Here is a 134,739-nt window from a genome sequence, read left to right as displayed (position 1 = left end):
AAAATCCCCTGCTTTGTAACTTTGATAGAACAGAATAATATAAGATATTGTACAATACAATTTTGTTTCTTTGTTCCATTGCAACACATTTCAAATGCAAGTAAAAGATTGCTCTGGAAAATACATCCCCATTGCCAGATTAAAAAAAAACCTCAAAATAGGACAATTCTGTGAAACCCCGGATTATGTTCAATGACAATACTACTCATGTGCAGTGCCAAAATTCTCCCTCTCTGAAAAATCTGTGTATGGCAACTACGGTATGGTTAAGGTTGGTTATGACGCATTAATTGCAGGTCTGTAATGGAGGGTCAACTCTAGTCTTCTTCCACCACCCTGAACTTTGCCTTGGTTCATACAATATAGAGCACACTACTCATTGGCACTAAACATTGGTATTGGACATAAATTGTTAGGTGCAGAGTTATTTAATATGGCCATACTACAGCCTTACAGAAAATTCTAATTTTCAGTTAATACTCCATCCAAAATACTATGTTCATGTTATGTGATAGAAGTTAAATATCTGAAAGAGTTTGTTTACACAATTCTGTATGGGGATGTTGTTAACGTTGCCTTTTTTGTTGCACTCTCTGTGACTTTAAGTCTAGCAGCATACACTAACCGCATTCATTTCAGCGTTCATTTTGTGTGCTCTTCATAAATGTGTGGCCATGAATGTTAAATATAGAAACATTCAATATTTTCTCCACTGAAAAATATTGACTTATTACCATGGAAACAAATGCTTTATTGCATGTAGAATTGCTACATCATTTTATAACAGGTATTATCTATGTCAAATGTTTTAGCTGTAATGCAGGTTTTTTATTTCTGGGTCAGGTTTCCCAGTCTGAGTGTGATTTAAGTTGAAAATGGTTGCAGTGGGAATAAGGTCAATTATTAAATATATTACCCTGTTCGCTAGGTAGCAGCCGCTATATTCAGTGGTTTGAGGTACTCTGTGCTAACTGTAGAATTTGTGATGTCTGTGTCTAGGGGGAAAATAAATCCCACCTCTGCTGCACTGAAGAAAGCAGGAGAAGGCAAACTGGAGGAAAAGGAAGGACTTAAGTGTGTGTAGCAACTGGGAAAAGACTGTATTTTCTCACTCATCCATGAAAGAGACAGTGAGACAGAAAAGGTTATTTCAGTTTTGCCAGGAAATGTATCCGTATTGTATATGTGTGTGCATGTGTGTCTATGTGTGCCTTGACAGCAGTCAGCACATACAGGAAACCACAGAAAGCTAACATTTATCTCCATAAAATGAGGGAAAGGTTTTGCTCCACCTGCCTGATACAGAGAAAATAACAAAGCACGGCGGTCAGACAAAATAACCAACGATTTCTACAAGCCACCACTAACTTTATAAACCATCTGACCTGTGTGTGTGTGTGTGTGTGTGTGTGTGTGTGTGTGTGTGTGTGTGTGTGTGTGTGTGTGTGTGTGTGTGTGTGAGAGTGTCTTTATGTGTATGTGTATGTGAGAGTGGAGCTACACTGTGTGAGTCACAGCAAGGCTGCAGGTGATTGGTCAGGAAGTGGTCATGTTATTATCTCTAATTGAAGGGTAATTGTAGAGCTGAGTGTACTGACTGTATGTGTGAGTGTGTGTGTTGATGTATGTGTATCTTTCTATGTGTCTGTGTTTGTGTTTAGGTGTATGCAGAGTGGAAAATTACATCTAGAGTTTAGGCTTGCTGTGATTAAAAACAAAACAGAGTAAACACAGGGCTTCGGTGGGCAGCAGTGGGAACGACTGGGTGATCCGTGTCCTACGTGTGTGCACGTGTGCGTGTGATTGTGTATGTGTACGTGTGTGTGTGTGTGTGTGTGTGTACATGCATGGTGCGTGTGTGATAATGTGGTTCTATTGTCGGCCTGACTGTGATGAAAACAGCCCTCACACAGGCCGCCAACTCACCGACTGAAGCTGCCAACTGTCATGGGCCTTTAAACCAGTTATTATTTTAACAGATTTTCAGGTGATTTGCTAAATCACAAAGTCTATTGGCAGATAATAATGTAAAAAGCACATAGTTAGACTGAGTTTGCCATTGATTTAAAGGAGCAGGCATACTAAAATCTTTTAATACTGTTAAAACTGGTGCATTAGTCTCATTTCTGCTATTAATTATCCAGAAATTGTAAATTTTGATCTACAGTATATTATATTTCAATGCATGTAAGCCATTTAACATTGACAGTATATGTCCAGTGCTGGCATCTGCCTTTTAGAATTAGAAAGATCAGTTCACCAAAATCTTCAACTATTAAGAGTTTAACTGAAGAAGTTTAGAGATCAGTTGAGTAAGCTATGTCTGCAATTTATCAATGTCCAAATTATTTTGGATAATTAATGTTTCATTCAGATATTTGCTTATAGAAGCAGAAGATGCAGCAGATTTGGGAATGTCAGTACAGTCTGAAGTAAAGAAAATGGACTGCAGACCACAAATCCGTTATCAGGTGACCACCGTCTGCATATTCCATCCTTAGTATTGTTAGGTTTAGCCTACTAAATCACCTAATAATGATAACAATCATTAAATAATATTAAGGAATGTAATCCTATGAAGTTCCTTACCAATAAATCTGTCCCTTCTGTATCAATTTCCCTTGTGCCATTCTCAAAGCTAGCAGTGAAGATGTTTTAAATACTATTGAGATTGTTGCCCTAATTTTATTGTTTTTTTTTGGGGTTTCCTTTTGTCCCATTGTCATTGTCTTGGTTTGCCACATATTTCAATTTTTGCTGAGTGTGTTTTGCTTTTTTTTTATTCGAGGGAGGAGGTGGGAAGGGGTTTTGTTATTAATATTATAGTTCGTTTTTATAAGTACTGCACTTGTGTACTTGACTAAGTATGTTTTGTCTGCCTCTCTTTATTCATGTAAAACCACCATGAATAAAATGTTCAAATAATATTGGGGAATGATTGTGGTTTTGGTTACAGTTGGGAAAACTAGTGCGACTTTTCCAAAATATTTAACTAAGACAATTGCCTTTTTTTAAATCCCAGTAATATCAGTTGCCTATACGTAACCATAGAGATCATTAATCATGCTTTAGTTGCCAGATGTTGTAGGGAAAACAAATTAAATATGATGACAGGGAACCTTTTGCAGATTATGTTCAACATGAACTTTTTACATTGGGAGTGAACAGTTTGAACAGTGAAGATTTTCAAGCCCACAGGAAATACTTTGTCAGATCACACCCTTTTTCTTTCTTATTTCTGCTCACTTTCTGGTAAATCTCTACCGTGAAACTCCCAAGAATCTTTTAAAAAATAGACAATTAGACCATTTGATTGTGATCATCAGTATTTATGCTTAAATGTATGCTTTTTATCATTTTTATAAAAAAACGTGTATATCTTGTGTATCAGTGAGATCTCTCTTCTCTTTTACTCCTGCTGTTCTCCTTTTTACTCGTCCCTCAGCGTACGGCATAGTTCTCCTCATGCTATCTCCCCTCATCTGACTTCCCATCCCTCCATTCTTGCATTCTGCTGATTTAAACCCCCCCAACCATCCCCTCTCCAGATAGCTGTCTGTTCTCACCTACTCTGATCAGGGATCTAATTGAGGGCAATCATTCAGATAAAAAGCCCCCTGCAATGATGCTGCTGTGATGTGCGTGGGTGTGTATGTACCTGTTTGTGTGTATCTACGTATGTGTGTGTGTGAGGAAAAAAGTGGGGGGTGGGAGGTCCTCCCTCCTTCTACCCCCATCCAACCCCACCACCTCCTCTCCTCTCTCACTCTCTCCACCACCATTAAAATGCCATGCAGCTCTCTCGACCTGTCTACCCTGCTATCCCCCCAATGAGCCTTTGTGTGATGCAGAGAAGGGGCCAGAGAGAGAGAGAGAGAGAGAGAGTGAGAGAGACACAGAAAGAGAGAGAGAAATGAAAAAGAGGCAGGCCTGCTCCCGTTGTTGACTGGTACCATTGTCCCAGACCTCTGGGAGCACCTCCTTAACATAAGGAGATTCAAGGTGCTTCCAAAAGCGCTCCACTTTTCACTCCTCACTCCTCTCCTCTTAGCCTCCCCCAATCATGCTCGCACTCTCTCCCCGCACTGATTCCAGCCCATATTGATGACTTTCCAGGAGTTATTCAGTGATATTTTGTTGTGTTTGACTTGTAGTTTTGTCCTGACTCTGCATCAGTCTTTCTCTTTACTTTTACTTTAGTTAGTGATTTCCTGTATGTCGTGCTATCAATAAAAGAGGTTACAGGAAGAGTGCATTGCACTCTGGTCTATTGAGGCTACTATTGGCAGTAAAACTGCCATTTCTGTTTCTTCTACAATTGGTTTGTCCCTGTATGAATGTTGAATTTTGGTACTAACTAACTGAGCTACGTGCAGACCCCAGAGGTATAACTTTTTTTTTCACAAGGATAACCTCTTTCTCATGCTTGTTGGTGGAGGATAAATAAATTAACCTTAATCCTACCAGACCCCAGAGGTATATTTTTTTGTACTATCTCACATGTGCTTTATACTATCATTCCAATTTTTTTTGTCAATCAGTTTGTTCCAAATGGCTTTATATCACTGTTTTCTGTTTGTGTTACTTTTTATAAACACAAATTTATTGGGTTCCTGGGGGACCCCAGTCAAAAGCACCCAATTCTGCCTGCGCAGTTTTAATAGATGGAACTATTTTTTGAGTTAATGTTTGCCATGGGTCCTAATTTAAACTATCACATACTATTGAAGGCTTTGAGGAAAGATTGTATTTGGAATAAAATCTGCAATTTTTATTAAAGACCTTTACCTTTTATACAATATGCAAAATATCTAACTTTCCTAAAATAATAACAATAATAATGTTAATTATTTTTTTTTATTTTTTTTCAGGTGACATATTAAGAAGGATTAAGTTAACATGGTGTGATGGGTGTTTCTCTCAGTAGTTTATTTTTGGGGTCCCCAGGGACCCCAGGTTAAAGGTGTCGTTTGCAGTCATTTTCTTGCAACAAATTCTGTCTTTCCAGCACAGCTTGCCAGTTGTTTTCTTAAAAGGGAGAAGTAGATGCAATGCAAGACATACAGTACAAAATATATTTTATTTGTGTTGCAGGTTAATTTTCTTTTTCAATTAAAGCATGCACCCATTAGCATTAGACACCCACAGAAGTCTGCCACAATGACACTGTGCACCCATAAAATATGCGCAGTGATTGCAAAGCCCTCCATGTGAAGAGCACCCCACCATCCCCTCTCTCTCTGTCTCTCCCATCATTCACCCAGTGAGAGCCAGGGTTGGTGTCATTGTAGTGCGACTGGTGGTGTGACCCCACCAGAGCAGGGGGACATGGTGGTGGGGTATGGAGAGGGTAGAGGTGGGGGAGCTCGGAGGGTAATAGGGTGGGACAGGCTGCTGTCGAGTGATCCAACCCCACTTGGCACCACTCTGCTCCCCATAGTGCCCATGTCCCACCCAGGGTTCTTCTCGTTCCTCTGGCGCTCCTTCACAATTCGTTTTCAGTTTTATTAAAGATGTTTTATTGGAATTAAATCATTAAGGCATCTCTCACGAGGAGGTATGGCCACAATAATAAACTTGGGCACAAAATTATTATAAGCTATTACCTGCAGTGTATATATCAAGGTTGTAGTGGTATTAAAATTCTAGTTGTCATACTCATTATATTTTAGTTCAGCACCTGCATTCAGAGACATCTTAATTTATATCAGTCATTGACCATCTTTAAGCATCTGTTCCACTAACAATAACTCCGTCTTCTCTTTTCATCTCTTTAAACTTCCTGACGACATTTAGTGTCTCTCAGAGGGATTGTGGCATTCCCCCACAACTCTCTCCTCATAGCCCCTGGTATTCTTGACATGGCTGTGAGTTTAAAGTTCATCTTGTGACCCTGGATCCTCTAAGTTTGTGTCTTCCTGTGCTCCATCAGACCTCCTTGTCAGACACTGTGAAGTTACTCCCCGGTGACTATTACATTCACTTCATTTTGTGTGTTAGTGTGTGCCCCAAAGTCATGTGAAAAAGACTGGCAGTAAGAAAATGAAAAGGAGGAATGCACAGCAATCTGATGTAAAGGGCCACTTTGAGAGCCTTACTCTGCATTCATTTACATTATAGTTGGCAAATGTAAGTGCCTCTAAGTAGAGCTGAATGAAATTTGTGCGCTGCCTCTAATGTGATTTGGAGGTTTGGCTTGTATGTGCGTTCTGTGGGTGGCTACTGGTTTTGAGTGTGTGTGTGTGTGTGTGTGTGTGTGTGTGTTGAGCTGCTGTTGAGCAATCCTGCCAGAAGACCCCATCTCCAGTATCAATTAAAGTCACCAGCTCACTCCACTTGCTGCTGTCACCCAGGTTTACCCAGCTCTCTGCCGCAGCCAACACACTAGCAGGGAAAACATTAACATAAGTAAGCCCTCTACTGACAACTCTCCCCCTCTCTATTTCTCTCTCTTCTCATATTGTCCTATTTTTCCACATTCTCTCTTCGCCTTTTTCTCTTTTTCACTCTCTCCCTTGTTCTTTGTCTCTTCTCTCTGACTCTCCATCCTTCTCTTTCTGTCTCTCAGGCAGGCAAAACATCATTGTCATAGAGAGAAGGATGACAACAATGAAGCGGCTGCAAATCACACTGATTGTTAGTGCTGGACCCGGTGGATGGGGAGAGGGCTAATGTAATTGTCCAGGCCCTTGTCACTGTTGATACAGGCTCTTCAGAAGGCGGGGTGATTTAGCTAAAAGCTATCTCTAGGCCAAGTAATTAGACACACCATTCACAGTGGCATTAGCACAGGCTGCTGCCACTGTGTCGCTCGCACTGTGTGTGGGTACACACACACACACACACACACACACACACACACACACACACACACACACACACACACACACACACACACACACACACACACACACACACACACATCTCGCTAAGGCTTTATCACACCACTCTGGGTGTTATTCAAACCATTAGCAGGGAGCATGTTGTTCCAGGCAGGGAACAAGTGTGTGTGAATTTTATGTGTGTTCATATGTGTGAGAGAAATTCATGTGCATGTGTACTTGCCTGTGTTTGCCTTTATGTATCATCTCTATCGTCTGTTTCTGCCAGCTGACACAGGCCGTCTAAGATCGAGTTGAGGTAGTGCAACACACTTGACTTCCCTAAAGCATCCAGTGTTCCCCATCTCCCACTGTGACTCCATGCTCTCCCATTAAATCAATTAAACCAATCCAACACTCAGCTCAAAACAGACAGGGCAGAGTAGAGCAGGCACTGTGCCCCTCTGTTCAACATGTACTTCAGTGGCATTCTAACCTAAAACCCATGGGAATTGGACTGAAGTGCGTTGGATTGTTAAGCTATACTCACTCCAGGATAATGCCTTCTGTAGAGGTCCGTTTACATTCAAGGCCTTGAGATGAATAACAATATGTCCATTCTGATTTTTTAAATATTTTTTACAGTTGTATGGTCAATTCACATTATTTGGAGCATGATTGATATAATATATACCACCCGAATCTCATATTGTCCATTACTATGAGTCTAGTGTACATACAAGTGCACCCAGCTTCAAATAATGTCAAGTGAGGTAGAAGATACTAAGATGAAACTCGTACTTTATACAAGATTGATGATTTTTTTTCATGAAAATATTGACACTTCATGGGGGAAATGGATAGAGTTTGAGCAGAAGTGAAAAAGTCGTAGCAATGAAGCGACAAGAAAGGCAAATAAGAGAAAACACACATGCATGCACACATTTATTTTGTGTAAATTCTTAGCAGGACAGCACCCCAATTACATAATTTGCTAATAGAAGGATAGTCTGGGTGGAAGCTCTTCCTCAGCTTGCAAAAAACAGCAACAGGAGGGCTGCCGTGCTGATGACATGGAGCTTTTGTTTTTGAGGATTCATAGTAGCACTCACCAATAATATAAACTCATAATTTTCACATTCATTCCCTGCCTTGAACCACTACATCTAGTTGTCACAGTCATGTAGTGTACTAAAAGCAATAGTACTTAAAGGAATAGTTCAACTTAGCAAGCCAAGTTCTGTTGAGAGGTAACAAAATTTGCAAAAAAGGCAAAACTGGAAACTCAATTAAGTTAAATGTCTGGCACGTAACCCCCTGCCATCTTTACAATCAAAATTTATTTAAGCTTCGTTTTTTGTGCAGTTTATACAAATTAAATCTACCGTGTTAATAAGTGAGACTAAGGTGCTACGAGGCAGATTTTGGCACCTTTGGAAATAGCTGGGCTAGCTAGTCTGGAGGTGCTAGCTTCAAGCCATGGTGGAAATCTGTGTAAGAACAATGACAAAGATCTATCTTTCTGTAAGTTTATTCAAAGCATTTGCAAATGGGCTTAAGCATACAGAGATCAGAGATGGTCTCCACAGCAAAGAGCAAAGACATGGTTTCTGAGACTTTAAATCCACAGTAGTGTACATATAAAGGAGTGAGGGTCACACTTAGGTCACTGTAGTTCGTTGCTAGAGTTGACAACCTGCTGCTGCCTCATCTTGACCACAACCTGTTTTCTTGAGAACCAATACAGTTTCTATATATGTTCTTAAGGTAAGGTGTAAGCTAAAGAGGAACTGAGTTAGCCGCAGTACCTTTCGCTGTCTGGGTGTTTTCATCACATAGCAACAGAGAATAATGAGAAAAGGTCAATCAGTTTAAAATACAGTTCAATTCTTAGTCGCTTGGATTTGACACAAGTTCCTACGAATAGCCACTGCTTAATACCTTTTCTCTGAAACATTTGACTCATTTATTTGGCAACTATGACTTCAAATAATGATGAGCTAATTAAATTTAATGCATTGTTAAATGCAGACAGTTTGTGAAGTAGTTCAAATTAGCTAGTAATTAGCTGTACCTCAACTATAGTTAAAGTTTAATTCCATTTTACTTGTAAGTTTAACACTTTTAGGGACTGGGTCTAAATAAAACTGCACAGCTAAATCTAAAAATGTAATTTTCACTGATGTCAGACTTTAAAGAATTCAACTATGAAGACACATATTTGGCTGTTTCATGTGTCAGCAAACAGTAAAACAGTTTTAATCACTATGTAATACAAACAGCTATAAAAGAAGACTGGTAGCATTGCTGGTGAGTTAGCTTTACCCTGCAAGCGTCCGGATGGCCTGAGGGAGGTTTGTGTTAAGTTAAGGCCAAGTGGAAAGCACTAAAACTCCCTCCTAAAGAAATCATTCCTCTCTCTCACCCTCCACCTCTATTTTCCATCGTTCACCCCTCTCTCTTCTCTCCCCACCTCTCCTCCTGCTCTGCTCCCTCTTTATGGGGACACCAGACTCCCTGACAGTTTGTTTTAAATTTGACCGTGCAGATGTTTCTCTGGGTGACTGACTTTTATAGTTTAGAAAAGATTATATCAGCTTTCCTTAAGATTGTGTTACTGTATTTAAAAATGACTGGAGATCGAAATAGGAGGGGGAGCAAGAGCACATTGGGGGGGGGGGGGGGGGGGGGGACTGAGAGAGATGGAGGCTGAGTATAAGGGATTTGTGCAGTGAGAAAGGGAGGGAAGTAGATGGGGTTTGTAGGTCTCTTAATTCTGGGTGTCCCTCTTGCTCTCAGCAGCACAGACTGGACAGGGAATTTCTGTGGAGCAGGGAGGATGGAGGATAAAGAAAGACGAGGAGGGGGGAGATGGAGATCAGGGGAAGGAGGTTAGAGTTCACAGCAGCCAGGTTTGGCTTATTGCATTAGACACAGATTCTTTCTAATTTCAAAGGACAACACCAGCGTCAAATTTGAGGATATTAGTTTTTGATAGGCAGCTGGGGCAAAGCACACAGTACAGGGGCGGGCAAGAAGGACAGGGTGAGTCCTGCTTTTTCCCATTACAGGCCACAAAACCAGACGGTCAATCCTGTTTTAAAACTGTCTGTCTGTAGGGTCTTTTTGTTTCCCTCTATATTTCTGCAAGACTCTCCTTGTTTTTTTTCTGGCAATGAGTAAAGTCAGCTGTAGGGCCTATTAGGAAGGTGAGGATAAAGTATTTTGTAGTTGATTTTCAGCTTGACTGGGGAACAGCAAGCAACTGTTCTCTATTTACTTGTGTGAAGACTTTAGCAGCATGGCAGATTTAACTGTGATGCTGAAGCTGTAATTCAAATGTTTCACAATGTATTTTAAAGGCAGCAAGTGTAGCCAGGAAAAGCTAGTAAAACTACACTACAGCAGGCCCAAAAATGCTACTGGAAAACAGGTTGAACTTTCTCTAATCGCCTTGCAGAAGGGGGCAGTGGTAGAAAAAAGAGGAGTTAAAGGGGAACGAGGCAGACATGCATAAATAAAACAATGCATATCATTTATCTGTAATCTTGATATGAGAGTCTTTTCCTTCCGTATCGGTGTCATGATGAATCAATTAGGTCATTCATCCACATTCTCACTAAGGGCAAAACCCATCAGCGGCAACTTCTAATGTTTCCTTATGAAAATATGCAAAAAAGAAACAGTAACTATAATTGAAAGATTAAAGAAATGGAAGGCGGCCATCGAGTCTGGCTCGCACTGTAGGTCCAAGCGATTTTAATGAGAGATGAAGAAAGGGTGATGTGGAGGTTTTCTTCACAGGTTCGGCCTGTTTGTTTAACAAGGAGCTCTGGTTACGTTCATTAAACCACGGGCTGCTGCTCCACTGTAAGAATGTAATGCACACGTTATCAGACTGCGTGGCAGGAACAGTTTTGTACTGCCGGCCTGGCCCACTGGCTGACTCTTTGCTCGCTGGTCGACTTGAATCTTGACTGATTATCTGATGAGCCAGCTGGCTGACTAAAAGATCTAAAGACGGGGCATGAGCAAAAACTGAATTTGTTTTTCTTTTCAAGATTAAAAACAGCCTCTAAAGGACCTTCATCAGAATGACACCGGACAACAATACTTCTCCAATGACAATTCAGCAGCAGTGCAGGCTGGGGTTGATTACAGTTAAGGTTAATTGTCCATCATTTCCAATTTTGGTTCTGGCGCATGTAGCAGCATCAAAACAGCTCTTAACATTGGCCCTATACTTACTTGTCTTATGAGAGGAAATTGGGCTTAGCACTGGTAATTTTCTTGCTGTGGTAGCCCACCACTGCTGAGGAAGTACAAAGGAAATACTGAGGGACAAGACAGACACTACACACCACGTTGTCTGTGGTGGACTGACTGGCTCCCTGACTGATCTGCCAACTGGTGGGCAGTCTGACTAATCCATGTTGCTGAATCACAGTTGTCTCTTTTCTCTTTACTTGTGAGGTATGAGGGTGAAGAGTGTAAGATTCATAAGTGGAGCTGGAGGTACTTTATGTGACACCTATGTCATATAAAGGTACACAGACTTTGTGAAATCTGGCCCTGTAGGCCCTGGAGCCTGCGACATTGTGTCATTTATGTTAAAATATAGGAGCAGTCTGCAGATAGTGCTCCAAGTTGTGAAGCCAAACTACAAAAATCACTGTTACAAATCAAATATAGATGGTTAATGATTCTTCAATCAGATTGAATTCAAGTCACCCTCAACTCAAAAATTTGTTTTTCTTATTGCTACTTCAGTTGGATATTTGAGCTTCACTGTGCAGGATGATGTTTGTGCAGAATTTGACCCCAGAAGGCTGCTTTCAAATGAATCTGCTGAAGGGGGAAAATTTGAGTTTTGGAAAAATCTGAGTTTAAGGCGTGTGACGCGTGTCCCTCTGAGCAGGATTAGTGACATCACAAATAGTTTGGAAGCCAATCGTGGTCCAGTATGCAACTTAAAAGAGTGTCATGTGGAACTTGAAACCTCCAGTGCACATACACTGAGAATGGACTTTTCAGTGAGGTAGGAGAAATATTGCATCCAGCACTTACACTTTTGAAATGAAAAAATATTTGCATATTCATGGTTCTAGATTTTTAATGAGGGAGGAGTAGATTTTAAGATCTTTAATTGTATCAGATGTAAATTATTATTCAAAACAAGTATTTTTATGTCTTTATATTAAAATCACATATAGTAAAGTGTAGTTCTGTCATAAGCTTTCATTTTCAAAGTTGATTTACCTTCTGTCTTCAGATGCGGTGATATAGAGACACAACAACAATGGGCTGTCTGACTTCTTTTTCCTCAACCAACACCACCAAAGTAACAAAAGTAGAAAGTGAAGATTGATAGTTTGCACTAATGTACATGTTGAACCCAACATGATTGTCTTGAAATAGATGAAAGGGCATCTCTGCCTTGAACTTTGAGTGGCCTTCATCTTTTTATCATCTCCTGCTCTGTTCGCTCCTCCAGGCTACTCAGGGATAAGGAAGATGGCAGGGGAGACAAAGAGCCTGTACCTCCACCATCTCGCCTTCCCTTTGTAGCGCTCTCCCCATCACTGTTAGTCACACATGATTATGCCTTGTCGACTTCCGACCAAGTGTTGCTATTTGCCTGTAATAGCATGACAATCAGTGTCAATCTGTTCTGGGCTCCAAATATTGTTCACTGTGTGCCCTTTGACTATGTGTTTTACATATGGTTAACATACACAGATGTGCTGTGCACTGGTTACATTTAGACATATATCCAACATATGAGAATATGTGCTGTACAGTGTGTACATATATACTAATGATATACACTTTTCCATATAAATACCCACTTGGCAGAATATTACAGCCAACATCTAAAGGGTAAACAATTGACTGTGTTGACAGTTATGTTTCATTGGTGAGTATCTAGTTTTGAATTGTTTTTATGATTGACAACAAAGATGAGAATAAGATGAGGGGTTAGAAAGGAAAAGACTGATGGGGGAGGAGGTGATTGAGAAGAGAAGGAGAGGAGACAAGGCAGTGAGAGATCAGCGTTCATCTCCCTCAAGTATTTCTGCTTCACCTTTAATCTATGGAAATGTATGGAGCAGATGAAGTATAATTGTAAGGTGGACTTTGACCATTACAATCTCTGAAGTGCTAGTTGCAGGAGGGGCCACAGGGAGACCTGGCAGTAATCACTATGGGTTCACTCCCCTGATGATGGGGAGGGAATTAATTTACCCTGGAGAAAAACAAATTAAGGCTCTACTCAGCACAGCGCTCTGTCACACAATAGCATATATAAATATTTTATCTTGGGCGATCCAGGTTAGCAAAGGTTTAGTACATCTCCATTTACACAAGGGCCCGCTCTCCATGATGTGGCCTCCGCTCCCCTCTCAGCTGTCCTCTTGATGATTGCCTGCTGTCCTCTCCTTCACCTCCTCTTCTTGTTTCGTTCACTTTTCCTCACCACCTCTCCATCTTCCAGCAGTGTCTTTCTCTCTCAGTATTTCTCCTCCATTTTTAATCCCACTGTCTCTCACACGCACACATCCTCCACCTCCTCTAGTTGCTAAATGCAAAAATCCAAATATTCTTTCTTGAGACCAACTTGCATGGCTCAGATGTCTTAATCCCTTCTAACACAGACATATCACTTGTTGACAGACAGTGTAGAGTACACCGTGAAAAACAGGATTCAGCTGACACAGTTGAAAATGTCACAATGATTTATGGACCTATGTGTAAATCAAGTTTGGGGCTGCGCTGTATTATAGAAACAACTTACTTTTCCCATTCAAAGTAGAGCACTGATCCTGTTGGAGATTTTGGATTGCTATAAATTTGCTCTGGCAAAATTATGGGGTTTGTTATTTTAGCTTCCTCTTTCAGTTGCTTTCCAGTTCAACAATAAAACATTAGAGTGTGTCATACAATATTATAGGAAATAGAATAATATTGTAAAATAGCTTTTCACTGAATTGGACCATACTGAGATTGTCCTTGTAAAGAAATACCTACAGTTATAGGTCCCCTGAATGCATCCTTTAGCCCACAGTTGGATAGTTGCAGTATTTACTCAATCAATAATAATAACTACTTGAATGCTGCATTTATCCTGAAATAAAATCATTTTTGTTGTTATCTCTAGATGTTAGCCCTGTAGTCAACTGGTCACTAATTCATGCATTCTGTTACATACAGGTACAGAAATGGGTGGATCGATGTCTGACAGTGTGTGTTTCTGTTTGGTGTGTGTGTGTGTGTTGTGGGGGTGGGGGGTGATCAAAGTTTAACCAGTTCTTTTTATTTAACAGTATTTCACTTTCTATGTCCAGTCTTTTCATGTCACTTTATACTTCTAGTGCACCACATTTCAGAGGTAAATATACTTAAAAAAAACAAAAAACTTTGTTACATTTATTTGATAGATATTAATGACTTTAAGATTTGACATAGCAAAGTTATGATGAAATACTGTATAATGAATTGTTACAGATTAAACTTTCAAACAGTGTGTAACATAGGGGAGAACCGGGATGAAAGTTACATGTTTCAAGTATACGTCATTTTACAAGATAACATTATGGAGGAACACTAATTTTCATTGTGATCAACAACTCACGTGTTCTGTCTATCCCAGTTGCTATTTTGTAGAAATGTGGAACAACTTTGGTATAATTTGAGTTTGAATGGAATTTGCACATTGTTACTTTCGACTCAATCAGTCAAGACGAGAGTAACACACAGGTGGGTCAAAATAAATGCATCATTATAAACTTGAGTTGTTTTACTCCTGTTAATATTAAATATAAAATAGGTGCTGGCTTACTGAGTACCAAACTTGAGACCTATTAATAACAGATGAATAATCAGAAGACACTGATTTCAATAATGTATCTGCACTCTCCACAGATTGTCCGGTAAGAACAGGAATGATGTTGAAGGGTTAATGAATCCAGTTAACACACTCTCGTTGAGATGCCCCTCATTTATTGATGCATAAACTCTTCTTGGTATTGTCTGTGTGTGGTTACTACAATAAAGGAATAAACAGAAATATGCATATTAATCATATGCAATATTGATAATAACAGAAATTACACAATGCAATAATAAGGTTATATAATGATAAACAGTAAAAGAGGAATAAATGATAAGATTTGAGTCTTTATAAACTGAAAGGACTTTAAGAGACTGTCAACAAAAGCAACCTCTTAGCTCAGAAAGGCCCATGTCTATTTCACTGGCATAGTGTACACAGAGGGCGAGACAAATAAATGTGCGACGGTCCCTTAATGGACACATCAGCACGCTCACTACACTGCTGTGACTGGCTAATAAACACCTGAAGTCACAGCAATACACTATTAATCAACATTACTACATACATCAATTGGAATATTAAATCGGCAACAATTAACTAATACACAAGACACAGTACAGTACTGTCAACTAAATTGCCGAATAACACCCAGAATATAATTGAGAACATTAATAGAATGATAACTTATTACTCACACTCTCATGGACGCACAAGACGGAGCAAATCAACCAAAATACAAGCAAAAGTCCAGAAAACACAGCTGCAGGTTAAATAGAGTTCAAGCTGCTGTTATGAACAAATAAAATCCAAAATTCCCTCTTCATCGGCTCACGCGAGATACTTCTTCCAGTGCCGCAGAGGTCTCTTGATTAGTTCAGCGCATCCTGCCATTAACTGTTCACGTGCGCTCCATGCACGATCACGTGAACACTATGCCAGAAATTGGCGATGCAGTGTTAAACTTCTGAACAGCCGCCCCCAACTTTGAGAAACAAAGTTGAATCTGTTGAAGGTCAGTCTGGAGTATTTTGTGGGAGTGCCGGGAGTCTGATGAGACGAGCAACTGGCCGGGTGTATGTCCTGTCCTTGACTTGGATCTGTGCGGTCCGCACTCTGCCGTCAGCACCAGGAATGACTGCTGTTACCATTCCGACTGGCCATAGGGCACGTGGGAGCTGCTGATCAATAATCAAGACGATTGTGCCAACAGTCAAATCATCTTGTTCCTTTTGCCACTTGAATCGAGTCTGGAGGGAAGGCAGATAGTTTCTGATGTAGTGGGTCCAGAATTGATCGGCCAAGGCTTGGCAGTGCCTCCATCTGCGACGACTGAGAAGCTCTGTGTCTGAGTAGATGACCTGTTGTGTCGATGGGTCAGGCCGCCCCATCAACGGCATATTGGGAGTGATTGGGTCTGGGTCTGCCACATCTGATGAGGTGTAACCCAGAGGTTTAGAGTTAACAATGCTTTCCACCTCAATCAGTACTGTTCTCAAGACCTCCTCCGTGACAGTCTGAGATCCCAGGGTGGTGTGCAGGGCAGACTTGATGGTACGGATCTCCCGCTCCCAAGAACCACCGAAGTGTGGCGCATATGGGGGATTAAACCGGAAATTAATCTGCTGACTGGCGAGTTGTGACTGTACAGTGGGGGTAAGTGAGTTGAAAGCATCCTTGAGTTCCGAGCTGCCACCTTTGAAGTTCGTACCTTGATCAGATAATAACTCGAAGGGCTTTCCTCGTCTCGCGATGAAGCGACGAAGTGCCATCAGAAATGAATCTGTGTCCATACTGGCTAGAAGATCAAGATGTACAGCATGGGTTGTCAGACATTTAAACACTATACCCCATCTTTTCTCTGTACGCCGTCCAATCTTAATGAGGTACGGCCCGAAACAGTCCACACCTGTGGAATAGAATGCTGGATGATGGAGCCGCAAACTGGAGGGTGGAAGTTCAGCCATTTTGGGGATGACTGGCTTGCTGCGCCATCTCCGGCATTCAGGACAGTTATACTGGTGCTTGTGGACAGCTTCCCTCCCACGAAGGATCCAGAACTGTCTGCGTAGCTCGGCAAAGACCCTCTCAGGTACAGGGTGGGCAAGCTGTCTGTCAAAGTCCTGAATAAGGAGTTTAGTGACACAATGATGGGGATCAAGCACAACCGGATGCAGGGCATCTTGGCAAAGGGAATCACACCTCCGGAGCCGCCCCCCCACACGGATCAACTGAGCTTCTTGGTCATACTCAGGAGCCAAGGTGAGTAATCGACTACTTGTTGGTACCGGTTGCTGTGATGCAAGGAGGGTGTATTCTTCTGGGAAACAGTCCAGCTGTACCTTCCTGAAGAGAGCCAATTCTGCCTGCTTGTAGTCATCCGCTGTTGGATCTGAGAGCGCGGCCGCCCCATCACGTGCTTGGACAGAAGCCTCAAGCAGCTCATTGAAGCTGTTGAAAGTGCTGGTATCGGGCAGACTCGGATAAGGAGTCACAGAGAGATGTCCACAGAAGTTGGCCTTTCGCTGTTCAACTGGATCGTCAGATGAGAAGACGTCTGGAGATGCCGGCCATGATGATTCACATTTCCACAAGAATTGAGGTCCGTGGCTCCAACGGTGGTGACCAAGGAGCTGGGACAGAGTCAACCCACGGGTTATGTCGTCAGCGGGATTATCTCCTGAACTGACATACCGCCAGAGACTACCCTCCGTCAGCTCTTGAATATCTGCAACTCTAGTACCAACAAAAACCTTATAACGGCAGGACTGTGACTGCAACCAGTTCAGGACTGTGGTGGAGTCCGTCCAGTAGGTGATGCTGGAGATGTTGAGGTGAGCTCTTTCTTCAGGACAGCTGCAAGCTGGGCACCAATGTGGGCAGCGCAGAGTTCCAGTCGTGGGATGGATTGCTGACGGACTGGGGCGACTCGGGATCTTGCTGCTAGGAATGCCACTTGGATGTCACCTTTGTGGTCCACTGTCCGAAGGTAGGCCACGGACCCGTATGCTTTCTCTGAGGCATCCGAAAAGACGTGAATGCTTTGTGTACAGGCTGACAAATCTGTCTCTGGATGAGCATAACATCTGGGAAGAGAGATGTCAGGGAGCTGATGAAGTTCATTCTCCCAGGCATGCCACAGCTGGAGTAGGTCGTCTGGCAGCTGTGGGTCATCCCAATCTCTTCGCTTACTCCAGAGACGCTGCACTAATATTTTGGCCCGGGTGGTGTAGGGAATGAGCAGGCCAAGGGGGTCGTACTGTCTAGCTAGGACACGATAAATGCTCCGCATAGTAGGCTCGGGTGCTCAGTGTGGCGGAGCTGGTAAGTAATGGTATCTGATGCGCAGTGCCAAAGCAGCCCCAGAGCCCGCTCTGGTGGATCACCCCCATCTGATGAAAGCCAGAGTTCACTGCTCTCCGCTCTTGATCCTGAAGGCATGTGACTGATGATATCTGGCACGTTAGTAGCCCACTGGCGTAGTTCGAACCCGCCTGAGAGGAGGAGCTTCTGTAGCTTGTTGATGAGTTGCTTGGCTTCTGGTACTGAGGTGAAGCTCTGAAGGAGGTTGTCAACATAAAAGCAGTTCTCAACAGAGTGGCGGGTATCTTCACCAGAGCTACTGTGATCCAGGACATGCCTCTGGAGCGCAAAGGTGGCACAGCATGGACTGCATGTCGTGCCAAACGGCAGCACCTGCCATTCGTAGATGTCGGGTGATGTGCTGCGGTCCATGTCTCTCCAAAGGAATCGGAGGAAGGGCTTGTTTTCAGGCAGAAGGCGGACCTGGTGAAACATCCCTTTTATATCGCTACTCACTGCAATGGGATACTCCCTGAAGCGGAGCAGCACACCAAGTAGAGTGGATCCTAATGTAGGCCCTGGGCTGAGATGTTCATTCAGACTGGCCCCTTGATGTGTGAATGAACAATTAAACACAATCCGATCCTTGCCATTGTGATGGACCATGTGATGTGGTATGTACCAGGAGTTGGCACTGGCTTGTACTTCAGCAGAGGTGAGTTTGGTCACATAACCAGCAACCCGCAGCTTCCTAATCTCCTGGTTGTAGGTATCTGCTCTGACAGGATCCTTGGAAAGGCGTTTTTCAGTCCCACGCAGGTGACCCAGCACTGACTCCTTAGGTGAATGGAGAGAGGGGACATCTTCTTTCCATAGCAGAGGAGTAGCATACCTTTGAACACCATCCACATCCACCCTGATGGTCTTCTCTTCCAGCATCCTAACTGCTGTAGTGTCCTGCTTTGATCGAGTGATGAGCTTCTCGTTCCGGTATGGGAGGACATCCATCTGCCAGAGTTTAGTCACATGACTAAGGAGTTCGGCGGATGGAGACTGGGTGTTGATAAGCAGGCACTGAGGGGCGGAGGACTGGTGCATAAGGACTTTAGCAGGGCCTTGGAGCGTCCAACCAAGTCGCGTCTTGAGTGCCGCTGGTCCACCTGGAGGCCCTAGGTGCACAGGCTCGACTGGAGTGAGAAGATGGGGATAGTCTGAACCAATGAGCAGCAGCGGTTGTGCCTGACTAAAGGAATGCAGGGGGAGACCTCTAAGGTGACGGTAAGTCTTCTGCAGGGCTTCAACTGGATGAGAATGTTTGGATAGGCCGAGCTCTACTGCTGTAAATGCTCTGTGGATTCGGAACCGTTTCTGTGGGTGAATGGCGGAGGACACAGAGAAGGAGACTGACATTCCTGGCACAGTCCTGGTATCCTGACGGATGGTTCTAAGTGCCAGGCTCTCACTCTGTCCCTGGAGTCCTAACTCTTGAATAGCACTGTGAAGGAGGATTGTGCGCTCAGACCCGTCATCGAGGATGGCATATGTCTCAATCTTCCTCTGGCCGTTGTACAGACACACCTTAACCATTTTCAGCAGCACGCAGCTACTTCTCCTGGTAGGGTCTAAGTAGTACGTCACTGGCTGAGTAGGTTCTGGCGCTGGCCTCTGTGGTCGGACGAAGGTTGATGAATTGACATCATGCAAGACTTCCAGATGAGTTTGATTGCATTGCTGACATTTGGCCTTGAGGTAGCACTGTGCTGCTTGATGATCTCTTCCACATCTCCAACACCGTTTTCCAGTTTTGATCCAAGCCACTTTCTGCTCTCTTGTGAGTGTTTTGAACTCTGAGCACTGATTGAAGTAATGTTGAACATTGTCACAAAAGGGGCAATACTTCTTGGGCTTAGTAGGTTTGTTGGCCTGTGACCGTTCTTGTGTAGGAGGCTCTGATCCCTTTGCTGGTGGTTCACATCCAAGCAGGACGGTGGCTGAACGTGATGCTGGCCTCTGCTTGGTCTTGAGGCCTCTCTGACGGTCTGAGCTCCCCTCCTGAGATGACCGATGGTGATAGGTATGTACGTCATCATCTTGAATACGGACCTCGTACTCCAACCACTCAGAAAAATCCAACAACGTCGGGATGGGTGTGATAAGTTGATTGATGAAGCGCTTGAATTGTGCTCTCAGGTCATGTGGCAGCTTTGACAGTAGACGTGAGATGTGTGACCCGCACTCCAACTCTGTTCTCCCATCCTTGCCCAGCTGGTTTAGCATCCCAACTAGGGCCCTCACCTTCAGTGCGAACAGGCGAAATCCCCTACTGTCATCGCTCTTAATTGCAGGCTTGGCCAGGACCTCAGTGATGCGCTGCAGGGCCAATTTGTGAGGCTGGCCGTACAGCTCTGTCAGAGAGGCCATGGTCTTGCTGTACGGGTCCATACTATTACTGTAGGAATCGGCAATGAGAAGGGCGTCTTCCAGTTTTAGATGGTCGACGAGGATTTGATATTTGAAGCGTTCAGTAGCATCTGCAGGTAGGATGTTGTCTAGCGCTATCTTCAAGCGGGCAAACTGACGGGGGTCCTCATCAGTGAAATATGGGATGTGAGGCTTTGGTCCACGATACGTTGTCTCTTGATAAGGTGAGTAATGTGGCTGACTGTAACTTCTCCATTCCCGTGATGTTGCAGGTGGCCCGTGAGGTGAGTCGGTTGGTAGATGATGAGCGCGAGCAGGTGATCTGTGATGGAAAGTGTGCGGCTCTGCATATTCTGGGATGGGCACTCTGTCCAAGGGTGCACCTGTGGTGTCATCACGCTTAATGTTCATACTCCTGAGATGATTAGTCAGATCAGTAACAAAAGGAGGGTGAGGATGCTGTTGAGGTGGCATCCACTGGTTGAGTCCTGAACTGCTGCGCCAACAGGAGGTGGATATGAGACTGGTGGCGGTGGCGGAGGAAATGGCTCATCAACGTGATGATGATAAAGTTGGGAAGATGAGTCAGGCCAAGGCACCTCTTGTGGGTTATCTTCAGATTGGTTGAAGTGCTGTCTGATATGTTGTAGTGGTGTAGATACCCAATCTGGAGTGGGAGCCTTTGTGATGGAGGCACCACTAACATCAAACTGGTGCCGGTGAGTGGGAGCCGCAAAGCTTGAGGTAGGAGGTTGAGGAGCAGCTGCTGATTGTGGCGTTAGAGTACGGAGGAGGGTTTGCATCTCTTGCCTGAGCTGATTGTTATCCTCCCTCATTTCCCTCAGTGCTGAGAAGACCACTTCTGGGACGAGGCTCTGTGATGTCTGTCCGTCAGAAGTGACTTTAGATGCATTATGATACTCGCTATCTCCCACGGCGGAGGGGTCATGGAGTGTGTGAGATTGATGTAACTGTCGTCTTGGATGGTTCACCAAGAAGTCGTCGAGATAACGAGGTGGACGAACATCACGGCGAGGTCGAGTGTTATCAGGGAATGCCATCATTAGCTGTGGAAACTGCAGATCCGGCTCGAAGGACCATATAAAATAGGTGCTGGCTTACTGAGTACCAAACTTGAGACCTATTAATAACAGATGAATAATCAGAAGACACTGATTTCAATAATGTATCTGCACTCTCCACAGATTGTCCGGTAAGAACAGGAATGATGTTGAAGGGTTAATGAATCCAGTTAACACACTCTCGTTGAGATGCCCCTCATTTAGTGATGCATAAACTCTTCTTGGTATTGTCTGTGTGTGGTTACTACAATAAAGGAATAAACAGAAATATGCATATTAATCATATGCAATATTGATAATAACAGAAATTACACAATGCAATAATAAGGTTATATAATGATAAACAGTAAAAGAGGAATAAATGATAAGATTTGAGTCTTTATAAACTTAAAGGACTTTAAGAGACTGTCAACAAAAGCAACCTCTTAGCTCAGAAAGGCCCATGTCTATTTCACTGGCATAGTGTACACAGAGGGCGAGACAAATAAATGTGCGACGGTCCCTTAATGGACACATCAGCACGCTCACTACACTGCCGTGACTGGCTAATAAACACCTGAAGTCACAGCAATACACTATTAATCAACATTACTACATACATCAATTGGAATATTAAATCGGCAACAATTAACTAATACACAAGACACAGTACAGTACTGTCAACTAAATTGCCGAATAACACCCAGAATATAATTAAGAACATTAACAGAATGATAACTTATTACTCACACTCTCATGGACGCACAAGACGGAGCAAATCAACCAAAATACAAGCAAAAGTCCAGAAAACACAGCTGCAGGTTAAATAGAGTTCAAGCTGCTGTTATGAACAAATAAAATCCAAAATTCCCTCTTCATCGGCTCACGCGAGATACTTCTTCCAGTGCCGCAGAGGTCTCTTGATTAGTTCAGCGCATCCTGCCATTAACTGTTCACGTGCGCTCCATGCACGATCACGTGAACACTATGCCAGAAATTGGCGATGCAGTGTTAAACTTCTGAACATTAAACATGTCCTTGTGAGTTTGTAATTGCAAACATATGTCCTTTAATAAAACGTTATTAAATTTCACATTTACAACTTAGGCCCTAACAAGTGATGTGCATTTGGATTTTTTTTCAGTAAATAGATCAGTCCATTTACACATTGAATTGTCTTAATTCCTGTTTCTGATAATATTGAGTGATTTTGAGTTAAATATAATATTTTCAGCTCATTATTACTGTAAAGGGACGAATGAAACATCTGTTACTATTGGCCTGACAATAACCTTTGACAGATGAACCTGATTTGCTTCTATGCTCGAAAACTCATGGTAAACTTCAGGATGTGTTCAAGCATAACTCATCTTCATTCAAAAACTGTACGACTTAAGTGAATTTATTTACTATGATGTAAAACAGCTTTTTCGGTAAAACTCTTTGGAAGTCTGATGTATCCAGTGGCTTTTTCACGGTTCTGGTTAGTGTCTCATGCTGTTTGTGCTGACACAGTTTGGCCTACACATAGGCTATTAGAAAATCGCTATGTTACTTTCGTCCCCGTTCTCCCCTTAATGTTAATTGTTCCACCTGCAACAATTACTCAGTAAACGCTGCTTACACAAGAAAACAGTGATAATATCAGAACATTTAGCTGATAATAATCCTACTTTAACTTAACGAACATTAACCTCACTCACAATTACAGATCTTTTACTTAGCTATATTTTACTGTGTGGTATTGCTGATTTTACTAAAGTGTAAGATTTGATGTCTGTCTGTGACAACCTCTTTGACTGACGCTGGTGTCGCGTGTGTTGTTGTGATGACGTCGTGTTGTTGTTGTTATTGTTGTCAACACACTGAGGCAATTAAAGCCGCAGCAAGCCAGTAAATGATTGCGGTACGGAAGAGCGCACGAGGCCAGGGCGACACCAGGCGTGAGAAACAGCACGCGCCCGTGCTCTATGTCCCGCCTCGAAGCAACGAGGCTCGCGCTCTAATGAGAGGGATTTAATGGATTTATAGCGGTGGAGGATTCCTGTGTGTCCGCAGGCTCTTGGCCTTGTAGACTAGAAACGTCTGTAATAATTGGTGAGCCGCCTCCACATTAACACGAACCAAATAGAGAGACAGAGAGAGAAAAAAAAACATCTCTCCACTGCTTTCCCACGGCCGTGATGAAAACAGAAAGGCCAACACAGATGCTGCAGGTGTGTGCAGGGAGGGCAGGACTGTGAGAGTTAGGTGAAAATTGGTGTGTGAAGATTCATAATGAAGGTAATTTCCCCACATTTCTTTTGAGAGTGGTTTTTCATGTTCTGTGGCATAGTGGTGGCACCATAAAACATCTTATTAACCATAATCTTTATTGGCCTCCAGTGGTAGGTGTGGGTGTAGTGAGGCGCAAACTTGCATAGGCCTATATCATTTTACTAACTTTACTAATAGGCTATAGCGGAAAAGACATAGGTTACATATTAGGTGCATATTATAACTGATTATATTGAATATGCAACAGTAGTTTGATTAGTAGAGAGCGTGTAGCCTATATGCTGTACATGGACCCTTATAGTACATAAAGAAAAATATAAAGCTAAGGCCCTAATGGAAAATTTAACACAGTTTAGATATCATGCTTTTAATTAAAAAATAGACTACATTTTTATTTGTATTGGTGAAGGTTTATTATCTCACTGAAAGCCACACTGGCCTTTTTTGTTGTAGATTAAGAAGCAGACTTTGTTGCTTTGACTGCCTGGAATTCCTCTCTGATCCAAGCTTTTCAGACCAGCTGTCACTGAGTCATGCTGCCCTAGGCTTTGTTGATCGATTGGCCTAGTTTGCTAATTTGTTGTTAATATGTCCATTGATCGAGTGTCCTCTGGGAACAGATAGAGAAACAGCACTTAAGCCTATAGTGTTGAACTAAATCCTTGTGTAACATCACATCATAAAGTAAAATTGCCATGGTGAGCCAAGTCATTAAGATGTAAATAACTGAATGAATGAATTAAAGCCTCATAAAGTAAATATGTTAGAGAAAAATCTTCTAACCATCAATCATCTATTTAACAGTTATCATTGCTATAGAATGGTAATTTAATACAAGTCAGTAATTTTACAGATATTAAAAATATATATTTTATAATGTTTAATTATTTTTATACTTTTTGTGTTCATGTCAAGCTGGCATAAGCAGATAATATTTGATTTTGTATTTCCACATGCTTTCATAACAGATAACAATTATGTTGACATTTATATCACATCTGTCCTGACTCCCAAATCTCATCTGATTTTGATAAATTACATCAAAATGGAAACACACCAAACCATGAGCACTTATTGAGTTAACAAGTTAAATGCTCCTTTCCCTTCTGTGCTTCCCACTCGCAGTCTAAGGAGAATTTCAGAACAAAAGAAACATTTAGTGTCTGCTTGTTTATTCCTCTGCTCGCTCTGTATTTATTCACTCTTGTCACTCATCTTTTTTTCTCCTCTCTCCACCTTGCTCTACCCTGCGGCTTTCTTTCACACAGGCAGTGTGATGGCGCTGCAGCAGAAAGAGAACGATCTGGGTGACCATCTGAAACCAATTATGGCGGTGCTGCAGCCACCCAGAAACTCAGTGACGGATGGGGATCTTGTATTTATAGCTGGGGTAATTGGCAACACTCAGACACACACACACACACACACACACACACACACACACACACACACACACACACACACACACACACACACACACACACACACACACACACACACACACACACACACACACACACACACACACTACATACAAAACACAGGGAAGTACAAAGAAATAGACACTTTTGAAAGTACACACATAAGGCTCAGTTTGTGTTTACAGTCAGGGATAGACATCACTTACACATAGACACACATACTCTCTCTCTCTCTCTCACACACACACACACACACCATATGCAGGCCTCACAGACAGCAGAAAAAGTGCACACCCTTGATGCATGTCTTGCTTTCAGTCAGAGTGACGCAGCCTGTGCATGAATCAAAGACCATTGTCATGGGAAGACAAATAAGGCTCAGGGATGGCCGGAGAGCCATGTTTGTGTTTTCCACGGTCTAATCAGAGCTGATGTTTACAGCTGATACTGCAGTCAGGACAGAGGTTGTACATCCCAGCTATCTGTCTCGGCCTGTCAGCTCGTCAAACATGCATGTGAAAACATATACAAAACACATCTGCCTCTTGTTAGGCACCATAAATGGCTGCCATGTGGTCTGCTGATAAATAGGCCGGTCTATTTATTGGAGCACAACAAATTGGCTACAAACACTGACAAGGAATCGAAGAACTATAAATATTGCGACGTGATGAAATCTTTAAACGTGCTGCAGGTATTTTACAAGGTTTCCACCCCTTTCCTTTTTTATGAAGTTGGAGGTATTTCTTTTGACTGCTCTCTTCTTTCACACACCGCCTTGTTAAATAGGTAGGGGGACAATGGCACTCTCACACTGAGCAGGTCCGAGGCTGAGTGTGTGTGGAAGGCTTGGCCGCACTAAAGCTGAGCAGATCCGCCACTTGAGAACGATAAAGAGCCCTGTTACACCCGAACTCTCAGAGAGACGTAACCAGAAATTCCTGAATGAATCAGCAACAGACAAGCCCTAAACCCCGTGTAATTACATATTTGGAGTTTATCGGGGTTTATGCGAAAATGCACAAGTTTCCCTTCCCTGGTGGTCCTTAAACACATCCATATGTCCAGCATGTTTCCATTTCTGCTCCTCCCTCTGCTCTCTCTCCCCGTCTCTCTCTCTCTCTCTCTCTCTCTCTCTCTCTCTCTCCCCTTCCTTTATCTTCCACCTCCTATTTTCCCTCCATGAAAAATGGCTACAGTGTACAGATGGATGATATGACCCATTGGAGTGGTGTTTTCCTATTGTTAAGTTGTTGTTGACTCTCTAGACTCACAGTGTGACAGAACCAGTTTGGTGTTTTGGAGTGCGTCGAAGCCATCAGCACTGGGCCAGAGCTCTTGGTGGAACTGTGTGCAAACAGAGAAAGCCGCAGCCTGTCCACATCGCACAGACGGGAACACACACACAAATCTGGGGAGGCCTTCTATCGTGTGTGGGCCTTTTTTTCCTCCCTGTCTGTCTCTCTCCTTCTCTCTCTCTCCTTCTCCCGGCTTCAGAAAACTGATCTGTTTTAAAACACGTGCTAAATATTACCATATTTACATTTTCCTGTTTCAAGAAGGCAGCAAAGGGGGAGTGTGTGGTGTGGATTTTCTTTTCTTTTTTTTGCAGTGGGAAGGTCTCCGTCCGGGGTTAGGCTCTGTTTGAAACTTTAAACCTTTTTCATGCTTATTTGTTTTATGATTCTGCAGGGCACTGTGTTTACACTAAGAGTGCAACATCTGGATTAGATAATTTGTTGGGAATTAACTGAGCCCGAATGCTTATCGACCCCATCTGATTACATCTGTTTGATGTTTGGTGCTTTTTCAGCATTCATTATTTTTCAGTCGGCTCGGACGGTATTCAGTTTTTGCTGTACATTTTTGTTTGATATGTTTTCAGACAAATGGAGGATTAACACTGCACATCATTAACCTTTCATCTAATCACTGGCAGCAGCAGCAGCAGGCCCTCCATGCACTGTCACATCTCTCCAGTCACAGCAATGCTGGCCTTTCCATAATGGCATATTCCCAATTAAATCTCAACGGGAATGTTTAACTTTCCAGTGATGCAAGAGCTGACTTGAGTGGACATGTCAGCAACAACGGCTGCCATGATTGTGCTTTAAGAGGACACATTAACTGATTACATCCACTTCTTTCTCACAAAATAACCGACATCTCGAGGATGTTAACACTTTGTAGAAGAAATAGAATATTAACTAATTAGTAATAAATCTTATCCCTACTCTTGGAACATTACAAAATACAAAGTACTGATGACCCATAATGACTGTCATAGCTAATGAAAATCAGTAATGCTTAATGTCAGTATTTTGTTAATGTCTTATAATTATAATAATTTTCTCTGTGTTTCTCTACATTTCACTCTACTTCCTATCTCCTCCCTTCCCTCATTTCTTATTTTTCTCTAATGTAATCACTGTTTCTTCTGTATATGAGTATGTACAACAGCAGCTAGAATACTTTGTCTCTTACTATCATTAGTCAGTTGGTGGTCCCAAATAGTTTGAATTTTACGCAGCTATTATGACAGAATGAGCCTAACTGTTATATCGCTTTAAGTTTTTTGGGGTGTATAAAGCACAACATTGAACCAAACTGGCTGCATCCTTTTGTATGATGTGATCCAAGATGTCCTATTGTCTTAAAGGTGTAGTGCGTAGGATTTGGTGGCATTTAGCAGTGAGGTTGCAGAACTTAAAAAAATAAACAACATTTGCTTAAAATAAGCTAATATGACATGACAAATGACAAGACATTTATTTCTAGCTCTTCTCTGTGCTACTGACTTAATCTGACTAAAAACATGTCCCCTCTGGCCTCTATCTGGCTTGCTACGATCCATTACAAAGCTGCCTGCTGTCCCCTGGGTGATCTGCCCTGTCCCCTAATCTGGCCGGGCTGCTGTGATTCCATCACTCCCGTCGAGCCACACAGAAAGATTAGTCAGACTCTATGTACAACAGATGTGTCCAACACTTGATTTGTGTGTGTTTTATTGACTCTGGCCATCTGTTAATACAGTTGCTGGTTCCTCCTCTTGTGTTTGTTGATGCACACAGACAGGGGAGCCGAGTGCCAGAAGAAACATTCAGCGAAGGCGAGATGAGAGATAAAGAGAGACAGAGAGAGAATGGAGTAGGAGGAGGGTAATATTTTATAAAAGGCTGCTGGTTTAAGTGTTAACCTGCGACCTGCTGTATTCCTGCATATAGAGCAGAGGCATTTGTCCTCGTTTTTAGTTTAGTCGAAGCATTGTATCAGGAGAATGTGGAGCACACAAGCAGTGTTAGGTGATGAATGAGTCTCAGATGTTCATCGCTTTCAGAAAACAGTAAGAGCTTAAATCCCTTCACTAGGAGGAAAGTGAAAGATTGCTTTAGATATCTGAAATTCCTCATGGTACCATTCCTTAGATTCCCTCTCAACACTGAAGGCGCATAGGGAGCAGTTGCTGTCAGCATTCCTTGGATTGTCCATTTGTGTGTGTATATCTGTGCATTTATGTGCCTGTACATGCTTATGTGCATTGCAGGAATTTCTGGCCATGCAAAAAGGATGATAATGTGCAACAGTTGCAGTCAGTTGTGTTGGGTTGTTGTCTCATGTTTTCTTGGACATTCCACCCGATTCCTTGTCTCCCTCCTTTCTGTGTCACTCCTCCTCACAGTCTTCACTCCCATGGTGTCTTTTTCGCTCTCCTCTTGTCTCACATAACACTTGTATAAATGCCTTGGAAGCCACAGAGCTTATGAAAACTTTTGCCTCACATTAATTATCCTCCGTCTCTCTAAAATGCCTAAAAGGTGAGATAGATTACATCTTAAAGCTTAACCTACTCACTCAGCAAGAATTGCATCATTTGGTTACCACAAACTCAGACAGTATTTTTAGTCTGATTTGTTTTATCTGTCGTCTTCTCGTTGGCCTGCATTCCTCCCACTCCTGTCTCCTGTGAAGCTGCCCACTGAATGGAAAGTTCAGAGTGGTCTACATTTTGCTGCCTGTCTCTTTTACGACAGCAGTGATGTTGCTTCTTTACTACTCTCTCTGCCGTGTCATGATGATGTGATTTCTTGACACAGGCGTCACTTGGCCAGTTGAAACTTCATGTGAACCTGCTGAAAGGGAGGTGGCGTCCGGCCCGGGTAAACACAGAGTGAGGGGGAACCAGGGACATAGCCTGTTGGTCCTAAATGTGGAAGAGAAATGTCCAATAACTGGGCCTGTGGGGAGCAAGCACGGCCAAGGCTAAACCTTATACATGCTCAGTGGGAGCAGACATAGCAGTGAAGTTGGATCACAGCTGCTCTAAAGGGACGTATAGGTATCAGACAGGATTTGGACCTGGGTCTTGCAAGTAGGACAAAAATTTCCAGTGAGCAGTATCGTCTTTATAATGCAGCAAAGTTCAATTCACTTTTAAGTCAACCAAGTAGCCAAGTAGTTTTTTTGAATTTGAAAATTTAAAATTACTGTTATAACCTATGAGGGAGTGATGGCAGATCAGGTGTATGTTTTCATCTAATAAATTGCAGTATTGAATTACATGTTAAACTGAAAATAAATTGACCTCAATCCCACAAGGGAGACATTTAAGCTGTACATGATGGCAGGCATGGCTGCACCGCTACTTATGTATCCACCCTTTGTCCTGTACATTCATCACTCTGAAGAGGTATGGATATCACCCCTTCTTGCTTTTACCTCGTTGACTCTCTGTTTCCCCTTCAACTTTGACCGGCAAAGGTTTTAGCACAGTCCGGGCTAGCAGCAGGGGTTCATGGGAGAAAGAAAAATTCTCACACAGAGAAAACACTGTGTTCAGCACAGAGCTAGAGGTGTTAACAGTAGTTGTGTCTATGCGAGTAATAACTTTGCCAGACTTGGCTTGAATAGTATTCAGAAATGATTCGCATTGCATCCTTTACCCAGTCAGGATAACTCAGATGGTATCAGGATGATAAGTAAACTTAATTGACTGCACTATGTTTGTCTAAACTTTTTGGCACTGTCTTATGCGGTAACCTCTACTCACCCAATACCTGCAAGATTAAACAACAATATTTATGTAGACAGATATAGTATGTAGTGTTTAGGTGGATAGAAAAATGCTGGTTGAAAAATTATAATACTATGGTCATAATGTGTAATGAATTGTAATATTGATATCTAATTTATTTATAGATTGAACATAGAAAGTATAAGTCTCAATTAGCTGAAGACAGGTAGCCATTCATTCTAATGCACACTATAATGCAGTAACATTGGAAAGAAATATGTGTTTTATTTTCCAAGTTGTATTTAACCATGCGATGACAGCTTATTAAATACACTGAAGTCATCCATTTTCCCTGCAGTGGCCAACCCTCTTCTTTGTCATTGTGTTTTAGGTAATAAAACCCTTTTGAACTTGTTCTGGTTCAGCCCCGTGGCCACTTGCTCCATGTCAAACCCCAGTGCTACCTCACAACCTCCGGGAAGCAGTTAATGCTTAAATTGGCACTTAATTAGTTAATTGTCCCCAGCCTTGTTGGGAAGGGGGGTAAAAAGGGTGACAGGGGCTTTGGGGTGCAGGTGAGGGTGGAGAGGATTGGCCCAAGGTGCTTCCTGTGTCACATCAGCAGCGGAGGTACCCATCAACCCCTTTGAACTGAGACACAAACACTGGAAACACTTTCATCGGGCCGATGTGTCATCACAGCCGGGTCCCATGTATATGTATGGGACTGTCTGAAAATATACAAAGTCCAATTTGCCCGGGACAGGCCAACCTCAGGATAATGAATCACATGTGATGTGCATCTGATATGCAGCCTGAGTCATCACCAGATGTTTCAACAGGATTACTTCCAGTTCTGGGGAGGAACACTGGCTTTTCAAAGAGAAACCAACAGCTCCCCAACAAGACAAAGAAGAGAAGTCAACAAACATTTGCCACCGTGATGAGTAAAACATAAGAGTTTATAAAAATGCTGTACTGGAATGCTCAGTGCCTCTGGAAGGCAGACCAAAGTGTTTCTTGGGCCTATAATTGGGGGTACACATGCCAAATGAGAGGAGTTTTGAGGTCAAGTACAGAGGAGGAAGTAACTTGGGCACCAGGCCCCAGATAAAAGCTTACAGGTGCAACTAAGTCTTACATATGTAAGCAAGCTGTGATGCTTGTTTGTTCTGGTGTCTGTTTGTATGTGGAAAATGCAGCTCCCAACGCATAATGTGTTTGCTCAGTCAAAGCATTGCATGTACTCTGGATAACATTCCCTGTCTCCTTCACTTGGCAAAAACACATATGAACCCATGTGCAAACCACAGTACACTGACACACAAACACATGCACAACACAACACTGATTGTTGCCTCTCATTGTTTCACGCGTGTAAAAATAATTCACAATACCTTGAATATAAAACCCTACCTTGGAACAGGAGTGTCATGAGGGTTGCTTGCTCAGAATTAATGATTTAATCTGATTTTTTTGTGCTAGTGAAAGATGGGAGACTTGATTTTTTTGGTGTAAAACTGTGTGTGGGTTCCTGCCTTTACCGTGTGTTTGCACCCATGTGTGTGCATCAGAGAGGGACTCCCAGCAGGCAGTGTTGTTGTAGGTGAGGGTGAGGAGCCCCCTGATGGGCAGCTGTGGCAGAGAGGCCAGCTTTGATCAAAGGCCCAAGAAGAGGAGGAGGGAGGGGAGAGCAGCATGCTATCCAGGAGAGAGAAGAGGTGAAGCAGAGCTGCAGAATGGGGGACCTGGGATGATGGTGTCTTTAAACCAATGGTTGGAGCCCTCAACAGCCAAGAACAAACACCTGCTCTTCACACTTGGTCTGGAATACTCCTATCAAAGTATTGTAATGTTGTAACTTGTAGTGTTTGTGGGGGATAGTGTTGTAAAATGGATCTGATGAAAGTGAATTTCTCTCTGATTTAATCGCCTTTTGTATCACTGGAGCCCAGTTTAGATGACGCCTAATCTGGCTCCATTTCTGCATTAGATTTCCTCTTCTGGTGAGATGAAAAAAGGAGGGAGTGCACTGCACGCTGCAGAGTTTTCCTAATAATTGAATAATGTATTTATTCAATAGGCTCTGGGCAGCATATTGATTGTCGACAGATTGAGTTACGCGGGGAATCTGTGGGAAGTCTTGCAAAGAGAGACGACCTAACCAAGGGCATGTGTGCAGGGAGCCGTGTGGCCAGACAAATGTATTCAGACGAAATTCATGTCGCTTAGGTCATTCTGGCTTCACATTTGCCTTCAGGGAAACGTATTTAATTTAGACTCAGTTCCTCTACGCTTTGGTTGAGACCTTTTGGTGCTTCATTTAGCTATTCTGGGTTTCCAGATCATATTTATTTGAGGAGTAAAGGAGTTTGATTTGTGTTAAAATGAGTTTTTAAATATTTTTGCTTTCATGAAAAATTTGATTTATCTCTCAAAAATGTTAAACATAACATTATTAAATTTCATTTCATAGTTTTGCTAATAAATCTGTCAAAAACGGTGTGAACTTAAATACGTCATTGTAAAAAAATATCGACCTGTATAGGTTTGGGGTTATTTTAGTAGCGTCAACAGCTACATTGTGGACATTCTTCGAGGCTCAGGAGCAGAAAAATTATATTTCAACATGAAATAAACTCATGAAAGCAGTCTTTGAAACACGAGGTCGTGCAGTCTTGACAACATGCCAACTTTTCTCCGTCAAGCAAAACTACAAACATCCCTCCAAAGGCAGGCTTCATTGGTCTTGACGCACCCAAGAGAAAATTCAATTTGACACAATAAATTAATACCAGTCTGTCTGAGATGTAAAACATTTGTAAAATGGCTGTGGGCGCTTTTTTCTTTTTGGTTCAGGGGTATTTAATTATTTTAATACAATAACAACAACAGTAATAATAATAATAATAATAATAATAATAATAATATCGTTTTTTAATTCTTCTTATTGTTATAGTTTTTATATATTATCCTATTTTATAGGTTACTTTGTTTTAGGTTTCTTGGCACAATTTGAATTAGTTTAGCTTAATAGTATTTGTGCTCAAATTAATAAATAACTAAATCAAATAAAAAATAAGTAACATATTTCAGTACCAGTTAATCGACCATTTAGATTGAATTTAATTGTTCCAATCAAATATCTCAGGCAAAATGTGCAAATCAAATTAAGCTGTTTTAAATGTGAATGAAGAATTATGTAATGGATGATGTTATTTGGTGGCCCAGGAGTTATGAATCACATCAAGACTGACTATATGGAAATGGATACCATGTGTTTCAGCTTTGCCTGAATGATGCAGTTTCACGCCGTAGTGCGCTTTGATACAATGATGGAGAATTGTTTTATTAACCCTTTCATTCACCTGTATAATACCCTTTTTCCTCTATTACAATAAGTGACGTTTAAACAAGGATGAAGACGGATTAGGGCAGGATTTAAAAAGAAAGAATGAAATCCGGCCTGTGCTAGACCTTGAAAATGGGTGTTGATAATTGATCAGCCTTTGTTGGCAGGAGAAAGTGAAGTTATGACAGATGAGTGGGGGGCGCTGGTGTGTGCAGCCTGCGTGGCAGCAAACAGACAATTAAAGGCAGCCCGATAGCTGTAATTTACCTCACGGTTCTTCACATGCCATTAGTGTTTCTGAGTAATGACTGTCATTGCGCTGCACATTATATAGACTGGCTCATACAGATTTTGCCATTTTTAATTACGTCATTTGGCCCCATATTAGGCCTTCGCGCTTTCTTGGGTGGAAAATTGAGCTTTTTTGGTTTTTTAGAGTTAAATTAGACTTCTGTTTTTTTTAACAGCATCGCTACTAAAACATATATTTGGCAGATCGCTTCATTAGTGTCAAGGAAATTACCATAACGCAGCACAAAACATATGAAAGTCAATTAGCGTTTAATGAAACGAAAATAGCTACTTTTAATAATTTAAATGTTCACAGAAACGTGAGATAGAGAATGAATGCGTGCGTCTTGTTATGATGCAGGATATATTCTCAGTGTTTCCTCTTCATTGATGCTAAACGGACTTCCGTTATAATTATGGCCCTGTTGATCTCTATAGAGAAAGAATGACGCTTGTTGGGCCACAAGCCTGCTTCTCTGCATGCAACGGGAATCGTTGGCCCTGCTCGGGACCGTTTAGTGTGGTTTCGATGCCATATGCGCTGTCTGTCCCGCATGATGCATGTGCGCCTTGTGGGGTACACTAAAAAAAAAGAAAAACAACAATTAGACATCAATGTGTGTGTCCAAACAAACGAATCAAAGGCCCGTTGTGTTTGTGGGAAGATGACTGGTGGGGGAGAGATCATCCCCCTTCTCTTTTTCTGTCTGCGCTGACCCCGCGTTTGAGTCCTGCGGTGCGATGCCGAGACACACAGATGGGCTGCAGTCTCTCTTTCTGTCGGTCCTCTCTTTCTTTCATTATCTGTCTGTTACTCACAGTCCAATTCCTATGAATTCAGTTCGGGTTAATTCAACTCAATAATCAATGCAGTTCCAGTTCTCTTCGGTGTCTTTGCATGGTTACCTTAAACTATGGCATATCTATCTATCTATCTATCTATCTATCTATCTATCTATCTATCTATCTATCTATCTATCTATCTATCTATCTATCTATCTATCTATCTATCTATCTATCTATCTATCTATCTATCCACAAAGAACACAATTCTCTATCTCTGTCACCACCGACCAACAGCAGATCAGTCAGTCAGTCAATGCCTGCATGTCCCAGACAAAAAAAATACAGTGTTGTTATGGTTTCCCTGCATACCCATAAGGATGTGGTTGCCCTCCATCAAATATAATAACAGGACCAAACAACTGGCATGCTTAGGTCATCAAGTCCAAAAACGATATGATGTGTAATGATCTACACACGATGCTACCCATGTTTGAAAATGAAAAATAATACCAATAAAAGAACAAGCAGCAAAATAAACAATAATAGAAAAATCACTGAGCCTGACAACACATTATTTTTCATTTTATTATATCCAACAGATGTTTTATAAAAACATAAAATCATCACATGGATTGGATAATGTTTTTGGTGTTCAATTTTATGTATCCTAAAATTTAAATGTGTTTTTGAATTGAATAGATTTGGGGTATGGCTTGGCTGTGTGCCACAGTCGCTGATTTGAAGTTATTCTAAAGCAATAAATGTCCATTCGTCACAAACTTTCAATGCATGTGCGATATCTGAGTACAGCTTGTGTGGGCCTGCAGCGGTGAAAACCTCACGTCCCTTTAGCTCTGCTGTCCCAACTCTAAACTGCCTCAGCCTCAGTCATGGTTTCTGTCCCTCTCAACCTCCCAAGCTGCTCAGAAAAGCTCCAGAAGTGCATCAAGTCTGAATAGACCCAGGGGCCAACAAAGTGGTGTAGCCATGGGGCCCCAGCCGTGCAGGGTCTGTGTTTGCAAGCCTCCGGTGGTTGAGATGAGGCGCTGCACATGGGGTTGGGATGGGATGGGGGGGGGGGGGGGGGTCTACTGCATTAGGCAGTAGGCTAATAGGTTTGGGATGACCTAAACGATTTGTTGACTGGGACAATAAATCTGTTGTGTGTTTCTTGGCATGCTGAGGGGAGGATTACAAGTTGTCACACAAAGGAATGCAAATTGCAAGCCAAACTCTCCGAGAGGCCTGTGGAGTAGCCAGCTATTTAGAGCATTTGTGCGGATCTGTGCCTCTCTCTCTCACTATTTTATGTTTCTCTATTAGTCCTAATAACTGTGAAGGGCCTGAGAGTAGCCACTGTATTCATCTCAAATCAATGGCTTTCCCACACCAGACCCTATAGACCTCCACATTTGCATTCTATCGAGTGAGATGACCAGCAGGACAATTGGCGTTAAGTCTCTTTCAGGCGGCCAAATGGAAATCTTGAATCCTAAATGACATTTTCCCTCAGCCCTCTTTGTAAAGTCCACTCTCCATATTATATTCTGCACTGAGTTTTCTGAGCAGTATATATATAACATATAATAGTTCAGTTTGGGCCATTTGTGGAGATATGGGATGGGAACCTCCAGACATCAGCTATGTCAATGCTTCAGCTTTGGAATAGACTTGTGAAGATATCTGATCAGAAATCTCACTAAAAAATATATTTAATTTGGACATTTTGGATGGTCATCCCTGGGCTAATGTGTTAAAATCCTTATTTTACTTTAACAATGTGTCATTTGTTTTCCAGAACAAGTCATTTGTGATACTGAGGAGATTAGGAGTGAAATGTTTCTCATGTATAAAGAAAAAACATGTAACTAATTGTCTAATAAAGAATAGCTACAGTGTAGTGTAACCTTATGTTAAGTATAATTTAAACAAAAGACAAAGATCTATGTTCAGGAACACAATTAGCCCTAAATAGCAGGTTTAATGCCACTGCAGAGGAGCACATACTTTGTTTGGTGCAATTGAGAGGTTCATTTTTTTGTTTTACTGTCAGGTCTACAAGGACATGAGGGATGTACTTTTTATTAAAATGTCTTATGTTGATTTATTTGGGCTGGATGAAAACTTGTGTTGTTCTTCGGGAAAGAAAACCTTTTTTGTAGCAGATTCAAAAGCCAATCTTGGTAGAGAAGGCGAAATAAGACTGAGCTGCGGAATAATCTGTAATTTTGTAATGCAATGAAATGTAATGACATGTTTGACCACTGCAGCTGTTTTTTTGGTATCCTGTAAGGGTTGGGCACTTGGTGTGCATGGCACAAAGATAACAGAAAATCAATCAAATTTATTATTACCTTTTTTCTTAACCATGTTTTTGTTTTTGTTTTTACTGACTTCTTAAATACATTTTCCCACATTTCAATTCACTTTTGGCTCATTGTGCACCCCTCAATGATTCAACCGAGGTTAAATGTGCAGTGCTCAGTTCTCAGACTTCATTTATAAGCTACCTCCTCCTAGTGACTGCACGATGAAGTACAAGCCTCCTAAATGAGAGCCCATTAACTGAACTGCATCAGAACGGCAGGTCGACCCTTCTTCAGTGAACAGTGTAGTATAACTCTCAGAGATGTTTTAGCCACATTCTACTTTCAACAGGCAATGTTTGACTATATGGGCCACTTGACAAGTAGGTTTTTGAGCACTGACAGAAAGCCTCACTTTACTGGCGGTGCTTTAAAGCCGTTTTTTTCTTCCTGCAGCGTAAAACCGGACTGTGCGTCGTTGCGCCAACTTTGTGTCAAGCAGCAGATGCCTGAGGCCGGTTGGACGAAACCGCAGGATACGGATCAACACGGAGATAGCGGAATTATTCCTCTCAAATTCCTCTCAAAAGCAGTAGTCGATCTGACCCACCGCTACTTGAGCTGAGAGACATTACAAACTGCAGAAACTGCCGGGTCGAGTTACTGCACTGTATCAAGCGATCATCCTGACACAAACTCCCACTAAAAGTCGTAATGAACTTCGCTGTAAAATGAACCATCGTTATTTAGATTTAAAACTTTGACTTTTTCGCCACAGTGATATTTCAGGTACTGGCATTATAGGCTAAGTACAAAGTTAAGATAAGCCATCATTCATATTTATGAAGACAGTTTCTGCAAACGTGCAGATACATGAAGGGCTATCATATACAATACCAATGACAAGTAATGAATACAGGCATTATCATTGAAAGACAACAAAAGTACTGGGGAACCATTGTAGATGTTAAATATTTTGATTGTTTTTGGGTTGAGTTCTCAGATATCTACATTTAGACAGCATATGTCCACACAATATGATGGAAAATATTTAGAAATCACAAGTGTATTTGTTTAAGTATTGCAGCTTATTTTGGATGTCTTTAGCATACAGATCAACATAATAATGCACAAACATTTGGCTGCCTGTACATCTGGGATATGTGCAATGTTTAATTGGGACAATATTCTGCTCCAGGTTTAATCTTGTAGGTTAAAGCTGCTTCAGAGGCTGTTCACCTGGTTCCTGTAATGAGCTCTGATGGTTGATTCATAACTGTGATTCCAAGAGTCAGTTTCATGTTTTGACTGAGCAGAGGGTTGTTTTAATTGGCGATCAGTGTGGAAAGTGTACACTCTCACACACACACACACACACACACACACACACACACACACACACACACACACACACACACACACACACACACACACACACACACACACACTCACACACACACACACACACACACACACACACACACACACACACACACACACACACACACACACACAGAATCTATGAATGCACTTCTAGTCTTTCCAAATGCACTGACATACACACCACCGCTATCATTCAAAAATCTTGCAATACTCCCCACAATACACTGTTTGCATCTATTCACATCCAAGCCATTTGCCCAAGGTTACCATATCTGTGTGCCATCTCCCCCGCTCCTTTACACTGCACGGCAGAGATAGTTTAATTAAAGAACAACATTATCTTAGGGCAGCTGCACTCCTAGCAGTGAGGAATGCTCTGTGTTCAGTGCTGTGTCAGGAGAGAAAGAGAGCATGCCCATGTTTGCTGCTGCTTACTCTTCTCCTGCCTGTATGGCCCATGCTCTCTCAATAGCTTTTAATGGCGTGATTGTAAAACATCTTGTCACATAAGGGAGTTACAATGATGTTTTACAGCCCCCAGCTTTCAAAGATGAGCCGTAATATTGCCCCCCGTAACTTTTAAAACAGGCTCAGTGTGTGCAAAGAGTTGCATAACGCCAAAGACCATTATTTTCAAATGCACACTTAAAGACAAAGTATGTGTGTTCTGATGTGGCTCATAAACTGGGTACTTAAACACAAGGCCACGGGCACATGCTGCACACATATGCCTGAACACACTTTCTGGGTGACTACCAGCACACATGCACAGAAAAAACAATAATTGATGTGGATAGAAATAAGAGAGAGATTACCTAGATGGAAGAAATATTTGTGGCATTTTAGAATATTAGAGAGTATCTACTGGACAGACATGCAGGACAGGCAGACAAACAGAGGATGGACACAGATACAGACAGTCAAGGTCAATAGGCTGTGTGAAATAAAACAAAGAAATTTAGCCTTTCCTGATTCTCAGTATTGTTTCACCAGTATAAATGTATGTTTTCCATTCACCTGTCATTCATTTGTTGTCCTTCACCTGCCTGTGTTTGATCAACTCTGGCGTTTGAATGCTGATATGTTGGTCAGGTGAAGCCTGCCCGGCCACATAATGTCTGAGGCCAGCGCAGAGGGCGGGCTGTTTAAACAAGATTTTTTTTCCCTAATCAACACGATCGTAACCCCTGCAGAACAAAGGCATGAATATCCATTTCCAAGGAAAAGGGTGAGTGCCCTCTCCATGCCCCCCTCACCCTCCTCGCCCCTCGGTGTACTGTACTCGTTACCCTGGTAACCCCATGGGCAGAATGCAGATCAGGGGGACCAACGAAGCGGCCCCTTGTCTCCCCTCACAATTCACCCTGATGATGACTAACACTTTTGTTCATGGAGAGGGCAGGTGGGAGTTACAATACGCTTCAAATCATTGCCCACCCGAGATCTCCCCTTTACTCTCCCTCTGTCACCCCCCCATCCCTATCTTTCTTTCTCTTCTTTTCATCTTTCAAACATATTCTCTCTTTATTTAACTCAATCTCTCTCCGTTTTTGAATGATCCATTTAACCTTTTTCATTTCCCTTTTTTGTTCATCCCTCCACTCAGGGATGACAGTGAGTCCCAAGCTCACTCACAGCAGACGTGGCAGTGGTTTGCGAGAGGTCAGTGTTATCTAAACAGACCCATTGGGCTATTTGCTATAGCACCCTCCATCAGGCAGGAAGCTCTGAGGAATCAGCCCATCACTTCAATCAGCCGCGACAGCATACAATGAATTTATAATGGCCAGAGCAGGGCGAGGAATGAAATCAGATGAAAACTGAGAGAGAGAGGGAGAAAAAGAGAGGGACAAAGAGGGTTGGGAGGACAAGAGAGCAAAAGATGGAGAATAAAGAGGGTGACGTGAGGGTCCAGAGGAGAGTTCAGTTGCTGTCTGTGTCAATGACCACTATGTGGGGGAGTGCGTTGTTTGTTTGTGGTCTGAAACAAACAAGTGATTGTTGAAAGCGAGGAGATGGACTGTGACTGTGTTTGACAGTAAACTGTGCAGTATATATGTACAGCATATGTCTGTGTGTGTGTGTGTGTGTGTGTGTGTGTGTGTGTGTGTGTGTGAGGTTACATCCACTCATGCACACGCTTGTCTGTATAAAATGTTTCTACATACAAATATACATAGAGTAGAAATACGTGCAGCAGTTGACATGCATGCATGCGTGTATTGTGCACGTACAAGGGCGTGCACTTACACTGACTATGTTTATTGGCCTGTGTGCAGAGAGAACTAGTAATCTTATCATTGTTCAGAGGGTAAGTACATGTGACAGTAGACATATACAAACTCCTGATCAATATCTTGATAGGTTGTCAGATAATGACTCTTCAGGCAGATACGGACAATTGCTTCAATATGTATGTTTTCCTGGCTTGTGTGGAGACAGCTTGGTTAAGGGCCACCATCCACAATTCATGCTCCAAAGCGGAGCGCGGTCCAGTCTCAGCTTGGACTGACTGACTGCAGCCCGGCCCCTCACTCCCCAGCATAGCGACTGCCCTTTGACCACATTAACTGGTGCAGTTAGACTCATCCTCAGTCTTCTCTTATCACCTGGAATCAAACATTAAAAGAGGGAGGGAGCCAGAGTTACTCATAAAGTCAGAGAAATATGGTCACAGAAGGGAGAGACAGATAGATAAAGACAGTGAGAAACATAGAGGGGAATTAAAAAAAAAAAAGAATAGCTCAAATCCAAGGCTGAAAAGTGAAAGCAAAGAGGGGAATCTGAAGAGGGGATTCAACCTCAGACACAAGAAAAGGGTGGGTATAAAGACAAAATATAATTTGAGCAAGAAAAAATAGGTGGGACCGTGATAAAGCAGGAGAACAAGCAAGAGATAGAGCAATACCACGCCATGTTGCCTCATCCTATAAGCTTTTGCTTCCTGCCTCTCCAAGTTTGGCGTCTAAAACAAGCAGGGCGGAGTTCAGCTGTAGGCAAACAGACCGTTTTACGAGTACCATTCTGCAATTACCTGTTACCTTGACTGTCGTGGTTTTAAGAGCAGCCTGGCCTTGGAGTTACCTGGATACACCTGGAGGAGAACGATAAAAGGAGCTGGGGATATTAGAAATGCAGGTTCAGAATGAGTTCCTATCTGAGTAGCCACAGTCGCCCCAAAGAACTCCATCTGTCTGTTTACTGTGCCACGATCGCTGGCGCCCAACCACACCCTGTATCTGTCTGTCTGATGTCTGACTCGGTTTGTGCTTCAATAAGTTGTCTGATTTCATCAGTATAGACAATATTGTTTGCCACTCTCTCCTCGTTCACACACACACGCACACACACGCGTGCACATCTGCACACAGTTCAAGATTTCAAGCAGGAGGTTTGCTGATAGTGATGGGTAGGAAAATATTTGATGTCCCCAGCTTGGCCATTTAACATTCTCACCCCATTCTCTGACCTTAAAGAGTGTGCATGCATGCATACATCGTGCATGACTTTGTGTGTGTGTGTATGTGTGTATGTGTGGGTGTGTGTTTTGTGCTCCTGTGGATCAGCACAGTGCATCGCTGTGTGTTTGTTCAGGTAGCATTTAGCCTCAGTTAGCTGGTAAGACCCCTGCAACCCTTTTCAGACACACGCGTGCACAATGTCTTGCATACAGACACACACACACACACAGTCCTATTAGCAAGACCTATCAGAACCCAATTGACCTCCACCTTCTCTCTGACCTCTAGCTACATCCCTTGGGAGAGCTGGTCAGCAAGGCAAAAGTGTGTGTGTGTCTGTGTGTGTATGTGTATGTGTGTGACAGGATGGGGCGCTGCTCTGCCATCTGACTTTGAGCAAACACTGATGGTCAAACACACAGCCTCCTCCACCCATCTATTCTCACTCTCTCTCCTTGTCCTCCTCGCCCCTCTTTAGTGACACAAAGTGCATGTGTTACTTCACATATGTGTCAAGTATACCAACAAAATGTACTATTTCGACTCAAATTAAATATATATGGGAGTTGCCTTGGTTAACACTTTTCTGGTAACACCTAAAAAACTGAAAATTACAAAAGGAGTTTTGTTGAGGCATTGTAATATTGAGTCCAAATCATCAGATTTCACACTGTCTGGCCAAGCTTGGCAGCCAAAGCAGTTTTATAATTTTCTTGAGGTGCTATTTATTATTCATATTTTCACAAAGAGCTATTAAAACAACTTGAGGAGGAATGAACACACTTGGTTGCACCATTTTCCTGCTCCCCATTCCTTTCTACTGTATCTCGCCAGGTTAACTCTCATGGGAGGATTCTGTCTGCCTCTGATTGTCTTTATTCACAGGGAGACCACTAGGACTCCAAATTGTCACCCCGTCATCTCTCACAGAGCAACTGCCAAATTTACCATCCATCCTAATCTTCCCCACACACCACCTTCCAGCATGCAGTCTGGCAGCCTTTTCCATTTTCGAAAAAGTAATTGACATTATATCAAACTGCGGTCCTTGCCATATGAACATTGATTTGTTTTTTGGTAATTCAGACTGGTTGGAACGGGACTGGAAAATGCAGGCTTATTGCTCAAATTTCCATTGTGTAAACTTTAAACATAATACTTTGCTTTAAATCTCTTACCTCCCACAATCGAGATACCAGTTTTTCCACCAATGGGACTTCAGAGGTGTTTGATAGAGCCAAGTGCTGGTGTTGCGGAGTTCGTTTTGCCGTCCAGATTGGGTGAATTTCAAAACAGAAAAAAAAAGAAGAATCTCTGCTGCTCTAAGTTAGAGGAGCAGTGCACAGCACAGAGAGGACTCTCTTTGGAGGTCTTTTTTTTTCTCTGCACTCCTCCATCCTGTGCTCTGTAGCAGACAGGGTCTTCTATTGAAAGGAAACAATAGGGTTCTTAATCAGTGGACCTTTCCCCCTCGCCAGTTCCTGGGTCAACTGATGGCCCACACTGCTTTGTAGCAAGTGAACGGCATAAAATATATGTTTATGAAAAGGAGAATTAATCACAGTGGGTATCTTTGGATAAAGTCATATTTGTTTTTTATACCCTTTCTCCAGCTCTGTCTAGGAGGGCTTTCATGTGGCTGTAATTACCATATTTCATTAGCGTGTGGAGTGTCACCGCTGGAGCATCAAAGCGGTTGGCTCTTCGCATGTGCGACAACCACTGCCAGGGAAGTACACAACTATCTGTTTTTTTCCCAGAATAAATTCGCCTGCGCCTGTTTTTGAGTGCACTCTCTCCCTCAAGCTGCTGTCGATATCAAAGAGAACCCATTCCGCATGTGAAGTGCCCCTTGCGCAGAATAATAAAGCAGTGCATCATGGCAAAAAACTGTGAAACACAACACTCTCACCACCATCCTTCAATGCACACACAAGGACACACACACACACACACACATATACACATGGACACACACGTACGCATGGCATTCCTCTCTCCTTTGTACCTACATTAATCTTCTTGGTACACATTCACTCCTTCTTCCTCTGCACTCAAAAACAAACTATTTTCCTTTACCATATGTTGCAAACCAACAGTGTTGTTTATTTCCAATACTATATGCATGCAATGTAACACAGTATTTATATATTCAATTAAAAAAACTTTCATTTTCATTTTCATTTTTCTTATCCACAAATCCCATGAAAAAAATGCTCAGACTGATCAAACTTGTGCCTTAGAACAGAAAATAGAGCCATATTTTGAAATGGGTGATGTATTCCCCTCATTAAAATAAACAAAGTTATGTTCATTCCTCTCCGCTCATCAAACTAATAAAGCAGTTTAAACATAGAGCCAAAATCCCAGCATGTTCATTGATGTCTACAAGAGATTGCAAATGCTGTTTGTGGCATTGTTTCATTGTACATTGACCATGTTCATTGTAATCAAAGAAAAAGAAGAAAGAAAAAGTCACCCAGTATGGCCCGTTTCATTTGGTTTAATACTTTCTAGATAGAACTGGAGTTCAATGGCATGGAGTTACAAGCTATTATCAGCTGTGGCGACCTAGACAGTACTTGTCAGTTAGTGGGACAAATTTGTTGTTTTTGTTGCCTTGTGATTTGCTGATGAGTGAAAAGATTAAAAAACAACAAAACAAAAACAACAACAACAACAACCACAAAAAAAGCATTAATTATTGTCCCTTGATTCATTTTTTTATTTTGTTCAGTTAGCAAAAAGAGGTGTATTTACAAAGTGGTTGTATCATATGAAGCTGAATCAAAACTACACAGTATAATTTGACCTCTTTATAATGAATAGTGCTTTGATATATTCTTCACCAGACGCTGTTTGCACCTGACCCGTGTTAAGGCAATACAAGGCCACAGGGCTCAATCCAATTGCTCCAAGCCACACATCTTCAAGGGGACTTGGACAATGGAAGAGAATAATGTCTCAACCAGCACAAACACAGGTGAGCCTGTCTGTTAGAGCTCACCAAACAGCACCGCTTTGCTTTCACTATCAGCAGGATTATCTTAGAGAGAGAAGAGCTATCTGCCTGGCTCTAAACACACTTTTGTTTTCCCAGAGCTTTATTGCTGCCCTTGGCTCTCTCTCTGTGAAATATGTAGGGACATTCACCACACAAGACATGGTTGGGGTAGATGTTCCCTTTACCTCATAATTACAGATCCAGTCTTTAAAAGTGACATATTGTAAACATCCTTTAGCAACCAAAGATAATTGCTGCTTCTTGTTCATTGCATACATGTTTGCTACATAGATTGAATGATGATTAAATAGATCTGGTTAGCTGAAAGATAACAATGTGTTGTTGTGAATGGGAAAGTCTGTTATTTGGCTGTTTGATAACTCCTCCATGTGTGGTATTTTTGTGATCAATGTGTGAGCTGCAGTGCAACAATTAGAGCAACACACACTTGAAATGCTCTTAACAGCGTCAGCTGCCTGAGATCGATGTTCACCTTGACTCTGGTGATTCTGTAAAGTATTGATCAAAGATGAGGCCACAGCGATGAAATGTGGAAACACTACAGCAGTTATATTTCTTTCACTACTGTTCACTGCACCACTTGTTTCATATATGCTATATTGTAAAGGAGTATATACTGTATATGTCAACAGAGGTAGCTGCAAGGTCCAAGTCCTTGGAGAGAAGTAAATAAATAATCCTTTATCTTGCTGCTATTTCTTACTTCACATCATTTGAGTGACTTGCAGAGAGGCCAAAGATGGCAGTTTGTTTCTTAATCTTTCTACAAAATGTGATTTTCTAAAGACCTCCTAGTCCCCTTTCAGTCAAGTCAATGGATCTGAAGCCTGATCCACTGCAGGCTTCCTCAGGCCCAGTAAGCCTTAACCTTGGACACCCCCCCCCCTCCCCAGCAAAGAGGCCCAGGCCAACAGGGAAGGAGAATGAGGGGGGTAGGCAGGCTAGGGGGTGCTGAAGGTGTGCGGAAAAACCAAGAGCCTGCCACATTATATGCTTTAACATGACTGGCAAATCCACCACGGTTAAACAAACTTAACCTTCATTTGTGAAACGGTGCAAATCAAAGGGCAAAAAATGACTTGTGCAAGTAATTACCACCGGGGGAGAGCAACAGGGCAAAGGAAGGATGGAGGGAAGAGAGGTGGGAGGGAAGGGTGCAATGAGGCAGCGGTGGTGGTGGGGAAGTGGGGGTAGTGTGGTCTCAGGGACAGCTAGGCATTAACAGGTTGAATGGAAGGAAATGGGAATCATTTAAGGTGAGGGGCATTTTTAATGAGTTTGCTCAGAAATTGATTTTCCACTGTAATCTTTTATTTATATGCAGCTGGCGGCGTGGCCCCGGCAGAGTGAGGGTCAGCCCTCAGAGCACCCTGTCAAGGCCCCCACTCCCTCAAACAACACCCCAAAGCCCAGGGAAAATGGTATTCTAGCTAAGGCAAATATTGTCCTGTCTTGGCTTAAGGGGCGAAAAAGCAGTTTGTTCTAAAAAAAACTTGCTCTTCACTTTTTTTCCACCAATCAAGATGACAGTCAAGTGACTGTTTAAGAGTGAAAGGCTCTCTTGAAAAATTGAAACAAAATTTGCTCCATGATTATTAATATTATCCAATTATTATTGATTTGAAGCATTTAATTATAACATCTAAACATCTACATTTTTGCATTAACTGTTTGATGTTTTTATTAAAAGGAGTCTCCTCAAGATTCAAGTTATCATTCTTAAAACACAGTACATTTTATGTATTTGTCTATTTCATGTAATCTTTATTTGTATTTATTGATTTTATCACATGAATAACTATACAATTAAATTAGGGTTATATACTGACCTGCATTTCCACAGAAACACCAGTTGGATTTTTGTGTAACCTAACATGGATGTTGTCCAACTTGTGCCGAAATAAGAACCGCTTTCCACCAGTTAGGCCCAATCTGTGTAATATGTTAAATTTAACGAGTTGACTTTATTCATTTGATTTGCTCTGTTTTATAATGATATATTTTTTAAATGTTTATTTTATCAAATATTTTGCTTACTGTACTGTACCTTAAAGCTACTTTCATTTAGAAAAATCTACTTTTATTTAATCTTAACCCTAAACCGACAGCATTGAATCTATATACATGTATATTAAAATAACTTATGCAAACAAAAATGATTAAAACTGTTCTTTATTCCACATCATAAAAGTGAGTAAAACAAGCCACAATGTTAGTTGTATTTTATGATGAATTATGCAATCAGACATAAAACAACATTATTTGTTTTAAAGGTGTTCAGAAATGTGAACTGTAATGGAATAAAATACACACCATTTAAAAAAAATTTCTTGTGAAACAAAAAAACCTAAAACAATATTGAACTAAGCTTTTATTTCCCAGATAGTTTGCAACAATAACATGAACAGAATAATGAAATGAATATTACAAAGAGTGTGACACAAATTGATTAAAAGGAATCTACAATATACTAATATTTTGAAATTATATAATATTTGTAATGTATCTCTCTTAGTGATAAAAAACAAACAAACAACAAAACAATATGAACTATTGTGTGGACTCGAATTAGATCAGTAGGTCCAGTTTCTGGGCTTATCCAAAATGCACAATGTAATATAATGTATTAGCTAAATTATAAATTGATCACTTTATCATATAATATTTGGTTAAAATCTGTTTGTATAAACATTCTTCTATCCAGATATAGCACCCAAAAGGCAGTGCCTACCTGTCTCTCTGCATGTCTTCAGGCTCTGGCAATGAGGCCTTTAAACAGTGTTCCCCTGCAGCGCTTTATGCTGTTTGTGCTGTTGCTGAAGTTATTGTGTGACTCTAGCGCCATACAGTGGTAGAAGGACAAACTGCAGCAGTTCAACACACCATCATCATCACATTATTTAGAGCCAATGTTTTTAAATAACACTGTCTCCATGTTGTCTTATATTTACATTAAGTAAGCAGTAAGCAGCACTATAATTTAACATTGCAATTTGTGTTTGAGGCAGATGGATTCATTCTGTAAATGTAATCAAAATAATATGATATTTCTACATCAAACACATATTCACTATAATAATTTAAGACTGACGGAGAAACTCATTAATTTTAAGTTACTTTTCTGTATAGCTCAGTTCAATTTAAATAAACAGTTTCAATAAACTGAATGAAATCTGGATGATTAAATGTTAAACCTTCAACCTTGAGAAATGTGAAGAAAACTGCTTCACTGGCTTTCAGTTTCAGAAAGTTGACCCTGTAAGCTGATCAGACTTAGCAGCCTGTGCTTCAGCAGAATGATCACTACATATTTTAATATCATTTGATCAGTGTCCATTTACCATGTCTTCAGTTGATCAACCTGGTTTTGACTTTCACTCCATTGACATACTGAGCCTTATTCTACATGACTATTGGAAAAGATGTTACAGTGTTATAGTTACTCTATTTGTTAGTCATGGTCCCAGTTTGGCTTCAGTGTGCTTCATCACAGTGATTCAGTGGGCTCTCATGTCTTTGTGCTATTAAAAATAATCTAAGTCTTATTGAAGTTACATCGTACTCAGCACATTGTAGCGAAGCAACTTCAGAGAGGAATTTGAAAGGCCAGCCACAGTTAATAATGAATGAGACCCAAAATCTCCATGGCCAGAATAAGTGTCTGCAGTGTCGGTATGTTAAATTCAGCCTTTACAAACCAGTTCAAATAGTTGTACCTGGTTAGAAGGCAATGATTGTCATGAACAAAGGCCATAATGATCTGTTAAAGTATTGCATGTTTTTCTTAATATTTTTTGTTTTGTTTTTATTTTTTCATCGCATCTTGAGCTTTTCATGTATGTATGCCCTTGTCTTACCTCTCAAGTAAATGCAGCAACCTTCTGGTAAACTTCTGACTGAAAGAGTGCAATTCACAGCTGATTTCAAACCTACTTAAACACAACAAAAAGTCTTGATTTAAGTCTAAAGTCTAAAGGCTCTTCTAAAGGCTTCTCCTGAGTTCTGAATGACTTTACTATTTTATGCATTGTGCTTATTTTCAGAGTTACTCTATGGGATTTGTCTAATGCACCAATAGTATTTAGAGGCACATGTTAAGAGGTTTCAATTTCTTGCACTAACTGTTTTCTTTGTTTTAGCCAGCAGATGGCAGAATGAGATCACCTACTGTACAATTTTTGCATGTTTTCAGTATAGGTGAATACATACCGTAAACAGAGAGGTTTAGTTCAAGTTCACTTTTGCTCTTGCTTTTTAAACATTAATAAAAATGTTTGCATGTTTCTAAGAAACAAAGCATGGAACCTTTTATGCTTTATAATCGCTCAACATGTTAAGTACAATATCAATATTTAACTAAAACCATCTCTAATTTCACAAACATGCAGGGCTCATCTGTATTTCTCATTTGCTGTCTCTCCCTTACTCTCTTGAGACAGCTACAGATTTATTTGATTCTACTTTGCTTCCATGATTTGTCCTTCACGCTCCAGTCCGAGGATGCATCTCTTGGGAAGAAAGAAATCTTAGTAGGCTACACATGGTTAGTTTTCAAAGTTTATTTTTTCATTTATCTTCAAAAGCAAGAAAATATACTCTTTTCTTCCAGAAATAATAAATATACAATATTTCTTTATGAACAAAATGCACAATTTACAAAAATGGGCAACCGAGTGCTCCGTCCCCTACACAGTACTGTTTGTACTGTATGTATTCATACTCATTTATCACAGAGTTATAGATGTTATTGTTATTAGTATTTTCTATTCTCAATATTAATGTCAATCTTATTTTTCTATACAGTATTACAGTTTTTACTGGGTAGAAGAACCCACCACACAAACTCCTTGAAATTACAGGTCTTGTGCTATTATGTCTGTTATTCTATTATAATACTTTCATGAGGTTCTCCACCCTTTGGAGTCCAACATGGTCCATTCATTGCTTGTATCATGGCTGAGAGCTTATTCCACATATCTCAAAGCTTGAAAGGCTTGGCATTTCGGCAATAGCTGAGCCTTCCAGCAGGATTGTTCTGCCTCAGGGCGTCGTGTCCTGACTAAAATATTCCTCTGTCTCTTGCCTGCATGTGCTGGTGGTCATTCCTTGTTTATCGGGTACATTCCAATGCTCTGGAATGGACCATGGACGCTGTAGTGTCTGAGTGTCTGTCTGTGTGATAACGCTGTCTTGTGGTCAGGACGTGAACAGCATGTGCGATAACAGCCAGGCTAAAATACATGACAGTGTAAGTGTGCTGTGGACTGAGGATGGCTGGGCTGAGCTGGGATTAGGTGGAATGGAGGAAGTTGGACTCGGATGTTTCTCTGTGGTGTAGATGTCCATCCTTCTGTGCTGCTCTTGGCCAGTCAGTGGAGGTGACACTGTCACATAACCGTTAATTATCCTCACATTGGGTGGTGTGGTGGTGCTGGAGAAAGATGGACACAACAAATCAGGGTTCAGCCCGCAACTATACAGATTCACACACTGAAATGATTAGCTGATTAATCAATTCGTTGATCAGCAAAACCGACAATCTGTGGCAGTTTTATAATCAATTCATTGTTCATATCATTTTTAAGCAGAAATACCCAAATTAAGTTCTAGCTTGCAAAATTGGAATATTTGCTGGCTTCCATTGTCTTCTGACAAGATGCCACTTTGGGCTCTGGAAACTTCTGATTGGCATTAAACTACTTTCAGACATGTGAAATTCTCTGTGTGACTGTAGAGGTATGTTAACATACCTAATAAACCCTATAATGCTTTTTTCACTTCTTATAACATAGACATATCTTTAAATCAAATACAAAACCATGTTTTTCTTCATCAAGTTTTTATATTAAAGTGTTTATTGACATGAATACCATTCCAGTTATACCTTAAGTTACTTTATGGAGGTGAATTTCACTATAGTTAACTGACTATAATGGATATCTCACCCATCTCCAATGCGAACCCACAGGTCACTGAAGAGGCGGGGTCTCCCGTGTCCGCGGTGAACTTTGCGAGGCCGTTTGTGTCGTCCAAACTCCTCTAGCTGGCTCAGGCTGTCAGGAAGCAGCATGTGAGGCAGCACCTCATCTCCGAGGCCGAGGACATCTTCTGGTTCTTCCAGCTCCAGCTTCATCTCTGATAGACTGGTCTGCCAGTTGGTTGGAGATACAGTGCTTGTGTCAGTGCTCTCTTCACTGGACAGTACTGCAGGATCTTCATGTGGTTTATTCCTGAAGCACAGGACAATCAGAATAGAGGGGATGTCAGGTCATACTCATCTTGGGAATATTCAGAGGTAATGGAAACTTTGACTTATAGATGCAAAATCAACATTTTTGTGTTTCTCAGGTGCAGTTGGACTGTTTCACCTTTCTTAGATTTCAAAGTGAATGTTATTGTTTGTGGTTTCTGACCACTGTATTGCTTTCCACTTAACACCATACTCCACTGAAGGACATGAACACCATGAAGGATGCCTCGCCCTGTAAACGGTGCACTGAATGGCAGAAATACCAAGCAGGCAACATTAGGGGAAGTTGTAACTCTTGTGGCCGCACTGTTGCATCAAAACTGACATCTGTTCAAAGTGGACCACCCAGAATTGCTGGCCTCTCCTCGAAAACTTTTGCCATGGTCCTCTTTCTTCCATCCATTACTCATACTTTCTCGACCCTTGATCTTTTCATTTCAATATGGCTTGCATGTGTGTTTATGTTTCAAGGTGGTACATCAAAAAAATCCTGGGGGAACCTTATAAAAATTGTCACTAAAACAAGAACTAGAAAGTAAAACATCAATAAAGTAAGAGGGAACTATGATGCTCAATTACATTCTGATGTCTAATATTAATATTTGCACTGCATCCACAAGGACACCTACATCATGTCAGGATTTCTACTAAAACTGCTCACTCATAATTAGTTCTGTCTCTCTGGTAGTAATAAATGTGATGGTCTGCACTCCTACTTTTACAGACTTGAAAATCACCCCATCCAGGATTTGGTCTTGGTCTTGAGTCTTGGTCAGGGTGATGTTGGCTCCAGGCCTGCGGTCAAGCAACTGTGGAGCCAAACCCAGCTCATGTCTGCGCCGTCTGTCAGTCATATAATCACTCAAGTCTTTTTGCCAGTCGCTTCGAAAAACTTTCATAAACTCCTCTCAACCAGCCATCCTGCTGTGTTTTTTCACGCCTGTTAAGTCACCTTGCATCACAGAGCTAGAAGTGTCTGCTTGCATGCACGTGTGCAAGTGTGTGGTCATGCGGTTGTGAGTGTGTGCGGCTCACGCGAGTGTTTTGTGACCATAGAAAGTCAGTCCACTTGTCAGCTTTTAAACCAGAACCACTGGCTGAAGCCCACAACTCTATAAACAGGGTGGAGGGAGATAGAGAGGTTACATTTACAGCTGTAATTTACAGTGAGAAGTTTGTAAAAGCCCTGGCTAGATGGAACGTTGGGGATGTTTTACTGTTTTTAAAGAGATTCCCTGTGCCTTGTTTTTCCATTTTCACCCTGATTCAAATGGCTGTTGTTACCATTTTACGGGCCCATGGATCAACCCCCTAGGTGAGAGGGGAGTTGCTCTGTGCCAAGGATTAGGGGTGCACGCACACACACAAACACACACACACTTACACACACACACACACACACACACACACACACACGCACACGCACACACACACACACACACACACACACACACACACACACGCACTGAGACATTTAGAGGGATTGTGGAAGGTTTTTTTGTGAAGAAATGCTGCAGGACAGAAGCCAAGCCTCTGTGTGAGGTGTGTGAGTGCCTGTACAGAACAACCTTGCTCCCACTGCTCCTTGGCACAGTGCATCACACAGTTCACCCTGCATTCACATTTGTATGTGTGTGTTTGTTTTGACCGTGGTACCAGTGGCTGCTGAGAACAGGCAGAACTGCCGTTCGCCTTTGGCAGCTCGCCTTTGGCAGGCATTGGAAAAGGAGGAAGGAAGGGAGGGAACAAGGGAGGAAGGTGAGGGAGTTGATGAGGTATCAAAGGATTCCTGTATAACACAGCTTTATTTATTACAGAACACAATTTGGACAGTATCTCCATTGCACTTCAATAAATCCACTGAGAGAATAAGACAGATGTGGACTTGTTACATTTTGTGGGGTTGATAGATTCTCTTGCTCTCTCTCTGTGCAATGTACATCCACATGCATCTACATCTGCAAAAAATAGTGCACTAATGCTCTGTTTCACAGTCTAAATTACCATAACTTCATCAGGGCAATGTCTGATTCCATAATGTTAAATAAAAGATCAGATTTCTGTTTAGTATCCTAAGTGATCATATACTCTCGCCCTTTTTCAGCAACAGATTGCACGTGTTTCTTAGTCATTTTTTGTCTTCTCTCTGCTTACTCACTCTGCAACAGGCTCCTGGTGATCAGAAGCAGTGTGGACGATCTCGTAGCCCTCCTGCCTGAGGATGTCCAGCACACTGTGGTTCCCCAGGAAATGACCTAACAGTGGACAAAATGCCAAAGGTCAGGACAGATTTAAATGAAGCAAGAGAGAGTTAATTTCTGTCTTTGTAAAATAACAATCTGGATTGTGTTTCATGAAAATGTTTCGATGCAAGAAACAAAAACGTAATACACCCCAGTGTTTTTCAATGCATTAAAACTCTGCTATTGGTTGCAATGCTGATGGTGAGGCTTTAGGGATGGATGTGCCATTTTTGTTTGGTGTTAGGCCTTAAAACGTATTTTTATTCTCACTCAAAGGTGACATGATGGAGTCTTGGCTAGCTTCAAAAAATACTTTCAAGTGTTATACCTGTGGTCTTCATCACTGTTAATGCAGTCAGTGAACCTCCCCACCAAAGGAAGTATTTTTTACAAGGTGTTGATATACTTTGTTAGATTGTTGCATTGACAGTTGGCATTGACTGCTATAGGCAGAGGCAAGAAACAGGGTTGTGGAAGATAACATGGACTATTCAAATGCCGGCTCAATCTTCATCTACTGGGCCCTTGCACTTGTTACTCACTAATGACTCTGTATTGTTGGCACTCAACCTCTTGCCTCTCTTCTCCTCCACTCCTCTCCCTCTTTCTTTTACCTTGTATATGATTCCTTCAGTCTGACATCAAACATGTGGGCCCCAGCCCTGCGCTGATGAAAGCTTGTTTTTTATTTATTTCTCCCATCAGCCGATAATCCTGCGTGTCACTCAACCCAGCAATAAGCTGTAATGTAGCCTGACATCACACACACACACACACACACACACACACACACACACACACACACACACACACACACACACACACACACACACACACACACACACACACACACACACACACACACACACACACACACACACACACACATGCACTGAAACAGAAGAATTCATATTTGCACTCACACACAAACCTGTGCATGCAAAAATTTGCACACACACAGGAATTCATACACTCACACACCTCAGTTCTCTCCTGCAGCTTATTAGCAGCACGTTGACAATATTCAAGTCTCTTACTCGCCTTTTTGTCAGGGCCCTCTGCTCCCATTCGGCTCCTCACCCCCTGCCAATTTTATCATTATAACGTTCCTGATCATTCCTGAAAGTCAAAGAAAGAGGCACGCTGTGTACACTTTCTTGGCAGCCGAGTTCAAAGGCAGCGCTGGGATAGGCTGTAGAGTGAGTGGAGGCTTCTAACAACAGAGTGTCGGCAAGATCAGATGGGATTACACAGAGAGGAGAGTGTGAGTTTTTTTCCGGGTGAAGGTGGGTGTATGTATTGTGCGTGTATGTGTGTGTGTTCTTGTTTTGCTACACTTATGCAGACTAATATCCTTACAAGGGTAGAAGTGTGGACATATTTCTCATCCTTGTTTCTTTAAGAACGTTTTAAAGGTTCAGGTGCTTAAACTGAAGCTTGAGACAGCAAAATAAAACCACAGTTACATGTCATCCTGACAATGCAATACAATGCACCTATAAAAAGCGAAGCTCAGATTAGATGACTTTAATAGGAAAATAACAAATAAATAAAGACATTACATGCAAATCTATGGATTGAAATGTTCTGACAGTCACTCCACCACTTTGGTGCAAATTGAAATATTTGAACAACTATTGGATGAACTGCAAATTTTGAACATACATTCCTGGTTCCCAGAGGATGAATCCTAATGATGTTGGTGATCCCATAACTTAAGTTAGGTAAAATATCTCAAAAACTGTTGAATTGATTGCTATGAAAGAGGACATTCAGGTTCCCCTCAGGAGGAGTTGTAGGAATTTTGGCTTTCATTTTTCATTTAAAGTCCCAATGAAATGATTTCACATGACTTCTATGTCCTATAAAACAGAATATCTTAAATGGTGACATCGTCCTTCACTAGTGGGTGTAAATTAAAATTTCCACTAATAAAACCTTCATAAATCTTGAACATCCTCTCTTGTCCACCTATAGCTTAAAATAAAATTGTGTTTCTCTCCCAAACTGAAATCTTACTGGTTTACACTGGCAAATGATCCCTCTCTCTATGTCCAACATACTGTTTCAACAGAAAATAAGAATGGAAAAAAGGAAGTTAGAACATCATTTCATAGGGACATTAACCCCATCGTCAGGTCAGATTTTTTAATTTATTCAATTATGTTGGCTTTATGACCAAATACCTGCAAAACTATTGACATTCCCATCTGCCCCAGCTGCTAACATGCTAAACTAAGATGTTCAACATGGTAAACACATTTAGCTAAATGTGGCCTGCTGATGATGCCATGCTTGTGGAGAAATTTCAAAATATGTACTCTACAGTTGATTTATGTTGCAACTTATAACATCTAGCATACAGTCAGTGGTTGCTTATAATACTTAAGTTTTCATACCTTTCTCCAAACCAAACATTGGGGCCAAGTCAGCTTGTTCATTGACTGCATGCTGACAGATTTAACCACTGTAATATCTGTGTCAAGAAGCTATTTCATTAATTTCTGAGGGCTGGGGGCATGAGAAGAACACCTCCTGTGTGTCTGCTGGGTCTGAGGTCAAGCTGACTGTTTGATGTGCTAACTTGATTTCCTTCGCCCTGCTGTTATCCATAACACACATGGAAACGAAGCTCTCTCTCTGTGTGTGTGTGTGTGTGTGTGTGTGTGTGTGTGTGTGTGTGTGTGCGTGCGCGTGTGTGTGTGTGTTTGTTTGTGCGATGAGATTGTTTCCCTTCACAGCTGGTGGATGACATCATGTTTTCATGTCTGAGACACACCTGCTCTAAATTTGACATCCTTTAAACATTCATTCTGCTAAATATTCTTTCGTTTGTTGTTTTCAGGATCCTGTAAACAACATCTGACAAACACACACCCACTCCTTAAACATCCTACTGTATAAACAAACAATACAAACACTTTTGTCTGCAAAACAAGACCAAACGAATAAACAGAAAAACATGCACATGTGCTCCTCCCACAAACACACACACACACACACACACAACCAACCACACACACACACACACACACACACACACACACACACACACACACACACACACACACACACACACACACACACACACACACACACACACAACCAACCACACACACACACACACACACACACACACACACACACACACACACACACACACACACACACACACACACACACACAGACCATCATTCTCAGGGTGCAAAACACCACTTTTCAATTGCTGCTAACTTCCATGTTTGAACTTAAACTGAGGGATTACAAAGTTCCCCATGAGTTGGCACAATTTGTCAAGCAAACAAAATGTTTTTCTGGGTTCCTGAGTTTATTCACAATCTTTTCATCTGGCAACTGTGGGATGTGTATCGTTTGTTTCTGTATATGTCTGTGGTTCATCCCTGTGTGTGGGTGAGCGACTGGGCACAGAGATAATAGCTCTTTCCTTACAGATGACTGTGTGTTGTGGAGGCTGGGCCAGTGTGTTTGTTTGTGGAATATCCAGACAGTAAACAATGTGGCGCTTCTGAAGCAGAGAGTGGGACCAACAAACAGCTCCATTAGCAAAGACGTAATGAGAGGTCAGCTGACTCCTAATCGCTCTCCTGCTGCACGTAGAGCTTGCAGGCTGAATGCACTGGTAGCATACCATAAAGCATGCTGCAAGCTGTGTGTAAAATTCTTACAAATGACTTTGCAGTAACAGGTATACAGATAAATACCTCCAGAAACACTTTATATATATATAAAGTATAACAACATCTATGTACTATACACAACTTGTCATCCTTTTAAAAAAACTAGTGGAAAACAGACACAACAGAACGCCACTGCCAATTAAATTTAGCAGAGAAAGGAAAATGTTCCAAAGACTGTTTTTTCGTGTACAAAGTCTTCCTATAGCTATATTTCACCACCACCACAAACAAAATGATTATATTTTTTAATATATTTTTTGAGATTTTTTGTCTTTATTGGACAGTTGGTGTCAAAGAGGCTGACAGGAAACAAGGAGAGAGAGAAGGGGATATACAACATGCAACATAGGTCCCTTGCCAGACTCAAACTAGGGACATTGCTGGTAAATGGCATGCGCTGTAACCACTCAGCTCTTCTTTTGTTGCAGCTTTGAACAGCTTCTCTTTTTCCATCATTAACATTTTTAAGATTATGTTTAAGCACTCACAGCATTAAGATCCCATTCAAATGCCAAATGATGTTATCAATTTTCACATTTTTATCTGCTATGGTTTATTATCTATGAATTTAGCATCTTCCTAAACTGTATTATGTCCTTTGTGTTAGGATTTTAGTTCATACTTATTGGTTCCTGCCTTGTTGCATCAGAATGCGTTTTCCCGATTTGTGTCTGCAGTAGGCCTATGGTGGCCAGCGTGATTGGGGGTCTAGCCCCTCTCACAATGCAAAATTGCTGTGAAATTGTGTTCAAGTTAGTTGGAAAGGTAATAGTCGCTGCCCAAATTGTCAGTGCATACAGGAGCTCAACTGAGCAGCATAACAAATAAGTGCAGGAAAACGTGCCCAGTCTGATCAGAATATTCAGATGTGTGTGGACACAGTCATCTCTCAGGTGGAAGAGGATTTCACTGAATGAGCTTCTGATTGCTGCAGAGCTGGTTTGCTCACTCTCCCCACAATTGTGTCCCTTCATTCACCACATCTGAGTCTGCCTGTGCTGTGACACTATGGCCAGTAGTAAACAAGGTAAAAGGTAAAATTCAGTAGCTGCACGACTTCATCCACAAAGTCATTGAGGAAGAGCCGCCTTGCTGCCTTTATCTTCAATTGAGCTGTCAGCTTTGGTGAGTAAAGCACATTTTATTATCCTACCTTTGTGTCCCTGGTCCGTGCATTGCCCATATTGTTGTGCTGGATTGATTGACAAGTGCCAATGTGTCCACACTTATCTATTAATGTTGTTGTCATGAGGTTGGATTGGTGTCCCTAAAAAGTTGTCTGTGCACCTCATTGTGGCCTTCAGTGGTGTTAAGCTCTTTGGTGTTCGTTTATGGCCCTGTTGGGTCATTTCTTCTGAGCTGGGTTGTGTCGGCTTATTACATAGAATATTGTATTCCTAATTTAGGTTTGTGACAGTGGTAACTTGTGTAATTGCTCTCTCTCTCTCTCTCTCTCTCTCTCTCTCTCTCTCTCTCTCTCTCTCTCTCTCTCTCTCTCTCTCTCTCTCTCTCTCTCTCTCTCTCTTTCTCTCTTTCTCTCTCTCTCTCTCTCTCTCTCTCTCTTCCTGTGTAAAACGCATCAGTAGCATGAGTCTGTGCAAAATGAATTCTCAGTGTACAAGCACAGGAGGTTTCAAGTTTCCACATCACACTTGTGCAGTTTTACATTTAACCAAGAGCACAATTTTTCTCAGAGTTTAACTTAAATTTTAACCAAAAAGTTTTGTAGCCTAAACCTAGCCGCATATCCACCGCCCTCCCAGATAACACCCTAATGTCTACCATGCTGTACAAAACCACAGCATTTCCTTCTCTCTCAAAAAATGCCACTGAACATGAGCCAGGCAGTATTTCAAAAGATATTTGGTAAAACAAATTTGTAGTATATAAAACGTAAATTTATAAGAGACAGGTTTAATAAGATAGTAATTCAATGGTGCAATACATCAAGAGTGCATTCAAAATGTAAGCCTGTTTAAATACAGACTTAAAAAAAAAAAACTTTTACAGTGTCCTTTTCCAGAATTGGGACACAGTTTCAATCTTCATCATCATTCACATCACAGTGTTTAATGATCACTGCTTAACAATATTCTTTGCGCTCATTGGATCTCAAGAATAATCTGATACTGTGATGTCATATTTTCTCATAACTGCACCACTTTAGGGATATGTTAAAAGTTGAGTGGTTCTCACGAAGACAGAAGAAACTTAATTTGTTGTACTGTCGGTTCAAACCACTTATAACCATTTTTACATATCACCTACCCTCTATTTTCTTTGCTTAGAAAAGTTAAGTATTGATTCAATTTTAAGCAACCACAACTTTTTGCAGCATGTCACTACCTTACAGGGTGTTCCCTCTCCTGTGGCTCCTGAGAGCAGAGTTAATGACCCATTTACTCCTCTGTTTAATAACCTTTCCATCCCCATTTCCACTTACAGTAGCGACTTCTGTCTGTGTTTACTATAGCCACCTCTTGTCTCAGGCCTATCTCTATATCTGTCTGGCCTTTCAGACTTAATCATGTCTCCTTAAAGCATCTTTGGTTGTCTGGCTGTCACCGCAGCGCTGTCCTCTGCTGTCAGTTTGTAAATGTTTCCTCTCTTTCCTCTCCATGCAAGTTTGTGTGTGTGTGAAAGCATGAGTGTGTGTTGAAGAGAGAGAGAGAGGTGTAGCAGCATGTCTCTCCAGACTCCAGCCAAGTCAGCACCTCTTTATTCACACCCACTTCTCTTACTATCTCTTTAGTCCTTGTTCCCTCGCTCCACCACAATCTCTCCATCTTTTCCTTTCTACATCCCTCTCGAAAACCTTCAAAGCACAAAGAGAAGCTGGTTAAGAGGGACGAGAAAAAAAAAGGAGAAATACAGTGAGCGGTTAGACTTGGGACATTGATCCAATAGTCAAGAGAATGCACATGAGTGAATTTATGTTATTTTTAGTTTTTGCACAAACAAATGTGTTTGCAATTACGCTGTGTAAACAATGGATCAACTGGTATGCTCTCGTGGTTTAAAAAAAATGGCTTGCTAGAAAACCACCTCACATAAAAACTGCACTCAGAGCACAAGCAGTAAAATAGGAAGGAAGAGTTCAAGAAGTCGGAGGGTGCAAATAGGTAGCGGGCTGAGGGAGAAAAAGTATGAGAAGAAAGAGAAGGAGAAAAGGAAAAGACGTAGAACAGGATGATGAGGGCGAAAAGGATTGCATACTCCCAGAATGCATGCTGGGTACTGTTGCTACATTATGGTCCAAACAAACACAAGCTGTTGCCTCCCAGCCATTTGAACAAGAGATGAAAGCGAGGTGAAGAGATGAGGGAAAGCAGAGAGAAAGCAAGAGGATACAGTGGAGAGAGAGAGAGAGAGAGAGAGAGAGAGAGAGAGAGAGAGAGAGAGAGAGAGAGAGAGAGAGAGAGAGAGAGAGAGAGAGAGAGAGAGAGAGAGAGAGAGAGAGAGAGAGAGAGAGAAACCTGGTGAATAGAGGGGGAAATTAAAAAACTACTCAAACTACTTTGCAGCTGACAAGGGTGTGTTTCACTACGGATTTGTTTGGAAACGTGTTACAGTGATGATGGAGGGAAATTCCTCTCATTTTCATCTGTTTGAATGTGAAAAAGTGTGTAGGTGTCAGATGGTTGACAAATTAAAGGAAAATCGGACATAAATGTCAGTGTAAGGTGTTGGACAACTATGAACCGTCACAAGAGCATCACAAATCTTCACAAGTGAACTCTGCCAAAGGGATACTTTAACGATGTGGGCGCTGCTGAACACATCAATCCAAAATCTCCCATAAACTGGTGTCTGAAAAACCATTCAGTGGCCCTCTGTGCTTTGTATGGAAGCGTCGGCATTTGTCATGTTTCTCCACACATTAATTCATGTTTTCCCTTCGGTGCATGCCAGTGATTGTTGTCTGCTTGCAATGGTTGGTGCACATAATTTGTATTTGCCCACCTCTCTGTGTGTGTATCTGTCACACAGGTTCACAAGTCTCTCACTGTGGACTTATCCTCCGTAACACTGCCCTTCTTTCCTTAAACAACATATGAGTAATGCAACAAAGATTTTAATAAGCCCAGCATCCACACGCCTTGCTGCGCATTTCCATTTACAGTTTTACAGTACCGGGATCCCTCTATAAATCACACAGCAGCCTTTGGATTAACAGAGGGGAGCCTGAGCAACAACTACCCACAGCGCTTCAGAAATAGTTGAATCATTGCCTTGAAAACAGAGCACAGCTTTCACTTGACGTGTAAATCTAAAGAGGCAGGATGGTAAATTCCACCTCTCAGCTCAGCTCTGGGTTTGTAGAAGGGGAATAATGGGAATCTGGAGTCGTTCCCCCTGGCCTTCCCGAAGCTCTCTCCCTCATTCCTCATCTCTATGATTTCACTTCCTATGCATGCAGCACGACGTCTGTCTGTCTGTCTGCACCATGCTGAGGTGTTATGAGTGACAGCTGTTGATTGGGGTGTGTGCGTCCAAGTTCTGGTTGACTTTCCGGTCAAATACAAAGATCAAGACAGTTCAGGGATCAGATCCAACAGCCGATGGCTGCATGCGGTGGGCCTGACACCGATCCATGTCAAAAAAGGCTGCAGGGAAGGCTCAGCGGTTCAGTGTTAGAAGATTTAAAGTAATTCCCCATGTTTAAATATTTAGACTGCGTGAGCTTGTTGCTGCAGTCTAACACTCTCCGGCTGGGCAGAGAGAAAGTAAAGAGTGAAAGAAGTAGAGAGAGGACGGAGCTGAGCTGAGTCTACAGTGGAGAACGACATTTAGTGAAAATTGTTTGTTTTTGTCCCTGTCAGCTGTCTTTAGCATATCTCCCTGCTGAGACAAGAGGAGGAAAATGAGCAGCTGGTCAACTAGTAGAGAGACTTCTCTCTTATGAACACGTACAAGCACATACGTACATATGATAGAATGTGATATGATATCCGTAGAGGTCTTTATCTCTCTCATCTCAGTCTTGCACCGTGGCTCATTTCCTCTCCTCCACCCCTCGGTTAAACTCGCAGTTACAGTTAAGAGGGAAGCACTTTTATTTTTCATGTGGGCAAGTTCAAAACATTCACACATTTCCGCTCATTATAAATGCTTATGTGCCCGCCATCTTGTTAATGTGTTTTAAAGGAGTGTATATTTGTGTGCATGCAATGTGGAGTGTGTGTGATGCTGGCATACACTGTTCAGCTTCCCGGCATGAGTGCGGAGATACAAGTAAGTGTGCAGGTATGTGAGTGCGTATGTAAGCTATGGTATGCATGTGCAGGTTTTTGTGTAAATGTGAGAGTATATGTGTGTATTATTGAGTGTGTTTCCTTGGCTTGAGCCAATGTCTTACAGCAGTTGTTTCTCAGGATGAGGCCGGCTGGTTTTCATTCTTCTCATCTAATCATGATATGATTTACACCTGGGGCACCAGGTGAATGCAATTTACTACCTTGTAGGGAAACCAGCAGTTGAGCCCCGATAAGTGAACTATTGTATTCGTGTTTTCTTTAGATCCACATAGTTTCTGGTGTGTGCATAAAGGCCAATTTAAACGCTCAAAAGATCAAAGCAAGCTACACTGAAGCATCCATGTGTTTATGAAATGTAGCATTAAGCTTATTGGCACTAAATAGGCTATGAGATGTTCTTTCAGTTGCTAATGAAGTGTGTAATCTTTGAACAAGCTAATGAGCTGTACTGATTTAATCAGAGCTAAGAATTCAAGCAGTGTAGCTAACAGTTACCATAAGACGTTTTCACGCAGACTCACATTCCTGAACATTGACAAGACGATGTAACCTTACATGGGCGCAAAAAAGCATCCGTGTGTTTATAAAAAAAGATATGTGTGTTACCATCACCAGTCAACTTTGCTTACATGGGGCAGTAACAATTTTGATTTATTTAAATGTAATTTTAATATAATTAGTGACAAATTTCCAACAATTAAATTAGCTAATTATTGTATTATTGTAATTCATTGTATGTGAATTAGCTCTTTAAAACACAGTAAAGTGTGTGGATTTTTTTGCATGTTATTTAATGAAACTAAATATTTCTTTTTATAAGAACAGTCATGAAGCGCACATTTTTGTTATTGGTATGAAAGCTATCATTGTCTTGTGACAGTCATGTTAAATTGGATGCACAAATTACAATAGAACTCCACTAACTGTAAATACTAAATTCCTAAAAAAAACCTTTTTGAATAAAGGTGATAATTAGAAAATAATAATGTTTATTTGTGTTTGCCTGCTAGCAGCCATCAGCAATGAGAAGATTAGATGATTAATGCTTGTTTAGTTTTGAAATGTGAGCAAACGGCATCATGAAGAGTGAAAGCAATGTGTAGTATTACACATTGCTTTCACTCTTCATGATGCCGTTGGGAGGGACATTTTCTCAGTGACACATATGCACTGTCACCCTGCAGTGAACAACACTGGCCTCTGGTCCAAACCACACTACTCTTAAAAATACATTTAAAAGTCCAAACTGTCAGTAGGAACACATTAATAATATGTCTCTTTCTCTATATCTCACTTTCTCCATCTATGTGTCGTCTCTGCCGAGCTGAGGAATCACAAAGTGCACACATGACGCACTTATATGGTCTCTCTGTCACTTCATCAAATGTTCCTGGACTACACAGAGGGGAAGACAGCATGAGGCAGAAGAGGCAGAACTAGGCAGCAGGAAGGGATGGCGTCAGTTTAATAAAGGCTAGACAGTGGCAGATGGAGAGGACAGATAGAACAAGCCAGAGAGATAGCAGCTTAAAAGAGATAGACTGGCAGTCAGGATGGAGAGACAGGTAGAAATATGGAGTCAGAGCTAAAGACAGACTGGAGTGCCAGCAGAGACAGACAGATAGACAGACAGGCGGGGAAAAGTGCTGAAAAAAGCAGATATGCAGAGAGGAAGAGCCACACAGTGACATGCACGCCAGGCAGCCTCTCTCCCTCAGTCATCACTTCAACACCACAACACCACAATTGACTTCAAAACACATGGTTCCGCACAATGGGCTATGGGCCTGCACAGCAGAACGTATGCACAAAAATCGATTTTCTGCAAACAGATGCAAAGTGGCTCAGACCCCGCAAAAAACAATACAACGTGTATTTTTTGACAGTAAACTCTTTTTGGTGATGGATATCTCTGCGGATCATATGACTTGTGTCGCAAGCATACACGGACACACGTGTATGTGTGTGAAGTGGTGTCTAGGCCGTGGCAGCGTCAGGAAATTCCATGGGATGTTTTCAATAAGGCCAGGCAGCGGCAGCCAGAGAGCTGGCAAATGAAAACCTGCTGAGGTACACCACAGAACTCCAATGAGACGCTGCGTATCCCAGCACAACTCTTCATGATAAATCGTGTGTTCCTGTGTCGTGTGTAAAAATTACAGTGTATGTTTTTGTTTGTGTATCATTAGAATGAATGTTTTGCTGAGCGAGTGAGAGAAAAAGAGTGTACTGAGGCTTGTGTCTGTTTTAAAATAGCAACAAGTGTCCAATGTGACGTCTCTGCGAGCACGCTTTCCCTTTACTGCTATCATCTGGTGTTGCTGTATCATTCTGTCCAAGGGGAAACAGTGATGCATTCACTTGGACTCACAAAGAGCGCTACGTCATGCTACAGTGGGTGCCTATGATTTGTCCCTATTACATAATACTGATAGTAATAGTGAACAGCAGTGGCTGCAGTGGTGTAGAGAAACAGGAGACGGAGAGTGAAGACAGAAGACAGAAGAATAGAGGAGCTAGATAGACATTTTTTTTGATGAATATTCTTTCAGCAATGTTGCTCACTTCAAGTTAAAGAAGTAGTTTAGGATTTTGCCCCTGTTCCCAATCTTTATGCTAAGCTAAGCTAACTGGCTTCTGGCCATAGCTTCATATTTATCTAAAAATAATGAGAGTGGTATTTTTTTTTCTCAGGAAAAAGCAAATGAGATGTGTTTAAAGTGGACATATGCACATTTCCATTTCGTTTCCTTGTTCTTTACTCGAAATGGAAGCTTCTCAAATATATCTGTACATGTTTGAGCCCCAATCTGATTTCATATGCGAGTGGACAATGTGAACATCCTATGGAACAACCTTATCAACAAAGGCTCCGGAACAGACAGCTATTTGTGGGCAATGTGCAAACAATCTGATTTCATCACAAGGAGGAAGTAGTTAACAATACAAACAAAGCATTCAGAGCAGACTGAAAGCCCTGAATTTTGACTAACAGGGAGCATCTTTACATACATTCACCTCAAATTTTGGAACTTTGACCATGTTGAACATGGACATGTGGCATCATAACAGTATAAAAAATCACAAAAAACATATATATATCCCCTTTAGCTGCTTTAATAATTCCCCTATTTTTGGCTTCTTAGGAAAAAAAACAAAAACAAGCTCCCAGACACACAGCCATAACATATTATCACATTGTAATGTTTGCATAGCTAACGTATCAAAGCTAATGCTAAAGTTGTGTTGCTGGTGACCTAACAAATGTCAACTAAATAAAATAGTCTCTTTTTAGCTCTGGATAACTTCCACCAACTCTTTAGCTGCTCATTTTCTTCTCTGGGTTGTGGTGGACATTTTTCTTCTTTTTTGTTCTAGTCCAGTAGGATACAGTCGGTTATTAAGGGCTACTGTTTGGCAGAAAAAAACAGCTTCTTGCTACTGGTTGAGTAAAGGGAATAAGAGTGTGGATGTGACCAGATTGAGATTGAACCATATATGACATTTTTGGGGGACTTAAAAACTATAAACCAAAATAACGAGCTACTGTAAATAAGGCAAAGCTTAGAGCTGCGAAGTTCAGTGATAAGATTCACAGCTGCAAGCTCAGTCATGACCCTTTCAGTCATTTGATACAGTGCTAATAAAATACTGATTAGTGAAGTTTTATTTATGTATTACAGGCATACACTAATGCAGACTCGTCTACATAAGAATTACTGACTGAAATATGGCTGTAATATGTTTGAGGGAGAAACTCATTTTGTCCAAGGTGCCGTACAGTGGACCATCAATATCATAAAATCTTGGCCCAATTGCAAGCTCCTGTGAAAGAGTAATACTGCTCAGTCAGTCTCTTTTATACTGCCTGGGGTAGACTAATTCAATTATGCCTGCTGGAGCTCTTTCTTACTCTGTAATATGTATTAATAACCTGTTGGTGAAAGTGAAGAAAATAAAGAATGTCTGTTACAACATGTAGAGAGACGTTAGCAGGATGGAGGAAAAAGAGGAGAGAGAAAAAAATCACTTCTTTACCAAGAACAAATGCATACATTTTGCACATTAAAGTACTTATGCTGCAGGAAGGTGTAGGTGTACAGCAAGAGGAAAGGGGGAGGCTGGGAAGTAAGGTGCTGAGCTGAGCAGAGATGGATTTCCTGCCTGAACCACTTTATACACACGTCGTATAGTTTAATTACCCAGTGAAAAAACTGCTGGATCGGACTACGACAGTGGTAACTCTAGAGGATCTTGACCTATGAGCTGCCCCGGCTCCTTCCCGACAATCCTGTTTTCCTTTTGTATTCTGGACGTGGTTCAGGCTGGGAGTAAAGGGTCCAAGGCAAAGGCAGCGAGAGGGGCCATTAATATTTATCTGTTGTATTGCATATACAACAGAGGATCATAGTAACAGAGAGACTGTGGATCTCGCGCCAGGAACCCCAATGTCTGAAATCCCTCATCTTCATTATTCCATTTAATAATCCACAACAATACCACGTACTGTGAACCCACAGCCTACAATTACACACGTCATGTTAATGTGATTTTTGAGATCTGACCGTAAAGATTGGATTTTATGAGATCATATTATTGTAGGCCCACATTTGGCTTGAGAATGACTGTTATACATCTCCCCAGGCTGTTTTTATTTTAAAATATGTCTGGATAATCTTAACCCTCACACCTCCTCTCCATTTTTTATTTCTCTTCATTACTCACAATTTGCTTTGTGGTCAGACTGCTCCTTTCTCAAGCAAGCCGGACCACTTCCAGAGCTACTTTTGAAAATACTGCAGAGCAATGTGAGCACAGTCAGATTTCTGAGAGTTCAGGCTGTCACTTAATACATCCTGGCATCATTGGATGATACAATTTCATGGCTGACTACAGCCAATAGGAAACTGAGACCAGCATGGACAGTTACAGGACCGTAAAGACATGAGTCATCATCCGTAAGAGAGAAATAAGAGATGAAAGAAAGACGCGTTGTGATTAATATAGAGACTCTATATTAACCTTAAGTAATTATGTCTTTTGCTTCTGTCATGTCATTTATCAAATAGGCACAACAACCTGTAGACCCAGTTTGCCTTTCTTATCAGTGATACATATCTCTCTTATTCATGCATTCAAAGCAGGATAGAAACTAATCGTATGAGACATGATATATGTGACAGACTGATATTCAGCCAGATTTAGCATTAGATACTATGATGACAATGTACTTTTTTGCTGGTATATTAGGAGAAGTGTGTGATCAGAAAGTTGTTATTAATAACCTGCATTACAGTATATACAAATCTTTAATAAATTAGTTTATTAAGTAACTTAAGTATTGAATGTCTTTTTTTCTTCGTGTTGTTTGTTCCAATTAAAATCTTTTTTCCATATAAGTTTGTTTAATGTCTTCACTGCATTAGTTTTACAGACCTCTTTCATAATCATAATTAATATATTAATATTACATTTGCATATTGTTACTAATAGTTTAATTGTATGCTTAGTAAATGTTTTGAAATAACGTAATTAATGAGTATGTCTCATTTAGCATTACCCATTCGTTCATTTTTTTTAGCTTTGAAGTTCAGTTCAGTAACTAGTCCACCACAATTAGCTGCTGCTTTAGCAAATCAGACACTTGTATCTGATTTGCCTTCGCAAGGCCCATATAAACTGAGACTTCTTTGTTTACTGTATATGTGTCTGAATATGATATATGAATGAAAAGTGCAGTACTCATTAAATGTATTATAATTATTTATTATTATTATTCTATGTGCACAGGTACTGTATGCCTGTTCAAGTATGAATTCAAGTGTATGCCTGTGTGTGAGCAGGCTAACTGTAATGGTTCTCATCACTTCACACTAGTTGTCAGTTCCCGCACACAATGCTGCAGCCTGTAGGTGACCCGGCACACATGTTCACCTCCAGTCTATCCAGACCAGGTTGAACACAAGGGAATGCTAACACACAGCTGCCTCACCGAAGGGCAAAAAAACCTGGAAAACATGAAGCTGCATTAGAACAAATGTCTATGAAAAAAATGGATCTGTCTTATTAGCCTAAACAAAAGACTCCCTGATGGTTCACTTTAATTGCCCACAGTAATTTAAGGATGGCATTTTCATAACCCTTTTGAATGAATACATACAAGATATTTAGGCATGAAGTCCAGGAGAAAGGCCAGGTGAGGGATAACTGTCAGTTTATGTTTTGAACGTCCGTGCATACTATCATGTCACTATCACTGAAATTGCTAACAACTAGCAATAGGAAACATGGCTGTTTTTTCAATTTCTTGCGAGTCTCCACGCCAAACCCTCAACGCTTTTTTTAGCCCAAGGAGTTGAACTGAGTTTGTTGGCTTTCCGAAGTTCACATGACTTTCATTGTTTCATAAACACAGTGTGTAACAGGAGAAGGATGTATCATCAGCCCTGTTTTCCACTGCAAACACTTATGTGAAGGACCAGTTATTGATAATGGCTCAATGCATCCTTCCACCACGGTCACAGTACATATGCAGACTTATAGTGCTTGTATTATACACATGCGCGCGCACACACACACACACACACATAGCAGCTAGATGGTGCAACAGTGACCTTATCCAAACAGTACAAGAGCACAGGGAGAAAAAATGTTCAGAGTAAGGAACCAGGCATTCAGCATTATTCATTCACTGTGGCACAAACACAAGCACACACACACCATAGAGACGGTACCACCAGTTTTCAGATGCACAAACACAGTCATACAACAGATGCATAGACACCACCTATCACCTGTTTTTACATACACACTTTATGCGTGTATATGTAAAAAAACAAAAAAACAAAAAAAACACACACACACACACAGTGTCTCAATTACAGCCAGCTACCACCTCAGAAATGAAGAAACCATGTTTGTTTCAATTAGCATTCCTGGCTAATGCTGTGGTGTAGTGTGTCCTGAGGGAAGTGTGTGTGCCTGTGTGCGTGTGTGTGTGTGTGTGTGTGTGTGTGTGTGTGTGTGTGTGTGTGTGTGTGTATATACGTATGCATGGACGGTTTTTCATGCCAGAGATCTGGGAACAATTGTACACTATTATTTTCCTGCTTTTCTCCTGTTTTGCTTTTAAACACAAAAGAGAGTGACTTGTTTACTATAAACACGTGTTGGCGCTGACAGAATCGCTGTTCCAGACCAAAGCAATGCTGATCTCGCTTTCACTTCACAATTACATAGAAACACACACTCTCAGCTCCAATCAGGATGTATTTGAAAAGATCCCCTTTGCAGTGGCTGAAATGATGATTCTCTCATTGCTTGACTGTCAACCAAGGTGTCCGAGGGCAGGAAACTGAACCTATACTTCACCCTAAACATCCCCCTTAAAGTATATGAGACCCTCTTACCTGCACCAAAGGCAAAGAAGTAAGTCTGGTTTGGATTTCTCTGCAGCAGGGCAGACACACGGCGAGCCATTCGCTCGTTGCGTTTGTAGATGAGCTCCTGGCGGAAGTAGCTGTCAATCTGTAGGGCCGTCATGCGGTCATGAGCTGGCAGAGAACTATTGATGAAGTGAGGCAACTGAGAGAAAAAGAAAAGTAGAGAGAAAATTAAAAGCTGAAAATCTATAGCAGAGTAAAAAAAACATGAATCCTTGAAACCATGCATACATCCAACATAAAAGGAAAGAAAGGATGTCAAAGAAAACTGAGAGGGACAGAAACGAGAGGACTGGATGGGAGTGTGAGACCTGGCAACTAGGAATGTTTCTAATGTGACAGCTTGACAGAAAATGACCAATGCAGGGCTCAGTACTATAGGCTGGTTTCTAAATGAGAAAACATTAATGAATGGAGGAGTGAGAGAGAGAGAGAGAAGAGTCAACACTGTGTGTGTCTGTGATGAACACTGACTTGTTTATACAGTAGGCTGTGTGATAGTGTGTGTGTGTGTGTGTGTGTGTGTGTGTGTGTGTGTGTGTGTGTGTGTGTGTGTGTGTGTGTGTGTGTGTGTGTGTGTGTGTGTGTGTGTGTGTGTGTGTGTGTGTGTGTGTGTGTGTGTGTGTGTGCGCGCACTTTGGAGGTCTGAGCTTGTTTGCTCGTACAAGTACTGTATGTCCATGAGTGGGAGCATGTGAATGTGTGTTTAATTGCTGTGTGATTTATTAAGAGCCAGACAGGCAGAGACAGATCACGCTGGCTCTGTTCCACTCTTGGCTGCATCGGTGGATTCAACAGGCTGTTAATCTGAGAGGATGAGTCGGGGTCTGTGGTGGGGTAGCAGAGGTTTGGCATCGGGGGGTCTGAGCTGTCCAACTCCGCAACACACCCAAACACACACACTGTCTCCCTTTACTCTGTCTTTAGCTCTACTTCCTCTCGGGGTATCAAATATGATTTTTTTCTGTCTGTTTCTCATAATATACATGTAATAAATTCTGAATTAATGGAGATAAGTTAAATCCTATTACATTAAAGAACATCTGTATGGTCTGCTCCCTCTTCTTGGTGCTTTGGTATGCTGTTTGCTGAATAATATATATTATATCTTTTCTTAATTTGGTAGTGTTGTGGTAAATGTATGTGGTAATTTTTTCCTATTTTGAACTTGTGTTAAGTGAAGGTTATCTGTTTGTTTATGATTTATGATTTAATGAATGATCTAAAAAAAATGGCCAGATTACCAAAGATTTGTTATGGATATTCCTAATAATTACCACAGCTCCACACTTTCGTCCATTGTAATATATACTGTAAGATGAAGGCATATTTAAAAATGACATTGTATTGTCTCGTTTGGCACTGAAAAACTTTAAAAGGGATGTGGGGGAAACTGACCAGTGCCTTTTACCATGGGAGCAGAAAATTATACACTTACTGAGCACTTTATTAGAAACACTTCTGTACTTCCTAATAGTTTGCCCCCTCTCATGTATGTTAATGGGTTGACAAAATATTAGGAACACTTTTCAGTATAATGCACTCCATTAAGCCACCACCAACCACTACAACCACAATAATAAACACAAAGTAAAATTACCACCTTTCTGACAATGTCAACAACTGAAAATGTACAAGCTTTGTAAAAGTAGATTTTATGGCAGAGCTCTTGTATTGGATTGCACAGGTGTTCCTAATAAAGTGCTTGGTGAGTGTATATCCTTCCTCAACTTGATAATGCTTAGTGACTCACTGCTTAGTGCACCTAATGATGCACACCTGTCCCCATTAACACTGACTAAGCAGACAATCTTCCCCAACACTACAAAATGCACTCAAAAAGGAAACATCACAGCAGGACTGAAGCCCTTCATCAAAACATTGTGAAACCCAAACTACTCAGCTGAAACCTGTTTTCTGTTACGTGTGTAACATGACTAACAGATCAACAAACATTGAACTGACAATACAGATTTAACACAGTAATGTTAGGAACAGGGGCCTAGAGAAAAGGGAAAGAAGCAACCTTTCACAATGTACCAAACGGTAGTTTTAGCAGTAGTAGAAATATTAGTTTGGTCATTGTTGTAGCCACAGCTGCAAACAAAATTCTTTATTTTCCCCATATTTATTTATCAATGCATCACCATTTATTTCCACTATTCCTTCTGCAAATCAGCATTTGGCATAAACACATATTGGTTTGCATAAACCATGACACCATCACATGCTGTTGAACAAATCTCTTCCATTATGTACATTTCCTTTTCCTAAAACCACATAGCTGCACGCTGACAGCTCAGCATTATGCACAAAGAATATAAGGGTAGAGATTGATTCGCTGAGGGGTGTGCAATGGGACAAGTTTCTTCTTCTTACTTTTTTTCCAAGTTGGAAATAATGAAATGAGTAGATTAAAGAGAGAAAGACATTTGCGTTATTTAGTTATGTGTTTTGCGTGTGTGTGTGTGTGTGTGTGTGTGTGTGTGAGCCACATATGCAGATTTGTTAAATCTGGTGCTGTATTAGAGTGTGACAAGAACACACACATACAGTACATATAGCACATGCAAGCGCTGTCTAAAACTGAGTTGCTAGTTGATACAACAATAGAGCAGCTGCAAATTGTGCATAAATCTGTGTGTGTGTGTGTGTGTGTGTGTGTGTGTGTGTGTGTGTGTGTGTGTGTGTGTGTGTGTGTGTGTGTGTGTGTGTGTGTGTGTGTGTGTGTGTGTGTGTGTGTGTGTGTGTGTGTGTGTGTGTGTGTGAATACATAGGGGGGATTTATTGAACCACATGTGAACAAGGAGCTGTTCTCCAGCATCCATCCAAAATATGTACCTGACACATTTTCTCTCACTCCTTTCACAGTTTGTTCTCCTTACAGTCTGTTTCACATAACGGTTGAAAGGGTCTGATTCACACCTACATAGGATATTTATTTCCTTTAGTGATGTACTTTAAACCATTCACATGTGTGCGCTGCAGTTAGTTAATGCCAGTTTGTGTAGTGTAGGTGATATTTTGGCAGCTTAAACTGCTGTCTGGTTGTCTTTTGTTGTGCAGCTGCATAAAGAGTCCAGTTGAAATTGGTCATGTGGAGTCATGTTCACAAGAAAAGGAATATTTCCCATAAATAGCAAAGGCATACTGCTTCAATAAGGTTCAAAACTTAAAAGATTTTACTATATGTTGTGTAGTTTTTGGACTTAAAAAATAAACAGCGCTTGCAAATTCCTTTTACTTCAATGTTGATAATCCAGACTACATATTTTGGATAATCAACTATAATTCAAGATTATTAGCCATTCTGAATGTCCATTAGCCAAAACAGGCTTATTGAAATAAACCAGAACATGACTCACTGCATACGTTTCAACATATTTATGAGTCTAAATAAAGGCCAGACATGTAATAAATCTGTGGTATGTCATTTCTGTGGTGTACATAAACTACAGTACAAACACACAGAGTAAACCTGAGAGACAGAAAAAAACCTTGTATATCTAGTAAAATGAGGATATTACCTGCCACAGTTAATTTTTACTCACATTTGGCAGGTTGGTGGTCGTTAATTTCAAGCGCTGATGAAATCCAAATGTTTGTATGGCACGTGCATTACATTACATTACTCACGCATCTTACTCACTTTGCTTGTACATAAATGATCGGTCAAAGAAAACCACATTCACACAGAAGGAGCCTGAAGCCTCATGTAGTCTCTCTGTGTTTTTTCAGGGTGAATGACCCGGGGTCATCCAGACTGACAGGACTTCATGCTTCAAAAGTAAGACGAAGCAGAGTTGGATTATCATGGGGAAATAAGTCAAAGAGAGAGAGAGAGAGAGAGGTGGAAAAGGAGTGCTTCATCATTGCTCTGATGACTGAGGATAGTGTGAGTGTTTCATGACGAGAGCAGAAAGTGTTCGGTCGGAGAGGGGTCAAGGTGGGAGTGTAGCAGTAAATGCAGATAAGGTATCACAGGAAAGGCCATTAGCTCCTCTATATCCCAAACTGCATGGGAAATGTGGAGTGACAGCGAGGTATTTTCTCCCTTCCTTACTACTGGCCCCGCTCTGCACTCACATTTTTGTGAGTGCATGTTTTTTCCCCTGATTTGTCTCCTTGAAGTCCTTCTATTCTATTCTTTTATACTTTCCTTTTTCTTAACATAAAACCATAAACACACAAAAAAACCCATATGACATTGTGACATAGAACAAGATTTATTTGATACCAAAGTTTTTCCTTTGAATTTGTTTCTTGCCTGTTCTTTTTAAATCTTTATTTTCTCTCCATGTTTTTTTTCTTTTCTGTCATCTCTATCTATCTTTGACTTTATTAATGGATGTGAGATCAATTGAGTGTTGAAATGCATTACCCTATCATGCACCGCTCTGTTGTGCACTGCTCTGGGGCCCATCATCTGCCTCTTTCTAATATGACGAAGATTGAACTGGGAGAACATCAGGAGTGTTGTAGCCCTCTGGATTAAGTCCTATCTATCAAAAAACACCTGCTCTTTTACGGCCCTGAAAGTTTCTCTCTCCCTCTCTTTCTCTCTCTCTCTCAAACACAGACACACACACACACACACACACACACACACACACACACACACACACACACATGAACCTGCTATAGATCACCAGACTACAGAAGCATGCACCAGAGTTAGGTCAGGCGTCTGATTGCTCTAGCATGTGCTGGGGAATGTTAATACATGTTATTATGACATGAGAAGCGGCGAACTGGTATGATTTAAAACGCTTGTGCTGGAGACGACTGTAGCCACAAACTGCAGGTGAAACTGTGGCTAACAAGCTCTTTATGGCCCCCAGAGAGAAAAAAGATACAGACAGTGAGAGCAAGACAGAGAGAGAAGAGGCAGATATGTTTATCAGCGCTGAAATCTGACCATTAAATCGTACATACATTCTCTTATTTTGTGTGTCTCTGGTGTAAATGATGTGGAATCTTTGCAGCTGAGCGGTGAGTTGAGGTTACATGGTGTTTTAGGTTTAATGGGACTTAAGCATCAACGAGGGAGGGTGAAATAATTGACTTATGAGGGCTTATGTGGAGGGCTTTTGAGTTCATCTGTATTTGAGGGCGGAGATGGAGTGACAGCTTCTTCGTGTGGGATCTGTGTATGTGTGTGTACTCTATTAAATGGCCTTTTGACAGCTAGCAGGGCTGGGTGCAAAGAATGATGAGGAGGCCATCAGTGATGGAGCAGAGGCTATGTTAGCAATCGCAACGTTAGAGGAGGGCAGATGGTGTATTTACAGGCGAGTCCGGAGCTATTCAATTGTCAGCCTATCAAGTAACTTGAGGTTAAGAGTGATTAAGATGGTAATGTGCAGTTTTATGGAATTGATGGTGACGCTAGAGTAAAAGCAGAGAAGTCTGTATGAAAAGGTTTCTAACTCAAACCGAAGGTCTGACAGATTTTAGATGCTCTTGGATTTTTTTGTCCAAGAAAACAACACAAAATCACAAGGATTCATTTTCAGTCCCAAAATTGGATTCTTGGCAGAGAGAAAAAGCCCAGGGGAAAAACATTTACACCGTGGCAGACAAGCGTTGCACTTGGTTGGCGCTGTAAAGTGATAAATACAAATGTGAAAGTATAAGTTTACATGATACCTAACATGCATAGATTCTGTGGTTTCTGAAGGAAAGAAACTGAATATGTGACAAATCTTATTTCCAACTTTATGAAATCTGAAGAAACAGATTTTTACAGCATGAAGGTAGTACGACCTTTCCAGCAGAACCACATAGAGAGGAGTATATGAGAAAATGTAGGCGATTGTAATAATGATATTGTACTTTTGGTAAAAGTTTTTATTTATGCTGAACTGTTCAGGCTTTTTATCTAGCTGGCTTCAGCCTGCTGAGGAGAACTCATAGTCTGAAGTGGTAGATGGGAAGAGGGGCAGGGGAAGGTTGACCTCATGTCTCTCTACTGAAAGCCTGAGGTAGAAGGAGTGGGGAATCTAGCACACCTAATTTGTACGGTAACCTACTGATGCAAAAAGTCAAATCAGTTATACTTCTAAATAAACCATAATTCATACAGTGAATCTGTAGTTTCACAGACACATTGTTGCATTTTTTGTGGGTTTTCCTCGTTAAGAATGATATAAAATCAGTCTGTACACCACCAGACAGTTTAGTCTTGACTCTTGGTTAACACTGGTAATGTGTGTATGTGTGTGCAGTTTACTTTTATTTCTGTGTTTTTTATCAGCAATTTGTTATATGTTAACAATATGTGTGATAATTTGATTCTTTATTTTATTTATATTTATATACTACAGTTGTTCCTATTCTTCGTACTTAATTTTTGGTATTTGTGATTGTTATAATTGTATATATATATATGGTTGTGGTTGATCAGCAAACACAACTAATTAATGAATACAACAATAAAATAAATACAGTATTACATTTTAAGAGTCATTTAAAAGGCTGATAGCAGCAGGAATGAATGACTTGTTGAAACTATTTGTTCTGCATCGTTCAGTTTATATTTTGAGTAAAGAACAAGAAAAATAAATTAAATCCTTTTACTATTGTTTGTTTATGTAGCCTCCCAAGCCACCAGAATTCTGCAGGGGGCGGCTTCTGGAAAATAACCAATCAGAACAGAGTTGACTCATTGGAAAGGGGGCCTTAAAGACACAGGAGCTGAAACAGCCTGTTTCAGACAGAGGCTAAATTGAGGGGCTGCATAAAAGGCCAGTATAAAATAAGGAGTTTTTGAACTGTAAGTCATGCAAAGATATTCCAGTGGAAAGTCAGAATAAAAATATAGACCTGTAAATGTGCATGATACGTCCCATTTAACACAGCTGATATGAAGAATGTTAAGATGTGCAGGCTAACTTGCTGCTCAGACTGCAGACATATAAATTCCACATTGTTTCAGCTGGCAAAAAGGTTAATAGGCAGTACATTTTTATTTTGGTCTTTTAGCCCACATTTAAACAAATTAGGTAAATTGGGACAAACCTGTGAGGTGTCGTGGTTGAAGATAATGGAGCTGAGATCTCCACAGTTGTAGTGAGTAATGAGGTCTTCAGTGGTGAAGGAGCCCTGCAGACTGCCTGCTCGTACGCCTTCATGCTGCAGCAGTGTTTGGTTCAAAGCAAACAGCACCTGCAGGGAGAGAGAGACAGAGGCAGGAAGGGTGCTGTTACTTTCTGCATCCACAAATCCAGTTTTCTCTGCTATGCGCTCAAGAGGAATTTGCCATGAAGGGGGAGAATTGTGCACGCATGGCCAGTGTTCCTCTTTAAAAAATATAATGTGACCTTATTATACAATGAAGCTGTTATGCTGAACGTTGGAGAAATGTATGTTCTTTTGCAGCGTTTTCATTTCTTTCAGGATATTTTCATACACTTTCCATACGGGCTGACTGCAGGTAAAACAGACCACAAAAGGCATGGCAAGACTCCACTGGCTTTCTTCTGAAGGAAGGAGAAAACAGTGGAAGAAAGTAGAGAGCTGACGATAGAGAGAACCTTTAAAAATAACCCTTTTTTCTCTCTTTCACCAGCAGGGCCAGGGTGCCGTAAATTTACAGCGCCCATTAAAATCAAAAGTAAACCCTCTTTAGAGAGAATTTATTGCGTGCAGCCGCCAGCCAGCCCAATGACTCCACAGCTGTCCTAGACACCAGGGGTTAACCTCCCTGCTCCCGCCCTCTACAATCCCACGCCACATCTGAATGGCCTGGCAACTGGGACCAAGTTGTCAATCACTGCTAAGCTCTCTTACAGGAACCAGAGGTGTGCATGAAGAAGAAAGGATTTATTTCTTTATTTGTGGAATTACAGCAGATTCACACTGTTCTACATTGCAACCAAATAGCTCATGTGCAGTTGTTTGACTTGATCAGACCAAGTGACTCAGCTCATCATATCTTCAAACCACACCAGTCTGATCCACGTCTATGATCCTAATTACCCTCACTAAGAAACCTGACTAGTGCTTCGGAAAATACTGCAGGGAGAACGTCAGCATCCAGGCCCAGATGATTTGTGGAGCAGCTTAAGGCCGATACAGCTGCACAACTGATTGAGTCCGATGTCAAAAGTCTGGGTCATAATTCACGCAATTAAGTTATGTTTTTGCAATCATAAATGCCCATATCGTGCATGTTGAATGTTTCAACTCCAGGTAACCTTTACGCTGGGATAATCACAACCAATTTCTAAGCTCAACCTTGTGACTCTCCCCCTCTCCCTCCCTCTGAGGTCATTGTGTTTGCTAACCAGTCTTGTGGGCTCTATGTGTTTCTTTTTCATAATGCAAAGAGACAACTGATGAGCTAAAGGCATATAGCACTCTCTCATTATCCCCCTCTCTTGTCTTTACTTTTCTCTTCCCTCCGCATTCTTCACTTTTTTACTCTAAAAACGAGTCACCATCCTCCTCTCATCTCTCTGCCAGCGCCGGATCTCCAGCCCTTCCTCCCGCTGTACGGTAAGAAAGCTGAGTCTGGTCTTATTTATTCTTTTCGACATGTTTCATCAAGCATGTTTTTTGCTATGCTCAGCGCCATGCTGTCGCCTTGCCAGAGGCGCATAATCCAGGAATGAGTTCTGATCAAACCTGTGACCATTTCAGTCCTGAAAAAAGATGTCTTTATGCTTTCCTCAGCTCATATCTCAACACCAGACTTTCCAGACTTCCCTGTTGGCTTAGTAATGACAGTATTCTTCGCTTCAGTCTCTATTTCCATCTCATATGAGATTCTCTTATTGCTTTTTACTGCTCCAGGTCATGTTGAGTCGTGAGACCAGGCACAGAGAGCCTAAAATTTGCCTGGTGGCTAATTAGCTACAGTAGCTAATTTTGCTGCTGCAGATGTTGACTCTGTGCCAGGGAGTTGCCACTGCCCCAAGCCCCTGACCCACAGGGCTGTTTGCCACGTCTCGAGGGTTTTTCCAAGAGAAACACCAGGCCCTGGGTAGAGTCAGGGGACGGAGCTGGCAGAGCACGCACACCTGCCGGGCTGTTTGTAATGCTGCCAGTTCCAGTAGTTTCCCCTTAACATGGCAAACTGCACCAGACACGACGGACAGGAGACTGAGTGCGTTGGAAGAAGGGAGGGGATGTGTGGCTGGTTGTGTTTTTAAGGGAGTTGTTATTTCAATATTGTCCGTCTCCCGGGGAAAGAACATCTCTGCAGCTGTAACCATGGCGCCTAAGTTTGCGCTGAGCTGAATGAGAGAGCATGTCAATCACTGCAGGAGAGGCAAAGGAGGGGGAGAGAGGAAAATGCAAACATTGTGTGTGTATGCTTGCATGTATAGGTATAAGCGTGAATATGTGTGCATGTGCACGCACACATGTGTTGACTGACTAAGTGGGTGTTCTCATGCTGAAGTGGTCCACTCACTTTGACAGACTGGCTCTTTTATAGCCAGGCCTTTTTTAAAGTAACTAACATTGACTCTGTTGACCACATAGTTTACTACTACTGCAGGTCTCTCTTTTCCCTTTTTTTTCTCTCCTCGCTTCATCTAATACATGCGTGAGAAACTCCCATTGTAATTAAATAAAAGCTTTATAAGAACAAAGCTGGAAGGAGCAGAGCACACACGGATGGTCTTGGAACCAATGATCTGAGAGCAGCACTCCAAAAATTCATTAGTGAGCATTGGAAAGAAAACAGAAAAAGGGGTCAGGCAGGAGTGGGAGGTACGTGAAAAAAAAGAAAGAGAAAAGAAATCAGAGACCTTTTAAGTTTCAGAAAATGTCATTTATCAACATATCTGTGCATTGCAGCAATTGACCTTGAAGTGCATTAAGTCCTGACTGTTTGCTAGCAATAGTGTTAGCTTGTTTGAAGGTTTTACGAGTCTGTAGCATGTAATAAGTAGGTGCTGATGACAAGGTGCTGGAACCGAGAGAGCGCACTCTTGTCGACTACATCACTCCCCCATTATACCTCCTTAAAGCTGAATCGGAGAATGTGAGTGATGGATAGAGCGTAAAGGCTTTGGGCTGCCATACAACAGAAGGAAGTGTCAAACTGTGGAGGCCAAACACAGAACTCTGGCAAAGAGGAGAAAACAATATCCTTAACAGCTAGGAGTCTGTTAAAGCACATGAGAAGCATATATCATTAAAAACTAACCCAGGTCAAGAAAAACCAACATACTGTCACTTGTCCATCCTGTCTGCTTCAGTCTCTTACCCTCCCTCACGTCCATTTTTCTCCAAGCATCACTTTTAATTTCCCTATCCATTACTCATTTCTTCTCTTGCTGTGGTAAAACAATGAGACACTATTTCACTGTTCTACAATCCTGCAGAGAAACAAGAAAGAGAGAACAAAGGAAGGGAGGAGTAAAAGCATGAAAAAGACAAGGAGCAGAGAACAAAAGCCGGAGAGAGAGAGAGTTGAAAGTGTGAAAGAATGGCATAAGACAAATAAAAACTTGTTTTCTTTGATAGTAGCATGTGTTGTACAGATGGAGGTGATTCTTCCCCATTTGCGCAGTAAAGAGTTTGTGTTAGTGGGCATTCAAAGTGTATGCGTAAGGCCTGGCATGAGTACTGGGTAGGTGGTCAGGTGTATGAAATCCTGAGGGTGACTGCCAGAGTTTCTTCCCTCATTTCCTTCATTCTCCCAACACTTCTGTATTTCTCTTTATCTACTCTCTTTCTATTTCTCCATTTTATCCTTATTGACAAATGCAAAGTCATCTCAATGCTAGGACTTAAGTTTACCATTATATCTCTTGTTTTAAACAAGCCCTCTTTCCTTTCCTTTTTTGTCCTCACATCAAAATATCAACAAATCTATTCCTTTATATCATGATATTGGCTGCCACTATAGGTAATCATCTGGAATGCTTTGCAGCGGTTTGCCACCCTTTTTGCATTTGTGACATATTTTTGTGTACGTGCAACCTCTATGAGCTCTTATAGTTACACTAAAAGGTGATTTCCCTCTCTATTACTCTCAGATTGTTGTCATGAATTTTTTGTGACCAAAAAAGGTAAAACTATGCAGTATTTCACAAAAAGCCAAAGATTCATTGTACACAACAAGTAATTTCACTGCTAAGATGACAAGTTCTTACAGTATGATGCAAGCAAAGCACTGTTATTTGTTATTATCCTTATTTCTTCTATTCAGAGGAAGCACAAATGGAGCAAACGCAGGAGGGAGAAGCTGAAACATTATCATTGTGACAGATTTGTGGAAAACGGATCCTAAAGAAGACATATCATGCATATTTCCAGGTCTGTATTTATATTTCGGGGCCCTACTGGAATATCCTTGGATGATATACAGTTAAACTCCTTATTTTTCTTATACTGGCCCATTATGAAGCCCCTCAGTTTTGCCTCTGTCTGAATGAGCCCCTTTCTCTTTAAGGCCCGCTGATGTCATCACAAGGAGGAAGTAAAGGTAACTTTGAAAACGAGGTATTCAGAGCCAGCTGAAGCCTGGCCTGAACTTTTGACTGTCTGAGAGCATCTTTACATTTGTTCACCTCACGTTTTAGAACTTTAAAAATGTTATATTGTTAATGCTGTTAATTTACTTTGTGGCACCTTTAAACTCAGAAAGTCTCAACAAAATGAGAATGAATCTCTTTTTCTTAGAGTCTTTATCTCTAGTCATTTAATCGTCGCAAACAGTTTCAGGGTGCTGGTTCCCCTCGACCGGTTTCGTCTCCCTGTGAGCCGCTTGTGTTTCATTGCCAGAGAAAGAGAAGAGCCAGACCTCTGACCCAAGACACGCACTGCTGGGTTCCTTCGGGCTGAGCCATTTTCCCAAATGGGCTCTGACTACATCTGACTACACACAACAGGAGGGGATTGGGTTCACAGCACCCTGGGGTGACTGAAGGGAAGGAGGTAGGGAGTTGAAATAACATCCAGGGCAACCCAAGAATAGGAGAAGTGCGATATCTCATCCCTGTTCCCCACAGAGCAGCCCAAAAAAAGGATGGATACCAATTTGTGTGAGCGTACTCTCCCTTCATGGCCACAGTAGAGAACTATAAAAGAATTCATAAAAAGATAAAAACACCCGTGTCCACCCTTTTAACCTGTAACATCTCAGTATGACTTCATGCCTGAGTGTGCATGTAGTAGTGGTCGGAGTATTTTAAAAGCATGCTTGTTGTCTGATCTCTCAGTCCACACTTACACTGAAAAGCACCTTGAATACATTAGGGTGGAAGAGATGGTGTCACACAAGACCACATCAAAGTTGCCTGGAAAGTTTCATATGATAGCTTCACTGTTGTCTCCTACAGTTTTATCAACAAGGTCCTCATGACTTGTTCCTTTTTTTTTCTCTCGTTCCGAGGGAATTGTGTAACCTGTCAAGGGCTTTAAACGCAACATTCAAGCATAAAAATGCCCCAAAATGCAACCTCCGATGTCAGTGTTGCCAAAGTCGTTTTACAGCTTCTCGGCGCCTTTCTTCATGTATAGTTTACTTATTTGAAGGTAAGCAACACTTTCAACTCATCACATCTGGCAGGAGCTACAGCAAGCCAGAGTCTCTGTTTCTTCCAAATCTTTATCCCTTTAATACCTGCAATACACACAAACACACACACACACACACAAGCATGAAAACTCACAAATAGATATGCACTCACCAATAGGCACACGCGCTAATAATTACGCACATTCCTCTGTAAGCCATACATGTATAGTAACCACATATTGCAGAAAATAAAATAAAATATATTTCAGATCTTTTCCATTCTAGACATAGCCCATGTCTGTTTTTCCTCTGTCTTTGCCTCTCTTTCTCTTCCCACTTCCTTTCTTTCTTCTCTCATTCCCTCTCTCTGTGTGCCTCACTAAGTCCCTCGCCCTGCTTGGTCTACCTCCTGTCTCAGCCTAGGAAATCCAGGGATTACCAGAGGGACAATCCCAGTAGCAGAGGCCTGCTGCTCCCAGCTTCCACAGAAAGCCTTCCATTCTTCACCCTCCTTCTTCCTTCCGTCCTGTCTTATTTCCTCTCTGAAGCATGGGGTGAGGGTCTAATGATGGGAGATATCCCTGTCTTAGCTTGGAATGGTAAAAATCCTCTCAACATCTGTCCCTTCCTTGTCTTTTTCTTAATTTTCCTTTCCTTTTCTCCACTTCCACTACTCTCTCCTTCGCCTTCTTGCTCTTTTTCACTTCTTCCTCTTCTTTCCTCCAATAAAACTAGATCTATAGGCACCCATACTTCACCCTCCACCCCACCCCAGTACAAACATACTGCATACACCCCTGCAGTCCCCAGAGCCTCCTGTCTCTCCTCTTAATAAGAGTCTCCAGTGCGTGGGGGGTACTGGGTGTCACTCCAGCTCTCCCTACACTTGTCCACAAATAAACTCCACTGTTTGACTTGGCAGCACTGCCACTATGCCAGTCATCCCAGCCTTCCTGCCTCCCCAGAAAACAGAGAAAATAATAAAGTATCACTTGATCCGGAGTGAAAAGCAGACAGCTGGTCCCTCACCGTGAATGCCCAAAAGCAGGGTGTGTGTGTAAGTGTGTGTGGTGGAAAATTATAGAGGGAAATTGTGCAAACTTTTGTTTTCTTTTTCAACATCAAGAGCCCAAACCTGTTGGATAGGCATAAATCTGTGTATAAATACATAAGCAGAACAACAAAGCTGATCACTATAATAATGTAGGCAAGTGTAACAGGTGAAGAAGGGGAAAGTCCACCAGACTCCACAGCTTTCCTTCTGATGTGAATACCTGTGAAAACACAATGCTTCATTTAAGAAAAGATGTAAATTATAGATGCACTAATAAAGGAATTTTATATTAACTGTGGATCAAATTACCATGTGAATTATGCCATTTGAGGAGACAAAGCCTCAGATCACCTGGCTCTGCTTTTCATAAGCTCTGCAGCGTTTTAGCATCTTTTAGCTCTTTGTTCTGGTCTTACAGGCTGCCGCTTCAATGTTTTGGTACACTCTCACCACTGCCTCTTCTAAAGCTGAAGCAGGAAACTGTCAGCAAAAAAGCTCAGATAAACTGACTGGACGCTACCTGCCAAGTACCAAACCAAAGCAGACAAAGTTGGCAATAATTGGAGAGCATGTAGAAGCTATAGAGCCTCATAGAATTCCCTCAAATCTTGGTGAAAACAAAAAGTCAAATCAAAACTATTGAAAATTGGATTTTCCATTGTCAGTGGCCAAACTATGCCTATAAATGAATGCTAATGTTGCTATATGTCTGCTGAATGTATAAATAGGCAACTATTTGCTAAAGCTTAACCATTGCAATTTTATAAGGTGAGAATATGTCAATATTTAGTCAGTGTTTGGGTGTCCATGTTTACAAGCTGTTGCAATGCCTCCAAATGGCAAACATAGCAATGAATGCAGGCTTAAATTAAATTAAATTAAAATAAATTAAACCTTTCTATCCTTGTGCATAGACCATTGGTGTTCACAAAGATGCCATGTTTTTTTCCAACTTTTATAACGTGTTGAAAGTGCAGCATGTACTTTAGCTGTTAGGGTCTATAAAACTATCTCTGTTGTATCCCCTTTAGATTCACTGCTGACTGAAGAAAAACACCTCGTGTGTGTTTATGAGGTGTTGGAGGAAAAGGTGTTGACAGCAGTGCCTCTAATGAAGCCTACAAGAAAAGGCCTAAAAAAAGTGTTATTTAAACAAGTGAATATGTGGTAGGTGAGGAATGAATTTGATTAATAAAGTATCTTTTTATTTTATTTTAAAGGGCATGATCTGCTTTACTTTTCACTATATGAACTTCACTAGTAGAAAATGAAATGATCTCACCCACCATTAAATCCATTAGATTTTTTCAGTTGTTTTTAAGAAAATAAGATTAAATGACTTTCTAGGATCCCAAGATAAGGTCATTCTAACCTTATATCCCCTAGAGTTCGAAGCCCACCATTAACATCACTAATCCTAACACATTTCACAGACTGCTTTTTTTTCCTATAGGGAAAAATGTTCATTGAATTCCATCGGATTTATCCGGCTCCCATTATGATGTGTGATGCTATCCAAACCAGATGAGCTGGGTCTTCTCCGCGGCATGAGAAAGGAGCAGTCAGAAACAGCTGTGTATGTTTAAAACATGCCTCCCCGGCCCCAAACTCGGGCCCGACCACTCTCTCTTATCTCCCAAAGTCTGCTTTGGTTGGACTAATGGCTTTAGACAGAATAATTCCAACAGAATTATTTGTCATTGGCAAAGTCCACATCTGAGGTCCGGCTGAAACACGAGAGCAGCACATAATCTCCTGCATGAACATAAATTGTGTAATGGAGGAAAAACCGGATCCAGATTGAGAAACATCAAGTGTCCAAACAGTTAGTAGTGAGCTGGTCCAGTTGACTAAACTCATTTCTCCGAACGAGAGGAGTCCTTGGAGAGGTTAGTGTGCCTGTGAGTGTGTGCACACATTCAGCCTTCAATTATCACACATCATTCTTATGATATTCAAATGATGTGATGCCAAGTTGAGTCAAACAGATTCTTCCTGATATAAATCATTTTCAGCAAAGGTGTTAGTATGTGTGTGTGTGTTGATTTGACTTAAGGCACTTTCAAGGACACAGACCAGACTTAAGACCAATTGGGGAAAGCTTGTGCAACTGGGGACAGAAGCCATGATGAGCAAGTAGTGGTGATGGTCAGGGTAAGTCTCCAAGAAACTAAAGTAAGTCTATGTATAAATACCCCAAAAGTGACTAAAGTAAACGTGAGTGTGTGTGTGTGTGTGTGTGTGTGTGTGTGTGTGTGTGTGTGTGTGTGTGTGTGTGTGTGTGTGTGTGTTAGTTCACACGTGCACCTCAGCAAGCAGTCATGACCAAATTGTTCTTTTTGCACTTTTTGACAGGCAGATTGAATTTCTCCTGCAGAGTAGTGTACACTTTAGTACCATAGAGCGCGATGCAGCAGACTGTAGCTATAAAAGAAAGCACATTTCCATATCAAAGGGATATGATTGAAAGGTTTTTATGTATGAGTTAACATATGCATGTTGTGCATCTGTTTCAGTTGAGTAGGGGAGTAGAAGGTAAATGGAAGAGATGAGAGAGAATTAAGTGAGAAAGATGGAATAAAGTGAGACACATCATGAAAAGAAAAGAGAAAGAATGGAAGAGACACAGCGGGGGGACATAATGTAAAAAGATGCAAGAGTGCATTGAGTGGAGACCAAAAGACAAAAGGCCAGATGTTTACAGTTAGCCAGAAGAGGTAGAGAAAGGATAGGAGGGAGCGGACCTATTGCCCCTCACCTCCTCCTCCTTTCTGTTTAAGAGGTCTGGAGCGCAGCTGGGCAACTCTGTCCTCCACCTTCTCCCTTCTTCATCCTCCCAAAGCCCCTCCATCCTCAAACCTGTCCCCATCCCTCCAAAATCAAAACATGTCCTCTCAACTTCCATCAATTCTCAAACCCTGAATCACTGGCCTTCCTCCCTTTCCTCCGCCCAGGTTATGTGTGTTCAATGACAAATCTCTGGATTATACAGTTCAGCAACAGCCCTTCATCTCTCTCCCACCCATCCCTCTCTTTCTCTCTTTTCTTTCATTTGATGGCGGCTCTCCTTCCACCACTGTCACTGATCTCTGTTTATTTAGCTTTCATCTCTTTCCTCCTTCCTGTGCTCCACTTCGTACACATTCTCTCTGTGTGAGCATGGTAACTCAATGCTTGTGTGCATATGTGCATGCATGTGGATACTGTGTGTTGATGTCTGTCTTCACTACAGAGTTTATCCAAATTGCACAGTGCTCTGACTGTCTATTAAGGCTGGAGCAGCAGAAGGAGGAGTAGGTGGACCAAACTTCCTCTCCTCTCTTCTCTGTGCTCCCCTCAGTCACGGCTCTTAGACTCAATGCTGAAGCTAACACGCTGTAATCCCACACAAGCACACCATTTCATGGCAAATCAGCAGGAGAAATGTTCAATTTCATGCCAGTGTATTCAGCCTGCAGAAAAACAGAGACCGAGCAAGATTGTAATGTATACCTTTCGGGCTCAAAAGGGACACAGACTGTGAACAAGCACTGTATGTGTGTGAGCGAGTGTTAGATAAGTGTGTTTAGAGGAGGTGAAATCACAGTACAAGTGAGGGTAACGCTACTCTGTCATTTCAAAATGTTGTGTCAGCACATATTACAGGAAGAGAAGTCCAAATGATCTCCTCAATGAGAACAAGCTGTCTTAGGCGTGGGGAGGAATACACAAACACATACAAACGTGTACAACCTTCCCAACTCTTGAGTACCAAAGGTTTGCCAGCAGCTAACAATTGTGAGACCACCAGAGAGAATCTGATGTGCTTGACAGACAGAAAGAAAAGTATTTTCAGTGGTAGAAAATATTTATGGGCTTCATCGTCTCTTACATTACCAGAGGAAGACTTACCTCTTGCAATGCTGCATGCTGTCCATAACAATTTTAAGTGTATGTGTGTCATTTTATCAGCAGTTGCAGTGGTAGAATGTAACAAGTACATTTACTGAAGTGCTGCACTTAAAGGATAAGTCTGGCCATTTTCTATATTTTTCTTTTTGTCAACAGATCTCATGTGTCGAGCCAAACCAGCAACGGACCAATGCTATGTATAAGTATTGTGTGTCCATCCAAAGCCTGATATATCGTATTCCCTGTATGCCGAAGATTTTACAGTGTAGCACAAAGTCAAGAGTTTGTGTTATTTAGCACAACAAGCTAGCTAAGCTCTGTGAACAGAATTGTGTTCCAAGGGATCCCAGTATGTAGTCCTTGTAAGTCAAATTATGTTGGTTGGTTATGTAATGGGGTTTAATATACAGAACATATACGCTTATAAAATATAATGCATTGCTACAGATTATACTGCCCAACAAAATTTAAAATACGTTTTACACATTTATACGTCATTAGTGAAAATCCAACAATAAAATGTATTTTAAAATATATTTCAGGTGTCATCCAACTGCAGGTAATATTTTGCAAATGGGATTTTGATTTGTTATGGATTATTTTTGTAGTGTAGTTTTGACATTTTTACGCACAGTGAATGTCTTGAATATTTTATCTACCTCTGTTAAGCTTAAAGACCAGTCCAGAATATATTCTTTGGCTTCTGCCAAAACAGGAGGAATTCATTTTCTGGTAACTCCAAAGCTGCATTTTGTTCTTGTCTAACTATGCTGGCAGCATTGGTCATCACTCAGAAATCACCTGGTTTTGTTTAGAGTTAAGGGGTGTGTGAAACCTCAGAGTCACTGTAAGGACTGTACATATACAATGCTGAATGCAGCCACAGAGGCTCAGCTAGCTGTTGGTGGTGGTTAGTAAATGCCTCAAATCCGTAGCCTAGTTGCTTGTTAAACAACAAGTTTGAGCTTTCAGTTTCTGCATATATTAATGGCTTTGGAGTTGTTTGAAGGCTCTCACTGTGAATGAAAAGCAAATGAATAGTGGACTAACAGTCAAGCTTTCATGTGCTATGACATACAGTATCAGCCTTTGGATGAACACGCAATACTTGTAAGTAGGACGAGTCTGTTGTTGGTTTGGCTCAGCAGATGAGATTTTTTGACAATAAGATAAATATAGAAAATCATGCTGGACTGACTGGGGAAATCTCTGTACACGCAAACTTCCTGACACACTTCCACATGGACTGATCATGAACAGCGATAATGCACATTTGCAGACATACACACACCCGCATAAAACTCAACCATTGACACAGGCCTTGAAATGACAGCCAACAACCTTCAAAGGGGACTGAAAGCTTTAAACCAAAGAAAGAAAAGTAAAAAGAAATACAATATGTCAGCTGAGAAAAAGAGGTGTTAGGGAGGAAAGTGACTGTGTAAAACTGAAAACAAGGTTTAAAGAGGTGATATTATGGGGCTTTCTGATGTTACTGCAAAAGTGTTACAAATGCTGACTCCCTTTGACCAGTGAATGTTTAAGAGTTACGTTTTTGAGTTTTTAAAAAAAAAAGAGAGATTTATGAAATTAATATGTCAGCCAGGAGGCTTCCTAAGTACTTCTCTTAATTACTGCGGTTCAGAAGTTTCAGCCTTGCCATACTGCAATTAATTAACACGACCTGCTTGTACTGACAGCTAAAACAGACATCAGGCCTGTGCTTAAAATTGGATTGAAGTGGAATTAATCAAGTTTACGAGCAAGCCATAAATGAGTCTGCCTGCATCATCAGAGCAACTAATCAATGTTGGAGGAAAGAGAGTTGGAGGAAAACTAGGATTTCTGTACGTGCATAAGTGTGTTTGCTTTTGTGAGAGACAAGACAGAAAATAGAGACGGAGGAAAACAGCATTTGTGTGTCTGTCTGCAAGGAAGAGGGAGGGATAGAGAAGGAGGCAGCGGAGCCAACATGGAGACAGAGCGAAAGAGATAAACAAACAGACAGAAGCACTAAGTGGGAGGCGGTGGAGGAGGGAGAGAGCCCAACGATAGGACATGGGAAATAACTCCTCGACGCTGCTGGCGGTTTGGAGGTGGAAGGCAGAGCCTTAACGGCATGTGGTGGAGGGGTTAATGCTGGCCTTAGATTAGTAGCTCTTCCTCTTGCTGGCCTCGACTGTTTGAGCAGTGCTGGCTGTCACATCAGAGACAGGGCATTTAACTGCCCTCATAAGACTCTCATTATTTCATAAATCTGCAGTTTAGGCACTCTGCTCTGTTGATTTGAGCCTACGCCAATGCTTCGAGAATGTTTTTACAATCCTCCTAATTTATTTACAACCTTGATTCATTTTCATATGCATGTGTGTGAGAGAAAAAATCTGAGAAAGTCAGAAAAAGCTAACAGACAGAGAGAGCTTTGGTTGAAAGTGTTTGAGTTCATCTCTGTTTGCTTTTTGTTTGTATGGTTCATGTGTACATATGTGAGTGTGTGCACCATCCAACAGGAGTTAATGTGATCATTTTAGCACAGCGCCAGCAGGGATTTAAATTTCACCGCGTCTGGTGTGCACATTAATTTATTCCTTCATGAATCTGTGACACATATTTCTGTTACAAGTTTTATTTTGCTCTGTCACATTCTTGGCTCTTCTTTTATCTCTGTTGTCTTTGTTATCTGTGTCTGTGCTTTTGTCAAGTCTGACCTGAAGCCTTCAGTCTTTGGCTCCCCACAACAGAACCATAGTTTTTTAAACAGCAAGGTCTCCCACACACAAAAGCATATACACATAACAACAGATGTATACTGAAAATTACAATTACAAATGCATGTTTTGGCTTTCTAGACAACCTCACATGCAAAAACTTGTTAATATATACACTGCATTTATCAACACATAAACCCTTTCATTCTAAAACACATAAAAACTTGCATACAGTTCCATATTCATCCAACCTCCAAACACCCAGAGCTGAAAGCTATGTTGCTTCTCAGGGAAAGTGCTTGGTATGAAGAAATCCAATATGATTAAGACTATGATTGCTGCCTCTAATAGTTTTAGCACCCATACCCTCTATTAAGGAAAACATTGGGTTTGGACCACAGCTCAGTACAGCCTTCTGACATAGGGGATCATGCTGTGGGAAAGACCCATAATACAGTGTTAGAGAGTGTGTGTGTGTGTGTGTGTGTGTGTGTGTGTGTGTGTGTGTGTGTGTGTGTGTGTGTGTGTGTGTGTGTGTGTGTGTGTTGTATATACTGTATGTCTACAGTATGTATATATGTATATATTTTCTATATCGTATGTGTGAGAGAGATTGTGTGTGTGTGTGTGTGTGTGTGTGCGTGTGTGCATGTGTGTGTGTTGGGGTGTATGTGTGTGTGCGCAGCCCACAGCGGCTCAAGGGCAGACTTGGTCAGCCAGGCTGAGGGTTTGTGGTCACCCCAACCAACAGATCACAGGATTGTGGCTTTAAATGGGCCACAAATCATCAAAGAGGCCACACACCGATGGAGAGGAATGCCGGAGCAGACGGGAGGATCACTGGATGAACAAGATTACAACTTCTGCCGTTTGTCTGCTGTGTAAGGCAAACCATGAATAAAACTCAAAGAAACAGCTATAAACAGACATAAGAGAGAACAGTACAATGTATTATATAAGATGTGGGAAAAACTTTTACTTTTTGTGTGTAATTTAACTTTTCTGGCTTTTTGTGTTTTCTTGTAGAAAGTTTAAAAAACAACTTACTAGTAAAACATGACATTTTGTGACTGCTTAAAAGAATTGTTATGACATGCAAATGAAGGTGGTACGGTGGTGGAGTGGTTAGCACAATCACCTCTTAGCTAGAGGTTTCTGTGTTCAAACCCGACAGCCAGCTGGGGCCCTCCTGTGTGGAGTTTGCATGTGAGTTCTCTACGGGTGCTCCAGGTTTCTCCCACAGACCAAAAACATGCATGTTAGATCAATTGGTGAATCTAAATTGCCTGAGAGTGTGAATGGTTGTCTGTATCTATACTATATGTTAGCCCTGTGCTTGACTGGCGTCCTGTCCAGGGTGTATCCCACCTCTCATCTAATGTCAGCTAAGATTGGCTCCAGCTCCACTAAAGCAGAAGTTTTCAAAGTGGGAAGCGGGCTTCCACAGGGGGACTTCAAATAGTTTCTGGGGAGGCTCAGTGAATGGAAGTGAAATAATATTACATCAGTTATCAAAAGGAGATCACATAGAATAGCCAACATGTGTGTGTGTCTTCAGACAGACCTTTTTTATGTGTCTGGTATAGTCTGAAGTTATATCAAACTGCAATATCAGATTATCTTGGCTCAACTGATGAGTGTCTATGGGATCAAATAACATAGTCATGAGCCCAAGCAAAACTAAGAAAGTAAACTAAGGGGAGTGGGGGTCTGAGAGGTTTGTTTGAAGGGAGGCCCATAGTCTTAGACTTTGTTTTTGCATAGGTAAAATCCAATTTATTTATATATAATTATTAGAAAAGGCCATAAGCCTTCATTTTTTAGAAATGTGACCAATAATTTGATATTTCGATTGATTCCTCCTCTCTAAACTGTTTCTCTCTGAGTGTCAGCATGCTACAGCTAAGTGGTGCGCTGCCAAAACTTTCCAGGTGGAACTTGTACTCGGTCATTGTTCTGCACGTCAGAGTAAGTGGATTATTAAACTATTTTGACAGTAATTGTTTGGGTCATGGAGAATAAGCATGTAAACTGGAGACAGAGCATTAGACTACAAAGGACTTGTGAAAATTCCTGTTTGTGAAAGGTCCAAGCGTGTTTCTTTTTTAGAGTTTTTTGGGGGGTCTGTCAGGGTAAAAGGAAAACAGCATACATGAGATGCTTTGCAGTACTAATGAAACAAATTTATAACGTAGAAATGTTTTAGTTAAGTTTAGGTAAGCTAGTTTATGATTTGATGTACACTTAAACAATTATATCAAAATCTCTACCATATTGAACTGCACAGCAACATTAATGTGTTGAATTGCATTGTGTTTAATCAAATAGGGGTGAATTGTATCACATTAGTAGTTCCTTCATATGTATCTTTAACGTATCAGATTGTTGGCAATGCATTGCAATGCGTATCGCATCGGCTTCAATGTTAGAGATGCACATCCCTAATAAGCACACATTTTCCCCTTTTACATTTTAGATCATTCTAGTCTGCTGAGTGATGTTGTTTGTAATTTAAAAACATCTTCTCTTTTACATTACTTTTAAACATTTAAACAAAGCTTTAACCTTTTAAAATATGTTTTTTATTAAAGTTAAACCTCAGGTCTACAGGCTTAATCTTTGAGACAAACATGTTGACAGGTGAAGTCGCAAATCTAAGTTTTGAAACTGGAGCTTATATTGTGTTGCAGGAAGCACTGATCAAAAACTGAAGGTGCAGTGGAAATGTTCCTCGCAGGGGCCAATTTTATAGTGCACAGACACTGAACAGTTGTTTGGATGGAAACGACTGAACATGTGCAGCAACAAGACACGTTTTGTGAGGACAGTGCCCATATACACACACACACTCATACACACACTACTTCTTAGTGACCCTAGCCTGACCTTAGCATTATCTTCCCCCTGATCACCGCCTGAGACTGCAGGCCAACTGTCTGCCTGAGCTGACTCTGGAGACACAGACACACAAACAACGCACTCTCAGTCTGACAACGACACGTGCACTCACACACACCTAATAGGCCAAGTCTCAACACAGAGGAAAAATATCCCATCAAAGCTGCTGTGTGTTTCCAGAACTGTTTATTTAATCTTTATTGTAAGAGATGATATGCTCTGTCTCTCTCTCTCTCTGATCTTTAAAATAGACTAGTGTTTCACTAAACTTCTGATCTGAATCTAACCACTGAGGGAACAAGAACTGATTTGTTAGGCCCCTGTCTATTTATCTGGACATGTGTATCACTGGTGGAAATGTCTCAACATTCAAGAGCTTTTTTCTCTTTCCACACCAGGCTCTCAGTTTCCGTCTCACCACACTCCCTGCTGGGCCAAAGCCTATCTTAATTAACACTGGGGTTTTACTAGATCACTGTTAGTTTAGTACCAGCTACACATCGACTTTGACAGTAATTAAGTGCTGAAGTCGAGGCTGAGGTTCCAGTGTGGTACCTAAAATGAGAATGGTATGTACCATTAACACACACACACACACACACACACACACACACACACACACACACACACACACACACACACACACACACACACACACACACACACACACACACACACACAAGATGCTATCGACTTGAGGGTCACTGAAAACAATATCTGTCAAAGTCATTTGAGTAGAAATGGAGCCACATCAAGCAGTGCCACAGTCTGAGTGTCTACGAGTGTTTATGTGTTCTCCTGTATGCATGAGTGTGTGCCAGTGACCCAATCGTCAAGAGTGTGGTTACGGGTGAGTAGCCATGGTTTCAATGGCTACACACACATAGAGGGGCTTGCTGACAGATGCCTTCCACAGTTCAGGGCTACAGCAGAAGAATGGAAAGGAATGATTGTACTCTGTGGCTCCCACAAATAAATACCCTGTCTGCCACAGTCATTGTTGTGAAAATACCATAGAGGAAGTAACACACAATTAAACCCACACTGGTGTAAATATGCATACACATGCAAACATATGCTGGACCTTAAAGTTTGTTTGTTTTTTAAAATCCTGCGGACACACACTGTTTGCAGTGTGGCACTGTCACCTTTTGAACAACAGAAACAAGCGTACAAATCTGTATTTCTCTTCTTTCTTTCATTTTCCTCAGGTCACCATCCCTTTCTCTCTCCAGATCATTTCCTCTCCTTCTCTGACCCCCTGCTCTCTCTGTCCGCACTCCCACTCCATCAACACCCCCACCTGGTTCATTTCAGGCCAGGCTGGCAGTGGCCATGGCAACCCTCCAAGAAGGTGGGTGAGTCAACAGAGAGCCACAGAGGCCCTTCTCTCAACCTCCGTCTCAGAGAGACAGAGGGGTGGAGTGAGGGGACCTCAACTTTTCCTGCGGAGATCTCTGAATGACTGAATAGTGTTTACTGTGATGCAGAGAGAAGAGGAGAGAGCAGAAAAAAATAACACACTGAATTCAACAAAAAAGTTGTACATTTCTTGATTTCATTTGCACAACCCACAAAGTCTCACAGCAGTTAGTGAAACAGTCATGAACTTTAATCTATAGATTTGTGTATGTCGACAAGGATTTTCCATGTTTTTCGTGACACTCGGCACAACATACAGACTATGTTGAAAGTATGTGCCTGCAACATTTTTTTCTTTTTCTTTTGTCAGTCAGGACCCGGGAGCAGGTTTTATTGTTTGTTTGTTTTTTTTTCATTTATTATTCAACCACTACATTACTGAAGATTTTGTACTTGTTTTTGTTATAATATTAACAGTACAGTCAGTGGTGGTGGGCCTATCAGAGGATCTGCTGACTTGTGTGCAGAAATCTGTTAAAAAATATTGAGATTTAATATTGCTGTTCTTGCTGCTCATATAAAGCATGATAAAACCAGAACAAAAGACAGTTTGACTGACAGACTGAATGAATGACAGTTTAACAACCAAAGCAGTGCGACTAAAATCAGAGGTTTTATGAAGCTTTTATGAACTGTTGATTAGTGACTTGCGCTAGGTAACGTTAGTGGCTTTATTTCCAGGCTGTCTGCCATGATGCATCAGCTGGTTTTGTTCCATTTCTTAGAAAGAGTCCCTGATTAACTTCACACAGCTCCATATATACAGATTTAATTAGGTTGTGAGCTATTTTAAGTTATTTTTCTCAGAAACATTGGTGTTAGTAGGTGCTAAGAAGTTAAGCTTAATATAAATTAACCTTTATGTTTGTGTTTGTTTGCTTGTTTCCTTTTTAATGGAAATAGTGATCAAAATGAGTCACCTTCAGAGATTACAATACTGGAGACAATGTAGGGCATTACTACAGGCTTGGAGCAAGGCCTGAACTGTTCAGGTTCAGGTTAAGGCTGAAAAGACCAATCCATTCTCATTCCCAGGTCATTAAATACCGACACATGCATCAGCTACTATTTACTCAACCCTGGAGATTTTTTGTATCTTTATGATTCATGGTTTTGGGATTTTATGTGAGCATGACATAGTCCACTCAATCAGAATCAGCATCTGTTTTTATTAGCCAACACAAGCATACAAAGAATGTGTCTTGGCGTTTACTCCCAAAAAGTGCAACACAGAGGAGTAAGATCAGGCAAAAGTAAGGTGATGATGATAATAATAATAATAATGATAATAATAATAATAATGATGATAATGATGAAATAATCAAAGTAATATTAAAATTAAATTGATATTTTACAATCTATTAATATAATGGAATAGTAATAGTTTTGAAATGGGATATTCCATTTTAAATATGAAATATTGACTGAACAAAGGAAATATGGACTGTACTATGGACAAAGACATGAAATGTATGAAATATATGAGATCAAAGATTAAATGTGGCATTTATATAAAAATGATGTAACAGTGGAGGTTGAATGCAATGCACAATGTAAAGTCCAGTTTGATCAAGTATACAGTATGAAAGTGACAAATGCAGGGATTAAAGGAGAGATGTGAAATGTGAAGTCCAGTTTTACAATGCCATCTTCATCTTGTTTATATGGTCATGGGGAGGCAACACACATTTGAGTGTTTTTTTGGATGATGTAGATCAATATACAGTGCGGAACATTTGTTTTAAGATCACTTCTAACAATTCTTGTGATAAAATGTTGAGTAATGTGGTAGTTATTGTTGGAAATGAAGAAAAAAAAACAGCGTTTGTGCTACCAAATACAGACTGACAGAAAAAGAAAAAAAAACACAATGCAGGCACGAACATACTTCCAATTGAAATACATCCGTTTGTATGTCATGCTGAGTGTCATGAAAAACTTTGTGTCCATGTACACAGATCTAATTTGTCAGCTATAAAAAAAAGTCTTGTGTTGTTTTGATTTTAAAGCAATGTGAACCATCTAAAAAGGCTCCATAGAGGCCAAATCATGTGTAAAAAAAAAACATCATAAGTCATAGAAAGACTCCAGAGTCATGAAAGGAAGCACAGGATGTCGATACCAGAGGCATTTGTTTGCATTATGCATCCCCAGTGTGGTTAGGTTGGTTAATGTTAGGGAAAGATCATGTTTTTTTTTGGTTATATATCGAAAGTGTTAACACATCTCATCATGTGCTTCAAGTCAGCACTGACATTTTCAACATTTAACCAAGACCACAATCTTTCCCAAACCTTAACCAAGTGCTTTGACTTGCCTAAATTTAACCATCAAAAAGTTAAATCATGCCTCAGCAGACAGGAGCTCATTTTTCTAAGGAAAAAGGATGCATCCATTGTTCTGTTAACCATGTTGATAATAAAAATGTTGCAGTCATGCTCAGTGTGGATTTTTCCTGGTTTGGCTGATAAAAAGGGAAAGAAATACAATCTCTGTAGTGCAAAATATAAGACTGTTCTCCCAAGAAAAACAACAGGGTTTGTCGTGATTAAAACGCATGTTTACATTCAAGTGACAAAGGCCTCGAGCTGCTGTAGAGTTAGAGTTAGGGTTTGTAAAGAAGAAAATAGTGCAACACAGTTATGGAGCCTTTGTCAGACTTCCCCGGTGCTGGTTTCTTTTAACCATAAACATGGTAATTCCCTCACCTTAACCATGGCGTTCATGTGCATAAACCTAACCAAACCTAAGAGTTGTCAAATCAGATAATGGTTAAATTTTTGCTGCAATGTTTTTGGATGGCACAGTCAAATTGTGTCATCCTGTTGAAAGTGGCATCATCTCAGAAAAATGAAATTTAAAAATGGCCCATTTCATTGTTTAATTTGGAGGACTTGTAGGAAATAAATTGTTAAGGAGCATATTTTTTGGAGATGCAGTGCTGTAATATAGCCCAATTTTTTTAATCATTGTTCACCGCTGCGATTCAGTTAGTTGAGAGTTACTTTTTTCTCGGGGTTAGAGTTGTTTCGTCTACTCCTTGATGTTAAGTGAACAGCAACTTAGAAGGCAGATAAGGACAGGACAAGAGGAGGAGGAGTGAGGGGGGGGGGGGGGGGGGGGGGAGTAGAGGTAGTGCGTTGTTATTTGGCCGCTGTTGTGTTGAGGGTGTGATGGTTTGTGTCAGTTAGCACTCAGTACATTTCCCCCCGCTGTTGCCAAAATGGTGGACAAGGTGTCGGTGTGTGTGTGTGTGTGTGAGTGTGTGAGTGTATATCATCATTGGCACTGTCAATGTCAGGAGTCGCAGTGTCTGTAACAGTGAACAATCACACACACATAAATAGAGCAAAATCCTGGGATGGGTGACACAGACACATGTTTATCATTGAGGGGATTGGTTGGATTCCTTTCATCTGAAAATGGCTGACTGTTCCCTTACTCCAAGCATGACCCCTCAGCTGCCTTTATCTCCCTCTCTCTCTCTCACATTCTCTTTAGCTCTCTCTCTCTCTCTCTCTCTCTCTCTCTCTCTCTCTGGACAATTTCTTTTCTTAAGCACTTTATCGTCTTTCCTGTCTAACTCTGACCCCTTAGCCTTCATCTGATTCACGCCCATTTTATTCCTCTTCTTGCCTCTTTATTTCTTACCTTCACTTCGCTCTGACCCATGTGCTTTTCATCTGAGGCCAGATAGAGACGGGCAGAGAAAACTGGTGGTTATACGGCCATGATGGTGGGGAGGTGGGGGGCACTTATCCTTCAGTTTTCCTATCAAATTCCTTTTGACTATTATTACTGACTGATTGATGCGTGTGAACAGTGCATCCGCGTGATTGTGTGCAATTCAACACTCATCTTCATGTGTGTTTATGTGGATGCATTCTTGCATGCATGCGTGTAAAAAAAGAGTTATTAAGTTTCACTAGGGATGTTTGCCTTTTCATAATAAATGCACACAGATACTTGGCACGCTCTGACACCAACCCCCCTAACCGTCTAAACACACACACACACACACACACACACACACACACACACACACAAACACACACACACACACACACACCCACACACACTTCTCAGGGCGATGAGCTGTCAGTCCGTGTTAGGCTTGGCATTCTCGTTAGCACGCGGTTTGGATCCCCTTTCAGAGGAGCTGAACTCAGGACCTTTCCCCCCCCCTCAGCAACTTCCAGAGAACGACAGAAGCCAACACAGAGAGGAACGCAGTGAACAAGAAGGAAAGAAGACAGACAGGAAGTGAGAGCCAAGGACAACTCATGATATTGGAGAGTTTGTAGTTAATCATTTGTTGAAATATCTCACATGCTTTGTGACTTTTACAATACGCAGAGGGTATTCCCAAACAGTTTCAAAGTTAACCTCCATGCCGCCTCAAGTAATTGTGTCTTCATCTAAAACCGCTGCGAGATCACCCTCGGGTATATCAAAGGGCAGCTGTGGGAGAGAGAAATCAAGCTTACCAAAGCACATTTACCTTATGAATAATGTTACCTTAAGTTTCAATTACATTCCTTCCAAATGAGCCCCCGAAGAACCCACGGCTGATTAAAAGGAATTTATTTGTGTTTCTCTGGGAGAGAAAATGGAATAGAGTTGCTTTTTACAAGAGCCAGATCAGCAGGTCCTCCTGGGTGGGCAGTGCTGCCCCAGAGAAGCTGAGCCTAAACCAGACATCCTTCAAAATGATTTCAACCACAATCACTGGTGCACTGACGACAGCAACCAATCCAAGACAAGCATTGCCAAAGAAAAGAAAAGCAAGAAAACGGCTTTAGTGGAGGGGAACATCCACCTTTTCAACAGACGTGCCCGAAAATTTCTCCAAAACTCGGCACCCTCCCAGCCAAAAAACTCCCGTCTCCACAGTCCACTCCATCCCAGGTTAGCTCAAGTAAAGATAGATGGAATTCTTGGAACACCTTGCAGACTTAAACCAGACTTCACACTTTCTGATTTTTTTCCTTTATAGAACCTGCTGATGGTTTTGACAAATAATCCCTCAGTCCCATGGGAATGTGGTCGGGGTGTGGGTGTGGGTGAGGTGTGAGGAGGAGCAGCTTAGACGGCACATTTGGTGCCATGGGGCTCAGTGGTTCCTGGGGCCTAAGGCGGTTTTGTGATTCAGGATTTGGTCTCCCCATTCTGGCAGTAGACCACTTAGAAGTTTGATGGAATATAAATTGCTAGAGCTGTTGAGTCTAAGAGTACCTGCCCATGCAAAATTCCACAAACTAATGAATTACCTGTTTTGGTGTGGTCCGAGCAAACATTTCATGATAGATGATCATTATCTTGCCAAGCTTTGGAGGTGGTTCCAAGCAAGTCAGTATCAGCTCCCAGAATACTTGTTAATAAACACAAGATAGCACGTACTACCATACTGGAATAATAGAGGAAAGAAATACAGTACTTACAAAGCTTAGATGGAAAAAAAGATTTTCAAAAATACATATACAAGTAACTTTACACATAAAAAGACTTCAGCAGAGAAGTTGCATGAGTCTTTGTTTGACTCTCCGAGCAAAAAAGAGAAGAAACCAAACTGAAAGAGCACATTTTAATTTCTCTGTTTGTTTTCTTTCTCCTCTTTCACCACCTCCTGTTATGGTTTTTTTCTTCTCTTTTGTCTCTTCCCCTCTTTCTTTCCCCTCCTCATCATTCTCGTCTTCTCTTCCCATGGTTTCCAGGGAACCTTCCAGCTTTTGTTTGAGTCAGGGGCCATTTTGTGTAAACAGCCGCCGGGTTGAGGTAAGATAGTGAAGTTTGTGTGGTTTATGTGACCTAACCAGTTTCTTACATTTGTATTCCTCCTCTGATAAAGGCAACGAAAATGAATTCTGACAGTGGTTTCTTGATACAATACATAGTTATGTATTACATTACTCTGAGTTTTATGACACTGAGGCCTATAAAATGATTTACAAAATCCTTTATTGTTCAGTCAGAGAGCAAGTATTCATTTATTGAAATCATTTGGACACGCAAGTTTGCTTTCTTCAGCAGCAGAATTGGACCCCCTTTTTTGGCATAAGCTGCTTCCTTGGCAACGCAGCACAAAACTAATCCATTAAATGCAGTCGGTGACAGAACACACCAATTATGCACTACAGTACAGCGAGCATGCCATTTTGATTATTCAAAACTGTTAGTTGAGGTCAAAGTTTGTATCTATTTATAAATGTATTTTTTTCAGGGAGGCACAGACCTCATATACTCAGAAGCACAGAGAAATGGACACACACATATAACACTTTTGCCATCAGCTTTTTAATATCACCAATGTTCTCAATACACTGTTTCCTATCATGTTCTAAATTCTCCAGAAACGGGTTGACAAGTGAGGACACAAATGGAAGTAATTCCCTCCTTCGCCTTTCTTTAACCTACAGACACATTACCGGCATTATGAGATTTCAGGCGGCACAACTTTGCTGCATGGCTTTTCTCTTGAGGCAGCTGTAGGAAAATGTAAATCAGCGCTACAGTCACGATCAACTTTGTTAAGGCCAAGACCAAACAAGCATCAAGTCTGTGAGTCAAGACAAAAATGTGCCAATGGCTTCTTTCTGGTCATTGCCACAACAGGGTGCAAATTTGAAATGTTGAGTTTTATATTGATAGTATATTGGACTTATACTTGTATTGGACTGCATTTCTCACCAGCATATAAATCCAGATTGAATGAGTGTGTAATCAGTAGCCAGCTGGACATTCATCTATAGATAGCAGAGCAATAAAGGCAATTACCCCTGTGATTTCCACATAATTGAGACTTCATTTGTGTCAGGCCAAATAACGAGACCTCAAGAAAAATACTGAGATATGACCAAGACAAATTGGGTTGGAGTCAGAGAAAAGACCACAACTTAAAAAATGTGATCTCCGCAGCATGAAACCCAGACTGTGCATGAGTCCTGTAGTGAGGGCAGCAGTGTTGCAGTAGTGGTCAGCTTGGACCCCATGTCCAAACATTGTCATCGTTCTCATCTTTTCTCCATCCATCCCATCCTTCACCGTATCCCTTCATCCATCCCCCCATCCCACTAAATACCCCGGCTGTTAGCAGGCATTAAAAAGCCATTCACACTGCTCTCAAGTGCTTGGGTTGGCCGTCACCAGAGCTGACTACAGAGGCTTTGAGGGGGCCTGGCCTCTCTCTCTTTCTCTTTCCCTTTCTCTCTTTCTCTGCATCTCTCATGCTCTCTCCCCTTAGCAGCTGATAAAATAGACTTGTGTTTCCATTCCAGTACTTGCTCTCTGTGAGTTTTTCTCATAGATCTAGCTTTTGGCACCTTTTGACACCTAGTTTTTGGCACCTCTGGTCTGTCAAGCTTCTGTGGGATGCCTAAGGCGTTGACACTATAACCTGAGAGAATCAGCAGCAGAAAAATCTATGAAATACTGTGGGATTTGTTCGTGTTGATCCGGAACATGCTTGGCTTTCACTGCGCCTGGTCCATATTTTTCATATTATCAGAGTCTGTAAAGTCGCATCATGACATAAGACAATGACTGCCACATACGTTAAAGGAAACGCCACTTTGGAGCCCTTTACCACTGACTGACATTCACAAACAACAGGCAATGGCAAAACCAAATCCCACTGTGAACTATAAACATGCAGCCAGAGAAAACCAGAGGAAAATAGCCCTCTTAGAAAAAAGTAATTTACAACCTATCTCCATTCAATTTACAACCAAACATGTTTGATTGGATAATAAATATCAACTTTCTAACAAAGATATGGTAAAGCTTATAAATGCTGACCAAAGTACACCCTTCATAAACTGTCTTCTCCTATTCATCGGTCATCATTTACAGATGCCTTTTTTTTTTTTTTTGGTAGAGTTTTGGAACAAATTCTGTAGAGATTTATTATAACTTTTATAACATTTGGAACATGCTTAACATCAAAAGAAAATAATAAGAGCCCAAATTGCAATTACAGCATAAAAAACGTTTTTAAAAAGTGCCCTAACATTTCAAAAAAAGTTTGTTAAAAGTTGTATGTTATAAATAGAGACTTCAAATGTTAACAAATATTATATATAAAAATAAAGTTCTGTAAATGTTCTATAGATCAGATATAATAACCGCTTTTGGATTGCCAAGTTGTGGAAAAACCCTTAAAGTGGAAGAATCTTCTTAATGAATTTAAGAGCTACTATAAAGTCTCCAGCCATACAGAGTTTTTGCAAGCCAGAAATTATTCTTGTTAATTGCTTATAACTTGAAGCCATTAATTACAAAATTTAAACACCCTCATAAAAGATGTCTTATTAACAAGAAGTACCAGAAAAACTGTAAAAATATGTTTGAAGGGTTATTTATTTTAAATATTCATATCATGCGATTATACCTAACACAAATGTGTATTGACTTAAACCAGACACCTTCTGCGGATGAAAGTTTGAAATGAAATTTACACACAGAGGAGTTTCAGGAGTATTTCAGGACAAAACATGGTGGCCATCCACATTGGGTGGTATATTATGGGATGCTGTTACTAACCGAAGGCAGGTAGTCTGGCAAAGAGCTGACAGGGGCATCAGAAACCAATAACTGCATCTGCTTACACACCAACTCTCTTCGGCCAAGTCAAACTCATATGTCTGAATAGGCTCATACAACATGTTCATGAGATCTCTCTCTCGCTCATACTCTCCCTGACGCACTCTGATTCTCCGTCTCCTCAGATCAGCGCCAGGAATGTTCGCTTTTGCAGCATCACTCAGTTGCCAACTTTAGCTGAGAACAGTCCTGAACTTTATCTTAATGGGACATTTTATTGCATGTATTTAAAAACGGATAGTACTGCATTGAGTTTGTGACTTCTTGTTTTTTATGCCAGTGTTCAGTATTAAATTTGACAATTTTCATAACAAAACCCTACCTTGAAAATGCCACATTTGTTAGAACATTTAAAACTCTATTAATACCTTGATCATCAGTGTGTTATCTACAATCTTGTTGGTAGATGTTTTAGAAATACCAGGATGATCATACACACACACACACACACACACACACACACACACACACACACACACACACACACACACACACACACACACACTTCTATACAATGTATGCAATGTAGCCAGACTTCATTGCAGAAACCAGTATTTTTTAACCTTGAGGATCCTCAAACCACACTGAACCTCTGGAATTTATGAGTGTAGTACATAATTTAATTTAGTTAATCCAAATGAAGCATCAAACTCTGTGTATAATTGAATGTGTCTGTATTCACTATGCATGTGCAACTGTGCAGAAAGACAGGAGCTCTAGACGTTCCATGTTCACCCATGACAACAAATTTGTCTGTGACAAAGTCAGCTGCCCCACCTGTTCACCATTAATATAGTTTTTACTCCATCAAACCATTTCCCATACAATCCCACATCTGTGACTCACACAACACACACATTCACCTCTGCAGCCCCTCAGGCTGACATGTTTCCCCGCTAATCTGTTTGCACAACTCTGGTGTGACCACAGGCCAATTACACATCGTCACATGATGCACACCCACAAGAGAGAGTGAGAAGGAGACAGAGGAGAGAAAAAAGCCACCCCCTAAGAGCACCTCTTTTTCAAATTCAGCTCTCTTTTCTCCCCCCCGGACCTTCTCCCCTGGCTCATTCACCCATCCCCTCTGTCCACAGCTCTCCTGCTCAGCTTGTGAGTGTAATTACAGCTGCCTATCATTTAGACTCTCCCTGTACAACGGCACCCCTCAGAGAGCACGGTCCCACTACAACTCTCTAGGTAAATTTGATTTCTCATCTCATTTACCTTCTGTAAACTCTGCCATATGTTTGATATTATATTTAAACTGTTCCAGTGGATGCCAAGAGTGCGTATGCCTTGGGAAAGGTAGAGGAACTGTGTTGGAAAAACTGAACTGGTGAATGACAAGTGAAATTGACCATGATGTGAGAGAGCAGTAGGGAAAAAGAACCTCAAAACCAAAAAGAAGAAGGGAGAGAGATTTCACAGCAGCATCCTTTTTTTCTCCTTTTTTTACTGTTCTTTTTTTTATTTTGGCACAAAGGAAACTGTCGAGTGGGGAAAGTGAAAGATTTCCTGTGTTATTGTTGTCTTTGCTCTCTCCAGTACCACTAAATTGAACACTTTTCTTTTCCTCTTTCCCTTTTTGCCTGAGTGGCGTTGGGGGCTACTTGTCCCTGTTCCTCCACTTGTCTTTCTCATAATCCCTTTTTTCTTTCTTTTCTTCCTCTCGGTCCTTTCTCTCGTGGTAAGGATTGACCAGGTCACACGTCAACAGCAGGGCAGCCAACTTTATCTTAGTGCTTTTTTTTTGGGGGGGGGGGGGGGGGGGGTTATATCCCCTTTAAATTCCAGATGCATGGGAATTCTCAAACATGTCAAAGGGTGAAAGCATAATTTGTAAATGAACAACAATTTTGCTTGAAATTCTGGTTAACTCATATCATTGTTGAAAAAAAAAACTCCAGGAAAATGTACTCTCTCATCCGCTTATCCTATTTAAAATAATTTACAAAGACTAATTGGCTCAGGCCTGTGCCGTTACAAAGGGCTGAAAAAGTCATGTTCAATAGCAGTGTAGAGGGGGGGTTGGGGCTACTTTAGCCAAAAGGATGAGGTCATTCAGAGGGCACAGACGAGGGCAACCGTCTCCCTCAGTCAATCTGGCTCAGAGAAAATTCTGGGAACTCTAATTTGAGAGGTGAAACAGAGGCCTGAATGCACAAATGCATGAAATCCCCTGAGCTATCAAGGGCACAGCAAAGTAAAACAAATTCATTGACCAGCAGAGACTGAAGGATTTTGATTAAGGCTGAATTAACATAAGGACTTTTGCCCATCCAGGTGGTCAGCTGATGGTTTGGGATCAATTTTTAAACAGCAGGCCCCAAGGCTTTTAATCCACACTGACCTGAAAGTTAGCTTTATAGAAAACACTTTGGGGAGAAGCTCAGCTGGAATATAGACAAGAGTGACTGAGAACAGGTCTGTAATGGGAGGAGGAAGGTTTGGACATTTTTCAAATTGGTGACTCGGCTCAGTTTGACCTGAGAAGTTTTGTGTTTGTATTTTCGCTTATCTATGAAATAATCTATCCCTACAAAACTGTGCACACTGCTACAACCACATCTTGTTAATAGCCTGTCTCCTGCTTCCCTGCCTCCCTGTCTCTCTACTTGCTGTCATGTCTTGCCTTCCTGGCTGCCTGCCTGTCTGATAGTCCACCTCCCCTCCTGCCTGTCCACTTCCCCAACGATCCCTGCCTCTACACCTCACCATCCAGTCTTTATAATCTCTTGGCCTTACAACTTCACTTCTTGTCTGCCTGTCTCTCTGTTTCCTCTCCAGTCTGCTTTCCTGCCTCAACTAAGAGGTACTCTTATATGAAGAGGTGTGTAATGGGTGTTACTCTGATTGTGCAGGTGGAGATAGGATGAATGTCAGAATTTATATGCTCCGTAATAAAGTTTACGAGTGGGCCTTGTTTCCAACTTGCAGTTTTCACAACCGTCAGGGAGTTGGGAACTGAGTCATACATACTCAGTCACCGCAGTTAAGTTTCTTTGTTTCTTCTGTACTTGTGAACAAGCATGAAATCATACAAGGCAAAGCAAGAATGTCAACCACAAAAGATGAAGGATATGTTACTCACATGTGATTCATCTGCTTCAAACCTCAGTTGCAATTTAAAATTATATTCAGAAGAGGACATAAAAAAATAATCAGTTTCTGAGCAGCCAGTTATTTTCAGACAGGTTCATGATATTTGAATTTGAATTTTGTATTTTTAATTTTTAATTTGTACTTTTATATGAAACAAGTAGTTGAATCAAAGTGTTTTAACACAGAGCAGATCCAAGTGTGAATACTGTATTCATGAATGTGTGAACGTGTGACACACTGTATAGCCAAAAAAATGAGATACATGTTCCCCACAAGTCGGACTGGATAGACAAATATAAGAAAAAAAAACACATTATTATACAGCTTGCGGGATAGTATAAGAAAATATTGCGAGAGTGAAAATGAGGGTGAGAGTGTAGATTTTTTTGGAAGGGGGTATAGAAAGGTGAAAGGTCCAGTGGCAGGGTGTAAGCATTGCTGAAGTGCTCCACTGGGTTGTGTATAATGGGGACAGGGCAGAAGGGGCAGAGAAGATGCATGGGTCACATTAAAACTGGGTTCAGCGAGAGGGCTTCACTAATGCTACCTAATCCTCGACAAGCCCGGCTCACACAGCACAAACACACACACACACACACACACACACACACACACACACACACACACACACACACACACACAGACGCACGCAGTTGTTCTCTACTGGCACCTATTTATGACTGTTGGCCAGTGATGTGTATGAAGTGTAGTAGTAGTATGTGTGCCTGATGTCACACGCAGGCCGGGACTATGAGTTAATCTCAGACCACCAAGCATCCAACAGAGAAAGTTGCATGCTATGGTGTACAGGCAGTCTCTTTTCCATATTTACCCACATACTCGGTGACACTGACACACAGTATTGTCTGGTTAGTGCTTATACACAGTGTTATTTATGGCTATTGTACATTTAGATTTAGTTTATTGGTGCTTTTAAAGCTACATATTGAGGGCAGGAATAAGTGCGTAATACAGTGTAGTACTTTGTCCCATTTAGCCCTAATCATCTGTTTCTGTTTATGGGCAAACCTCTCACTGCTTCACTGCTGAGGGAGAGCAACTCAGGATCACACACTCATAAACGGCCAAAGCAGTGTGTGTTTTGAAGTAGACTAAGAATTATTCAGACTGTCCTTCCTGCTGACAGCAGCAGTTGTTTCAGAAAAATGCCCAAAAGCAACATGTGTTTAAATTCAAGGGACAAACCCCTCTTGGAGGAAATGGTGACGTTGGCACAAAACCTACTAAGAGAGGGGGTTGAGGTAGCTGGGTGGGTCAATGAAATGTTGGATTTAGACGCAGGAGTCGACAGTCAGCGTTGGTCTCTTTGAACCATGACTAAGTTGTTTTTGTGCCTAAACCAAACCAAACCTTGACCATGTCAGATCAGAAAGGGGTTTTATTTTTGCATTTACATCCGTTTTGGAAGACACTGACGAATGATGATGTTCTGCTAATAGGGCCATGAGAGGACAAATGTCTTTAAGACTTCCGAGCAAGTTCAGTTTTACTTGACTTTGGATATCAGAAAACACTTCCATGTGTCATTCTGGATGGAAAATAAAATTGGATGGATGTGATTTTTGTTTATTTTGGTGGAATAATAACTTTCATAGATAAAAGTTAAAGGACACATTCCCACCTGCAGAAAAATGTCTAAACATGTGATGGCTACTATTATACTAAAAAGGTGCATTTATACCCTATTTCAAAGTCGAACATGCATAAGTATATGTACTTCCGCGACACACACATCACATCACATGTATGTATGGTGATCCTTGGGTTTAGCATGACTAAACTGGTTTAAACAAAAGTAAAACAACAACGTCCCAAAAGACAACAACATTCCAGAGGGGCCAAGTGGGTCTCTTAGGAAATAAGTCAGTCACATTCCTGTCTGTGATCAATCAGCCTCTGGCCCAGACAACCTGAGATTAACCTCAGACATCCTGGAAACTACCTGCCCTTCTCGTAGAAAACAATTTACAGCAGTTTTACCTTGTGATAAGCAAAAATGTGACATAGGAATAAAATGGGCCATGTCTGAACCACAATACACTGCAGTTTCCTCAGTTTCATCAGTCAATTCTTCAGGATGACAAAATAATCATACGTAAACAGACTGGAAAGTAAATAATAATAACGTTATAATAATAATAATAATAATGATAATAATAATAATAATGTGTGTTTCACAAAATACATCTTACAATATAGACATAATAATAGTGAACACAGAGGAATAAAAAGAATAATAATAAAGATCATACAAAGAAAATAAACACAGGGAGTTCAACAAGTGGTCATACATACAGAGATAAAACAAAATGCAATAGAACAACATTAAAATATGTGTATAGACGTTATAAAAAATTGTATAAAAATGCCAATATGTACTGATGCGTTTTTTAAAGCTTTTTCAAATGAGGCACTGACTCAGCTGATCTGATACTGAGTATAGTAAAAGTATGATCCCCATCTGTTCTAAGTCTGGAGTATGTAACTATTAACAACATCTGATTATCTGATTTGAGGGGTCTCGGTGCAGAATAAGGGGTTAAGAGTTCTGAAATGTAAAGTGGAGCCAGACGTATGCAGGGATTTAAAAGTAATCAGTAGAATCTTACATTGATTTTTGTAATGAATGGAGAGCCAGTGTAGTTCGGCCAAGATTGGAGTGATGTGTTTCCTATGTTGAGTGTTTGTGAGCAGTCTTGCTGCTGCTTTGTGCATCAACTGTAGACGGGCAGCTGTTGTATTGTTTAGGCAGGTAAATAATGAATTGCAGCAGTCTAAGTGGGAGGAAATGGGGGTGTGGATAAGTTGTTCAACTTTGTTTTGGGGAGCTTTGTTTTGACTTTGGCAATATTTCTGATTTGTAAATAGCAGGATTGATTCTGATTCTGATTGAAGTTGAGGTACTGATCAAAAATAACTTCTATGTTTCTAGTTCAGTGTTTGGTGTTACTTAGTGGTTCAACGTGGGAGGTGACGCTGTTGGAAATACCATCGGGACCAATAATCAGGACTTCAGTCTTATCCGGTTCCGCTGTCATTATAAGCAGCGAGGCAGCATTGCAGAGAATTCAGATTTTTAGGATTTTCAGGGCTAAACGAGACATATAACAGTGAGTCATCAGCGTAAGAATGGTAGGATATAGAGTTGAAATCACGAATAACATGGTCAAGGGGCAACAGATACAAACTGAAAAAATAAGGCCGAGGACTGAGCCCTGTGGGAACCTACGTGGCATGAGAGCAGTTGAAGAACAAAAGTTGTCAACAGTGACTTTAAATAATCTGTTTGAAAAGTAAGATAAAAACCTGTTAAGAACCTTTTCCAGGCCAACCCAGTACTTGTTAAGTAGAACTGAATGATCAACTGTAGGCTGCGCTCAAGTCCAGCAAAATGAGAACAGTGAGATTTTAAATGTGTTTAGGTAACTGAGTGTGGTAACAGTGTGACGTGAGGCTAACACATTTTTCAGCAGAAAGGAACGCTCATTCTCCCAACCAAGGGAGCATGTGGGCGAAGGAAGGAGGGGAGGTTTTGGCAAATTGAACGCTGAAATATGGAGGAGCACTCGGACATGCCACGCTTAACTCACTACCTCAGCGGCACTCAGCTCAGTGACAATGTGGTGGACTCATTACCTCAGGTCTCTCAGGTACTCAGAACGAGGAGCGACATGACCTCTGTTGGATGCACTGAGTGAAAGCAGTGAGTTTATAGAGGAGCAGTGAGATTTATAAAGGTTTCCTGAGTTGAGTAAAGTTAATAGTTCACCGCTGATTAATAAAGTTTCTTAACAAAGGTGCAAGTAATACAGACTAAAAGAAAAGAGATCAACTCTGTATACAAATACTTTTTTAGAGTTCCCACTTTCCCTGCATGATTTTCTTCTATGTTACTTGTAAGCTTTTCAACTTTGGATAAGTGAGTGGGTGGAGAGAGTGAAGTTGACTGTAGTTTTTCCAGTTACGAAAACGCTAAAATTGAGGCAATTGTATCCACATTGATTTTCAGCTCTTGTCTGCTGCCTGCTATCAAACTCCATTATAACTTTCAATTCGTTGTTTTTTTCTTTCATTTTATGTTTTTTTCTTACAAAATAGAGTTTAAGTAAAAAACATTGTGATTTATCCAGCTGTCAAGTGTACAGTGCCCTAATTTTCTCAGCATTCATATCCAGCCTCTGTACCTCCCTCTGTCTCACAGTCAGTGTTCTGGCCAGCACATAATTGTCTAAGTGCTTCTGGATGGCAGCGGGCTATTTGGTCATTAAGGGGCCTATTAAGTCATTAGTGCAACAGTGGGACTGCCGTCCGCCTGCCGACAGGACCAGATGATCGGCCTGATACGTGTTGCCTCGCAGTTTTCCACATATTTGCGCAGGTAATTATAGCTTAGATGTGAAACACCCTCAGATGTCATACCTAAAGAGGGGATACATGTCTCCAGCACACTTTAAAGGTAATCTCCACCCCCTCCTCTTTTTCCATTGTGTGTGTGTTGATGTGTACGTTTGCAGATGAGCAAAGGGTTAGCAATGGGACAACCAGAGCCTTGGGACTTGTCAGAGAGAAAGATAGAGCAAGAAGGAGGGAACAGAGATCCAGAAGGAGCGAGTAGGTCAGAGGAAAGAAGAGCGGAGTGCAGACACAGAACGCTTTTTCCATCAGTCAGCCTCAGTGGCCAACACATTGCTTCAAAGTCAAATGTACACGCCCCTGGAATGTAAATATTTGGATATGGGCAAAGTTGGATGTTACTTAATTTCTTCCCTTTAAAGATGTCTGTTTAGGTGAACAAGGTCCAAGAAACATAACGCAAAGTATTCTGTATGATTTGATACACGCAGGAGAATCATATTCTGATTTCATTTCGTTCTTAGCAACGCTTGCCCAGACTTTGGAGACACTTATACCCTGCTCTTCACTGCTTCCCATAAATGCTCATCAAATAACTGCCATTCACAGCCAGAAACCTTTGGATCTGCACAGCGGAAGACATTCCTCCCTGGATATGAGCTGTATTTCACTTTTACTATGTTACAGTTCTTAAATCATTTTTTTAAATCACTGATTTGTATCCTTGGGCTGTATACTTTAGTAGGTCCAATCTGAAATCAAATTTAATATCATATAAAGTATTACTGGTGTATGGAAAATACAGACTGTGTGTATCTAAACAGACTTAGAGCTCTGGCACAGACAGAAATAAGTTTCACTTTATGACACTGTGTGTAAACTCTGTGGTTGCTATCCTAGCACCATGTACTTTTCATTACATATTTTCATACTTATATTCAAAAAACTAAATGTCATCATATCGTATATGATTACACCATCAACCAACACACTGTTGGGATATTTTAACCCAACCTCCAGGCCTAAAAGTTCCTTGCTGAGACCACAACATGTGTGAGGCTGCACTGTCAGCACAACAGTAAGCGTCACCCTGAGGTCCTCTCTAGCAGAGAGATGGTACAGGGGGTGCACTGATTGAAATAGACATGCCAGACTGTCACTGAAGCTGTAAAAAGGACACCTTCCCATCAGGAGGATGCCCTTCTGTTGAGAGGAAACCAGATTCTGTCACCACCACCCTCCCACGCCTGAAAATCTTTACCCAATCACCTCTCCAGCCCTGAGGTGACAATACTAGGGTCCACTGACAATCAGCCATCTCTCTCTCACAAATTATACCGAATTGATGGAAAGTGGTCAAAGACTGGGACAGGTACTCCATCAGACTGGACTCTGCTTTCCCAGACTGACCCTGGCAGACAGTCTCCTTACCGCTCTGCTGCTCTGCGACTCCAATACCACCTCCCACCCTTGACCCCTGCCCAGGAGACAGACACCACTGATATGATGTAATTTCTCTCCGACATGGGCTAGTGGCCTCAGCTGCAATACGACCCAGAGAAAATAAATATGGGTGTTTATTTGCTGGGAGTGAGAGAGGAGGCCCACAGGCTGGAGCCACCCTCAAGTTTCCCACAAGCAACTTTGCCCTAGAGCTGTTTTTGTTCCACATCTTAACTCCAATAATATACAGTATGTAGGTGAAAATAAGCCAGTTCAGTTTGGGTACTGTGCAACAACACCAAGACATGTTGTCCTAGTATTCATTGTGATGCTGAAACTGGAGGCCTATTCAAGTTTGCTGTTCGTGATTTCAGTAGATTCAAAATGTATAATAGTTCAGTCATCATGGGAATTTATTGAACCCTTGAAGGAAAAGGAAGTATAAGGTGATATAGGTGACTTCCAAAGCTGTGGTTGTGGAGCCTGCACCCTCTGAGCCAACTTAGGTTTCTGTAGCCATTCCCACTCAGTGCTCAAAGCATTTGCAAAGACTTTGGTACTGGCTGGCCCGCCCAGCTGTCAACCTACATTGGCCTACACAGAGTTGGAGAAGAACCATGCATCACATCCCGCCTTTATTTCCACAACCTCTAAAGTCCCTCTTACAGAGACATCCACACCTCTCTGTGATCTAAAGAGACCATAGAGAGGTTTCAGAACAACAGAGCTCTCGTTAGAACACGATGGTCTAAAGAGGGTTCTGGCATACTTAACATCTCTCCATCCCTCCCACACTACCACCTACATCCCCACTCCAGATGATCACTAGTAAAACACCCGCTCCACCTCCTCCTACCCCAGAGAGGATGATTTATCTGCTGCACCCCTTTTCATACAAAAACTTCCTCCTCTAATGTCACAGGTTTCCCAAGCAACAACTAACTCATGGAGCTGCCCAACTGGCACCAATGGGACCAGGTGAAAACCTACTGTGTGACAGATGATGAATCACCAGCACTCACATTTCTAAGAGCCAGCAGCAAAGCTACAGGATATTGTAAGCAGCTACTTTTATTGGGAACAAATAATATGTGTGCCTTCAGGGCCTGGAACCTTTCCAAACTCAGATCTCCCTTTACGCATTGCTCATGTTTCAGATTAGCGTTAGCATTGAGACGATGCACATCCGTCTCCCTTTTTGTCCACGCAACCACCCCAATATTTTCTCTTTTCCTCACAGTCAGCCTCTATCTCTGTCTTTCTCTTCCGTTGTCTCACTTCTCTTTCTTCTGATTGCCACCCACGCATTTTCTCTTTGACTCTTTGTCTATCCATCTTTCTGACGTCATCGCCGTTACAGTCAAGCGTAGAGAGATCCAATCAACCATAGTGTTCAGATTAAATCACAAATTATTATAATTGAGAATAATGGTTTCCATGTCAGTTTCAGTTCAGCTCTGAATTGTTCTCATACATATTTGGAAATAAGGGGGTTGGAGGTTCAGAAGTCCAGCTGTACTTGCGCTCTGCTGTGGTAAAATTCAACTTATCCATGATCCAATTTTGACTGAATTTCCACGGCAATAAAACTCTTATCTGAATTTGAACACCTGTCTTGTAAAATGTTACTGTGTCCTATAAATTCAGTGCATTCTGCATGCGCTTTTCGCTGAACAAAGGATGATGCATATTGAAGTTGAATGGAAGTTTTTGGGAAACATAAACACTTATCTAAAGTTGGAAACTGTGCTGCTCTTCAACTCTGTTGCAATGTTATTTAAAACAGTGTTGTTTTTAGGGGCAACTGCTGCGCCTGCCACAATAAATACAGATCAGCATTTAGACTGAGAGAGCACTAAAGTTAGAGGACATGAATGTCTTTAAGATAATAGGAAGAGCACAAGTCTACAGGACATAACGGACTACACAAATTGCAACACCTTCCTAACAGCATCAGCAGTCATCCTTGTCATTACTGAGAAGCACAGTGTGCCTCACCAAGCTTATTTCTAGGGGCAGTAAAGCTCTCAGGCATGTGCAGGGTATGCAGTACGACTTTGACAGTGTAGTTAGGAGGTGCTGATGAAAGAGGAGAGGCTGGGAGCCCACTGCCTCTTAAATTAGCCCTTCGACCCGTCACATGGAGGCTTTGGCCCATGCAGATTCTGTTGCACCACATCCCCAGTGTGCATGTATGGAGCTTTGCATGCTGTTTACAGCCTTTGTGTGTGACATGTTGTGCATTCAAAGCACATGTGTTTGGTTGTGAGCACTGCATTAATACACACACTTCTGTTTATATCATATTGTAAATGGATCAAGTTCAGTTCTGAAGACATGATACTCCCAGCTGAATGACATTCATTTTCAGCATGTCGAAGCATGACCAAACGATCATTTCATAGGTTTGTAAAAATGAATAATATATGAATCTGTGACTCTACGCTCAATTGTTCTTCCTTAATGACCAGATGTGTGTCTGGATGAACTGAAATTGAAGTACTGTGTACAGAGAACTGAATTTTCAGTGAGGATCAAATACAGATTCAGGACAACTGAATTCAGTTTCACGATAATGCATTCACTTTGAAGTTGACTGGAATTCACTTCCAAATTAATAAATTCAATTTCAAATTATGCTATTCAGATTCAGTTTTAAAATGCAATTACTAATTTTTATTATATAAATTCAAATTATGTTATTCAAATTCAGTTATTTAATGCAATTATTCAAGTTGAGCAATTCAAATTCATATATGAATTATTCAAATTCAGTTTCTAGTGACACCTGTTTCTGCTTGGTTTTTCCTCCTTAATGTAGATCAAAGGTTATATTAAAAAATAAATCAGAATGGATCATCTTCCTCCTTTTGTCAAGGCTCATCACACATTTTTCCAGGACCTCCCACAGTGTGAAAAATAGTCCTCAGCCTCCAGCTTTGGTGACATCCAATGGACTAATTCTTAAATAGACACACATTCCCTTCGTTTCTTAAACATCACAGTAGAAATTACAGATGGATACTCCCCATGTTTACCTCATCGAGTAATTAGGTTATTTCCCTCATCTTTCAGTCTCCCGTTACAGTGCAAGCGTTGCAATGCCGCAGAGAGCCAGACAGCCAGTCTGCATTAATGAAAGAGAGAGCTCTCCGCTCTTCTCACCTTCTGTAATCTGTTCTGCATGTACATTGCTCAGCCTGACACCCTCTTTGCAGATTCAGCTGTTGAGCTTGTTTATTTAGTGAGGTGGAAGGACATCCATAACCGTAAAGCTGTCTCCTGGAGGCAAGTTGTAATCACTTTTTTCCCCTCCTTCTGTTGTCTTCTCCCACATTTCTTTCAGAGAAGGTGCAACACCCAAAATCTGTGCAGGCACACTCAACTTTTACTGTGGATTATAGAGCCCAATCTGTTTGTGTTCTACAAGCAGGAGGAAACAGGATACACAATCTAAGGATTTACTCATGCCATGATTTCACCAGCGAATCCAGCTGTGTACACAAAGGGAGTCAAATGTAAAAAAGGAGAAAATAAACATTCAATCCTCTTACCTGAGAGAAGTTGAGCCCATTGAGGGGGTGACACTGCTCCTCCACCCGCTCCACCGCCCCTGTTGTCTTTCTCATCCTCTCAGCCTCTTGAGCCAAAAACAAGTCCAGCACTGGCGTCCCCCTCGATCGGACGTCCCACTCCGTTAGCGAGTTCACCATCAGCATCACCCAGACGGGCCTCTTCCTTTCCCAGTTCCCCGCAATGGCGTTGAATAGGTAGTCAGCGTAGAGGCCACGGCCACGCTGATCAGCTGTCATCCAGTAAGGCATCATGTGTTTGACATAGTCCAGGTGGCGTTTGAGGCGGCGGTACAGGTCTCGAGGTAGCAAGGTCTGCAGGTTCTCCCCATGGGGCAGTAGTTGGCAGCTGGTAAGCTTTGAGATGGTCAGAGGGTCAGTCAGGTCCAACTCAAAGAAAACATTGTGGCTATTGTGGAAAGCCTGCTTGGAGCTGTTGGGGATGAAGTCCCAGACCCGGGTGTAGGGCACGTGAATGGTACCAAAAAGGTGGGAAGGGGGGTGAGGAGGCGCACGCTTTACTGTCCACAAGAAAGAGTTCATGTCACTTTGCTGTGGAAGTGGAAGAGAAATGAAAATAAGAGAGTAAGGTCAAAATTTTGAGAGCAAAAGGAAACAAAAATGCTAGAACCATCATGTTAGAACAACTCAATGTGCCTTAAAACTGAAGCTGACACATTTTTCCTCTATTGTGGTTTACTGGCTCATATGCTCAGGTCAACAAGTTAAAGATTGAAATACCATTTTAAAGATGACGGCAGGGGAAGCACGAAGTCTAGTCAGCTCGAGGCTGTGCTTCGAGGGCCTGCTGCTGCGGTGCAGTCAGGGAGTTTATAGAGGGGCCTTCTGGGCTGTAAACAGACCCCCGTGTATTGTTGAGGTGCATACCTCGGTTGCCAAAGCCTCTTTCGGCCTGGGAAGCGTTTTCAAGGCTGCAGTGCAAATATACTGCAGCAGAGCTCATAAAAGCCAAAAGCCGAAAGAAACCTGCTCTCCGTTTTGACCCCACTGTGATACTTTTGTTTGTGAAATTTTTTACACCAGGTGGGGAAAACTGGTGCTGACAGCCTTAAAGCACTGTTTTTTTTTTGTCCTACGGTCTATATTACAGGAAGTGTTTGTCTATTGCGATTATCTTTACACAAAACAATGTCACGTTGGAAATTAAATAATCACAGCCATTGGAAATGAGCAAAAGACTGTATTGCATTTAAAACATGGTTCTTATTAAGTGCTCTGCAAATGTGCTGTACATGTGCTATAACTTTGATGTTGGCATTATTCAATATGAAAAAAGGAATTAACTGTTATAAACAATATCAAACTTCTGGCTTCTGAGACGCAGTGTAATCAGGCATTTGAGGGATGAAACCATTACTGTAAAATAAAGTTATTCTTAGAAAATGTTTACTTCTAAAATTTAATCAAGATTGCCTTCAGCTGTGTTCCAATTATCCTGCGCACTTCCAGGGCTGCCTTTGTCATAGACAGCTTTTCAAATGGCTGCCAACAGCCGGTGAAATCGTCTTGTGGGATGTTCCATTATTATCATAATTGACTGCAATGAACATACAATAATTTCTGGCACAATCCCCATCTAGATAATATAAATCGAGAGTGCTCGTTTAATTTCAGAGCAGCGTTTTTGCCTTTGCAGATACACTAAAATGTTGAGAGTTTGCGATGTCGTCTCTAACTCAATTTTCACGTTGGCCGGTTCCAGCCGACAGACTAACTGGAAAAGTTTGCACGGCATTAGATGCATTAGTGCATTTTCCATCATATTTTGGGAGACACGGAAACTTTCTTTTTCTTTTCCTTTTTTGTTCAGCATTTTTTGTCATTAGTTAACGAGCTAATGGGCGTTTAGGCCTGACCATAAATGAAGACTTTTGGATAAGGAAAGTGTGGTCGGACTTGTCTAAGTCCTGAGGAGCTAAGGAGAGTCAAGATCCCCTCTCTGCTCAAGCTGCGTGGACTTTTCTGGAGAGCCTTGACGCGCAGGGCTCGTTTTTATGGGGGTAATTACTCTTAACAGAAAACAGAGACCACTGTACTGACGCATTACAAATCACATGAAGCAAAGGAACACGAAGCTTTCAGTGATGTCTGATTATATATGCATTATGCGCATAACGCACATATGAAACAAAAGCCTGTGATCAAACAGTTAATGAGATGCTCAATAACATGCACGCGCACAACAGCCAAGTGTCTTTTTTTTTAAGATTCGCCTGTTGCTGAGGTCATATTTTTCTTTTATTTGTATTTTTCCCATAAAGTAAACGTGTTGGATGTAATAACTGCAGTCATGATTTTAATTAACTTGTGCTTCATGTGGAGGATATTCACAGTGGGAGGCGCACATAAGGACAGGCACACACTCTGCACTTCCTCACGTTATGAGTTCAAACCACATCCATATATATATATATATATATATATATATATATATATATATATATATATATATATATATATATATATATATATATATATAATTTTTTTTTTTTTTTTTTTTTTTTACCAATAGGCGCCCGATAAGTGCTTTAATAGGCTGTGTTGAGCTGAAACACGATCACTTCTGAAAGGTCAGTGAAACTTTTCCAAATGAAGTCAAGTCACCCGTGGGTGTTCCCCACTTGCGTTTGTCACATAAACAGCCATACAGTTGGCGAGCGGCAACCATTTCTAACTGCTTTCATTTCTAAGGCCCATGTCTCATTATATTATAAGCACTGCTGAGGCAATTCAGAAATACCTGAGCCTTCACATATGAGAGCTTCATTTCTGTGTCTCGGCCTATATTCATATGAGGAATTGGTTTAAAATAAATGTATTCGGAGCGTAATATTCTTACTCTTATTATTACACATTTTAAACACTAATTATCAGGCTTTTGGCAGGCAGTCCACATTAATCTTGCAGCTATAACGTGTGTATTCACATTTTCATTCATTTAATCATCCGTCCATCTCAATGCACACCCAATTATTAGTTAATAATAAAAGGTATTTAAAGGTGTAAAAGGTCGTAACCTTTGACCTTATTGTAGAAATTAATAAGGCAAGATATAAGGCGTGATTGTGTCCTGCTGTTGAGTTGCCAACAAAATTAACAAATACTGCTGTTTAATTTCATGATTGTTTTTCTGACCAAAAGTTATCAGATTGTTATTACAATAGAATTTAACAAGTGTCACCATCATGTGTCCCTCAGTTCTTTTGGCTCAACAAAGTTGTCCAATTTGATGTATTAAATGCGTATCCGTGGTCTAATATAAATAAGGTGAGATTGTCCTTGGACGAATAAAGTGTCCCAGCACGACTCACCGACTTTGGTGTGTCGCACTGCTTCGGTCTGTCCCGTCGTTGTGCGCCCCAGGGTGCCACAGGGTGCAGGAGAGCGCTCAGGAAGACCCAGATGAATCCCGGTAGACAGACCATCGTGTCTAGGTGACAGGACACTTCTGAGCTCTCAGCACACTTTTATCTGCCTCTTCTCCTGTGCTCTCTTCTCACTGCCCGTTTCCCCCCTCGTCGCTTTTGAAATAAACACGTTACCGGTGGCCTCTGGGCTCACATGTGCCGCTCGCTTGGATGACCATTCCGCCCCTTCGCCATTATCGACTCTCTCCGCTTCCTGAGTTTGAGCAGTTTCAGATCTGGAACTTTTCCTGTCTCCCTTCACTCGGTGCAGTCCTGAAGCAGGAGCCGAGCTGAAAACTCTTTGGAGAGTGGTGCGCGGTGAGCTCCGCAAGTTTGGAGCGTCTTGACTGGGAGAGAGGGAGGTGGGACGATCCGAGTACCCCCCTTTACCCTACCCCAACACACACACACACACACACACACACACACACACACACACACACACGGTTTCTTTTAAGAGGAGGTAGTGCATGTTCAGAGAGGGATGTCAGGTTTGCGTGAGTAAAGATCCTCAAGACAGACCCCCCAAAAAAGAGAACAGGGTGAATTCATATTCTTATAAAGTTACTTACAGCAAACTGTAGTGTGAGTTTGGACGTTGCCTCATTAAAACATTATAGTTTTTCTGTCTTATGGTATCACTATAAGGTTGCTAATATTTCTTATAGTAAGGTAAAATGTCTGTCATGCATCAGTAGTGAGTTTAGTGAGTTTAAACTCATTAAACAACCAATAAATGTTGGCTTATTGAGCTTAATGTTTTTTTATTTCATGTTCCTTTACTACAGGGTTCTCTAGCATTATCTGTTGCCCTCTCGCAACTTCATGATGTTGAAAATTGCAGAAAAATCTTAAAAATCCACTGGCTATCTGTTTCCAGAGCTTTCAGCTTTATCTCACAGTAGCAGATAGAAGTCTAGATGTCTCTGTTTTCTAATCAGATGGAACAAATTTGGTGTCAGTGCTGATGTCTTATCAACCCTTGTTTCATATGGCTGGTGTCTAGTGATCTGTGGGATATGTTTAAATGTAGGTATGATAGGATTTCTGTAGCTCTTTTTTTCTAAGGAAAACAATAACCAAACATGTGGAGCCAGTAGGGCAGGTGGCACATATGGTGCTGGCAGTACAGAGTTTTGTTTTGCTTGGTTTTCAACACAGTCATTCCAAAGATGTAAATGAGCAATATTTCAAATGTTGTCATCTGCTTCCTCCTCAGCAGGATTACATTTATCTCTGTCTGTATCTGTTTGACAACCTTGAACCAATACCTTCGGAAGAGGTTTGTGTTGCGGCAGAGATCGCCAAACCTTATATGCATGATTAATGTGACAAATAAACAGGCCCGAGTAAAGATAACTGTGAGAAGTGTTTTATTTATTTTCAGTCCAGCGCTCTTCTTAAGATGTATTAGTCATGATCTGAAATAAATGCCTGTGTTGAGAGAGAGTGGCCCCTCTGTGTGCAGGCCCACGATGTCAACGCTCCACTACACTGCTGTGACCTCAGTTATTGTCCAAGTGGCAGACAGTGTGACAGAGTCAAGTAGTGGGAAATTTATCATGGAGACCCCTCAAACAAGTGGCACCAGGCCCCTTCCCGTAGGCCAATGGCAGACAGACCTTGGACAAGCAACTCTTTGTCCTTAGCCATGTTCTCCCCTCCTCTGCTCACCGTACTCATTTCTGTTACTGGGCAGCTCTGACTGACCCTGTACACTCATTGTATTTTCCATTCAGATGAGGCAGATTGGGGAGTTTGTGTGAAGCGTCTTTGATCAGCTTGTCTTTTTACACAGTTTCACATTGTAAATCTGTGACACTTCAGTCCTTTGACCCATTGACTCTTTTATTGGGCACCATTCATAAAGCTTTTAGAATCTGAAAGGCTGAAAAGTCAATATTTCTTTGTTTTATGCATCTGTGTAACAACCTACTTGATGCTGCTTCATGGCAGCTTATAAAGGAATAACACAATAAAACCATGTTGATCTAATCTAATCTTTTCTTTATCCTTGCTACTCTGTTTCTGCCCTTTGTTGCGCTTGCTCTGAGACAGGTGTGGGATTTCAGTTAGCGGTTTCATCTGCTCTGATATGGCCACCTGTGGACTCAGGTACCTGCTTTAACCACACCTTGCAGAGGACTTCTCTTTGAAGGAGCTTTTTCACATTCTTGGCCGGTTAGAAGAGGGCTTGTGAGCGGCTGGCTGCAGGAGATTCCTGGAAGGGGGCCAGCACTTACAGCATAGTGCACATATAGCCGGGGACGAAAGAAGACTTTAAAGTTAATGTTCTGCTAGCAGACTGCAGAAACGGTCACTTACAGAACCCACATCTGGGGAAGCGTGACAAAGAAAGAGAGAGGAGGGGAGAAAGAGAACCTTTTCCTATCTAAAGTTATTTTTTTGAAACAGTCAAGTGTCAGGTATATCTGCATTTAAATCCTGCCAGTATTGATGCTTTCCACCATTTTCACTGACTTGACCTGGGCCTATTTAATCCCATATGTACAGACAGAAAAAGCATGGAGGGAGGGAGTAGAAAAGGAAAGAGTGAAGACTTTGTTAAATATCTGTGGCCCCCAGCTCTAAGCGTCCTGCTTCTACTTGTCCTTGTGGCTCCACCACTGCCTGTCTGTCTGATATTGTGCAGGAGTCCTGCCACAAAAACCCCAACTTCAGTTCACTGCCTCTGCCTCAGCATCATTACTTGCCTATTGGTATGTAATGAAAGAGGTACTTCTTCTATTACAACTAGTACTGGTGCTACTACACCACATAAAAAGGACATATCTATATAGGTCTGCTGAACTATTACAGAAAAGCAGCAACCAAGGCTGTGAATGTATGCAAACTGTTTTGTTTATTATGTGCACAGGGACCCCTAGTGGTGTGAAGAAGAACTGATATTATGTACAGTGTGGACAAAGGTAAGAAGGACAGAAAGGGATGGTTGACCCGAGGGCAAAAATGTAGTGCTTCAAAGTAAATGTGAGTACGATGGATATGAAGGAGTGGCTCCTAGCTTCAGGCAGCCATACTTCAGAGACAAGACTGGCTGTCAGACTCATTGGGAAGGCCACACTGAACGCTCTCTCTGTCTCTATCTCTGCTCTCAGCTGGACTACACACACACTCCCTCTCTATCTCCACCCGTCTCTTGCTCGGGCTCCAATATCCTCTGTCCCACTTTGAAGATGTCAGGGAATAATATTGACTGAGGCTCCGGTGAAATGTTATTGTGGTTTCCTTTTTCCGGACGTCTTGGGGAAAAAGAGTGTAAATGGAAGGGATAGGAGGTGGAGGACAATGTTAGGGGGAGGAATATGGCAAAGAATGCCAGAAGGGGGTCCAAAATGAATCTGTTGAAGCCCAGCTGCTCAAAACAGGTTGAGATTAGTAGCAGCGTATAAGACTGTCTCTCTCTTGTCCCTGAGAATCTCAGACCATAGAACCAGAAGATAGTGTTTAAGGAATGTGCATGCACTGATTTAGACAGCGTTTAGTGACAATAGGTCTGTATTAAGTTGTTTTCTCCACAGCCTCTGCAGTCAGTGACGTCCCCTGTGGCATGTCAACACATGCAGAGGATGGCTAACTTTCTATCTTCATCATCCACAGCTCAGAATGAGAAAAGGCAGGAGGGAAAAGATGAGAGGAAGAGATAAAGTGACAGGGATCACAGTCAGAGTTGTTTTTTTCTGGAAGCAATGTCTCATATAGATTTTTTCCCCCTTTAGTTGTTTTGGGATGAAGTAAGGAAAGGTTTACTGAAATGTTTGTCAGAGTTAAATTGCTGATCATTTACTTTAAGTGATTAAAGAGATTTAGCCAGATTTAAGGCAGTTTTATGTAGAGGTGACAGGGATATTTGATTGTTTTATCTGTGTAGGAAGGTCTTATTTGCAACTAATCGAAAAGCATAATCCCACTGATTATTACATACATGTAATATTCAGTAGGCAAGCCTCTGTAAGATACATGTGAGCAGTCATCACATTGTGTAAAATATTATGTTTTCATGTGGAAACTGTACTTATGTGGTTCATCCATTTGTGTCTGCATATGGGATGCAAAAGATTAAAATATGTTTTGTGAAATGTCAAGAATTGAAGGAAAAATCTAAGTAAGAGAGAAAGGAAAAACTGCAATGTTTACATCTGGGGTCAGTGAATCATTTGATGATGTGAAAATTGTGTTAATTATTGTCTCAACCAAATGAATACATAGAAGTGTCCCTCTGCCACCATCATCAGACCACCAAATGACTGGAGTCCGTAATGCTCTCACATCAAAGGCTTGGCTCGCAAAGACACCCTATGATGCATTGTGTTCTCTCCCGCTGATCATCCACATTGTGAGTAAGTGTATTATCCATATCTCGAACCCCTGCTATCTTCTCCCCCTTTCCGCTCCATTTACCCCTGAGAGCCAAAGCAAGAGACGTAGCTAGAGGACTGAAAAGGCTCCTCCTGGTGTTAAGCAGATCTATCTTTTGGCTATTAGAATGGTAAAATAATAAGATAAAGAGGTATAATAATGTTTCCCCTCTTGTCATCTCAACAACCATAGTGACACTGCTGCAAATCTAGAACTGGACAATAGATTCCATTAATATCCTAATATTATGGTAATGCAATATATATACAGCTAATGTTAGTCTGTATAATACTGTTGGTGTTCATTGTCAGTGTCCTGTTTGTGGTTTATCCAAGCAGGGGTTCAACAGAGGCCGCTGGTGCCAAATAAGGCCTTTTTGCATACACTGGGGAACACAGCATAAACAGCATGTGTTATGATACCATTAAATCAAAGTCTCTGGTCTGCACTGGTGTGCAGGAAACCACACATGAATTCCAGCCTTAAGGATCAGATGAGCTCTTCTTTAAGTCGCAAAAAATCAGGATTTGGACTTGACCTTTCTTTTGAAGACGGTCATCTGGTCTAATGAGGTTCTTTGAAGATTATCTTATTGTACGAGAGGCTTTTATGTCACAAGTATTCTACATTTGTGCCATCAAAGCTTGCCTCGGTAAAAAGATATCATGCTTATAGATCAACATAGATAGGGAAGCAATGCTGTGGCGCTGTCTGGCCACATTATTTTCGTACACTGTGCTCTTCCTTGCTTCTGTAACGTGAGTTCATATGACTGACTAGAGAAAGAGTCTGAGTCAGCGCAGCTCAGTTTGGTGGCACTGACACCGTGTTTATCCTGCGTTTATTCAGGGTTTATTTGGTGTATGTCTGGCACATCTCTGTCAACTCACTAGTCACATTTTCTAACTCTTTGGTGGTATTGTATCCAGACTGCTGCAGCCAACATTGGATGTAATTGTGTTTGAGGGGGAAGGCTGTCCTCTTGTGTTTTTTTTACCCACATCTGGGAAGCCAAGTGTCCAAAATACCGCACAGTCTGTACCTGCATTTCAGCAGATTTGCAGCACAAATCGGTCACTGTCTCTGTGTTTAAAACTGTAACTGTTTTGGAGAAAGACATGTGGCTTGAAGATGTGTTTGAAATTATGAAAACACAAAGGCCTATAGTTAGAACTCACAGAAATGGGCGCAGGAGGGCAAACATCTTGACTGAGCTGCCCAGTCTAAGAGAACCATATGATAAAACCTCTTCGGTGTCTGTGATGAATAATTCTGAACTTCAGCTGCGAGGTCAGAAAAAGTGTAGGGGCTGAATAATCTGAAAAGGCCCTTTTTTCCACTCTCCATGTAATGCTGTTTTGATAACACAGTATGACATTTCATGCTTCCTCTCCATCATCCCCTCTTTTCTGAGTCTCTGTGTCTTCTCCTGCTCCCAAGTCTCCTTTGGTTTTTGTCTGTTTATTTTCAAGATCAAGGCGCATTTCTGTAACACTTGGCTGGTCCGTTCCCTCAAACCCAAAAACTCAAGTTCATGTGTCAGTGTGGATATACATTCATCTGAATATGAGACGTGAAGAGGGGAGGGAGAGATAGGGAGCAAGGAGTGACGGAAGGGGGAAGGGGGAAGGGGAAAACTGAAAGAAAAGAAGCGCAAACGGAAAAGGTGGTGATGTAAAACAATTAACGTGAAGAGACACAGATTTGTCATGGATGGAGATGATTAGGTTTGATTGATGACTCTGTATTGACATAACGCTGACATGATTTATTGCTTTAAAGGGCATTTTTCAAGTGTCTGCAATTAATGGGTTGTAGAAAGAAGGCAGAAGAGGAGGAGGAGGTAGGAACTTTTGAGATCTGGTTCTGTAATAACAACCTGGCCGTGGAGTATGATAAACACAGACATAGACACACATAGACAGCGATACAGGTTCACACACACACACACACACACACACACACACACACACACACACACACACACACACACACACACACACACAGACACACACACACACACACACACACACACACACACACACCCAGAGTTCCAGACTTCTCTCTGGGCATCGTTCCTACAGCTACTCTTCACTCACACATAGAGCTGTTCTCGTGCTTGACAGGGAGCAGAGGGGCTGTCAACAGGCCCGGAGCCTGTCAAGAAGCAGTCTGCGCTACCACGCTACACCACTACACACACCCAAACTGATATAAACACAGATCCATACATGCACATGCAGTTGAAACATGTCAAACAGCATGGCTTCTATGGCAAAATACACATAAACACGCGCACAGCGAAAGGTCAAGAGAAACACATTAAACAGCACGACTGAAACGCCTCGAGTGTAACACACATGCACACGCACACAAAGAACAGAAACACATTAAACAGGATGACCTTTAAGACTGAATAACTAAACACGCACACACACAGACAAATACACAAACAGTCATCCAAGGAAAAGCCTACAGAGGTAATTTTCTGCTTCTTCAGCTGATCCTTAACATGTGTCAAGGTTTATACTGTAATCTACTGTAAGAGACTGAGAAAAGAAAATAAACCAACGTCGCCTCTCCTTTCTTTTCTACATTTATTTATGCTCTTGCCTGGAGCTCTGTTTGTCTGCCACGGGACATGTGCGTGTTGTGCTGCCATGTGTGTACGATGACGTCATTAACCACTTACCTTGATAGAAGCTACTTCAGCGCATAATAAAATACAGATAATTAAATTTAAAAAAAAATTTTTTTGTAGTATCATCTTATGGGGCAAAGATTTCCACGTGTGTAAACATGTTTTCTTTTAGCAAACTAAGTGGATAGCAGAGCTCAGTTCTTCATGGCTCAAGTGCAACTCCATCAATAACCTCACGATGACAGCCTCCAGTCTCCACCTGGCCTCATAGAAGATGAATTACAGCGTGAATCTGACATAGTCCTGATGTTCAGGCCCAGGCAGAGGGCAAACTAGGAGGCTTAATACCCCACCAGGGAACACGGGGGGCAATACAGATTCATATACAGACTGAATCAATAGACTCATACAGACACATATTGAAACCTACAAGCAGTTGCACATATAGGCTACTGTACATGCAGTACTTAAACAACTGTGAAAACATAAAGTTACCTGTTATTTGCATGATATGAAATGAAAAAATGTGTTTTACCTGGACAGTTAGAAACTAGTTTGATGTTTCAGTTACGTTACAACAATATTTCAGTTTTCAATTTAGCTTCAGTATCTTGACAAACAAACAAAAAACAGAGCAACTTGGTATGAAATCTTACAGTCATTAAATGCTTCACCACTAATCCAGAGACTTTGTCCTAAATGACAAAATGTCTGTAAGACAATGCAGCTGTACTTATAAAAACACTGATTAAAGTTATTGTAATTTTTATTAAGTTAATTATAAAGGTACTTATGTAAGTTTGCAGGATCCGAAAGCCTCCAGCAAGTCCAGCAATGTGATTTTTTCTGCCAATGAGCATGTAGCTTCCATCATTTTTGAATACCCAAATCAATGTTTATATTTTTTGCAAAAGGTAATCAAAAATGAAAATAAATCATTTTATTTTGCAAAACTGCTGACAAACACCAGTCAGACATTAGTTTAGTTTAGTTTAGTTTAGTTTAGTTTAGTTTAGTTTAGTTTAGTTTAGTTTAGTTTAGTTTAGTTTAGTTTACTTGGCCTGACTTCAGCAGGTTAAAACATATGTTACACTCTGGGGAGTTCAAAACTCTGCAGCCAACACAGTGAGACAGTCGGTTGATTTATGAGCAGGAGCTGAGCCTAGTGCAGTCTACTGGGTCAAGGCACGCCACCGTGATTGAAAGTCACATCCGACCCAATGTACCAGCCCCTCACTCAGCACACTGCACACGCCCAAAGATGACTGTGTTCTGGTTTTGATATCCCATGGTCTCAAATGAAGTTGACAGTACAGCATTTACAAAGTAATTTGAGCACACAGGATACAGAGTCTACTGTTCATGTGAAGTGGCCATTGGATTTTGTCCCTCGTTAGTCTCTCTTCCCTCCCCCATCCCATGTCTCATTTTTATTTTATTTTTTTGTCTCTCCTCGCCTCATCAACACACTGTCCATGTACATATAGTGACTTTTGAACTTGGAAGTCTTATAATCTTTGAAAATTAGATGATGCAGTTATAAAGTTGGAGAAATCCTGTCATCTCACATTTTTACAATATGCAGTGATTACTTCTGACCTACTAAACACAGCAGTAAGCTTTTTGCAGTCACACACATGCACCTTTAATACACTACTGGTAGTACAACTTGTAGCAATGTAACCTCAGCAAACAACAAGGTTTACATGTCGTTACATTCACGTTTGTATACAGCTTCCTCCATATCTTGATATTCACCCTCATCTCCTGAGTCAGTTTGTGGAACGTTGTGTTTGGATGTGGCGGGGGACAGGTTACAACTGGAGTCAGAGATCAGGGTCTGTAGTAGGGCATGACAGATACTGGATTTTTGAGGCCGATGCCAATATTGTTGAGTAAAAAAAAATGTATATCAATTTATCGGCTGATCTTATACATACAGAATATATACTTTAAACACACATTTATTGCAGTGATGCCTCAGATGTGGTTATCAAACATATTAAACTTGAATTAAGAAAAAGGACCAAATATGCATGAGATCCTGCCTAAAATTAAAGAAAATATTGACACATATCGGAAAACATGTATGATATATCATATATGAAAGGCCAATATCAGTTGATAATATCGGCTGACCCATATATCGTTCAGGCTCAGGTCTATAGCCAGCTATCTACAGTGATAATGTCTCAGAAGATAGTAAATGGGGCATGGCATGTTATCAGCCGTGTGCTTTTGCAGACAGAAAAAGGAGATAACAATAGTTGGATGATGCAGGCTTCATCAAACCACTCAGACTGCAAACAAACAGATCCAAAACAAAACAAAACAAAACAAAGCAGCGTTGGCCAAAATGAGCTTTCCGTTATCAGCCAGTGGTTACAGCCTCCTGATTATGTTGAACGGATATTGTAACAGGAAAATTACACTAACCATTATGTGGAAATATTGTTTGATTCAATTCTAAAGCTTCATATGATTTGTCTCATTAAAGCTACAATTGTGGAGCAATTTCCTCAGTGGGAACATGATCACAGATGAGTTTTTCAGAGGGTTAATAATACTGTGAGTTTAGGATTGTTTACCCAAAGAAAATTAATTTTGATTAACAACATTAAAGTAGGTAATTCAAAGGGGAAAGATTAATCTGATAATTGCTATCATTAATCAGTCTACAGGCTGAAATTATCTTAATTTGACAGTTGTTTTATTATTGTGTCCTCATTTCGGGCCTATAATGAAAGTATTTATATAAACTTATGATGTGTTAGTCCTAACCATACTGTTATTACTTGTGCCGCTATACTACCACTACCAAATATCAGTGCTGATTTTTCCTGGTCTTCTCACAGACATCATTAGTTTCATCTTACTGTATCATATACTGTTGCAACTGCTTCTCTTGCTCTTACTGATCATTCAGTCAAATTTACGGCACATCTTTACTTTTGTGTCTTCCCTTGCCTTTCTCATCCTCTGTGTGTTGTAACATCAAACGCATAACACATAAAAGCCTCTCTGCGGCACTGGAAAGAGTTCCTCTCTTCAAATATGTTTCTCATTTCATGCTATTATCATATCACTGGACATGTCCGCATTCAACTTTTTGTTTTGAAGACTGTGGATTCAGAGAGTAAATGAGCCTCAGAGTCAGTAATTTGAGCTCTAATCCCGCCGTAAGCCCTGACGGAGACTCAACTCTTTAGTGGAAACATTTCCGAAGCCAGACATCATTCAGGGAAGGAAAGTGAAGAAGATATGATAAAAATGACAGAATAATCCCATAGTTCCTGTTTGTCTTGGCTTTGTGGGTTGCTATGTGACTTGTGTGTGTGAGAGAGAGAGAGCTAAAGAAATAGATGGAGAGAGAAAGTTTCTGGTATAAGAGAGAAAAAATCACAGGGTGTCAGTGTCCAAGAAGAGGGTTTGCTTATGTAGCACTGTCAAAGTATTGGGGGAAAAAATTATGTAAAATAGAAGGATCCTGTAATGACTCTGCTATAGTTGGTTATCATATATCACAATTGTTAGATACAGTGAACAAATTAAGCCAAGCTGTTGTGTACAATGGCAATGAAGATTGTATTATTTTTTCAAAAGATAAGGGTGAACAAAATTCTCTCTGTTCATGCTTATATCATATTTTAGTAAAGTTAAGAAGTATAAAGTAATTAATATATTCTTATGTATATTTAAATAAGAATGCTTTTCTCCAGTGAAATACTAAGAAATTCATTCTTCATCAAAACTATCAGAAAAAAGACATTCTGAATTTGTTTAATTTTCTTGAAACAAATAGTAAATGTGTTTAATGAAGTGTGACACCTCTATTTTGTTGATCATTTAAATAATGTCCCCTGACTGAAGGAAAAACCCATGCAGCAGCATTCAGATCAAATGCAAGTAATTCAGTCCACTGGCAGTTGACCTGTTTCAAAGGAAGTGAGATTTTAAAATGGAATTTTACATATATTTTTTTTTTCTGGGGGGGGGGGGGGGGGGGGTTCCCCTTAGAGAGGACTCTCTGTTAAAGGCTCGACTGCCTTAACAGATGAATGGAATGTCAGTGACTGAAGTAGCAGGATTATAAAAATGAAGAAGTAATCTTTATGATGAAAGCAATGCGGTGGTTTTGAATTACTGCACACTAAATCATTTTTATGCAAAGAAGTAACTCCAGCTCCATCATCACATAGCTCTGGATGAGCCCTGGGCTCAGACAAGGGCTTATGATTGCATCTTAATGGGTTTAGTGGGAACATGGTGTCACAGAGAGTACCAGGGGATTAGTGATAAGAAAAATGTCTCCTCTGACCCAAAGGTTTGGAGTGAGCTGCTAATGTATCCTTCAGCAAGGCAAAACTGAATCCTCTCTGTCCAATTTAAATGGATGTGCTGTCAAACACGGCGGAGCTGAGGTGCTGGAAAATTGACACCTGCTAATGAAATTACTGTAAAACCCAAATGGAGTTGCCAGGGTGAAATTTGTGAGTTTGAGTGTATTTCGCTATTAAACCCATTACGATGCAATTATAGGTACTCTGTACATGTGTGTACAACGTTTCCCAGTGTTTTCCAGCAGGCCTGTTGGAAGTCTGACTAGAGCCTGGCCTTGTGGGCTCCCCCTGCAGCGACTGTGATTTATCAAACAGCCGGCCAGAATCTGCTCCTCACAGGGCTTCTCAGCCCTCAACAAACCTCCAGCTTCAGGCAACAGGGCCGTATTGCGGTTAACCATCACTCTTTAAAACAAATCTCATAATGATCCATGCTGTGGCCGCTACAGAGGCAGCGGATTTGGCTTAGAGCCATATCCCCAGTTGGCCCCATCCCATCAGTTCTAGAGCCACTCTGCTCAGTGTCTGACCCCTGGTCCAATCCTCAGTCTTGCCACCTAAGCTGGGCCAAGAACTGCTGCGCTAGCTGACAGCCATCTACCATACAAACAATGCAGGGCAGCAATGGAGATTCAAACAACAACCTCAACAACCTCAAGACCCACTCCAGTGTTGGATTCCCATCCATAACCCAGTTTTAATTCTTGTGAAAACCTGGCCTGAACCTCAGCTTTGTGAAACTAACATACTGTGATCTCAAGGCACTTGGCCAAATCATTAAAACCTTGCCCACCATTCAAAACATGATCTAACAATTGCAATAAGAGTTTAATGTTCACCAAACAGCTCAGTTGATCGCAACAATGGCTTCCCTGAACATATCACCGACTGTACTGCTCTGGTATACTGTACCATACACCCACACATGGACACAATGAAGCAGCATAATGAAACCATCTATCTTCTTGACACTAAAGGCTAGCATACAGAAGGAGCTCACTGTCTTATAAATCTTTCTCATAACCTCAGACGGGTTTGGTCTGGACTGATATTAGGATTCAGATAACTGTGCCACACTCTCCTTCTCTTTCTCCTTCCTTGATTTTCCATGTTGAGCATGGACGTCCTCATGGAGATGAGACAAAAAGACATGCAGCAATGGAGATTGAGTGTTTTGAAGTTTTCCTGAGAACCTCTCATGGTGCCCCCCTTGGGAGCTGAGTCCATTTAACCCATAACAACTGGGGACCTCAAGTTCATTTGGTTAAGGATCAGTGATCACACAGAGGTGGAAGTGATGCTCACACAGATATGCTTTGTGTCAACCAAACACACAAAGAGCATAGTTTTCTTGGGAGTGTTTGCATGTGTGTGTTTGAGAGAGAGAGAGACACAGTCCAGACTCATAAATAGCATTTATAGGTTTTTATGTTTGCATGTGTTTTGCATCTGTGTGTATGTGATCACTTTGACCAAACCTATAGATAGCACACATATGTTTGAATTGATTTGTGTGCATGTGCATGTGGGTCAGCTGAAGCTATTTGTACTAACTGGGCTCTGTGTTTGTGCAGATCATACCAAAGCTAGCATGAATTAAAAAATCCACAAATAGTATTTATAAGTTTGTTGGAGTTGTGCATTTGTGCATGTGTGTGCGTGTGTGTTTGTGCACATTTATATGCTTTCTGGTATTTGAGAGAGTGTGAGATAGCAAAGAGCGCTCAGTGTTCAGCCAAAGACAACAAGAAGTTCCTTTTGGACAGAGGAGCTAGTCTGAATCAGGTGTGATACCTGCACTAGCATCTGCAGATCGCCAAAACTAACACACCCAAAGTGGAGCGGTGTTCCAGCTCAACTTCTCTCTACGTGGAAGTAATTACTGAGGTGTTGAAGTTGTCACTTTTCCTTTGCTGTTAAAAACACATTCATTTGAACTCTCACACAGAAATGCTTGTATTTCACTGCAGGTTTTGCAAGCTAAATCAACTCTGTGAGCTTACCAAGTCGCCTTTGTGGAGTACTGAAATTTGCGTCTTGTGCATGTTTGTCCAGTAATGACTGACATAACCAGTTCTTCCCTTTTTAGATGATTTTAGTTCTTCACATAATGTTTTGATTCACAAGTTTTTCAAATCACAGAAAGTATCTGGTCTCACCTCTGCCAGCAGCCTGCTGTTTAGTTTCATGTTGAGAAAGTATGGCAGTAATTAAGTGCCTGAAACATACTGCAAACAAGTTAACATTTATCATTTTCAAAATATTTTCCAGTCTGCACGGACGCACCAACTGCTGTTAAACAGAGTCATGACATTTGAAAAACCATACTGTGAAGACCTATTAATAATGTTTAAAGAGTCTTTAAGGATAGGCCTGGTGATTTCGCACTACATAATTTCTCAAAGAACTTCAATACAAATTGAGAGACTGGAATATGTAGCACAACAGGCTGCAGAGCTCTATAAATGGAACCACATTAATTGCACAGTAACGTCCGCTTACATAAAACTACTCTCCGGAGACTGAAATCACAATTGCTGTTATCATCTTTGGAAGCTAGCAGTCCCCCGGCCCCCTGGAATTCCCTTCATTGGTAGTGGTCCCTCAAAATGGTGCCACAAGGGGTAGGGTTTGAAATCTATAATTAGGAAATGGGACACCACTCGTTATGTCATCAGTAACTGACAACCGTTAACCATGTTCATCTTGTGCTGCCTCAGTTTGCAATGAGACCCACTGCAATGTGGCTGATACACTGAACCTGCTTTGGTTGACAATAAGAATAATACAGAAAATATGTTGGGTCATTCCTTGACCCTAACAAAGATGGCTATCAGAAATGACAGCATCGTCATAGAGCTGTCATCTTTGTTTGGGTCTGTGAATAGAGTTGCATCAAGTGATTAGAAATTAGATTAGAAATTCAGATTAGAAATTCTCATTCACTTCTTATATGGATTATGGGAGTGTGTTTCTGAGTCTTTATGACCTGAAAGGATTTTTAGATTTTTAAAACTTTTATTCCCATTCATGTTTCTCAAAAGCCGTGGTTTATGATTCCAGTGTAATTGTCACTGCTCAATGAAACTGTAAGAAATATCAATAATCTAAATATTTATCTGACAAATTCAGTGTATTCAACTCTGTTGTTACAAGTGTTTCTCTGTATTTGTGGATTTCACAGTAATTTATCTGCATGTACTTGACTTAACGTGACCTGTTAAGTTCATCAGTACATACATGGTCATGTAATAATTTTACAGTAATATGATCCATTCATGTTTTACTGCACCTACTGGAGCTGTGATTTCACATTGTCAGGACAGATTTGGAACTGGATCGTCTCCAACTTGCACATACACAGACGTACATGTCTGTGAGTCTACAAGCAAATGTTCAGATTAATGAGTCAGTCTGTACTGAAGACCTATTTGACAGTTATGGATTCAATGCTGATGGGAACTGCTGGGTTTACACAGTCAGGCAGGGTCAGTCGGCTGTCACACACAATGGAGCTGTGTGGGTCTGGAAAGGCCGCCCTACCATCTCCATCAGGGGTGGCCTAGCGGACACAGGCATTTTACAGGAGAGGAGGTAAGTGTTAGGTTTCGAGTGTCACGCAGGGGTAAGTCTTGCAACTACACTTCTCAACCCCTGCGCTCCTCACCCTGCCTCCCTCAGCACCAGTATCCATTATGTCCCAATATACTCCTCACTCCCAGCACTCCCTTTCCTTCCCCCATTGAGTTCTAGCTACCATCTCATGGCCCAGTGCACCCCCAGACCGTTCGTACTCTGTTTCACTGTTGTAAATGTCACCTGAGTTAGACTCTCTCTGCTTTCCACAGACAGCTCTTTATACGCCACCCTTTTAAAAAGACCCCCGCTCACATTTCATGTTTTCTCACTTTTACTATGTGCCAGAGAACCCTTTTCTTCCCTGATCCTTCAGCTATATGATAACACTGATATTTCTCCAATGAATGCCAGAATTTCTTTCCCCACATCATAATTATGTTTTCTGCTTTTCTATTTGAAATTTTGCAGAGCTCTGTTTTTGTTTTGCTGTAAATAGGATACAACACTGGAAAGCCAGGGTGGGTGATCACATGTGCATCTGAGGTTTTTCAGTAATCTAAATTTAGGATAAGCTCACGTTTCGAGCTCTTTGTAGCCATATGAATAAAAGAGAGCCTTAAACAAGTCTTGTCATTTATAACAAAGGTTTGGTAATGTAAAAACAATATGATTTAATAATGTAATAAACATAATTGAAAACAATATCAAATGACATATGTTGCTCAGTTTCTGGTACTTGCACCTCCAGCTGTGTTTTATAATACAAGCTGTGAATTTCTCAGAAGTGTTTAAACACATTTAATATTTAAGATTTCAGTATATCTTTGAGTTCAGTAAGAATCTAGGCACAAGGCCATACGATCATTAAACACTTGCAATCTGGGACTTTGAGTATTCACACTTCTTCCATGATGCAAGGCTCATATTCTGCAGAGACTGTAAGAGGCCTGGTCTGTCAGTGATGACAGCATGATTAATGCCCACCTCCGTTCCCACTCACACACAAACTTTACACAGCAAGTCTAAGTGGTTTGAAGAAAAGCTGAAGAAATCTGCCCATAAGGCCAACAAAAAGTAGCCACTGTTCATCTAAAGATGAAGAAACGAGAATTGGAAACTTTAAAAATAATGTAGCACAATGTGATTACCTTGAATTTTTCAGGGGTTTCATGTTTCTGTTATGTTCA

General features: G+C 41.2%; 1 protein-coding gene across 1 annotated transcript; it reads right to left on the bottom strand.

Annotated features, from left to right (window-relative positions):
• Positions 1–49,838: 49,838 nt before the first annotated feature.
• On the bottom strand, positions 49,839–118,734 carry trabd2b (TraB domain containing 2B). Its single transcript, XM_062424582.1, has 7 exons — positions 118,517–118,734; positions 115,167–115,736; positions 76,662–76,808; positions 69,609–69,783; positions 53,159–53,255; positions 50,696–50,980; positions 49,839–50,181 (listed from the first exon to the last, which is right to left on the bottom strand). Exons 1-7 carry the CDS (start codon positions 118,628–118,630, stop codon positions 49,947–49,949), a joined length of 1,623 nt encoding a protein of 540 aa, XP_062280566.1. The 5' UTR covers positions 118,631–118,734; the 3' UTR covers positions 49,839–49,946.
• Positions 118,735–134,739: the final 16,005 nt, after the last annotated feature.

The sequence above is a fragment of the Scomber scombrus genome, chromosome 8, assembly GCF_963691925.1.
Source record: "Scomber scombrus chromosome 8, fScoSco1.1, whole genome shotgun sequence".
In the NCBI taxonomy this organism is placed as follows: Eukaryota; Metazoa; Chordata; class Actinopteri; order Scombriformes; family Scombridae; genus Scomber; species Scomber scombrus.
This window is presented reverse-complemented; position numbering and strand designations above follow the sequence as displayed.

Bases quoted from the DNA above. Each gene is read 5' to 3' on its own strand.
- trabd2b (XM_062424582.1), bottom strand. From the start codon at position 118,630: ATGGTCTGTCTACCGGGATTCATCTGGGTCTTCCTGAGCGCTCTCCTG. The intron at 53,256-69,608 runs GTAAGAGGGTCT...GTCCACTGTTAG, and splicing joins CTTCTTTGCCTTTGGTGCAG to GTCATTTCCTGGGGAACCAC. The intron at 50,182-50,695 runs GTGAGATATCCA...ATCTTTCTCCAG, and splicing joins TGGGTTCGCATTGGAGATGG to CACCACCACACCACCCAATG.